The sequence below is a fragment of the Lithobates pipiens genome, unplaced genomic scaffold (assembly GCF_037356315.1).
Source record: "Lithobates pipiens isolate NorthernLeopardFrog02 unplaced genomic scaffold, aLitPip1_a1.2 Scaffold_1, whole genome shotgun sequence".
Lineage (NCBI taxonomy): Eukaryota > Metazoa > Chordata > Amphibia > Anura > Ranidae > Lithobates > Lithobates pipiens.
In genome coordinates, this window is record NW_027507685.1 from 212,549,716 (window position 1) to 212,693,894 (window position 144,179).

Consider the following 144,179-nt stretch of genomic DNA (forward strand, 5'->3'; position numbering starts at 1 on the left):
TCCAAAGTCCAGGAAAGCTAAAGTGACAAGGCTAAAGAGCAATAATGATAAATATGTGATCAGTGAATGAAAGATTACTTAGCTGCAATAAGGAGTACTAAAGAAGGTTAAACGCTGTATCAGTGGCGGCCTGTCCATTAGGGGCGCCCAGACGCCACCCCCCCAAACCATGAGTCCGGCCCCCTTATCTACATACAGGGCGCCATGGGGTTGGTGTGCTATGACTGATCAGGGTGTTAGTACCCCTCATTTATTTCTCGCTTTCGTGAAAAACAAAATCCAAATGCCCATTTTACTTATTTGAAGCCAAGGTCATATGATGGTCCTTCTCTTTTCTTCTGTTTACTTCTAGGGCCCTTCTTCAGGTATCCACATCAGTGCCTGCATGATGTGAAAATCTCCTTTTGGTAGAGGTGACACTTCCATCAGCCAGTCCCCCCCTCCAAGGCTCCAGAGGCAGGAGAATTCAGGGGGGCAGCGAGGGGACCAGTGCCCAAGAAGAAATCAAGCAGGAAAAATGTTTGGTCCCCAGGGCACATAGAGGAAACTGTGACTTTGTTCCCTTATGCTGCAGAATGACTTAGGAGGAGGTGTTTGCAATAAATACTAAGAAATAAGGTACTTGAACCATTAGATATATCAATTTCATTTTTAAATAACTAGGCTTTAAAGTGGTTCTAAAGGCTCAAAGTTTTTCTACCTTCATGCTTTCTATGCATGAAGGTAAAAAACCTTGTGTGCAGCAGCCCCCCCAGCCCCTTACAATACTTACCTGAGCCTCATCGTGATCCGCTGATGTGCACAAGCAATTCAGCTCTCTGGGGACTCTCCCTCCTCATTGGCTGAGATTGCCAATCACAGCCAGTGAACCAATGAGAAGGGGGGGGCAGGGCCAAGCGGCATTTCTGTGTTTGAATGGACACAAGAAGAGGAGGATCGGGGGGCTGCTCTGTGCATAACCATTGCACAGAGCAGGTAAGTATAACATGTTTGCCTTTAATATCACTTTCATTTTCAGTGTGCTATTTTCGAGGGGGTTGCAGGGGCCATTTCAGATTTCCTTTTGCCCAGCCATAGTCATGGCCAATTTCTGGACAATTACAAGAGGTTTCTAGACACAATGGGTAGATGTTTGCTTACAGCGTACTCTGCTTTGGGTAGATGGGCATACCTGAAAGCACTCCAGCATAAAGTTCTACAAATGTTCCGCAATAACAGCCTGGCTATAACCATTAGCTGTATAACATTTATTACAAAATAATAAATAAAGTAATTTGTCAAAAGAGAGGCCTGGTGTGTGGGAATGAAAAGCACTAGCAAAGGGCCAGCATGACGAGGTGATAAGGGAACAGAAAGGGGTTAACAAAATAGAGAAAAGGTGGGGGATTAATGACTGGAGGAGAGGTGGGAAGAGGTGGGGTTTAGTTTACTTAAGGAGTAGGTGGGGTGACCCAGGCAACACTGCAGGGGATAGTGTCAGAGGAGCAGTTTCCCACCCACCCTCACTGTGTTTTGTGTTTTAATTTCTCTTTATTTCAGGTGAAAAGGACATGTCATGGCAGCAAGGAGATGCTGGTGGTGGTCTTTGATGGTGGCAAGTAACCTATGAGATGGAAGTGTGGGGGACCCATCAGTGGTATGGGCCCATGGTGTATTCAGTTAACATGGGTTAACTGGAAGATGGTAATGGTGGCACTGCGGGAATGGGTTTGTCTCCGAACTGGTGTGACATGGCTGGAGGCCTAATACAGAAAAGCCCGCAGTTTGGAAGTGGAACGGAGTTATGTTGGAAAGTGCCATCAAAGACCACCGGGGGGGAGCAACTGATATTCTGTGATGTTTGTTATGGTTAAAATATTAGTATATTTCGGAATATTTGTGAATAAAATGGCTGCTATGACCAGTTATACTCCAGCTCAAGTGTGGTCTCGTTAATCTAGGTGATGATAAGTGGGGCAGGTTTTGGAGTATGATAATGGTGGCAGTCATATGAAGCGTGGACATCTTATTTACACTGGTCATGTATTTATACAGCACTTGTCAAATCCCATTTATGTCTGTAGTCTGAAAATGAAGCCTCTTTTTTAGGAGCAATCATCTCTCCCCTCTTTGGCAAAAACATTCTTTCAAGCCCATGAAAATAAAACCCAGATATATCTCCTACATATAAGTTCTAGAAATGTCTAGACACATTCGAATGAGACGGACTATTCGGGTTCCACAATAGTGCTCACAAATTTTAACACTCATAGGGAAAATGATGAAGTTTACATACTATATTTCACACTTTGAGCGACCTATCATGTAGACAACATTATTCGTGCTGCAATACATATACTGTTTAATGGGGAAAAAACGTACCTTCTATCACCTGATGGCCTCCTGTGTTCTCATGTGACCCCCACTAATAGTGAATCAGTAGATCATGGGTGTAAGGCACAGGCTTCTGTGCTTCTGCAGTGCATTTCTCCAGCCACTGATATGTACCGCGGTATTGACCTTCAGTTACACGGCTGGAGGTAGAGTCCATGGAGCTCCATTAAGTATTGAGTCCTTCTGCACAATGGCAGATGGGACTCATAGGCTTTCTATTCAAGGCCATTAAGCAGTTATGACTAAGGCTGGGTATGGTTGTACAGTAATATAAAACTATTTAGACCTAATGTGAACATAGGAATTAGTGGTGGGTTGTCCTGTATATTTTATTGAATCTAGATGTAAAAATTGTGTATGCTTTAATGTTTGAGTGACCTTTTATTTGAGCAGATATAAAGGCTGTTGACTGTTCTCTTTCTGAACTATTGTCTTGCTGGCTGCTGATAATCATTTTATTTTTTCAGTCGCTGACTGAACTATGATAAAGTAGAACAGATCTTGGCATACAACCAGTGCACTCTGAGATAAAAACACTAGAACTTCGAGAACTGAGCTACTGCTGAAGGCGGCTCCGACATGGAAATAACAGCATTGGCAACCCTGCTCCTCATTTTTGTTCTCTCTTTTATGTTTATTTATTCAACATGGGATAAAATGTATAGAAAGCGCAATTTGCCCCCTGGACCAACCCCCCTGCCAGTGATTGGGAACTTGTTGCATATAAAGAGAGGAGAGATGGTAAAGTCCTTGAACCAGGTGGGTTTTCCTTATATTGTAGAAATGTAGGATTATTACTTTATGTGAAGGAAATTAAATAAACATTTGCAAACTTATGTTGGGTAGAGAAAATTAAAATTCCAGACACACTCATGCATCATTACTCTTACCTGAACTTTATTGTAGAACCAATGAAACTCATACATATTCTATGCTGGTGCTCTAATTGATTGCTTTATTGATAATTTAGACCAAAGATATGCAATTAGCGGACCTCCAGCTGTGGCAAAACTACAAGTACCATCATGCCTCTGCCTCTGGGTGTCATGCTTGTGGCTGTCAAAATCTTGCTATTCCTCATAGGAGTTGTAGTTCTGCAACAGCTGGAGGTCTGCTAATTGCATATCACTGATTTAGACTAAAGGGGAGATTTATTTTCCTTGCACATGTTGGGGCATTCTTTGCCAAATGAAATTTCACCTCATTCTCTAATCGTTGGGGAACATGCCTGTGCAATGTGTGACTTCCATGGCAAAGTAAATAGCAAATTAAACTCAAAGTGTAACTACATAAAATGCATTTATGTTTCATCTGTTCTATAGTAAGATTTGAGAAGCATTAATGACAATTGAGATTGAAATCCTTATTTGCTGATACTCTGATACTAAACACTTAGTAGGATTTCTTGGAGAGGCTCTTCTTTTCTGCAAGAGATATTTTTAGGGGGGGGGGGGTCCAGATTTACATCTCCGTGCAATAATAACTTTCTGTAATAGTATTACAGAAATGTATTTCTTCTAATTCATTGCCTGAAACTAGTGTATATCTGTGTTAAAGTGATACTAAAGGCTCTTGTTTTTTTTTTGTCTTAATACTAAATGCACTCACTCCCAAGCCACCTTTGTGTGTTCATAAGACACACAAAGCAGGGCTTGGCCCCGCTCCCTCCTCACTGGCTGCGGTTGACAGTAGCAGGAGCCAATAGCTCCTTCTGATTTGTCTCAGCCAATGAGAAGGCAGAGACCTGGGAGAGCCGCTGCTCTTGTGCACATCATTGAATCGAGTTGTGGCTTAGGTAAGTATTATGGGGGCTGAGGGAAACTGATGCACATAGAACATTTTTACCTTCATACATTTCTCAAGAGGATGCCATGCCTCTTTTTCAAGCCTTGAGGAAGAGCCAAGAGTGCTGGGAGGGGAACCCAAAAGAGGAGGTTCAAGGCCACTTTGTACAATACCATTGTTCAGATCAGTTAAGTATAACATGTTCGTCATTTAAAAAAAATCTTAGCCTTGACAACCTCCATAATAGTAAGAACAGACTTCATTAGCGTCAAATACATACTCAGGACTGTATTGCAATCTTCTGCTGATGAGATGACAAGTTTAACAGGCTGACATTTTATGATAATCACTTTTTAACCATTAACATGTGAGTTGCCATTTTTACAATAAAGTTATTACTTAATTTCGTTTGCACCCTCTGCCCCTGGAGGAATTGCTCCTGGGCCCTGTCAGCCTGCGGGCGCCTTGTCGTTGGGGTCCAGCACCACATTCAGAGGAGAAATAGACTGCACCTGCCTACATGTATTTAAGGGGACAGCTATCTAAGAGGGGATTTCCCTCACCTTGGAGAGATTTCCTGTTCCTTCGTGTTGAATCTATAGGTCAAGAAGTGAAGGAAAATCTCATCATAGATAGATGGTAAATAAAGAAATACCTACATAAAAAGTAACCCTTCTCTACTCTTTCCAAAATTAAGAAAAAAGTATGGGCTATGTAAAGACATTAAGCTGACCATAAATATTAAATACTGTATACACCAGGGATTTGCAATTAGCGGACCTCCAGCTGTTGTAGAACTACAAGGCCCATGAGGCATAGCAAGACTCAGAGCCACGAGCATGCCACCCAGAGTCAGAGGCATGATGGGAGTTGTAGTTTTGCAACAGCTGGAGGTCTGCTAATTGCATATGCCTGGTATACATTATACACATTTCAAAGCTGATTCTATTTTCTGCTTTGGATCAAGCATGTAGATCATGTAGTGCATGTTCCTGCCTAGTTGTATGTGCTTTGAGTGGATTGTTTAAGTACAGTAAGCCTCCATATTGAAAAGTTTAGGTAAGTCCAAAGGATCTACAAAGATTGTGCAATCAGTTTGCAATGTGCATTAACAGATTCAGTAAAGCTAGTATCTTTTAGTACTCCTTGGCAATCTGTGGTAATCTGATGCACCTAGTTGTACCTTATAAAATGTCAGACTGTTGGTTACCGCCACCAGTCACTTGCTGCAGAAAACTGCATTAAAGTGGTTGTAATCCTATGCATTAAGGTAAAAAAACCTTCTGTTTGTAGCCCCCCCGCCAGCCCATCATTTTACTTACCTGAGCCCAAACTCGATCCAGCGCAGTGCCCAAGAGCAGTGGCTCTCTCTGCTCTCTCCTTCCTCACAGGGCCTGCTGATAGCAGCGGGAGCCTTTGGTTCCCACTGCTGTCAATCAAATGTTGTGATGAGGGAGTGGAGGGCAAGGACAACCACATTGTCTCTGTCAATAGACGCAGACAACACAGCTTGGGATCAAGTCTGCAGGTTTTCCTCAATAGGAAGTGGATTCCTATAGTTGCACAGCATGAAGATGATGATGACGAGGACTCAAGAAGGTGAGGATTGGGGCTGCTCTGTGCAAAACCATTACACAGAGCCGGTAAGTATAACACTTTTTTTTTTTAAATACTTTACAATGACTTTAAGTGTAAAACATATTTTTATCTGTCTGTATAATTTCAGCTAAAAGATAAATACGGCTCAATATATACTCTGTATTTTGGATCACGCCCAGTAGTAATCCTCTGCAGCTACCAAATGGTTAAAGAGGTTCTTATTGACCATGGAGACGAATTCAGCAACCGTGGCCATATGCCGACAGTGGACAGATTCTTCAATGCACATGGTAACTCCTGGTTTAGCTTTTTTAACCACTTCCAATATTGACTGATTTTATTTACCTTATAGAGCAAAAATGTTGATTCAAATGTTGGTTCAAATTGATGAAGCACCATAACAAATGTATTAGGATGCCCCTTAGATCCCCAACCTTCGTCTTCCAGCTTATGATTTTCATTCCATACATTTTATTATAAATCCATAATATTTATTGAGGGTTTACTATGACCCTTCCCTTGCCCATACAGGGCAAAATAAAAAAGTTAATTTAAAGTAGATCTATAGGTAAAACTTTTCTTTTTTCATTTTGGACAGATCAAGGGACAGTTTTACCTCTGGCAAATATTTTTTCACCATGTGTCCCATTGTGGAGATTTCCCTTAAAGGGGTTGTAAAGGTAAAAATTTTTCCACCTTAATGCATTCTGTGTATTAAGGTGAAAAAATATCTGACAATACCGCCCCCCCCCCCCCCCCCCATTTTACTTACCTGACCCTTTTAAAGTCCCACACTCGCCTCCAACATCCTCTTCCCCGTTCAGCTTGGCCGTTGATTAGTTACAGTGGATGGATTGAGAGCAGACCTGTAGGTCCAAGAAATATCTCCTAAACCTACACGGTTTAGGAGATATTTACTAAAAGACAGTGACAGCTGTCTACGGCGCATGCAGGCACACTATCTCCGTTAGCAGCTTGCCACTGCTAACGGCGATATGCCATTAGCGGCAGCTCCCGTGCACATGCGCGGGAGTGACGTCATCGCTGCTCGGTGCTGTGAGTGGCCAGAGCAGCGATACCCGGAAGAAGATGGAGGCTCCGGACTACAGGGGACAGCGGTGACATTGCTGGCTCCTGTGTCAGGTAAGTGACACATAAGGGGCTACCATGCAATGCATAGTAGCCCATTATGCGTTACCTTTGCAGGGAGACAAAGAGGAAGTAAACCCATCAGGGTTTACTTCCTCTTTAAAGTGGCTGTAAAGGCAAGCCTGCAGGTAAATTCTTTCTAAATACTCCGGCGGTATAGCTCAAGGTACCATAGAGGGAGCAAAGGCGTTCCAATAGTGAAGTATGTAAAAATTGTTTACCAAATTTATTAACATCAGGGTACTCACATAAAACAATAGAAAGGCATGTAAAACAAAACGAGCGCCACGCTCGTACTCTAGACATCACTTCCAGTGTCCAAATGTTGCTCTGTATTCCTACGCATATCGTCACTAATCACGTGACTTCATCAGGGATTCCTTGATGAAGTCACGTGATTAGTGACAAGGTCCAGAGAAGCCCAGCCTGGACAGGACTAACGAGAGCCACTTGAAACTGACGTGATCAAAAGCTTCCAGGGTGATGATGGCAAAGTTCTTCCCTGGGTTCACTTTGGCATTTTCTAGGACCATTAAGACCTTAGGAATGTAGAGAGAGGCGGGTCTACCCTTTACAAAGCCAGATTGTGCTGGGTGGATTAGTGAAGGAAGTATGTCTGCATGCCTGGTTCCAATCATCTTGGACTGGATTTTGACGTCTAAGATTAGCCTGTAGGAACCTGGCTTTAGTGGGTCTTTCCCCTTTTTTGCTAAAAGTTTGATAATGGCTTGATTGCTGGTAGGAAGATAGGGGCCTCCAGTGCATATCCCATTGTAAACTTCTAAAAGAGGGGGGTGTAACAATATCCTGAAGTGTTTTGAAGAATTCACTCGTGAAGCCATCAGGGCCTGGGGCCTTGTTGGGGGCTAAGTGTTTGATGGTGTCGGATAGTTCTGAACTAGTTCTGGGTAAGTTCAGGTGGTTAAGTTGGGAAGAGGAGATTGTGGGGAGGTGGAATTTGCCCAGAAAGCTCTGTGCAAGGTGCTTATTCATAGGTTCATGAGCGTATAGTGAAGTGTAATATTGGAGCATGACTCTTAACTTCTTGAGGAATGGACTTAGTAATGCAAATGGAGTCCCGCAGAGAGTTGATGAAGGTGGGGTGAGGGGTGCCTCTACATAGTCTGGCCAATAATTTACCCAATTTGTTCCCAAATTTATGAAGGGTGGCATTCATATGAGTGTGTTTAATCAATTCTAGCTTGTCTGCCCAGGAGTCATTTGGATCTATTTACAAGGATATTACTAGAGGCTAGAGAGCGCTGTGATAGATTAAGGTGGGAGCTCACTTTACTGTAATTTGACATGGCCTGTTTCTTATAAGAGGCAGCATAAGAAATAATCTTGCCTCTAAGGAAGGCTTTGCCAGCCTCCTAGAAGAGATTAGGGCTGTCCTTGTGAGGAGAATTGGCAGCTGTGTATTCATTCCAGGCTGACCCCATGTAGTTTTTAAATCGACATTGTGGGAAAGAAAAATAGGTAAACGTCATATGCGGGGTTGTTTTGGGAGATAGGGTCTTCAATCTAAACAGATATTGGGGCATGATCTGAGATGGCAATATCAAGGATCTCCGCTTCTCTTATTTGTGAGAGGAGACTGTTAGTGCTGAAGATATAGTCTATTCTGGTAAGGGTTTTGTGTGGGGAGGAGAAAAAACTGTATTCTCTGTCAGCTGGATAGAACAGGCGCCAAATGTCGGTAAGATCCAGGGAGTCCATGGTGGAGAAAAGAGGTGTCTGCTCTGGGTCTACAGATTTCCTAGAAGAGTTTCTAGTGGTGGACCTGTCATCGCTGAGGTGCATGACCATGTTGAAATCACCTCCTTTAAGTTGTGAAGCTTGAGGGAGCTTTAGAAGATGTGTGGATAATTCACAGAAGAAGGGTTGGCCTGGGTTCTTGGGAGTGTAAGTGTTGGAGATCTGAAGCTCTTTACAGCCATTTTGTAGTCAAACAGTTATAACGCATCCTTGACTGTCAGTGTCTACAGCGATTATTTCACATGAAAGGTTCTTGTGTAGTAATATGAGTACCCCGGCCTTTCTCCCAACTGCCTCAGACCCAAGGACCGTGCCCAACCATAACTTTTTCATACGTAGGAAATTGGTAGATTTGAGATGTGTTTCCTGCAATAGGGCGATATCGGTTTTCAACCGTTTGAGATGACAAAGGATTTTCAGTCTTTTTTTGAGGGATTGGTGCCCTTTCACATTCCAAGATGTGATTCTCATGTTTTTTTTTTAGGGTGGTGGTGTGAGGAAGTGGGTGTAGTTGCTTCTCCACTGAGGATGTTATATTGGGGGCCAGGAGCGCATCAATTGCCTGCTCTTTTTTTCTCTGTCTGCTGATCTGCTGGCGGAGGGGGAGTAGAAGGGGGGCCGTCACTGACCTCCATGCCTGGGGCCTCTGCCATATTAGTGAGTGGGGCCGCAATTGTGGGGTCTGCCAGGTTTACCGAAGCCTGGGAGATGCTTTTGTCCAGGTATAGCTCCATTGCTGCAAGCGGGGTCGCCTCGTGGGGTGTCAGCGGTCCAATTTGATGTTGCGGGTGGGTGTTTTAAGCTGATTTAGCGGCGGTACAATGGGAGACAAGGAGGATGGCTACCCCATGCAGCGCCAGAACCGTAAGTCATGTTTATTATTTTAATGAAAGAAAAAAAAACAGCTTTACAGTCACTTCCTTGGGCACCCCAAGGTCACCAGAACTAGTATCCCCATTGGAAGATTTCCCTTCTTTTACTCTTCTGGGGACAACCCAATATTTGGGATTTTCTTTACTTTCAATAAAAGTAAATAGGAGAAATAGAGAGGGCTAATCTCCTTAACAAGGGCACAGACAGCAATAAAAACTGCAGGGGTTCTAATCCCTCTTCACTCTATCCAAAACTAAAAAAAAAAAAAGTGTTGCCTTTAGTTGTACTTTAACTCCCGCTTTCTTCTCAGCAACATATAGTTACCTTCCCTTTGCTACACAAAACTCCTCTTTCTTTCTCATACTCCTCTTTTTTCTCATACTTCTCATACATTCTTTCATCATGGGACACAGAGCAGCCATATATATTACTATCTGTGTTATGCGTCACCTATAGGTGAATGAACACTGGTAGAATAACCAAAAACAGGAAGTGATCCCCTATATAGCCCCTCACATACAGTTTTGCCAGTATCTAAAATGATGGATGGTCACTTTTGAGCGCTCTGTGAGCTTCCATGCTGTAATCCCGTACAGGTTCTTAAGAATCAAGGGACAGCGTTTCCAGATTGGATCCATTTCAAAAAGCTACTATGCTAAGATAAATGGTACCCGACCCTCGTAAAGAAGATTAAAGGATACCCAATGAGATTTATCCTGTAATGTAACCCTCGGGATGCTGGACCCTGCATAGTGGAATCCTAGACAACACAGCGCTAAGGTATTCCTGAAGGGCCCTGTACAGGTCCAAAGGAGTGGGCCCTCATACTAAAAGGGTACCCAGACCTTGAAGCTCCGTGGTGACAGTACCCGCCACGATGGGTGAAGGCTGGACCTCTGGCTTAGGCTATTGTCCTGCGGTGGGAGTGGGAAGTGGCCCTGTGAAAAACCAGGGTCCAATTATTAAATATTCCTCTGCAACAGTTTTATCTAGGCTGACATGTTTTGAAAAAAATAAAACTTTTCCTTGCTATGTTTGCTTGGTCTCTAGAGGGCATGGGTTCACTCCTCTGTGTTTCTCTTCCCAGAGCTGCACAAGCCGTGGGAAGCTTTTTTAAAAAAAAGCCTACAGTCAGAGGTCTTGTTGGACAGACTGGAGGGACACAGAGAAGGCTATCCTGGTGTGACACATGAGTCCTATGAGTGATGGTAGGTGCAGCCTAGTTATGTTGCATTTACTGGGAGAACAGGTCATTTGTATAGGATTCTTCCAAGGGGGAATTGTGGTAGGGAGGAACTTGTGTATTGTGTCACAAAGCCACTTACCATTGCTTCATCAAGCTATGGCTTAAAGCGGGAGTCCGGCAGCCACAAATACTGCAGCTGCTGACTTTTAAAATAATGACACTTACCCGCCCAGCGCGCCCGCGATGTCGGCACCCGAAGCCGATCTCTCGATCGACTCTCAGGTGCTGCCACCGCCATCTTGGGTATGGGAATCAGGAAGTGGAGCCTTTCGGCTTCATTTCCCGGTTCCCTACTGCGCATGCGCGAGTCGCGCTGCGCAATAAGGATGGTCCCCGCTGTCTCTGGGATCCGTGTGTTTCCCAGCAGGCAGCGGGGGACCTTCCAAAAGGGGCGTAGATTCTGCGGAAAGGGGCGTACCTTCTGCAGAATCTACGCCGGAAGTGGGTGCAGATACCTGTACTGTACAGGTACCTGCACCCCCCTCCCCCCTGAAAGGTGCCAATTGTGGTGCCGGAGGGGGGGAGGGTTCCAATGAGCGGAAGGTCCACTTTAGGGTGGACCTCCGCTTTAATGTACACGGGGCGCTTTTACAACTTCTCCTGAACGATTTAACTTGACAGATAGTAATCCACGCTTAAACCGTCTGTTTTGCCACGTTTACATGCAGCGTTTACATGCTGAGGTTTAGCCACATTTATCTGCGTTTCAGCATCCAACTGCCTTTGAACGTCCGTTTACCAGCAGAAGTGTACATGAGGCCTATGTCTTCCAAGAAGCATTCTGATGGAGTGCTGCAGCAAGGGGCACATGTGTTCCATCAGTGGCCCCTGTAGAGGCTAAACAGAACTCGGCTGCAATAGCCTCACCTGAAAAACTGAAAATGACACCGGGCAATCTAAGCTGCTGCGTCTATCCAGCGTTGTGCCTGCTACCAATGCTTCTACCTCAGAGTATATTACTAAGGAGGATCTATCATCAGCTTTGGCTGGTCTAGAAAGCAAGATTGCTGGAATGACAGCTTCGGTTATGCAGAGTGACAGATCTCCTCCCCATATTCCTCCTATATTGGAACAAGACTGGGTTGATGAGGTAGAAGAGGTAATGGCCGATCAGGCAGTTGATATCCAAACAGAGGAATCTCCCTCAAGTGATTCAGAGCCTGAAGAGGCTCAAATTATATCAGCTTTTCATCCATTCTCTTATGAAGATGGTTTGTACAGCTTTTATTTTACCTCCAGTGGAGGTCCCTGAAACACCTTGTTCCTCCTGGGTTCTTTGAAACCACAGCAGGGTACGCAGGTGTTTCCTTTCTACCCACTCTTAAAGCAGGTGGTATATTCAGACTGGGAGCAACCAGACAGAATGTTTGTGCCTTCAAAGAGATTTTTTTTATTATATCCTGTGGAGGAAAGCTTTAATAAGAAGTGGGGCATACAGCTTGTAGATGCAGCGGTTTCCTCTCTGAGCAAGACCTTAACAGACCTTAACTTATCCAGTGGATAATGCACAGGTCTTTAAGGATCTTGCGGCTAAGAAGCTGGAAGCCTTGTTAAAGGCATTCTTTGGCAATTGGGGTCTGTCAAGCCTTGAAGGATCAGGTTAGACGGCCCAATAGAGCAGAGGATTCTGCTCAGGATGGAGCAGATCTACCTCAGGCTCTTTGCTTTGCTATAGATGCTCTCAAGGACTTTATTTTTCAATTTGTGGTTTGTCAGACCTTAAAGGACCAGGTCAAATGGCCTAATAGGCCTAGTCTGGAGGATGACTCTGCTGAAAAAATGGCAGATTTCCCTCAAGATTTTTGCTTTGCTGTAGATGCCCTAAAGGACTCAGCAAGTCTCCCGCATGGCTCTTTTTATCTGTGTGCATGCACAGAATTTTGTGGCTAAAGAGCTGGTCAGCAGAGCTCCTTTGTAAAAGGATGCTAGCTGGTTTTCCTTTCCATGGAGAACGTTTGTTTGGGGATGAGCTTGATAAGTACTTCCAGGAGATATCTGGAGAAAGGAGTTCTCTTATTCTTGTGAAAAACTTAGCTACACGACCTTCCTTTAAGGTGCCATGAGCTACTTCCTCAGGTTTTTCCAGCCCTAGGCAGTTCCGACGGCACCAGGGATTTGCTGTCAAATGTAAACAACAAGGCCAGGGCCAAAAGAGGCAGGGAGTCCAAAAGTTTGCTAAAACTGGCACCAAACTGTTCTTGTATACCATATCTGAAATAGTGGGACATCCCTGCTGTATCATGCAAGTTATTACTTATAATAATCCCCACTCTGCACTGGTGGGACTGACAAGCGGCACTGGTCAGACTGACAAGCGGCACTGGTGGGACTGACATGAGGCACTGGTGGGACTGACATGAGGCACTGGTGGGGCTGACAAGTGGCACTGCTGGGACTGACATGAGGCACTGGTGGGACTCATAAGCGGCACTAGTGGGGCTGACAACCTGCACTGGTGGGACTGACAAGCCGCCCCGGTAGGAACTGACATGAGGCATTGGTGGGACTGACCTGAGGCACTAGTGGGACTGACAATCAGCACTGGTGGGACTGAGATGAAGCACTGGAGGGACTGACAAGCTGCATTGGTTGGACTGACAAGCTGCACCGGTGGGACTGACAAGCGGCACTGGCGGGACTGACATGAGGCACTGGTGGGACTGACATTTGGCAGTGGTGGACACTGACATGTTGCACTGGTTTGTATTTATATTAAAAGGCTTTGTATTTATACGGCTGTAACCTATCATACCGTGTGTTATGTATGGCTTGCTGGCTGCAGAATAAGGGGTGTGATTTATGTTGAAGTGGGCAAGTTCACATATACATGGACACACCCAGCGTACCTCCCCACAGTCACTCCCATCCCAAGGGTTCATGGGAAATGTAGGCTGATTACAGCTAGAGAGAGAGAGAAGAGAATATGATCCAATCACTCTTTTAAGAGATCCTCCCTGCCAGAAAAGATGATGCATTTTTTGAATCACAGATATGGTTGCCACCTTTTCTTCAAGCCAAACCCAAACACTTTAGCGGCCTGAGACACCTTTGGATGCCCCAATAGTAATGCGGTGCGCATTGCGTGCCGAAGGGAATGGTGGGTGTGGCCAAACTGCTCTTGCTGACATCATCGCCCTGCCACCCAGTGATGCTGAACCGCCCCCCAGACATCTGCCTGCAGCTTCCAGATGACAACAAATTTGTGTGTGACTATCTTGGTTACTTGGGGAGCCTCAGCCTGGTCTGAATAATGTGTTTGGGTTTCAGCCCGCCTGAAATCCAGACACATCATTAAAAGCCTGAGCTGTCTGGGTGAATCTCGGACAGGTGGCAACCCTAATCACTCATATCTCTTAAACAGTAAGAAATTTCACAAAAGTAATAACTGTTGAGTGTTTTGTGTGTGTGTGTGTGTAGGGAGGGGTACTAATGGGGGATTTTTTGAAAATCCTGGACTTCTACTTTAAGCTTAAAGTTGTTATAATGCTCAATAAAGCATTTACTTATTTTTTTTATGGTAGGGTGAACAGGTGTGTATATTTATCAAAACTATACTTATCGAAGGATGAAGGCATGAACTTTCCCAACATCATGGCTTATAATTTGTCTACTATTTTACACCATGTGATATGTGATAGTCTGGATGACAAATTCATCTTGGTGTTCCAACTGACCAAAGTATCAGCAAGACCACCCCCTAGGAGTTGTTAGCTATGACCCCTTCTCCATAGGGTCTCACACATTTTGATATGTTGTCTGCATACTGTAGGCTAAATAAGACATTTACAAGAAGGACTGAGGACTGAGAGGACTCTCATAATATTTTGTGCAGATAAGGGACCAAAGTAAGTTACCAGATGACTAAATCACTCAATATCTACTCAAAACTATCAATGGGTGGCATTGTATCTGTAGAAAAACATTATATTATATTCTTATAAATGTGTCAATGCTTTCTTTTGGTCCAAAGGGCCTATCCTGAGCAATGGAGAACGTTGGAAACAGCTACGTCGATTTACATTGATGACACTGAGGAATTTTGGGATGGGAAAAAGAAGCATTGAAGAGAGAATACAAGAAGAGGCTCATTTTTTAATAGAGGAGCTCAGGAAACAGAAACGTATGACATTTTTATTCTTTTTACTAAAGATCATGTTAATATCTTTTATTATTTCAAACAAAACTCAGAATTCTGATGCATGCCACTTAAAAAGGCTCCAATAATAAGCTTTTTGTAAGCTAAAGGTACCATAGAGTGGAGCCCAGGTCTGGTGTTCTCGATCTTTGTTTTCTGAATGTATGATACATGGGAGGTTGGGATGAGCCAATGAAAAAACATAAAAAACATATACTTTTTCATTATTCCAGATGACTGGATCCATCTGCTTCTTCTACCTGATCCATATTGTATGTATTTGGAGAACATTGAATTGTCTGTAGATAAAAATATGATCTAGGATTTCCAAATGAAGTGGATCTGTCATGACGGAAATTCCCACACTGCCTTCACTGTCTAACACCCTGACAATCCTGATTCTTTATACTACAGTTAATACAGTGTACAGTACCTGGGTAGTCCCTGATTTGGAACAATTGTGTATGTTAGGAGTTCCAACTCAACACTTATTTTAAGTCATTGACTCTTCTGAAAGTTGGCTGAAAGTTGACCATGGTAGCCTAGAAAACTAGCAAATTGTGAAGAAAGCAACGGCAATACCTAAATTTATGGAAATTTAAAACAAAAATTACATTTAGCTACTTATTGAAAATCCACACACAATCCCTAGCCAGTTACACTATAAGAATAATATCTTAGCACAAACATTTTCTGCTCTAATACATATACTATAATACATAAGGGATTGGCCTCTGTAAACATACCTTGAGCGTTCTTGAGACCATAGAAAATGCTCAGTAAATATTTGACTTATAGGACAGAATAAGAAGGCGTTTCTTTGATCCAATACAAACTACAGGTGAAATTTAAAGTCTGAGAACAAATACAGTGCTTTGAAAAAGTATTCATACCCTTTGAAATGTTCAACATTTCGTCATGTTACAACCAAAAACATAAATGTATTTTATTGGGATTTTACATTATGTGATAGACCAACACAAAGTGGCACATAATTGAGAAGTGGAAGGAAAATTATAAATGGTTTTCAATTTTTTGAAATATGTGAAAAGCGTGGCGTGCATTTGTATTCAGCCCCTTTTACTCTGATGCCCTAACTAAAATATAGCTGTTCTGTGAAGCCCTCAGAGGTCTGTTAGAGAACCTTAGTGAACAAACAGCATCACAAAGGCCAAGGAACACACCGGACAAGTCAAAGATAAAGTTGTGGAGATGCTTAAAGCAGGGTTAGGTTATACAAAAATATCTCAAGCTTTGAACAGGAGCACTGTTCAATCCATTATCTGAAAATGGAAAGAGTATGGCACAAATGCAAACCTACCAAGACATGGCCGTCCATCGAAACTGACAAGCCTGGCAAGGAGAGCAATAATCAGAGAAGAAGCCAAGAAGCTAATGGTAACTCTGGAGGAGCTGTAGAGATCCACAGTTCAGATGGGAGAATCTGTCCACAGGACAACTATTAGTCATGCACTCCACAAATCTGGCCTTTATGGAAGAGTGGCAAGAAGAAGAAAGTCATTGTTGAAGGAAAGCCATAAGAAGTCCCATTTGCAGTTTGTGAGAAACTATGTGGGGGACACAGCAAACATGTGGAAGAAGGTGCTCTGGTCAGATGAGACCAAAAATTTAACTTTTTGGCCTAAAAGCAAAATGCTATGTGTGGCAGAAAACTAAAACTGCACATAACCCTGAACACACCATTCCCTTCATAAAACGGCGGTGGCAGCATTATGTTGTAGGAATGCTTTTCTTCAGCAGGGACAGGGAAGCTGGTCAGAGTTGATGGAAAGATGGATGAAGCTAAATGCAGGGCAATTTTAGAAGAAAACCTGTTAGGCCGCGTACACACGGGCGGACTGTTCGCTCAACTTTGTCCGCTGAACAGTGTTTCAGCGGACAGTCCGCTCGTGTGTGGGACTTCAGCGGACAGTTTCAGCGGACAGTTTGACGAACAAAGTTTTTCGGAAATTCCGAAAAACTGTCCGCTGAAACTTGGTTTGAGCGGACAGTCCGCCCGTGTGTAGGCCACTTTCGAAATGAGCAAACTGTTCCCGCTCGGAGGAAAGTCTGCTCATTTCGAGCGCGTCTCCAGGTAGGCGGGGCCCGCGACGGAGACATCGCGGGCTCCGCCGCCTGGAATGTACTTAAAGGGGAACCCCAACGCCGAAAAAAATCGGCGTGGGGGTCCCCCCAAAGTCCACAACAGACCCTTGTCCGAGCACGCTACCCGGCCGGCCAGGAAAGGGGGGCGAGCGAGCGCGCCCCCCCTCCCGAGCCGTACCAGGCCGCGTGCCCTCAACATGGGGGGTGCCTTGGGGAAGGGGGGGCCGTGCGCCCCCCCCACCCCAAAGCACCTTGTCCCCATGTTGATGAGGACAAGGGCCTCTTCCCGACAACCCTGGCCGTTGGTTGTCGGGGTCTGCGGGCGGGGGGCTTATCGGAATCCGGGAGCCCCCTTTAATAAGGGGGCCCCCGGATACCGGCCCCCCACCCTATGTGAATGAGTATGGGGTACAATGTACCCCTACCCATTCACCTGTAAAATAAAAGTACCCAAAAAAAAACACAACACACGAGATAAAATATTTTATTGCACAGCTCCAGGGGTCTTCCGTCTTCGGGGGTCTTCTCGCCGGACTCCTCCGCTATCTTCTTGTAGCTCTTTTGCTAGCGGAGGAGTCCGGCTTTCTTCCTCCCCGCCGCCAGCCTCTTCTCCCGACTTCGGGGGTCTTGTCCCCCTCTTCGGTTCTTCTGCCGGGCCACCGCGCCTTCTTATAGCTCTTTTGCAGGCGGTGGCCCGGTCTTCTGTCGCCGCCGCCTTCCGTTCTTCTGCCGGGCCACCACGCCTTCTTATAGCTCTTTTAGAGGCGGTGGCCCGGTCTTCTGTCGCCGCTGTCGCCTTCCGGTCGCCCTTCGTTCTTCTTCTTGTTCTTCTTCTTCTTCTCCAGGAGATGTTGACACGTCGCTCTCTCCGGCCGGAATGCCAGAGCCGCGCTGCGCGGCCACTTATATAGTGACAATGGGGCGGTGTCACATGGTATATGTCACATGGGTTGGTCAGAAATGAGACTGTTGCCTCGTGTGTGGGCGAGTCCGTTCATTTCAAAAGTTGCGCGGACTTAGTACGACGAACAAAGTTTGCCGTATTTGTCCGCTCAAAAAGTGCCGTGTGTGGGCGTGTTCGTTCATTCAAAAGTTTGAGCGGACTGTTTGACGAACTTAGTTTCGGCAGACAGTCCCCGCGTGTGTACGCGGCCTTAGAGTCCGCAATAGACTTAAGACTGGGGCGGAGGTTCACCTTCCAGCAGGACGATAACCCTAACATATAGTCAGAGCTACAAAAAAATGGTTTAGATCAAAGCATATTCATGCGTTAGAATAGCACAGTCAAAGTCCAGACCTAAATCCAATTGAGAATTTGTGGCAAGACTTGAAAATTATTATTCAGACACTCTCCTTCCAGTCTGACAGAACTTGAGCTATTTTGCAAAGAAGAATGGGCAAAAATATAGATGTGCAAAGCTGGTAGAGACATCCCCAAAAAAACTTGCAGCGAAAGGGGGTTCTACAAAGTTTTGACTCAGGGGGCTGAATAGAAATGCACGCCACACTTTTCACATATTTATTTGTAAACATTTTTCATTGCAATAAGTTTTTATTAAAATTTTTATAAGTTAACAGAGATATACCTACATACATAGCATTGCAATATTCCGGTTTACAGTATAGAGTAGAAGCATATGATGACTAACGTGGGATATATATAACGTAAAGAAAGATACAAAAAGAACAGAACCGCATCACACCTGGTTTACCAGTACAGTAGTCAGGGGGTAACATGTATTACCTGTGTATCCAGTAGGTTCCCCATTATGAAGAGGAGACCCTCCCTCTGGCACCCCTAGTGGGTACTCGCTGTGCCTAGAGAGGGAAAACCTCCACCTTCCCCTGGTTCGGCAATCAAATCTGGTGAAGCCTGTTGCGCTGCATCAGTATATGAATACTACGTCTTGTAGGCAATTGAGAAAGAATGATGGATGTTTAACATAAGAGATTTTTAGAGAGTAAAGGATAAAACAAAGATAGAATTAATAAAGGATAAATAGAGCAAAGGAAATAATAAAGTGATAGAATAAAAATAAAGAAAAGAAAAGCTAGAGGTTCGGAGTTTCAACACAGTTTGCTATATGTCCTTTCACAGGTCTAGTTTATTATAGAGCAATATTCATATCAGTTTAGTATTAGTAAACCAGTCAGTCCACCTTTTCCAACTTTCTCTGGCCGCGATAAGCTTGCCCTGGGTTGACGCAAACAGGGTTTCATACATGGCATGCGTGTCAGTAATCATGATGATTTCTCCTAACGTTGGTGCGTTATGATCTTTCCAGTGGCGCGTTAGAGCCAGTTTGGTACTCAACATAATATGGGAAACAACCATTCTGGCGGGTTTGGGTATTTGATCTATGTTTAGAAATAAGATGGCCAGTGCCGGGTCAGCGGGGATGTGAATCTGCGCTATTTGTGAGCATAAGTGAAATACTTTGTTCCAAAGTGTTTGTATTTTAGGACATTCCCAGAGGATATGATACAGGGTGCCGGGGTGGTTACATTGCCTCCAACAAAGTGGAGAGGCATTGGGAGCAAATTTGGAAATCCTATATGGAGTAATGTACCAGCGTCGCAGTATTTTTTGCGTCAATTCCCAAAGGTTGATACATTTAGTGGATGCGTAAGCTGTTCGCAGCGCTGTTTGCCATTGGGCTTCCATGAATGTCTCCCCTAAATCCTTCTCCCAAGCACTAATATTAGATGTCTTACGGAATGTCAGTTTGTCATTGAGGGCATTATAGAATAGAGATATCCCCTTTAAGTTAGTAGAGGGTTTGGTGAGATATAAAACAATCTTCCAGGGGAGTTGTATGTCGGAGAGATTGTGTGATTGGAGAAGATGCTTAATTTGGATGTATCTATAGTTATCAGAATCTGTCAGTCCATATTCAATTTGTAATGTGCGAAATGTTTTCATTGCTGGTCCTATCATAAGATCCTCAATAAATGTGATACCCCTTTCTTGCCAATGAGATATTTGCAGATTGGGGATGAGTCCACTGAGACTGCTAAGAGGAATTTTTAAAGTAGAAGTAGGGGTGGTAAAAGTTTGTGTAAGGAGTATCCTCCAAGCTCGTAGAGATGCTACGATAGAGGGAGCCAAAGCTGTGACGCGGGAAGCATTGGCTACGTGTGTCAGTAAATAATTGTATAAGCTAGTGCTGGGGATTTGGCTTTCTTCAAGTTCCTGCCATCTCGTTTGGGGCGAATCTGGGAACCACGTCCTCAGCTGCGCTAGTATGGAGGCTATGTAATAGTCATAGATCAGTACATTTCCCACTCCCCCGGCTGTTCTCGCTGTCAGCGAGCTTTTAAAGGCCCACCTAGCCTTTTTCCCTTTCCATAAAAAGTTGTTTATCACAGCTTGTACCTCAGTAAAGTATTTAATGGGGATGGGGATAGGAAGGGACCTGAATAAGTAGAGTAGTTGGGGTAAAATTATCATCTTTATCGCTGCTAATCTACCGGACCAGATAAGTTCTGTTTTATCAAGGGCTTGCAGCTTGGATGGTAGGGATTTAAGAAAGGGAATGTAGTTGTTGGTGTATAAGTCGCCAGTGGTGGGGGTCAAGGTGATTCCCAGGTAGTCTATGCCCTTCCCACTCCATTTATAGGGAAACCGTGCAGTAATTCTCGACTGCATGTCCCCGTCCACACCCAATCCCAAGATATAAGATTTGTTCTCATTAATTTTATAATAAGACAGCGTATTAAATAGTCTCAGAGTGTCATGAACCGAAGCCAAGGAATTTTCAGGGTCTGTAAGCATCAGAATAATGTCATCTGCGAACAGGCTGATCGTGTGTTCCGATGTCCGAGTCTTAAACCCAGTAATATTGGGGTGGGATCGTATATATTCTGCCAGGGGTTCTAAAATTAGATTAAAAATTAGTGGGGAGAGTGGACACCCCTGGCGCGTCCCATTCGATATTGGGAAGGGAGTAGAGAGTACACCCGAAGTGTAGACCTTAGCTGAAGGGTTCGAGTATAAAGCCATTATAGCCGATAGGATCATACCGGAGAATCCAAATTTGGTTAGGACTGCATTCATATACCCCCAGTGGACCCTGTCGAAGGCCTTCTCCGCGTCCAATGCAAGGAGCAGAGAAGGCCCCCGTCCAGCGCCGGCCAGATGGATGATATTTGTCAATCTCCTCGTGGCATCTGAGGTCTGACGCCCCTTTGTAAACCCAGTTTGGTCGGGGTGTATTAAACAGGGTAGAATAGATATCAGCCGGTTTGCTATAAGCTTAGCATAGACTTTCACGTCCGTGTTTAGTAAGGATATGGGACGGAAATTGGCCGGTGTGTCTGGAGTTTTTCCTGGCTTCGGCAAAGTCACTACGATAGCGCTCAACATTTCATGTGGGAAGGAGGAGGAAGCGGCGGCAGCATTAAACACTTCTGTCAGACAAGGTAGTAGAAATGATTTAAACACCTTATAGTAGTCTCCGGAGAATCCGTCAGGACCAGGGGATTTTGAGCTGGGGAGTGAGTCAATTGTTTTGAGAATTTCTTCTAACGTAAAAGATGTATTGAGTCGGTCCAGATGTTGTGAGGAGAGAGTAGGCAAGGATAGCTGTTGTAGAAAGTCATTGATCAGGGAGGGCGTGGGCTGGACAGTGGCAGTATTGTCTTTTAAGTTATAGAGGGAACCATAATAGTTGCTAAATGCGTTGGCAATGTCTTGTGGGTGCAACATCTTTTGTTTGTTATCGGGATGAAGGATGTAAGGGATTTTTGATTTTAATCTATGGCCTTTAAGTTGGTGTGCAAGTAATTTCCCTGCCCTATTGCCCTGTGTGTAGTACGTCATCTTTAGCCTTTTTGTCTGTTTTTCAAAAGAGTCCAGTAGAAGGAGTCTCAGGTCATGTCTCAGTCTGTTGAGCTGTTCAGTCAGAGATTGGGATGTGTCTCGTTTATTTTGAGATTCTAAGTCGCGGATCTTGTCAGTAACTTCACGTATCCTCTGCTACCGCCGCCTCCTCTCCCCAGCTCCCAATTTTATAAAAATTCCCGAATATATGCCTTATGGGCATTCCAGAGCACAAATTTGTTAGGCATCAAGGGCCCGTTGAGGGAGAAAAATTCCCCCAAATGGTCCTCGATTTGCGACCTATACTCAGGCAATTGCATAAGGTAAGAGTTCGTCCTCCAAAGAGGAATGGATTCAAATGTAGAAGAGTTTTTCAAAGATAGCGTGATAGACGCGTGGTCTGACCACGTGATGGTGTTGATAGATGCCGATATTGCTTTGGACAATGTGTGTTGGTCGACCAAGAATAAGTCTATTCGCGAATACGTATGATGAGGGGCAGAAAAAAAAGTAAAGTCTCGTTCAGTTACATGTAGGCATCTCCATACATCATAAACATCTTCACTTTGCAATGTACTACCCAGAGATGTGGGTAGGCGTTTAGAGTTGGATGTTGTGTCAATGGACGTATCGGGTACGACATTAAAGGCACCACATAGCACCATCGAGCCTCTGCTGCATTTTCGGGCCTTCCTCATAATTTTGTGAAAGAAACAAACTTGCCGGGTATTAGGAGCGTAGACATTTACAATGGTGTAAGTCGTTTGATTAATATTGCATACCAAAATCAAATAGCGACCTTGAGGGTCTGCAATTACCGTATGTAGATTGAAAGTAACAGAGTCCCTGATTGCTATCATGACTCCTTTCGTTTTAGAGGTGGCATTCACAAAAAAGGTGTGTGGGAAGTTTTTATGTTTGCAGACTGGTGCCGCATGTTGACAAAAGTGGGTTTCTTGGGCGCAGAGAATATCTGACCCATTGGATAATGCTTCCTTCCACATGGACTTCCTTTTCATGGGGTGGTTGAGTCCCTTGGTATTGATAGATAAAAAGTTAATGGCCATAGGGATGGACGGAGGTTGAGATTAGTGTAGGCTCTGTATACATAAAGAGAAGGTAGAAATTTCCCCCTCGAAGTGTCAGCAGGGGTGAGGTGGCCATTCCGTGGAATGGGTACTCACAGTTAAGCTGAGGTTGAGTTCGTTCTGTGGGCTGTGTTTGAAGCTGTTCGTGGAAGCTGCTATCCGTGCGATGAACAAGCACTCTTAAGGTGAACTGCCGGTCCTGCAAGTGCTGGCAAAACTCCGGAAGAAGAAAAAATAAAGGCAGATTAAGTGAAAGAAAAAAAACTAAGAAAATCCAACTTTTACAAACATAACTGAGAAAACGAAAACCATTATACATGGTAAGTTCCAACATAGGCCTAAGACACCCCTCAAGAGGGAAGGGGTGGATCGTATGCAACCAAATGTTGCTCAGGTGGATCGGGGTAAAAGTTCAGGCCTAACGGTCGTCCTGCCTCCCCGTCGGGAGAAGAGATGACCCCGTTAACATATAGTCAAGCATGTGAGCTGGTATTTTGTGGTGTCACTGTCTTCCAGTCTGGGCTGGGCAGCCGGCGAGTGGAGGCATCCGCATTATTATCCTTAGCGTCAGGAAGGATCTTCCAGTCCCTTAGCAAGGCAAGACCTTTATCCAAGGAATCTATGACAAACGAACGTTCCTGGTAAGTGATCGTGATTTTGGTGGGATAACCCCAACGATAGGGGATTTGGTGGTTCCGTAATACTTTTGTGATCGTGTTCAGGTTTCTCCGCTTTTGCAATGTATGCTGGGACAGGTCAGCATAGAACTGCAGGTGTTGGTATTGGGGTGGAAGCTGCTCCTGTTTGCGAACGTATTGCATCAGTTGTTCTTTTGAGTTATAAAAATGCATACGAAGGATCACATCCCTGGGGATTTTGTCTGGGAGGTAGGCCGGTTTTGGTAACCGGTGTATCCTGTCAATAGACAGTTCAATGGCGGAAAGATTGGGTAGAAGAGAGGCAAACAGGTCAGCGGCATAGGAGCGTAATTCTGAGGTTTGGATGGATTCAGGAATACCTCTAATCTTGAGGTTGTTCCTCCTAGACCTGTCTTCGATGTCGGCCAGCTTGTCTCTTACCCATGTTGATTCCCCTTCCTGCATTTCGTGGGCATCCACCAAGTCATTTATGGTGGAAGCAAATTCCCCCATCTTGCCTTCCAGGTGATCTACCCTGTCTTCCACTTTCCTCACAGCTCCACTAAGCCTGTTCATGCAGCCCATCATGTCAGCCTGGAGCGTGCTCCTCAGTGAGACTAGCATGTCCTTCAGTACTGTATCCAGCACTGGCTGGTTGGTAGTAGGATAGTTGGAAATAGAATCATGGAGCTCCCTGGTGTCATCCTCAGAGTCTGCCGCCGGGCTCAGCGCGGGGCTGCATCCAGAGCCATCCAGCTTTAACTTTGCTTTAGCTGGGCTCCCCGAGGGAGAGGATGCTGATGGGGAGGCCTGGTCGCTATAAGAGTCCAGATTTTTAGGGGATGAGGTATTAGCGGGCAGTTTCAGCTTGTGTTTGGCAGTCAGTGAGGATGGATGGTCAGCGCCATCTTGCCTACCGTTATGGCACGGTTGTAGGAAGAAATCTGTTAGCCGTTGTGGCTTCGACGAGCCTTTTCGCTTGCCCATCATGCTCTCCGGGTGTGCCCCTCTCAAAACGCCAGGTATATGGGGGATAAACGGGGTCCTGTTAGCCGCTTGTCGCCGTTGTATCTACGGGGAAGCAGGAGCTCTGGAATCAGACGTCCATTCGGTTCCGCTGCAGGCCACACCCCCCCATTTGTAAACATTTTTAAAAGCCATTTATTATTTTCCTTCCACTTCATAATTATGTGCCACTTTGTGTTGGTCTATCACATAAAATCGCAATAAAATACATTTACGTTTTTGGTTGTAACATGACATAATGTGGAAAATTTCAAGGGGTGTGAATACTTTTTCAAGACACTGTAATTCACACATTATCCAATCACTGTACTTACACAAAGAACAGAAGATTCCTTTTTATTGGCCAATTATTAAATTATATATCATTTAAAGTATACCTAAGCCCTAAATCGACACTATATTATCAAAAGTATTGGGACATCTGCCTTTACATGCACCTGAAATTTAATCTCAGTCTTAGTCTGTAGGGCGTAGGGTCCAGTATTGAGTTGGCTCACCCTTTGCAGCTATAACAGCTTCAACTCTTCTGGGAAGGCTGTCCACTAGGGATGAGCTTGATGTTTGGGTCGAACATGAGTTAGACTCAAACATTGGGTGTTCACCAGTTTGCCGAAGAACGAACTTTATGGGTCATTTGTGGGAAATTCGAGCACCCGCGGAACGCCCCATAATGCACTGCAAGATTGCAGTGCATTGCTGTAAGATGATTGGCCAAAGCATGCACCTGACCTGCATGCTTTGGCCAATCCCAGCGCCCTCTGCTAAGAGAGCCATAATTGACCAAAGGCAGGGTGCTTTTGGCCAATCATGGCTCAGGAGGACTAAGTCCACACCCCACACTATATAAAACTGCCTTCATGGCGGCCCTGTGCAGTGTTGTTGGCGTGGACGGAGACATAGTTTGATTTAGATTAAGCAGGCAGGTTATTCAGTTACTGACAGTATATTTGATATATATATATATATATATATATATATATATATATATACATATATATTGTAAGGGATCTTCCCGGGGTAGGGTGTGTTTGGAGACCGTTCACAGCAGACTTGGAATTTATAAAGCAGATCTTGGCGTTTATTCGTGGTACAAACAGTCCAGCAAACAAAATATACAGCAACACCGTGCTTTCTAAGTACAACAAAAATAAAAGTCCTAGCCCGGCTGGGCGCTTACTAACAGGTTCTGCTCACCTATCTGACACTTACAAACACAGCGTCTTTCACCTGGATATCGCAGGGTGAGTTTTAGCTCCAGCAGTGGCAGTGCTTGCAGCTTCCTTCAACACACAGATTGTTCATTCCCTGGCTGAGAACAACCACCTGCAGACTCTGCAGTAGTGATGGCCGAACGGTTCGCCCGGCGGTCGTTTCGCGGCGAATTTCCGACTTTCGCCGTCCGCGGGTTCGAACGCCTTTTTCCGTCGTTCGCCCCGGCGGACTTACGTGTTTAATGTATACAAGAACTTTAACCTTTCGTGACACGTTTATCATGTGTTACAGGACAACCAATTGAGACATGACAGCTCATGGACACTTGGACATTCCCCCTAACCTATAAATACACCCGATCCGGTGGCCATTTTACATTCTTTCTTCTGTCACTGTAGGGAAAGGATCCTGTGTGGAGTAGGGACAGAGAAAACGCTAGCTATTTGGTACACAAAAGTTCTTTTCAGGACTGGTATAGGTGTTAGGTCAGCAGCCTGAGTTTCTTTTGTCAGTTTAGATAAAGGGACAGAGCGCTGTATGCTGCTATTTTAGGGACAGCTCAGCCAGATTAGTCTTTCTTCATCATCATCATCATCATCATCATTAGCTGTTACTATCAGGTCCACAAAAGAGCTGTTCCAGCTAATCGTTCCAGCCTACTCTTTTTTGCCAATTTGTATAGGGACAGGCAGGAAGCAGTGTGTCAGGCAGTGAGGATAATTTTAAAGACTTGCTGTTACTATTAGTTCCACAAAGGTTCTTTTCAGGACTGGTATCAGTGGTACGGTAATAGGCTTGTACACGTATAATATTCTTTCTTCCAAATATAGAAAGAATATTATACTTGACTGCTGCCCTTCTGCTGCAGTCTGCTAATCATTCACAACTCACTTGTTCCACAAAAGTTCTTATAAGGACTGGTAACTTGGTCTGTCTAGGGTGCTACGGTACATAGGCTTGGGTGCGGTACAGTCTGCTGTTCTGTAAGGACCGCTATCGGTCCACAATAGATAGGGTTGCCGTGCACTACTGCTGACCGCTGCCCTATACTGCAGCAGTCCTTCAGCGGTATAGGGACTGACGCACAGTCTGCTAAACACTAATACACAACCTGCTTGGTCCACAAAAGTTCTTATAAGGACTGGTAACTTGGTATAGGGTGCTACGGTACATAGGCCTGAGTGCGTTACAGTCTGCTGTTCTGTAAGGACCGCTATCGGTCCACAATACATAGGGTTGACGTGCACTACTGCTGACCGCTGCCCTATACTGCAGCAGTCCTTCAGCGGTATAGGGACTGACGCACAGTCTGCTAAACACTAACACACAACCTGCTTGGTCCACAAAAGTTCTTATAAGGACTGGTAACTTGGTATAGGGTGCTACGGTACATAGGCCTGAGTGCAGTACAGTCTGCTGTTCTGTAAGGACTGCTATCGGTCCACAATACATAGGGTTGCCGTGCACTACTGCTGACCGCTGCCCTATACTGCAGCAGTCCTTCAGCGGTATAGGGACTGACGCACAGTCTGCTAAACACTAATACACAACCTGCTTGGTCCACAAAAGTTCTTATAAGGACTGGTAACTTGGTATAGGGTGCTACGGTACATAGGCCTGAGTGCGTTACAGTCTGCTGTTCTGTAAGGACCGCTATCGGTCCACAATACATAGGGTTGCCGTGCACTACTGCTGACCGCTGCCCTATACTGCAGCAGTCCTTCATTGGTATAGGGACTGACGTACAGTCTGCTAATCACTAACACACAACCTGCTTGGTCCACAAAAGTTCTTATAAGGACTGGTAACTTGGTATAGGGTGCTACGGTACATAGGCCTGAGTGCGTTACAGTCTGCTGTTCTGTAAGGACCGCTATCGGTCCACAATACATAGGGTTGCCGTGCACTACTGCTGACCGCTGCCCTATACTGCAGCAGTCCTTCATTGGTATAGGGACTGACGTACAGTCTGCTAATCACTAACACACAACCTGCTTGGTCCACAAAAGTTCTTATAAGGACTGGTAACTTGGTATAGGGTGCTACGGTACATAGGCCTGAGTGCGTTACAGTCTGCTGTTCTGTAAGGACCGCTATCGGTCCACAATACATAGGGTTGCCGTGCACTACTGCTGACCGCTGCCCTATACTGCAGCAGTCCTTCATTGGTATAGGGACTGACGTACAGTCTGCTAATCACTAACACACAACCTGCTTGGTCCACAAAAGTTCTTATAAGGACTGGTAACTTGGTATAGGGTGCTACGGTACATAGGCCTGAGTGCGTTACAGTCTGCTGTTCTGTAAGGACCGCTATCGGTCCACAATACATAGGGTTGCCGTGCACTACTGCTGACCGCTGCCCTATACTGCAGCAGTCCTTCATTGGTATAGGGACTGACGTACAGTCTGCTAATCACTAACACACAACCTGCTTGGTCCACAAAAGTTCTTATAAGGACTGGTAACTTGGTATAGGGTGCTACGGTACATAGGCCTGAGTGCGTTACAGTCTGCTGTTCTGTAAGGACCGCTATCGGTCCACAATACATAGGGTTGCCGTGCACTACTGCTGACCGCTGCCCTATACTGCAGCAGTCCTTCATTGGTATAGGGACTGACGTACAGTCTGCTAATCACTAACACACAACCTGCTTGGTCCACAAAAGTTCTTATAAGGACTGGTAACTTGGTATAGGGTGCTACGGTACATAGGCCTGAGTGCGTTACAGTCTGCTGTTCTGTAAGGACCGCTATCGGTCCACAATACATAGGGTTGCCGTGCACTACTGCTGACCGCTGCCCTATACTGCAGCAGTCCTTCATTGGTATAGGGACTGACGTACAGTCTGCTAATCACTAACACACAACCTGCTTGGTCCACAAAAGTTCTTATAAGGACTGGTAACTTGGTATAGGGTGCTACGGTACATAGGCCTGAGTGCAGTACAGTCTGCTGTTCTGTAAGGACCGCTATCGGTCCACAATACATAGGGTTGCCGTGCACTACTGCTGACCGCTGCCCTATACTGCAGCAGTCCTTCATTGGTATAGGGACTGACGTACAGTCTGCTAATCACTAACACACAACCTGCTTGGTCCACAAAAGTTCTTATAAGGACTGGTAACTTGGTATAGGGTGCTACGGTACATAGGCCTGAGTGCGTTACAGTCTGCTGTTCTGTAAGGACCGCTATCGGTCCACAATACATAGGGTTGCCGTGCACTACTGCTGACCGCTGCCCTATACTGCAGCAGTCCTTCAGCGGTATAGGGACTGACGCACAGTCTGCTAAACACTAACACACAACCTGCTTGGTCCACAAAAGTTCTTATAAGGACTGGTAACTTGGTATAGGGTGCTACGGTACATAGGCCTGAGTGCAGTACAGTCTGCTGTTCTGTAAGGACCGCTATCGGTCCACAATACATAGGGTTGCCGTGCACTACTGCTGACCGCTGCCCTATACTGCAGCAGTCCTTCATTGGTATAGGGACTGACGTACAGTCTGCTAATCACTAACACACAACCTGCTTGGTCCACAAAAGTTCTTATAAGGACTGGTAACTTGGTATAGGGTGCTACGGTACATAGGCCTGAGTGCGTTACAGTCTGCTGTTCTGTAAGGACCGCTATCGGTCCACAATACATAGGGTTGCCGTGCACTACTGCTGACCGCTGCCCTATACTGCAGCAGTCCTTCAGCGGTATAGGGACTGACGTACAGTCTGCTAATCACTAACACACAACCTGCTTGGTCCACAAAAGTTCTTATAAGGACTGGTAACTTGGTATAGGGTGCTACGGTACATAGGCCTGAGTGCGTTACAGTCTGCTGTTCTGTAAGGACCGCTATCGGTCCACAATACATAGGGTTGCCGTGCACTACTGCTGACCGCTGCCCTATACTGCAGCAGTCCTTCATTGGTATAGGGACTGACGTACAGTCTGCTAATCACTAACACACAACCTGCTTGGTCCACAAAAGTTCTTATAAGGACTGGTAACTTGGTATAGGGTGCTACGGTACATAGGCCTGAGTGCAGTACAGTCTGCTGTTCTGTAAGGACCGCTATCGGTCCACAATACATAGGGTTGACGTGCACTACTGCTGACCGCTGCCCTATACTGCAGCAGTCCTTCAGCGGTATAGGGACTAAGAGTTTTGTCACAGGGTGATTTAAAAAATGACAGGCAGAGGAAGAGGCAGGCCCTTCCGCAGGGGTGGTAGGGGTAGGGCAGGAGCAACAGCCTTGAGCCAAAGTGGGAAGTTGCAGAAGGTGCGTTCAATTACTTTAAAGGACGCACCAGACTTGGTTGAGTGGCTCACTCAGCCTTATTCTTCTGCACCCTCCTCATCCTCTCGATCTGCACCCTCTTCTTCACTCTCTGCTATGTGCACCCCCAAAGACACTACCACCAACAACACCACCACCACCACATACCTTCCGCTTGAGTGCAAATGGGGGCCTTCATGCTCCAGTGTTTTAATAGGGACCCCCGTATAAAAAGCATGAGGGTCAAGGACCAGTACTGGGTGGCAACGTACTTAGATCCCCGGTACAAACACAAAATGGCGGAAATGTTACCGCCGTCGCAGAGGGCTGTCAGAATGCAGCACTTCCAGGCCTTGCTTCGAGAAATGCTGCATTCTGCTTTTGCGTGCGCTGGCAGAGGAGCAATTCCCACTCCCAGAGAAGGATTTGCGGGTACCAATCCAACAGCGCCTGCAAGAAGAGGCCGGTTTGAAGATGTGTTGGTGACTTCGGATATGAGGTCATTCTTTCAGCCGACCCATCGACAGGTGTCATCCGGATCCAGCATCAGGGAACGCCTAGACCGTCAGGTGTCCGACTACATTGGGTTAACGGCCGATGTGGACGCTCTGAGGAGTGATGAACCCCTAGACTACTGGGTGGGCAGGCTTGACCTCTGGCCAGAGCTTGCCCAATTTGCAATCGAACTGTTGGCTTGCCCCTCATCCAGTGTCCTGTCCGAAAGGACGTTCAGCGCAGCAGGGGGGATTGTGACCGATAAGCGTACTCGCCTAGCTCACGACAGTGTTAACTACCTCACATTTCTAAAAATGAATGAGGCATGGATCTCGGAGGAATTCAACACATGTGATCAGTAGACCATGTATATGTCTATAAACAATTTTTGGAATCAAGCACACAGACCTTCTTAATTCATTTGGCTCACTTCCCTGACCCAAAAAAGCACACCGTACTATATGCCCCTACCCTCCTCTTTGAAGAGGTTGAGCGGTGTCATATTTCTACTGGGGCTGCTTATTATGAGGGGTTCCCACCATCCCTGTGCTGTGCTGACTTCCTCCTGGGTGTTCTTATTATGAGGGGCTCCCACCATCCCTGTGCTGTGCTGACTTCCTCCTGGGGGTTCTTATTATGAGGGGCTCCCACCATCCCTGTGCTGTGCTGACTTCCTCCTGGGGGTTCTTATTATGAGGGGATCACACCATCCCTGTGCTGTGCTGACTTCCTCCTGGGGCTGCTTACGGTGCTGCTGTCAGCGCTGTATGTCACGGAGCTGCTGTCAGCGCTGTATGTCACGGAGCTGCTGTCAGCGCTGTATGTCACGGAGCTGCTGTCAGCGCTGTATGTCACGGTGCTGCTGTCAGCGCTGTATGTCACGGAGCTGCTGTCAGCGCTGTATGTCACGGAGCTGCTGTCAGTGCTGTATGTCACGGAGCTGCTGTCAGCGCTGTATGTCACGGAGCTGCTGTCAGCGCTGTATGTCACGGAGCTGCTGTCAGCGCTGTATGTCACGGTGCTGCTGTCAGCGCTGTATGTCACGGAGCTGCTGTCAGCGCTGTATGTCACGGAGCTGCTGTCAGTGCTGTATGTCACGGAGCTGCTGTCAGCGCTGTATGTCACGGAGCTGCTGTCAGCGCTGTATGTCACGGAGCTGCTGTCAGCGCTGTATGTCACGGTGCTGCTGTCAGCGCTGTATGTCACGGAGCTGCTGTCAGCGCTGTATGTCACGGAGCTGCTGTCAGCGCTGTATGTCACGGAGCTGCTGTCAGCGCTGTATGTCACGGAGCTGCTGTCAGCGCTGTATGTCACGGAGCTGCTGTCAGCGCTGTATGTCACGGTGCTGATGTCAGTGCTCTGTATTACGGTGCTGCTGTCAGTGCTCTGTATCTCCTGCACCCTCTTGTTTGCCTACCCTGGTCCCTGACCTTCCCTCTCCTCCATTGCCTTCATTAGCTCCATAGTCCTGAATTGTCAGAACAATTTCCCAAATAAAAAAAAAATGCTTGTAGTTATCGATCCCAAATTCACCTCATACATGTATTATGCTATTGTCCAGGTGGTGGGACTACGTGCTACCCCCTAATAATTACCCCGTGGCCGCAAATTCGACCTAAAGGTTTGCGAAATTCGCCTCCCATTGAAGTCAATGGAGCCCGCGGCGAACGGTCGTTTTCGCGAACGTTTGTGCCCGTTCGCGTTTCGCGTTCGCGAAACGTCCCGTCGGAAGTTCGTCCATCACTACTCTGCAGTGCCTTTAGCTTCCCAGGCTAATTAGGATCAAAGCTCACCTGATCCCAAACCCAGAACTGGATCGGGGGATGTGGAATGACAGGTCCCTCTACCAAACCTACCTGCCATTCCATATAAACCCAGGCCCGGCAAAATTAAATAACAACTCAGCAGCATATCGCTGCTGAGAAACTGATCCATCCTGGATTTACCATCTCACACTGTGTAGCAACCTAGGTGAGATGTACACCCCCTCGATCACTTCTCCAGTGACATGTCTACATATCCCCCCCCTCTTTTTCAGACCGGAGGGCTGAGCCTTTTGTCCCCACAGACAACTTACCCTTGACAATGCGTCAGCATTTGCCTGTAATTTCCCTGGCCTGTGTTCCACCGTGAAATTAAAGTTTTGTAGGGAGAGAAACCATCTAGTCACTCTTGCATTTCTCTCCTTGTTTAACTTCATCCATGTTAGGGGGGCATGGTCTGTCACCAACTTGAATTTCCTGCCTAGCAAGTAATACTTTAACGATTCTAGGGCCCACTTTACTGCCAAACATTCTCGCTCCACAATGGCATAATTTTTCTCGGCCGGGGTTAATTTTCTACTCAAGTACGTCACCGGATGCTCCTCACCATTCACTACTTGTGAGAGTACTGCACCTAAGCCTGTGCTAGAGGCATCTGTCTGGACCAGAAATTCTCGCCTGAAATCGGGGGTGACTAACACAGGTGGTTGGCACAAGGCAGACTTAAGGCTTTGGAAAGCCTTCTCGGCCTCTGGGGTCCACGTGACCATTGCTGTCTTTCCGCCCTTTGTCAAGTCAGTTAGTGGAGCAGCAACTGAGGCAAAGTTCGGCACAAATCTACGGTAATACCCCGTAATACCCAGGAAAGCTCTAACCTGTTTCCTTGTCAGGGGTCTAGGCCAACTCTGTATTGCCTCAATTTTATTTAGCTGTGGCTTGATCAACCCTCTCCCAATAATGTAGCCCAGATATTTGGCCTCTTCTAGGGCTAGAGCACACTTCTCGGCATTTATGGTCAACCCCGCATCACTTATGGCATCCAACACGGCCTGTACCTTACAGAGGTGACTTTCCCAATCAGGGCTAAAAATGACCACATCATCGAGGTAGGCAGCTGAGTAATCACGATGTGGTCGCAGAATCAAGTCCATCAACCTCTGGAAAGTTGCAGGCGCTCCATGTAACCCGAATGGCATCACTACATACTGGAATAGCCCATCAGGGGTGGAGAATGCAGTTTTCTCTTTAGCCTCACCAGAAAGTGGAATCTGCCAGTAGCCCTTTGTGAGATCGAGAGTGGTTATGTACCTGGCGTTACCCAACTTCTCAATCAACTCATCTACCCTGGGCATAGGATACGCATCGAACTTGGAGATCTCATTCAACTTTCTGAAATCGTTACAGAACCTCCAAGTTCCATTGGGCTTTGGGATTAGCACAATTGGGCTGGACCATTCACTCTGTGACACCTCAATTACCCCCAGAGCAAGCATACGTTTTACCTCGGCAGATACGGCTTCCCTACGTGCCTCCGGTATCCTATAGGGCTTAAGGTTTACTCTGCTTCTAGGCTCAGTTTCAATGTGATGATGGATGAGGTGTGTACGCCCTGGGAGGTCAGAGAACTTGTTTTTGTTTTTCTGTAAAAATTCCTGAGCCTCCTGTTTCTGTGACACTGATAGAGTATCACCTACCTTGACTGGAGGGATTGGTTGTGACAAATCATTAACAGTATTTGTCGCCACCAAGGATTCCCTGTCTTTCCAGGGCTTGATCAAGTTTATGTGATAAACTTGGAAAGGCTTCCTTCTACCTGGTTGGTGCACCTTGTAGTTCACCTCACTGATCTTTTCAACAATTTCATAAGGACCTTGCCACTTCGCCAAGAATTTACTCTCAACAGTGGGGACTAGTATAAGGACCCTATCGCCTGGGTTGAATGTCCTGATTCTTGCGGAACGGTTGTAAATTCTACTTTGGGCCTCTTGAGCCCTCTGGAGGTGTTCCCTTACCAGGGGCATTACAGTGGCTATACGGTCCTGCATTTGTGCTACATGCTCAATAACACTCTTGTATGGGGTGGACTCATTCTCCCATGTCTCTTTTGCAATGTCCAGTAGACCCCTAGGGTGATGACCATAGACCAACTCGAATGGTGAGAACCCTGTGGACGCTTGGGGCACCTCCCTAATAGCAAACATGAGGTAGGGTAATAAATGATCCCAGTCACGACCATCTTTTGCCACCACTTTCTTCAACATATGTTTCAAAGTTTTATTAAATCTCTCCACCAATCCGTCCGTCTGGGGGTGGTACACAGAGGTACGGATGTGTGAGATTTTAAATAGTCTGCATAATTCCTTCATTACTTTCGACATAAATGGCGTACCTTGGTCAGTTAGGATTTCTTTGGGGATCCCAGTCCTAGAGAACATATAAAACAACTCACGTGCAATTGTTTTAGATGCAGTGTTTCTTAAGGGTACAGCCTCAGGATAGCGGGTCGCATAATCCAGGACTACCAAAATATACTGGTGTCCTCTAGCTGACTTTACAATGGGACCCACTAAATCCATGGCAATACGCTCAAAAGGCACCTCTATAATAGGGAGCGAAACCAAAGGACTGTGAAAATGTGACACTGGGGCACTAACCTGACATGTGGGGCACGACTCACAGTATTTTTTAATGTCATCATATATGGCCGGCCAAAAAAACCTCTGGAGAACCCTCTCTCGCGTTTTGTCAGTCCCCAAGTGTCCCCCAAGAACATGGTTATGTGCCATGTCAAGCACCTGACGCCGGTACGGCTTAGGTACCAGAAGCTGTTCCACAATCTCATCCTTAACCTTATTAACTCTATAGAAAAGATCATTAGTCACCGAAAAATGTGGAAATCTTTTTTCAGCATCTGGTTCCTGAGGTACCCCGTTCATAACAGCAACCTGCTCTCTCGCATTTTTGAGAGTGGGGTCCTGTAATTGTGCAGTCCCAAAATTATCGCTAGACACCTCTAAGTCTAGTATATTTTGCTCAGTGGGAGGAGCCTCCTCCTCCCCAGCCAGGACCTGCAAAGGAAAACAATCATTTTCATCCTGCACACTTTTATCATTCACAGTGGACAAGGCAACCACCTTAGAGGTATCCTCACTCCTTTTGGGGATTTTTCTTTTTTCCCAGAGAGCCCAGAATAAAGGAAAATCGCGCCCCAATATTACATTATGCATGAGGTTTTTAACCACACCCACTTCATATTGTACTGTGCCTTGTTCAGTCCCGACTTTAGCCAGCACTATAGGGTACACTTTTGTATCACCATGTATACACACAACGCTCATATGCTTTTTAGACTCTAAGTCCCCAGTCACCAGGCTAGCATGCACCAAGGTTACAAGGCTTCCTGAGTCCATTAACGCTTTAACAGGAAAGTCATTGATTGTAATATCGCAGATTTGCGGTTCAGTCTCTAGTCCAGGAACTGCAGCACAAGATGGTTCCGCAAATAGCGACTGACGCCGGCTAGCGTCACATTCCATGGGTTCAGAGGTAAGAGGGCAATGGGCCGACACGTGTCCCGCCTCATGGCATCTCCAACACTGGATAGGGCCTGGTCTCTTTGGCAAGGAGTCTTTTCGAGAGCCCCTTAGCCACCCGGGACCATCACCAGTCTTTTGTCCCTGAGACACCACTTGAGCCCTTTTCCCCCCATCAGCACCCCTCCACACTCCCCCAATAGATGGAAGTCTCTTACCAGCCGACGGCACAGATCTGGCGCTCCGGGGAGGTGAAGATGCTGCAGGAACATCACGGAGGTAGTCCTCAGTCGCCTGGAACCTCTCCACAAGGTTGACAAGTTCGTTTGCATTCTTAGGATCACCTTGTCCCACCCAGCGTTGCAAGTCAGTAGGAAGGGCTCGGAGGTAGCGATCCATCACGACCTTCTCTAGGATTTGTGCAGGAGTAGAAGTGTCTGGCTCCAACCACTTTCTTGCCAAATGGATTAGGTCATACATCTGGGACCTCGCTGATTTGTCCAGACTGTAGCTCCAGTTGCGTACCCTCCGGGCACGGACTGCAGTAGTAACTCCTAGTCGGGCAAGTATCTCCTCTTTTAGCCGAGTATAGTCCTTAACCTCTTGCTCACTGAGGTCATAGTAGGCCTTTTGGGGTTCACCTGTTAAATAGGGCGCAATTACCTCTGCCCACTCAGCGGCTGGTAACTTCTCTCGCTCAGCCACGCGCTCAAATACTGTTAGATAGGCCTCAACATCGTCCTCAGCAGTCATCTTTTGCAGCGCTTTCTGCACAGTCCTTCTCCCAGAAAAAATCTCTGGAGCGGCTCCCATCACCACAGGCGCCTCTCGATTTGCTATCAGGTGCTCGATAAGTTGTTGTTGTGCAGCCATGGACTGTTCATGTCGTCTATTGGCCTCTATCTGAGCCTGCTGTTGTGCAGCCATGGACTGTTCATGTCGTTGCTGTTGTTGCAAACTCACTTGCATAAACTGCTTCAGCATCTCCTCCATGTTGCTGGACTGTTCCTGGAGTGTCATTGCAGCTTTCACCCAAGACATAAGCAGCTGTAGCCAAGTCTGTCCACACCGTTGCCCCTAGCAACCGACTTTGCCCGCATTCGAACACCAATTGTAAGGGATCTTCCCGGGGTAGGGTGTGTTTGGAGACCGTTCACAGCAGACTTGGAATTTATAAAGCAGATCTTGGCGTTTATTCGTGGTACAAACAGTCCAGCAAACAAAATATACAGCAACACCATGCTTTCTAAGTACAACAAAAATAAAAGTCCTAGCCCGGCTGGGCGCTTACTAACAGGTTCTGCTCACCTATCTGACACTTACAAACACAGCGTCTTTCACCTGGATATCGCAGGGTGAGTTTTAGCTCCAGCAGTGGCAGTGCTTGCAGCTTCCTTCAACACACAGATTGTTCATTCCCTGGCTGAGAACAACCACCTGCAGACTCTGCAGTGCCTTTAGCTTCCCAGGCTAATTAGGATCAAAGCTCACCTGATCCCAAACCCAGAACTGGATCGGGGGATGTGGAATGACAGGTCCCTCTACCAAACCTACCTGCCATTCCATATAAACCCAGGCCCGGCAAAATTAAATAACAACTCAGCAGCATATCGCTGCTGAGAAACTGATCCATCCTGGATTTACCATCTCACACTGTGTAGCAACCTAGGTGAGATGTACACCCCCTCGATCACTTCTCCAGTGACATGTCTACAATATATATATATATATATATATATACATATATATATATATATATATATATATATATACATATACATATATATATATATATATATATATATATATATATATATATATACATATTGTGAGGGGTTAGCTCGGTAGCGGGTGTGTGTGACCCCCTGGATGGGTTCACAACACAAAGTCAGGCACAGCAGACAGCGGTGTAGGTTCAAAAAACAAAAGATCCGGTTTATTTCTGCTACATGCAGTGATACATAAACAGCCAAACAAAATAAAACAAGAAAATAAATCCTGGTCAGCTTGACCTCTAACTACACACGTAGACTCCCTGTCTAACAACTGGGTGCAGCCTTGTGCTGCCCCAGTCCCTGTCTCTATTGTAGGGGTTTGCCACACAGGCGTTAACTCACCGCACAGAACAGATCTCAGACTCCCCAGTCTATACACACAAAACTGGTTCCAGGATGGAGCATCTCCCTATGCATGCTGGGGTTTTTTGTAGAGGTCTTAATGAGCCCACTTACTACAGCTGGGCTCATTAACTCTTCCCCTCTAATTGTAAAAGTCTGCATACAGCCTGAATCTAGGACACACATATTTCCCATCCTGAATACAACCAGGTGATTTTACCTGCGTGCTGCCACATACCCCCCCCCCCCCCCTCTTGTTTCAACCTTGGGGTTGTAACACAAGTAGCCAGACACGCATGTATCCGAGACAAAGCATCCACATTCCCCATTTTAACACCAGGGCGATGCTTAACTGTAAAGTTAAATTCCTGTAGGGCCAGGATCCACCTATTTACCCTTCTATTGGTCTCCTTGTTTTGAGCCATCCACTTTAAAGGAGCGTGATCAGTCACCAGGTCAAAGTGCCTACCTAGCAGATAGTACCGAAGGGAATCTAGAGCCCACTTCACTGCTAAACATTCCTTCTCAATCGTGGAGTAATTTACCTCATGGGACTTCAACTTCCTGCTGAGGTAAATGACTGGGTGTTCTTCCCCGTTCCAGACCTGGGATAACACTGCTCCTAACCCAACGTCTGATGCATCAGTTTGTACCACGAAGTCCTTAGAGAAGTCTGGTGAGTACAACACTGGCTGGCTACATAAGGCTGTTTTTAAGGACTGAAATGCTTCCTCAGCCTCTGGGGACCATTTAACCATAACCGACTCTTTCCCTTTTGTCAGATTGGTGAGGGGCACAGCCTGAGAAGCAAAATGGGGAATGAATCGTCGATAATAGCCAGCGATTCCCAGAAAGGCTCGTACCTGTTTCTTGCTGTTGGGACGTGGCCAACTCTGTATGGCCTCGACTTTATTGACTTGGGGTTTTATCACCCCCCTCCCAATAGTGTACCCAAGATATTTGGCCTCCTCCTGTCCAATGGTACACTTCTTTGGATTGGCCGTAAACCCAGCTTCCCGGATAGAGTCTAGGACTGCTTGTACTTTTGGCAAATGTGAGACCCAGTCTGTGCTATGGATAATCACATCATCCAGGTAAGCTGCAGCATATTTCTGATGGGGCCTCAGAATCTTATCCATTTTCCGCTGGAATGTTGCTGGTGCATTCTGTAACCCAAACGGCATTCTCTTATATTGGAATGCCCCATCTGGGGTTACAAACGCAGTTTTCTCCTTGGCCGACCCGGCCAGGGGAATTTGCCAATACCCTTTGGTGAGATCAAGAGTTGTCATATATCGGGCTGTTCCCAGCCGGTCAATCAACTCATCTATACGTGGCATGGGGTAGGTGTCAAATTTTGTAACTTTATTTAATTGTCTAAAATCGTTACAAAACCGCCAGCTCCCATCAGGTTTGGGCACTAGTACAATAGGACTGGACCAGTCACTCTGGGACTCCTCTATCACACCCAATTCCAGCATCCTTTGAACCTCCCCACGTATTGCCTCCCGTCGGGCCTCTGGTATTCTATAAGGTTTTAGTTTTACCCTTTCTCCTGGCGGGGTGATAATGTCATGCTCTACGCCAGATGTTTGTCCCGGAAGCTCAGAGAAAATCTCTTTGTTACGAAGTACAAACTCTTTAACCTCCTGTTGTTGGGGTTTCGATAAGGTGTCTGCTATTCCAACCTCAGGAACTAAGCAATCAGGCTGTACTTGTGACAAAGTCTCTGCGACTAGGGATTCCCTATCCCTCCAGGCTTTCAGCAGATTGACGTGATAGATCTGCTCCGGCTTTCGCCTTCCTGGCTGTCTAACCCTGTAGTTCACCTCACAAATTTTTTCAATTACTTCATATGGACCTTGCCATTTGGCCAGAAATTTGCTTTCAACCGTAGGGACTAGCACCAAGACCCTATCCCCCGGGGAAAAAGTACGGGTCTTGGCCCCACGGTTGTACACTCTCTGCTGTGCTAACTGCGCTTGGGTCAAATGTTCCTTTACAATTGGCATTACCTGTGCAATTCTATCTTGCATCAGGGCGACGTGCTCAATCACACTCCTGTGAGGAGAACTCTCATTTTCCCAAGTTTCCTTGGCGATATCCAGCAGCCCTCTTGGGTGTCTCCCATAGAGCAACTCGAAGGGTGAGAAACCCGTAGAGGATTGGGGTACCTCCCTAATGGCAAACATCAGATAGGGTATTAGACAATCCCAATTCTTTCCATCTCTATCCACCACCTTCTTTAACATTTGTTTTAGGGTTTTGTTGAATCTTTCAACCAACCCATCTGTTTGGGGGTGATACACAGATGTACGCAATTGCTTCACTTTGTACAACTTGCATAATTCTTTCATAACCCGGGACATAAAGGGTGTACCTTGGTCCGTAAGCAGTTCCTTACAAATACCCACGCGGCTAAAAACAAGGGATAGCTCTTTGGCTATGGTTTTGGCCGAAGTATTTCGGAGAGGAATTGCTTCCGGATAACGGATGGCATAGTCCAATATAACCAAAATGTACTGATGCCCCCTAGCAGACTTCATTATCGGACCTACCAAATCCATTGCGATCCTCTCAAAGGGGACCTCAATGATAGGAAGAGGTACCAGTGGGTTACGGAAATGTGGCATAGGTGCCGACTTCTGACACACAGGGCAGGAGGAACAATACTTTTCTATTTCCTTCATGACCCCAGGCCAATAGAATCTCTGCAATACCCTCTCTCTGGTTTTCTCTGTCCCCAGATGACCTCCCAGAATGTGTCCATGAGCCAATTCTAACACCAACTCCCTGTAAGGTTTGGGCACCACAAGTTGTTCAATGGTTTCTTCTGCCCTTTGAGCCACTCGATACAGCAGGTCCCTTTCCACAGTGAAGTACGGGTAAGTGCAAGTCTTATCTGGGTTCACTAACTCGCCATCTATTTTCACCACATTTTCCCGTGCCTTTATTAGGGTGGGGTCTTTTAACTGTTCTGTGGCAAAATTTTCCCTGTGAACCTCAAGATCCGAAAACTCCACAGACGGCATGTTTTCAACTGAGGATGTTGGCTCCTCCCCAGTTTCTCGAGTTTCCCCCGCCAATACCGACAAGGGAAATTCAGGAGAGTCCTCACCACTCCCAGAGGAATTCTGGTCATCTTCCTGGTCTATAGGGGCACCAGTGGGGGGCTCAGGACAATCCCAGAGTTCCCAGAATTTTGGAAAATCCCTTCCCACAATAGCATCATGTGGTAAGGGAGACACTAACCCCACCTGATGAGAGAGGTTACCTTTGGGGGTCTCAAAAAACACTGAAGTTACAGGATACTCTCGGGTGTCCCCATGCACACAAATAACAGCCACCCTGTTCTTCCAAGAGACCTCTGTAGTAACTAATTCAGCTTTTATCAATGTTACCAGGCTACCTGAATCTAGCAACACATCAACATGTCTACCATTAATACACATTTTACATAAATGTCTCTCAGGTCCCCGAATGGCAGTGCATGCAACTGTCGCAAACAGCGACTGACGTCTCTCCCTTATAAAGTCACATTGCATAGGCTCATCCACAACTGGGCAATTGGCTGCAATATGTCCCTCTTGCCGGCAGCGGTAGCAAATAATTTTTTTCGCTGCCTCTTGCAGCATGGGCTTCCTGGGCTGCTCCCGCCAGACCTTAGGTAGAACTCCCACCCTCTCACTCTCTCCACCCTCACCCCTTGGAGTCATCTTACCCGCCACTGGGGATGATCTGGTCTTAGGGGGGAAAGTCCGTGAGTCCCTGGAAGAGGTGGTCAAGTTCTCTGTAGCCAAGTACCTCTCAACCAGATCCACAAGTTTATCTGCATTTTCTGGGTCTCCATGGCTTACCCATTTTTGGATGGCAGTAGGAAGAGCTCTCAGGAAACGATCCATAACCACACGTTCCACAATGTTTGGTGCGGTCAAAATCTCTGGCTGCAGCCACTTCCTGCTCAGGTGAATGAGATCATACATTTGAGACCTGGGAGGTTTTCCAACCTGAAAAGTCCAGTTATGCACACGCTGAGCCCGGACTGCCAGGGTGACACCCAGCCGTGCCAATATTTCTGCTTTTAGCACCACATAGTCTTTTGCTTGGTCAGGCTCTAGGTCATAATAAGCTTTCTGCGATTCCCCAGTTAACAGAGGGGCCACCAGTCCAGCCCATTGCTCCTTAGGCCACTTTTCCCTTTCCGCAGACCTTTCAAATGTGGTCAAAAACACCTCCGGATCATCCTCTCCAGTCATTTTTGTCAGTAAACGGCACACACCAAAGGATGCGGTATTATTGTTCCCACTTGCTTCATTGGTCTGCGGACGTTGCTGTATCAATGTCTCTATTTGCTGTTGAAAATTCTGCTCTTGCTTCTGCAACAGGTCTATGAAGCGGGCTTCAGATCGCTGCTGGGCTTGTTGCTGAGCTTCCAAACTCTGCTGCAAAGTTGCATTTGTCTGCTGCTGGGCTTGTTGTTGAGCTGCAAGGCTCTTTTGTAAAGCTGCATTTGTTTGCTGCTGGTTTGCATTTGCTAGAGCCAGCTGTCTCAGTATCTCCTCCATGCTGGCCTTTAAAAAAAATTGAAAAAAAAAAAAACTTGCCAAAATTCTCCACCAACTGTGAGGGGTTAGCTCGGTAGCGGGTGTGTGTGACCCCCTGGATGGGTTCACAACACAAAGTCAGGCACAGCAGACAGCGGTGTAGGTTCAAAAAACAAAAGATCCGGTTTATTTCTGCTACATGCAGTGATACATAAACAGCCAAAAAAAAAAAAAAAAAGAAAATAAATCCTGGTCAGCTTGACCTCTAACTACACACGTAGACTCCCTGTCTAACAACTGGGTGCAGCCTTGTGCTGCCCCAGTCCCTGTCTCTATTGTAGGGGTTTGCGACACAGGCGTTAACTCACCGCACAGAACAGATCTCAGACTCCCCAGTCTATACACACAAAACTGGTTCCAGGATGGAGCATCTCCCTATGCATGCTGGGGTTTTTTGTAGAGGTCTTAATGAGCCCACTTACTACAGCTGGGCTCATTAACTCTTCCCCTCTAATTGTAAAAGTCTGCATACAGCCTGAATCTAGGACACACATATTTCCCATCCTGAATACAACCAGGTGATTTTACCTGCGTGCTGCCACAATATATATATTTGTAATCGGAGTCTTCAAGTGGGAAATGCAATATTACTTAAGAAACAAGGCCTGAGGTGTGCCATGGCCTGGATGGTCAGTATGCCTGAAAAGAGGGCATACCCTGAATGTAAGAATAAGAAAAATACTATGAGTATGAGTGAATAACCTGGGGGAAACGGGTGGGTGGGCACCTAGAAAACCCCAACCCTGGCCCTGACAGAGGAGGAGGGTTATATAGTCTCCGACTCCTCCCACAAATACAGGCTGGCCTACGGCCAGCCTTCCAACTTGTAATCGGAGTCTTCAAGTGGGAAATGCAATATTACTTAAGAAACAAGGCCTGAGGTGTGCCATGGCCTGGATGGTCAGTATGCCTGAAAAGAGGGCAAAAAGACACAAGTTTAGGTGGGAGAGGGAAGGTAGAGATCCCATCCCTAAAATGACGTATGCCCAAACGCCAACCGTAAGTAACCGGTAAGTATCCGCTGTGAGAGTAGAACCCACCGACTCCAGACCTGGAGATGAGAAGGAACCTCCTTAGAGCCTGCAAGCTACGCAAACCCAATTGAACGTCCCGTGAAGGATAGGATGAGCCTGATGCCCAAGGTGACCCGGACATGAGAATGAACTGCTATGAATGAGAGGATACGTGGGGAAAAGAGAGCAAGGGCTGACCCGAAGAACCCCTGCAACAGACACCAGAAGAAGCACCGTGAAAACACCCCTTCCCATACCTGGTAAGAGGATGTGAGAGGGTGAGTGGCAAAAATACCAGTGATAGGAGAGGAAACCTGGCTGCCTGATGGATGTGATGGAGTAGATGCCATGGCAAGCATCATCAACATGGCGACACCAAGACAAACTGGTCCCACCGGATGCGAGCAGGTCATGCTACTGCCCGAGACCTCCCAACCGAGACCGAATCCTGAACCGAGGAAGGAGAAACAGACTCCAACCCACGGGAATAAGTCCCATAGCATGAACCAGCCATGCCCAAAGTGACTAAAGCACCCCCCTCCCCACCTGGAACAAACCGGGGAGGAGCAAAGATGACTGGACCGACGTCCCTGAGCAGTACTCCAGGCAACCTCCTAGACAAGAGATCTGAGCTGAGACAGGAATCCAGAATGGTGACGACGTCGCCCAACCTACCACCTAAGGACCGTGGCTTGGACACACCCTGAGAGTATGAATCCCAGGGCGGTAACCAGGGCCTCTATGTCCACTAAAGAAAATTGACGTCTGCTTCCAACCTGAGGGTGCGCCCAGTGGCGAAAAGACATCTGTACGTGAGTGCAGGCATGGTTGATATTGGTATGGATGCCAAGACGGCCCACCTGAAAACGCAACTAGAAAGAAAGACAGACAACCAGACATGAGAACAACAACGCCCCTCTGCCTACCTAAGAATGAGAACATGGCAGAAAAGTCAAGACCACAGCGCATGAATGACCCTAATGATGAACCCCCCCCCCCCCCCCCGTGTGTGAGTTGAGAAATAGTGAGTTAACCCGAGTAACCTGCAGCGCAGAGACAGGTAATTAACAGAAACTCAGGCCTAGAGTACCCACAGACCGTGGTGGGTAGACGTACAGGTGTGGTGAATGAACATGCATCGTATGACGTATGGTATACAGGCGAGAAGATTGTGGTCAACAATCATTAATAACGTAACCTCAGCCCGTATGGACCTGTAGACGTGACAGATCCCGATGTGCGAGCCCTAGCTAACTGACCCCGGTACAAACATGAACACAGATACGATGAGACATGACAATCAATGCAGACAAACCTACCAGAGTATGTCATAAGTGAACAACGCCCTTCTGAGAACTCTAAAGCCAACACAGAGGTTGAAACACCATGACAGAACCGCTGAGCAGAAACGCTATGACAGAAATACTGACAGAAAAAATGTCACGACAATGCCATGACAGAAATACTAAAAGTTAACCTGGGTAGAACGATGACTGAAATCCCGGGGCAGAACGCTATGACAGACATGCTGGCAGAACGCTATGACAGAACTCCAGGGGCAAACCACTATGACCGCCATGCTGGACAGAGCGCTATGATGGAAATACTGGACAGAGCGCTATGACGGAAATACTGGACCGAATGCTATGACGGAAAAGCTAGACTAAATGCTGTGACCGAACCTGGACAAAATGCTATGACAGGAAAGCTGGAAAGAATGCTGTAACCTAGAATGCTGGACCAATCGCTATGACAGAATTGCTGGGCCGAACATTTATGACAGAAAATGCTGGGCCGAACGTTTATGACAGAAAATGCTGGGCCGAACGTTACGACAGAAAATGCTGGGCCGAACGTTATGACAGAAAAATGCTGGGCCGAACGTTATGACAGAAAAACTGGACTAAATGCTATGACTGAAACCTGGACAGAACGCTATGACAGGAAAGCTAGATCGAATGCTATGACAGAAATGCAGGGCCGAACGTTGTGGCAGAAAATGCTGGACCGAACGATGTGACAGAAATGCTGGACCGAACGCTATGACAGAAAATGCTGGGCAGAACGCTATGACAGAAAATGCTGGGCAGAACGCTATGACAGAAAATGCTGAACAGAATGCTGTGACAGAAACTGGACTGAATGCTATGACCGAAACCTGGACAGAACGCTGTGACAGAAATGCTGGATAGAACGCTATGACAGAAATGCTGGGCCGAACGTTGTGACAGAAAATGCTGGGCCGAATGTTGTGACAGAAAATGCTGGGCAGAAAATGCTGGGCAGAACGCTGTGACAGAAACAACTGGGCAGAACGCTGTGACAGAAACAGCTGGGCAGAACGCTGTGACAGAAACAGCTGGGCAGAACGCTGTGACAGAAACAGCTGGGCAGAACGCTGTGACAGAAACAGCTGGGCAGAACGCTGTGACAGAAACAGCTGGGCAGAACGCTGTGACAGAAACAGCTGGGCAGAACGCTGTGACAGAAACAGCTGGGCAGAACGCTGTGACAGAAACAGCTGGGCAGAACGCTGTGACAGAAATAGCTGGGCAGAACGCTGTGACAGAAAAGCTGGGCAGAACGCTGTGACAGAAATGCTGGGCAGAACGCTGTGACAGAAATGCTGGGCAGAACGCTGAGACAGAAATGCTGGGCAGAACGCTGTCACAGAAATGCTGGGCCGGACGTTGTGACAGAAATGCTGGGCCGACTGTTGTGACAGAAATGCTGGGCTGACTGTTGTGACAGAAATGCTGGGCCGACTGTTGTGACAGAAATGCTGGGCCGAACGTTGTGACAGAAAATCGCAGGCAGAACGCTTGTGACAGAAAATCGCAGGCAGAACGCTTGTGACAGAAAATCGCAGGCAGAACGCTGTGACAGAAAATCGCAGGCAGACCGCTGTGACAGAAAATCACAGGCAGAACGCTGTGACAGAAAATCGCAGGCAGAATGCTGTGACAGAAATGCGCAGGCAGAACGCTGTGACAGAAATACGCTGGCAGAACGCTATGACAGAAATACGCTGGCAGAACACTATGACAGAAAAACGCTGGCAGAACGCTATGACAGAAAAAACGCTGGCAGAACGCTATGACAGAAAACGCTGGCAGAACGCTATGACAGAAAACGCTGGCAGAACGTTATGACAGAAAACGCTGGCAGAACGCAGTGACGGAAACGCTGGCAGAACGCTATGACAGAAACCGCTGGCAGGACGCTATGACAGAAAAGCAATGACTAAAGCAGCATCAATGAAAACATGATGCAGCTTGTGATGGAGTGAGGGGCAGAACCAAGCTAAGCTGTCTGTCTATGTGCACGCAGGCAGAGTAGCTTGGAATGGGGTCTGCACGAGTGACCCCATAGGAATTAGCTTCCTATTGAACCAATCGCTGAAGCGAAAATGACCAGCGGGGGAACCCAGAAGGGGAGAATTGGACTGGTATTTACCACATGCTTGTTGATAAAATGCTGAGCAGAACGGTGCGACTGAAATGCTGGACCAAACGCTGTGACCAAAACGCTGACAGAACGCTACCAAAGAATATGAGAACAAGTAAACTGAGAAGGAAAAAAGGAACGACAGGTGAGCAACCACCCATCCCCCCTCAGTGAGCACCGGGACCCACCAGGCGTGCGGATGGTGAAGATCGATGCACATATGGAACATCGACCAATCCCCCCCATATAAAACAAGGGGAGAGGATCTGGCGTGCGACCGAACAACTAGGCAGGCGCCCCCCCCCCCCCCTTTCAGATGTGTGGGGAGCAGAGCCGGCGGCCGGTCACCCCCCCCCCCCACACACACACACACACACATGCACCAGAGACTTGCCGGGGTCACCTGCGTGGAGTGCCAGGAGCCTGGGGACAGAGGAGGCGGGTGGCCAGCCCCCTCGTGGAGCTGGACGCATGGGGAGTGGGCGGGCAGGGAGAGTGCAGCCATGCACCAGGAAGGAAGGACGCATCCCGCTGCCTCCGGCATGAGCGCGCCCAGGTGGAGCTGGGAACTGACTGGGGACATGGCAAGGTGGAAGGATGGCCGAACGCCCCCCCCCCACTCCCCCGGCCTGAGCGCCAGGAAGAGCGGGCGGGCCGCATGCCAGCCCCACGGAGCTATGGGGATATGATAGCAGGCGGATGGATGGCCGGATGAAACCCCCCCCGTTCCCCCGGCATGAGCGCCGGGAACAACGGGCGGGCTGCGCGCCAGCCCCACGGAGCTGTGGGGAGATTTGGAAAGGAGGACGGATGGCCAGATGAACGCCCATGCCCCCCGGCATGAGAGCCGCGAAAAGCGTGCTGGGCGCACGCTGGCCACACGGCACTGAGGGGAGACTGAGAAAAGCAAGCGGGCCCCCCCTTCCCTCCCTAGCATGAGTGCCACGGGAACCGGTTGGGCTGCACGCTAGCCTGATGTAGCAGAGGGGAAAAAGGGAGGAGTACAAAGCAGGCCCTAACGTACCCCCCACCACCCAGAAATGGCAACCTAGAAAACCCCAACCCTGGCCCTGACAGAGGAGGAGGGTTATATAGTCTCCGACTCCTCCCACAAATACAGGCTGGCCTACGGCCAGCCTTCCAACATATATACATATATATATATATATATATATACATATATATATATATATATATATACATATATATATATATATATATATATATATATATATATATATATATATATATATATATATATATACAGTCAGTCTAATATATATATATATATATACTCTGCATCCAGTCAGTATAGCCTAGATCTACATTCTACACAATACAGTGCAGTGTGGTGTTGCCAAACAAAATGTACATCATGTCCAGAAGGCCACCAAGAAGAGGCAGGCGCTCACAGGCCACTAAAAGGGAGCAAGCAGGCTCTGTGTCTACAGTCAACAGTGCTGGTCATGCACATGGTGCATCCTCTGCAGATGGCCATGGGGCACGCTTGTCCTTTTTTTCTGCTGATGGCCATGTTACTGAGCCAGAACATGCAGAAGAGTTGGTAGAGTGGATAACAAAGCTGTCCTCATCCTCCTCATCCTCTGTCACCCAGGCTCAGAGTAGTTTGCCTTCCAATGCAGCTGCCAAAGTGGCCTATTACACGGGCTCCTTGTCCACAGTCACTCCTTCCATAGCCCCACCATCATGCACGCAGGATTCCCCAGAACTATTCGACCACAGTGTCAGGTACATGCTGATGGAGGATGTGCAGTGATTAGAAGGCTCCAATGTTGGTTCCCAGGTTGAGGAAGGTAGTAACGTGAGCCTAGAGAGAGGGGGTGCCCAAGAAGGCTAAGAAACTGGCAGTCAGGTTCCCCCAGGCGCAGCATACTGCCAATTTTTCTCCAGTGACGGGGAGGGAGGGGATGGTGAGGTCACTGACTCTACTTGGGTGTCTGATAGAAGAGAGGAGGAGGAGGCACAACTCCAACAAGACAGGATTTCCTCTAGGGGGCAGCATCACACAGCAGAGCTCCGCAGGTGCAGAGCGCTGCTGACTCCCCGCTGATTTTGAGTTCCTTGGCGTGGCCTTTTTTGACACATGTGCAGCAGATCACACCGTTGCTGTTTGCAACCTATGTCTGAAGCGGATAAATAGATAAAATCGTGCTACGGACTACCCACCCCGTGAGTGACTGAAATAGGTGAAAGTTGAGAACAAATAAAGAATTGAAAATGTAAATATAACTGTGGATTATTAAACGTGAAATTTACAGGGGTTAGAGCTGCCTTTGCCTAGATCCTCCACCCCCTAAAAATGGGTGGGGGAGGGGGGTTAAATATGAAAGATATAAATAGTAGGCTATGGCGCTAAACCCAATGTGTGTCTAGCCTATAATGGTTTATCTATAAGGATATATACAAAGTTAATAATATGATACAAATCTATAGAACATAGATTTGTATCATATTATTAACTTTGTATATATCCTTATAGATAAACCATTATAGGCTAGATACACATTGGGTTTAGCGCCATAGCCTACTATTTATGTCTGAAGCGGATCTAGCATGGCCAGAACAGCAGCCGCTTGGGCACCACATGCTTGACCAGACATACGAGGACCTGCCATGCAGTCTGTTAGTAACAGCACTTAAAAGACCCACATCAAAGAAAAAGGCGGACTTCTCCTTGCTCCTCATCTGGGATCTCCAACCCCACTATACCTCCAGTCCTCTCAAAAGCCGGCACTGAGAGGAATGAAGGTATAGCAATAGGTGTCCCAAATACTTGCAGCCAATCAGTACACCTCCATCTGATTTTAGCAGGCAAATTCCCCTAGCCCAGTTGCTAAACCATAAAAAGTAATTCGGTCCCTAGCCATCCACATGCTCAGTGTCTGAATGCTAGCTTGGCCAAATTGCTAGCACTGCAACTGCTGCCTTTTCAGCTGGTAGACACTGCCTCCTTTCGTGAATTTATGGAATGTGCTGTACCTAAGTGGCAGGTTCCAAAACGCCATTTCTTTTAACAAAAGGCCATTCCGGCTCTCTACCAGCATGTGAAAGGCAATGTTTTGGCCTCGTTGGACAGGGCGGTCAGCAGTAAGGTGCATATTACCACTGACTCATGGTCTAGCAGGCATGGGCAGGGATGATACCTTTCCCTCACGGCACAATGGGTCTGGCAGCTGGGAAGGAGGCAGGACAGGGTTCAGTATTGTTGGAGCTTGTTCTGCCACCACGCGTCCAAAATGCTAGCAGTCATTCTGCCACAGCTCTCTACTCCACCCCCTCCTCTTCTTCTTCCTCTATAGCCTCTTCTTCAGATTTCTCCTCTGAACCAGCGGTGCTCCGTAAGCAGTCAAGGGCCTATGCAAGCACTCAGAAAAGAGTGCCATGCGGTGCTTGAGTTGGTCTGCTTAGGGGACAGGAGCCACACTGGGGCAGAGATTCTGTTAGCTCTGCATGGGCAGGCTCAGAGGTGGTTGACGCCACACCAGCTACAGCCAGGAATGGTTGTATGCGACAATGGTACCAACCTTCTTTCTGCCCCCAGACAGGGACACTTGACCCATGTCCCATGTTTGGCACACATCCTCAATTTGGTGGTGCAGTGGTACTTGAGGAGGTACCCAGGCTTACAGGATCTCCTGAGGCATGCCAGAAAAGTCTGTGATCATTTCCGCCGGTCATACAATTCCAGTGCTCGGCTGGCTGCCATTCAAAGGGAATGCAACAGGCCCACCAACCGCCTCATTTGTGACATGCCCACCAGGTGGAACTCAAAGTTGGCAATGCTGTAGCAGCTGCACATGCAGCAGAGGGCCATCAGCGAATACCTGTGTAAGTATGGCACCAGAACAGTGTCAGGGGAGCTTCGCTTTTTTTCGTCACGCCGGTGGCTACTGATCAAGGATGCATGCACTGTCCTGTCACCATTTGGGGAGGCCACGAGGCTGGTGAGCAGAGACAATGCATGCATCAGTGATACTGTCTCTCTTGCCTGTTGGAGCACATGCTGGAATAATGGACAGAGCACTTGAGGCAGAACAGCGGGGGAAAGTGGAGGACTTCCTTACCTCTCAAGGCACCCTTTATCCAGAGAGCATTCCTGTGGGCCCGCCAAACACACAGGAAGAAGAATGTGTCAGCATGGATGTAGAGGATAACACTCAGTAGCAGTCTTCAAGGGATGGTTTTCATTCCCCAGAAACCCAAGGAGTTGTACGTGGTTGGGAGGAGGTAGTTCCTGACAACGTCATCCTCAGTGACCCAGAGGACTTACAATCAAATGCGTCTGCAAACTTATGCTGCATGGCCTCCCTGATTCTGCAAAGCTTGCGAAAGGACCCAATGATTTGTGGTATCAAGGAGAGGGATCATTACTGGCTGGTAACCCTTCTTGATCCACGTTGCAAGGGAAAGGTTGCAGAACTCATTCTGCCTTTGCAGAGGGAGCAGAGGATGAAACATCTTCCGGAAGGCCATGAAGAAAGGTTTGTGCAATACATTTCCAGACCCTGGGAGATTACAATTTCCTGGTGCTGGACAACGTGTTGCTGAGGCTTTGTTCAGTCAGAGGAAGAGCGGTGGAATAAGTGCCCGGGTGACCGATGCCTTTAGACAATTTTTTAGTCCTCAATGCCAAGGTCTGATCGGTTCAAGTAACCTTCACCAGTGTCTGCATTACACAGTGCAGGAATATCTTGGGGCAAGAGCTGACTCGGAGACCTTTCCAAGAGACCAGCCATTGGGTTACTAGGTCTTAAGGATGGACCACTGGCCAGAACTTCCTCAATATGCAATTGAGTTACTGGCCTGTCCTGCATCCAGCGTTCTTTTTGAATGCACATTCAGTTCTGCTGGAGGGGTTGTAATGGATGATAGAGTGCGCCTGTCCACAGACTCCGTTGATGGTCTCACATTCATAAAAATGAATCAGTCTTGGATCAGTAGCAGCTGTCAAGCACCTGATGCTGATGTAACTGATTGATTTTTCTATGGATGTGGGATCCCTTGTAGACTGCCTATGCTGTGTTACTATCCTATTCCTACTCAATCTTGATGATGCTTGCCTCCAACAATATTTTTGGTTTAGGGAACCACTATCACTGCCTAAGTCACAATTTTTCTGCCTTTGTTTAACATGGGCATGTAATTACAATTTTTGATCAAATATTTCACAGCAGGGCCCATTCCTGAGCCCAACAATAGTATCTGTGAGGGGTTACAGTATTGTGGCACCACCACCACCCACTGCCTAAGGTCCCTGTTTAACAGGGGCATATAATTACAATTCTTGATATAAGATTTCATAGCAGGACCCATTCCTGCATCCAACAAGCGTAACTGTAAGGGGTTACAGTGTTGTGGCACCACCACTGCCTAATGCCCAATTTTTAAAGTGGAAAAAAAAAGTGAAATATTCCTTTAAATATCGTGTCTGGCGGGTGTCTATAGTATGCCTGTGAAGTGGCACATGTTTCCCATGTTTAGAACAGCCCCTGCACAAAATGACATTTAACGGAAAAAAAGTCATTTAAAACTGCTTGCGGTTTTAATGTAATATCTGGTTTCGGCAATATGGATGAAAATCATTGAGAAAAATGTCATGGGTAGCCCCCCTGCCAATTACCAGCCCCTTTGAGTCTTGTACCGATATTCAAGGGGAACCCCGTACCCAAATTAAAAAAAAGAAAGGCGTGTGGCCCCAGGGCCCTATATACTCAGAACAGCCGTATACAGGCGGTGCAAACAAGACAGGGACTGTGTAGGTTTGTTGTGTTAAGTAGAATCTGTTTGTAATTTTGAACTGGTACATTTTGAAAGTGTAGCTCCAGTCAAAAAATCAATTTTTAAGCTTTTAGGAAAACATGGGAAGGGTTATCACCCCTGTATAATTTTTTTTTGCCGTCTGTCTTTTTTCATCTCACTTCCTGTTGTCTCCTTCCATTTGCCAGTAGGAGACGTCTGTGAGTTGGATGTTTGAAAGTAGGGGCCTGCCCTATATGCTCTGCAGAAATGGATGCCTAAGGTGTTGGTGTTGCCACAACACTGTAAGCCCTCAAAGTGACTCATGGTGGGCGCTGGAGCGCCCTGCTGTGAACGATTATATCAAGAATTGTAATTACATGTCATTGTTGAACAGTGGTAGAAAAAGTGGGCCTTTGGTGGTTGTGGTGGTGGTGCCACAACACTATAAGTCCTCATAGTTACTCTCGTGGGTGCAGGAACGGGCCCTGCTGTGAAATATTATATCAAGAATTGTAATTACACGCCCCTGTTAAACAGGGGCTGAAAAATTGGGCCTTAGACACTGGTTGCTGGTGCCACGACACTACAACCTCTCCCAGATACTCTAGTTGGAGTGCAGGAATGAGCCCTGCTGCAAAGCATTGCATCAAAAATTGTATTACATGTCCCTGTTAAACAGAGGCTAAAAAATAGGGCCTTAGGCACTGGTGCTTGTGCCACAACACTGCAACCTCTCCCATATACTCTAGTTGGAGTGCAGGAATGATCCCTGCTGCAAAGCATTGCATCAAAAAATGTAATTACATGCCCCTGTTAAAGTGGTTGAAAACCCTTACAACACACTTTGACCTACAGGTAAGCCTAGATTAAGGCTTACCTGTAGGTCCAAGAAATATCTCCTAAACCTACACGGTTTAGGAGATATTTGCCAGAAGTTTTGTTGACACCTCTTGGTGTCAACAAAACTTCTCAAAAGGCAGCAGATGCAAATGACAGTTAGTGCTCTGAATAGTGACAAGTACACACTATGGTACTAAGAAGGCTATGCTTTGTTCATATTTCATGTCTAAGGTTTGAGGTTTACAACCACTTTAAACCCCTGCACTAACTTGTTGTGCCAATGCATCTAAACTTCTTACTGCCAATACATCTTTTCTTTTAGAATCACCGACAAATCCCACCAATCGCCTGGTCCAGTCTGTGTCCAATGTCATCTGTTCTGTAGTATTTGGAAGCAGGTTTGAGTATGAAGATATGAGGTTTCTGAGACTTCTCAATATGTTCAATGAAACATTCCAGCTCATGGGCTCCGCCTGGGGACAGGTAACTAAAGATTTTGTTTGGCATGGGATTAGGACTCTATAAAAGAAATGCTGTCCTTGACTTCATAATGTCTTTACCTTATGGAAGAAATAGAGGTAAAACTTTAATTCTTTTCAACGAGTGTCAATTCATTGAAGTTGTATACCCATCAAGCACCATTTTTAGCTGTCTTTAAGGGTGGCATTCTCAGCACCATTTTAAGGGGAACATTCTTCCTATTGGCCACCAGTATAAGGGGCATTGTTCTATTGACCCCTAATGAATTGGTTTTAGTAAGGGTTCCTCTAGACCTGAAAAATTATTGGGGTTCCTGATAAACATTGCCTCGCTCAGCTGAACTAACTGGTTGCTAGGGCTGCCACGCCTCGTGTCTAGCAACCAGTGAAGTCGGCTGAGCAAGGCTTACCCAGTGCTGCCATGCACTGAGCAGCGCGCCTCAGAGTGCAACACGTTTTTAGCGATCCTCTGTCCACCTCAGCTCTGCCCCCTAGTTCCAGCTCCCTCGGCCCCTCTCTGCATGCAGAGCAAAGCAGCGGTTGCCCTGACCCTCTCGCCCCTGTCATTGCAAAGCTCTTGCAGGAGCCCAGCAGAAGGAGCAGCCAGTAAACAGGGAGCAAGTGCAATGCACAGCTTACAGAACGGGACAGCAGGAGAGAGGTATGTACAGTCCATCACTGAGCACCACTGTCCCGTGTCCCCTTGTCCACCCCACTGTGCCCCTGTCCATCCCACTGTCCTCCTGTCCATCCCACTGTCCTCCTGTCCATCCCACTGTCCCCCTGTCTATTCTACTGTCCCCCTGTCCATCCCACTGTCCCCCTGTCCATCCCACTGTCCCTCTGTCTATCCCACTGTCCTTCTGTCCATCCCACTGTCCCTCTGTCCATCCCACTGTCCCTCTGTCCATCCCACTGCCACCCTGTCCATCCCACTATCCCTCTGTCCATCCCACTGTCCCCCTGTCCATCCAACTGTCCCCCGTCCATCCCATGGTCCCCCTGTCCATTCCACTGTCCCCCTGTCCATTCCACTGTCCCCCTGTCCATCCCACTGTCCCTCTGTTCATCCCAATATCCCTCTGTCCATCCCACTGTCCCTCTGTTCATCCCAATATCCCTCTGTCCAACCCACTGTCCCCCTGTCCATCCCACTGTCCCCCTGTCCATCCCACGGTCCCCCTGTCCATCCCACTGTCCCTCTGTCCATCCCACTGTCCCTCTGTCCATCCCACTGTCCCTCTGTGCATCCCACTGTCCCCCTGTCTATCCCATGGTCCCCCTGTCCATCCCACTGTCCCCCTGACTACTCTGCAGCCCCCCTGACCACTCTGCAGCCCTCCTCCACCCCACTGCCTCCCCCTGTGCATCCCACTGGTGTGGGATTCTTTGGGGTGCTGTGGTTAGGTTGGTCCACTTTGGGGTGCCTTAGATATGATGGACTGATTTGGAATGTTGAGATAGAATGGGCCACTTTGGTGTGGTGTTGATAGTGTGGGTTGCTATAGGTAGGATGGGCTAATTTGAACTGTCCCCCTGTCCATCCCACTGTCCCCCTGTCCATCCCACTGTCCCTTTGTCCATCCCACTGTCCCTCTGTCCATCCCACTGTCCCTTTGTTCATCCCACTGTCCCCCTGTCCATCCCACGGTCCCTCTGTCCATCCCACGGTCCCCCTGTGCATCCCACGGTCCCCCTGTCCATCCCACTGTCCTCCTGTCTATCCCACTGTCCTCCTGTCTATCCCACTGTCCCCCTGTCTATCCCACTGCCCCCCTGTCCACCCCACGGTCCCCAACTGGCACATTTAAGTTTACTTTTTTTTTTCCAAAATATTTTTTATTGATTTTCAAAAATAAAGAATATTAACATACAAATATTGGAGTTCTACAGGCTCATTAACAATGTAGTTAAACGTATTATTATTATTATTATTATTATTATTCCAACTGTAATTTCTTCTTAATAAACATTTGCTAGTACATAAAGCTCACAGTATCATCCATACATTTATATACCATCCTACTGCAGTTGAAATGAGACATATTTTCTTTCACTTATATTTCAACTTCCGTCTCGCACCTCTTATGAATTGTAGCTAATTGGTTGTTTCTATTTAATTTCAACTAATCGACAAATTAAGAAATACTAATTACTTGCAAGTTCTATAGGGTGTGTATGTGTATCGAGTAAAGAGTTACCGTTCGATTATCCTTAGGAGTAGGATCTCTCTTTCTATTTTATTTTGTGTTTTCCATAGAATTCTTCCCACAATGACCAACGTTTTGCAAATCGATATTTGCTACCATCTTTAAGAGCAATGGATTTCTCATATGCATAGTATTCATCCATTAGGCTCAGTACTTCCCTTAGTGACGGGGAAATCGCGGACTTCCACTTACATGCAATTACCAGCCGTGCTGCGTCTAAAATGTGCATTACTAACGTGCGGCAGGGAGGTGGATATATATCCATATCAATGCTTAATAGGGTTTGCTCAGCTTTACGTTTATTGAGGATTCCTATTACTTTTGCAATCAATCTTGCTATAGCTGCCCAAAAGCTATGTAGAGAAGTGCCCAACCAGAGCATGTGAGCCAAATTGCCCACCTGCCCGCATTCCCTCCAGCAGAGGTTGGAGGTATTCTTCATACATTTTGCTAGTTGAATGAGAGTGCTGTTATTGGGATGGGCACATTTTTATGTTTAACTTGGGTGTTTCTATTATATACAAAAAATTCCCATGCACGTAGGGTAGCCGCTATAGTTGGGTGCTGCTTGTAATGTTTCTGATTGGCTAGAGTTGTGGAGAGTAATAGATTTTTAATGTCGTCTTGTTCTACTTGGGCTTGTTCTGCTTCACACCACTGTTTCTGTTCGGGGGAATTGAACCAGAATTTAAAAATGTTTTAAAAAATTGCCGCTATGTGGTAATCCTTAATGTCTGGGACACCCATACCCCATATTTTCCTGTGTTTGGTAAGACTGTTGTGTGTGCATCTTGCTTTTTTCCTTCCCAAATAAACTTGGATAAGGATTGTTGCATATTGTTGTTGAATGAGGACGGAAGTTGGATTGGGAGTGCTCTGAAAAAATACAGCAGTTTGGGGAGCAGAAGCATTTTGCAGGCAGCTAGTCTACCCAACCAAAAGAGATAACATTTCTTGAGCCTGTTCATTTCCTTTTTGAAGCTGGTGAACAGAGGTTTAAAATAGTTTTTGTATTGTGAGAGAGGGTTAGTCAGTATGATACCTAAGTATTGAATAGAACCATCGGCCCATGCATATGGTAGTACATTTTGGATCTGAGTTGTCATATCGGTGTCGACTGCTATGTTTAATATGCTGGATTTGGAAGCATTTACCTTGTAATAGAAAACAGCATGGAACATTTCTTGCACCTCATGGACTGCTTTAAGAGAAAGAGCTGGATTGGAAAGTGACAGAATGACATTATCTGCAAATAGCGGGTTTCATGTGTAGTTTCTTTCCTAAGCAAATTCCCTTAATGCGAGGATGGGTTCTAATTTTTTCGGCTAGAGGCTCCATCATGAGGGCGAAAATCAGGGGTGACAATTGGCCCCCCTGTCTCGTCCCATTTGTGATGGAGAATTGTTTGGAGAATAAGCCTTCAGTGAACACATGTGCCAAGGGCCTAGAATGCAGAGATGTTAATGCTGAGAACATTTGGCCTGTAAACCCAAATTTTGAGAGAACCTTTGAGAGGTAGCCCCAATGGATCCTGTCAAAGGCTTTCTCAGCATCCAATGATAAGAGAATGGAAGGCTGGTTATTGTTGTTGAGTGAATTATGTTTAGTATTCTTCTTGTGGCATCTGTAGCCTGCATACCTGCCACAAATCCCACCTGGTCTGGTTTTATTAATGAGGGGAGTAGGCATGCTATCCTATTGGCCAGAAGTTTGGCATATATTTTTAGATCAACATTCAGAAGTGATATAGGTCTGAAATGCTGTGCTTTATCTGGCTCCCTCCCTGGTTTGGGCAATGTAATCACTGTCAGCTTGTAGAATTGGTCAATAATTGACCTGCTTTATTGAGTGTAGAAGTTGGCTTTGAGTTTGTAAATATTGCATGCATGTTGTGAGAGTAGTAAAGCATGAAGGTCATTTTGCACTTTTGCTAGTTTGTTGCTTGTATTCGTTGAGGGTGTTTTTTTATTTCGGGATTCTAAACTATAAATGCTGTTTAAAATGGTGTCCATATGCTGCCTCCTTCTCCTCTTTAATATGACAATCTTTTTAATTAGTAGGACAAACGGATTTACATCCTCAGTGTCGTTCTTACTAAAGTATTCAGATAATGAGTTTGTAATGTCTGTTGACGTTCCTGGGTCTGTGAAAAGTATGTAATGTAATGCTTCCTAAGTCTGATTCTGAGGTTTTCTGTAATAGAAACTTGTCCAGTAAAAACAATTCTATTCTTGAGTATGAAAGATGGACCTGGGAAAAGAACGCAAAGTCCCTCTCCATGGAGCGGTGGCATCTCCATACATTGTATAGATTTGCTGACTTTGAAAAGTTGGTTAGGGCCACTGTAAATCCCTTTTTATTTGTAATGTTAGATATGTCCATTTGATGGTTGGATATAGCGATTAAGTCGCCGCATAAGATAACATGTCCAGAGCTTTGTCATTTTGCCTTTTTCTATAGCTTATTCAGGAAGCTTATCTGTCTGGAGTTTAGTAAATATGCGTACATACGCGTTAATTATGGTATATGCTACGTTGTTAATCTCACAAGTTAGTATGACATATCTGCCTTCTTTGTCACATTGGCTTGAGATATGCTTAAATGCCACTGTGTGTCTGATTAGGATAGCCACTCCTAATTTTAGAGCATTAGCAATGTAGGTATGGGGGTATTGGCTATGAGATAAGTTTGAGTGGTTCTGTTCTTTAAAGTGAGTCTCTTGGATGCAAAGTACATTGGAATTTTGGGTGCATGCTTCTCTCCATAGCATGTGTCTTTTTTGTGGGCTATTTAGTCCATTGACATTCAGGGATGTTATTTTGAATGACATTGTGAACTAAGTGCTTGCCCCCTTTGTGTGGGATTATTGTATTTAATGACCCTTATGCCGCGTACACACGGTCAAACTGTTTGACGTACTTAGTCCGTTGAAACACATTTCAGCGGACAATCCGCTCGTGTGTGGGCTTCAGCGGACTTTTTCAGCGTGCAGTCCGGAGTACTAAGAATTTCGGTTTTTCCAAAAATCTGTCCGTCGTACTTTGGTTTCAGCGGACAATACGGTCGTCAGTATGCTAGTTCGACGGACTAAGAATGGCGCATGCCCAGAAAGGATTTACACGACGGAAGGGTGCTTTGCTGTGTCTTGGACTTCCTATTTCTAGTCCCGTCGTACGCGCTGTACACGTCATCGCGCAAGCTTTCGACGGACTGTTTGTGTATCCGTGTGTGGTCAAGTCCGTTCAGTGGAAACTACGACGGATTGTCCGTCGGATTGTATGACGGACTAAGAACGCCATACAATCCGCTCGTGTGTACGCGGCATTAGTTAAACAGCGTTTGTCTTACCCTGCTGATGACAGGGCCGTCTTTAATATTGATTGGACCCAGGGCAAAAATTTCCTTGGGGCCCCCCTCCCCCATGCAATTTTGCTCTTCCCCTTCTCTGAGACATACAATAAATAGCAGTTAGACTTAAAATCAGTTTACTGTATCAGATCAGGCAGCGATTGTTTGCCAGAGGTTACAGCATATCAGTACTGCTTACTGACTGGTTGCTAGAGGTTACAGCACACATTAAGGCTCACTGATTAGTTGCTAGAGGTTACAGCACATGATTTCTGCTTGTTGATTGGTTGCTAGAGATTACTGTACAGTAATACTGCTCATTGGTTGCTATAGGTTACAGCACATCTTCTCCCCATTGCAGGGGGGCATGATATACATGTGAATGCCACCTTTATTTACATATCAATGCCGCTGGCCTCAGCTATTTACATATGAATTGTGCTGCTATTTACATATGAATGACGGTTATTTACATGTAAACACAGGGTCTGCAGGTGAGTCATCTGTACACAACAATAGGGCAGAGCTGGGCAGCATTAGTAGCAGCACTTCACACTGAGATATCAGGACATAGCATGGGACTAAAACTTCAAGGGACAAGGGAATTTAAACTGGGATAGTTGGCAAGTATGAGGCAGCTGCTTTGGGTCCCACAACAATGACAGGGCCCAGGGCAGCTTCCCCTTTTGCCCTGCCTTAAAGACGGCCCTGGCTGATGATCTTGCTGACGTTGAGATTCTTTAGCTGTTGGTATGTGGATCCTCGCGTCTCTTAGGTAGTATATAGGAGATTTGTGGCTTGAAAGAGAGGTTCGTCGTTTTTTGCATGTAGAGCTTGCAAAACTTGTTGAAACTGGAAAAGAAAATAACAGTCTGAAGAACAAATACGCAAATAATATAAAATATGCGTGGAACTAAGGACACTTTAAACATTCGCAATTACTTTTGAAATCTGAGCAGGGAGTTAACCTGCTAATTCCGGGGTTTGTAAGTAACAAATTTGAGCAATGATAATAGGGCATTATGTGCTTATTCTGACTTGTAATCATGTCGTAAATGTCAGAGGGTATTCCTGTGAAGTTTGGTGCTCCTCTGCTTCTCGGGTTAGGATTTTCCACTTTTCCAGTAACCGTAACCTCTCCTGTAATGTAGTTACCTGGAATTCTTATTCCCCTTTGGTAATTATTAGGTTGACAGGATAATTCCAATGGTATGGTTTCTGAGTGGTTTGGCTATGGTCATGAGGTTGCGTCTCCTTTGCATGGTGTCCGCGGAAAGGTCAGTGAAGAATGATAACCCTTGCATGCAATCTGGGAGGTGTTCAGCTCATCTTGTGATGTACATCAATTTTTCCTTAACCCTATAATAGTGAATCCTGGCAATGGTATTGTATGCGGTCTATGACCAGCTCTTCCAAAGGCAAATCAGGGAGGGCCTCTTTCATTATATTGCTTAATACAGCCATTAATTCTGTCGTTTTAACCATTCCAGGTGTACCTCTTATTTTAATGTTGTTCCATCTGGAAGTTGGCGACTTTTGTTTTGAGCCACACTGTCTTCCTCATGTTCATTATGCGCATTAACCATGTTGTTAAAAAGTTTAAGTTTCAGTGAATTCCCCCATTTTACTTTCTATGTGGGTCACTATATCACTGACTTTAGAAACCTCTGACTTGCAGTGTTTCATAAGCTGCAGCATGTCTGTGTGAATAGCACTTCTGAGGGACACTAGCATTTCTTTTAGTGTAGAGTCCATGACAGGCTGATTATTTGTGGGGAAAGAAGCTATGGCACCATGGAACTCTAGTGTGTCATCCAGTACATTGCATGTGTCCTCATTATTTACATAGGTTGGACTTGATGTACTTGTGTCTTTTTTCAACCTCACCTACTATGTATTATCTACAGAGGTGTGCTGTATCATTCTCTGCTTGGCTTTAACAGGGTTGTTAGAGTTAGAGGAAGATTGTGATCCTGCCTGCACTTGGTTGGACCGTTTCTGGGGATTGTTGTCCATTTCCCATCTCATTTTAGCTTTCTGGCTGTGTGTAGAGGGAAAGCCCTGCACGCCACCAGCTCCATCTTGGCGGTTCCAGCGGCCGGCCTGTGTAAAGAAGTCCGTCATCTTAACAGGAGCTTTACCCTCTTTTCTCCTTCTCTGCGTACTCTATGGATATCCCCGGACCGCAGGCTAGCGAAAACTCCGTTGTTTTGTGCCCTTTGTTGCTGTGAGAAGGTCCGAAAGATCTGTGTGGCAAGGAGCTGTCTTCTCACGCGGCGATACTCCTCGCTCGCCGGCTCCGCCCCCCTAAGTTTACATTTTTGAAGAATAGGTTTCAGATTCAAGGGGATATAGTCTCTAGGGTCCCCAGTCACTTCAATACCCAAGTATCTAAAGGAACATACTATCTCCACCTGCGCTGCAGAGTCTGGTAAAGGGGATTCTAGGGGGTCTAATAAGAGGAGGGAAGATTTATGCCAGTTGATGGTAAATCCAGAGTACCACCCAAGCCTCTCTATAAGTCGCATAACTGTATCCCCCAGGTATATCAAAGTGTCATTGGCGTAGATGGAGATTTTGTCCTCCCTCTCCCCCTGACGAAACCCCATTAACCAAAGCTGCCAATGTTTCCAGCGCCAGGGCTAAAAGCAGGGCACCCCTGTCTAGTGCCCTTATGCAAAGGAAACACTTCAGATAATATCCCATATCTTATCTTATCCCATTATATTATTTAGATAATATCTCATTGACTCGTATTCTGAACCGAGGAGCCGCCTACAGCAGCTGTACTCAGGCAGAAAAAGATTCCCCAACTTGAAATTTTTTCAGCACCGCCCACAGGTATTTCCACTCGATGCTGTCAATAGCTTTGGCAGCGCTGAGGGAGAACACCGACCTATTTCCAGGATTATCCACTGGCAGCTGGATATTCAGCAATAAGCGACATATGTTGAGTGCAGTAGATCTGGCCGGTATGAAACCAGATTGAGCCAAATGCAACAAACCTGAGACTACCTCTGCCAATCTCATGGCTGGAACCCTAGGAAGAAGTTTCATGTCCGAGTTTATAAGTGAAATGGACCTATACAAGGCAGGTTGCAATGGATTCTTGCCACTATGACCACTATGACAGCCTCATTCATGGATTGTGGGAGGTTTTCAGATCACACAGCAGCATTTAAGGTATCTAACAGGGGAGGAAGGAGTGATTCACTATACCACTTGTTGATCTCAGCTGGGAGACCATCCATACATGGGGATTTACTATTGGCTATAGAAGCTTCAGTGAGTTCTTCCAGTGTGATAGGAGCGTTTAACTTCTTAGGACCACCCACAGATAGAGCTGGGAGAGGACACTGATCTAAGAAGGCTGCTAGGTCCATATATGTGGAAGAGACCTTGAAGTCATACATATCCTCAAAATATGTCCTAAACACCAATGCCACCTGATCCGAGCCATGAACGATTGCCTCGGCCAGGGTTTGAAGGGCATCAATCTGTGACTTTGCCCGTTGTACCCGAGAGATCACTGCCAATAGAGTCTGGTATTTTTTTCTCCTCTAAATATCGCTGTTTCTTTTCTGCAGCCATAGTAACGACTTGTTGGTATAGGGACTGGGCCGTCAGCCAACTACATTCAGATTCTGGTGAGGGCTAAGCTAAGTTGTGTTCCTCGGCCTTTCTAGCCTCAGCAGACACCAGAGTCTCCCAATCCCTAGTGTGAGATTTGTTTGATAATAAGGCCCCAAAGATGCACCTTAAGGGCATCCCAGACGATGCCTGGACCCGCTGAACCCCTAAGAAAGGTAGTGATTGCCCTAGGCAGGGGATTCTCAGCAGGGAACAATTGTAACCAAAAAGGGTTTACTTTCCATAATCTTTCCCCAGGAATGCCCGACACAGAAACCAACTCGTAGGAGAGGGTGGTCAAAAATGCTTCGAGGGACATATTCGATCAGGGTAAACTTGAGCATAGCTAAGGATTTGCACAAACAAAGGTCAATGCGAGATAGCGCTTTGTGCATGGCAGAGTAGCATGAGTAACATCTCCCATCTTGATACCTGTCCCTCCACACATCTACCAAGCTAAGCTCACAGAATAGTCGAGAAAAGATGAAGTGATTCTCCCTGAGCCTGTGGGGTGTCCATCTGTGGGTGAAAAATTTGTGTAATTTTTCATTAAGAAGATTATTACTTAAAGCGGGAGTCCGCTGGGAGTCCGCGTTTTTTTTTTTTTTTAAAAAGCCAGCAGCTACAAATACTGCAGCTGCTGACTTTTAAAATAGTGACACTTACCTGTCCAGCGCGCCCGCGATGTCGGCACCCGAAGCCGATCTCTCGATCGTCTCTCGGGTGCTGCCGCCGCCATCTTCGGTATGGGAATCAGGAAGTAGAGCCTTTCAGCTTCATTTCCCGGTTCCCTACTGCGCATGCGCAGGTCGCGCTGCGCAATAAGGATGGACCTGCTGCCTCTGGGATCTGTGTGTTTCCCAGCAGGCAGCGGGGGACTTTCGGAAAGGGGCGTAATCCACGCCCCTTTCCGCAGAGAGCTATCCCGGAAGTGGGTGCAGATACCTGTACTGTACAGGTACCTGCACCCCCCTCCCCCCTGAAAGGTACCAATTGTGGCGCCGGAGGGGGGGAGGATTCCAATGAGTGGAAGGTCCACTTTAGGACCTCCGCTTTAAAGGAAATAGACAGACCAATCTCTATTAATGAAATAAACAAAGCAATATCGACGCTGTGAATAGGTGAAAGTCCAGAGCCGGATGGCTTTACGAACTCCTATTACAAGAAATTTATTTCCAGATTAGGGGTCCCATTATGTAGTTATTTTAATTCGATTAACGCATCTCATCCACTACCCCCAGAAGCCCTATTGGCGTATATGACGGTACTCCCTAAGTCAGGGAAGGACCCCCAACATTGTGCCAACTACAGACCTATCTCCCCGTTAAACTCTAATACTAAGCTTTTAGCTAAAATCTTGGCCCTTAGATTACAGGACCATATAGTGAAGCTAGTTCACTCTGATCAGATGGGCTTTATGAAGGGCCGTGAGGCCATCGATAACACCATTCGGGCTTTACACATTCCCCATTGGATGCAACACGTCCCTAATAAAGCCCTGAGAGTGACATTGTCAATGGATGCCAAAAAGGCGTTTGACAGGGTGAACTGGGTACTTATGACTGAGGTATTGAGGGGGATGGGTCTGGGTGAGCATATGATGGGCTGGGTATCGACATTATATGCATCCCCGAGAGCGAAGGTGAATGGCACACTGTCGGATTATTTTCAAATACGCAACAGCATGAGACCAGGGTGTCCATTGTTACCGCTATTGTTCTCCATGACATTGGAGCCCTTTCTTTGTAAAGTAAGTAAAAGTACTGAAATCCTGGGGACATGGCCTGGTATCGGACCTGTCAAACCCTGGGGACATGACCTGGTATCGGACCTGTCAAACAGAAAGTCTCAGCATATGCCGATGACTTTTTATTTTACCTTTCTTCCCCTCAGACATCATTATCGGCCTTGATAACATAGGTATCTAAATTTGAAATTTTATCTGATTTCAAAAATACATTTTGAGAAGTCGGTACTTTTACCTAGCCATGTCCCTTCAGCAATGACAATGATCTTGCAAAAATGTTATCCCTTTATTTGGAATAAAAATTCTGTGGTTTATTTGGGAACACGTTACGTCAGATCCAAAACGTTTGTATGATCTGAACTATGGCTCCCTAATGACGGAGATAATAGGGGATCTGTAGAAATGGAAGGGCCGGTTCTTAACATGGTATGGAAGGGTTAGTGCCATAAAGATGAGTATATTGCCTAAAATTTATATTCTACACACAATGCCAATTATACTTCCACAGAGCTTTTTTAAAACTCTATAGAATGCTTTTATATTGTTTGTATGGAATGACAAACGTCCCAGACTGGCCCATGATATTTTACGTAGAGGTAAATCTGAAGGAGGAATGGGACTACCAGATGTAGCCTTATATTATAGGGCAATGTCTTTGGTGTGGATTTTAAATTGGTGCCAAGACTCATTGAATAAAATATGGGTCCCTCTAGAACAGATAATGGCAGGTAGGAAGCTGGCGGGAGTTCATTGGATACCGAGTGCAGACAGGGGCCAATCAAAATGGACGTCACCCTTAACTCAGAACACCTTGTTGATGTGGGACAAATTAAACCAACTAGGGGACTATGCCCCTCAGATACCCCTTCTGACCTTACTGGAGGGGTACCCATGGTTCCCCCTGGGAGAGGAGATGTGATCTCTGGGAGCATGGGGGAGAGACGTTGACACAACATGTGTTAAATTTTCCCCACATGGAATGTTAGCCTCCCTTCCAGATCTGACATTGAGGCTGTGAAGTGGAGATACCATCAATTAGTGTGTTTTTTCAACAAGCTGAAACCCTTAATGAGTTCATCAAACTCTCTAATGCTGCGTACACACGGTCGGACTTTCAACAGCAAAGGTCAGACGAACAAATCTGGCGGACAATTCGATCGTGTGTGGGCTTCATCTGACCGTTGCTGTCGAAAAAATCAGACGGACTTTAGATTTAGAACATGTTACAAATTTTTCTGATAGACTTGAGTCCGGTTGAAAAATCTGTTCGTCTGTATGCTAGTCCGACGGATGATAACCGACGCTAGGGCAGCTATTGGCTACTGGCTATGAACTTCCTTATTCTAGTCCGGTCGTACGTCATCATGGTCAAATCCATCAGACTTTGGTGTGATTGTGCGTGGCCAAGTCCGTTCATTCGGAAGTCCGCTGAAAGTCCGTCGGGAAGACTGTCTGACCTAGTCTGCCAGAAAATCCAGTCTTGTGTATGCGGCATTACTGTATTTGAATCGATGTGCATACATACATCAAGTGGCAGACATTTGTTGACACTAGGAATGGGCTTCGAGTTCGAGTCGTACCCATGTGCGACTCGAACATCGCCTGTTTGGTTGTTCGTCAAATTGCAAACGGTATATGCTGTTCGTGCCAAATTCGAGTGGCGTGTCACGGCCCATAATTCACTGCGCCATTGTAGTGCATTGCTGGCTGATGACTGGCCAAGCATGCACTATGACCCACATACTTGGCCATACTTTCAGCAGCTGGCCGGGTTGAGCCGCAACATGCCGAAGACTTGGTAGAGTGGATGACCAAGCCGTCCTCATCCTCTCTTATCAAGGCTCAGGGTACTTTGTCTGGCAGAGTAGCTGCCAACGCAGCATCTGCCCTCATTTCATTGGCATCAGTCACTCCTTCCCTAGCCCCACCATGTCCTCCTGAGGAGTCCCCCGAACTGTTTGACCACAGTGTTGGGTACATGCTCCAGGAGGATGCCCAGCGTTTTGAAGGCTCTGATGATGATACCCAGCTAGAGGAAGGCAGTAACGTGAGCCCAGAGAGAGGGGGTGCACAAGAAGGACAACAATCTGGCAGTCATGTTCCCCCAGCTGCAGCATACTGCCAGGTTTGCTCCAGTGATGAGGAGGGAGGGAATGATGAGGTCACTGACTTCTGATAGGAGAGAGGAGGAGGCACATCTCCAAGGAGACATGATGCCCTTTAGGGGCCAGCTTAAGGGCAGCACAGCGACTGCATCACACCGTAGAGCTCCGCTCTGTTATTCCAAAAGTTCTTTGGTGTGGGCCTTTTTTGAGACGAGTGCATCAGATCGCACCGCTGCTATTTGCAACATATGTCTCAAGCGTATCTTGGGTGGCCAAAACATCACCAGTTTGGGCACCACATGCTTGACCAGACATATGTCGACCTGCCGTGCAGTTCATTGGCAAGCATACCTAAAAGACCCACACCAAAGAACAAAGCAGACTTCACCTTGCTCCTCATCAGCTGGGATCTCCAACCCCACTATACCTTCAGTCCTCTCTGAAACCTGCACAGAGAGGAATGAAGGTCTAGAATTAGGTGTGTCACAGCCAAGTACTTGTGGGCAATCTGCTATCGGTACACCGATGTCAGATTGTACCAGACAAATTTCCCTGCACCTTCTGCTGCACCGCCGAAAGAAGTCATAGCCATCCACATGCCCAGGGGTTGAATGCTAGCTTGGCTAAATTGCTAGCACTTCAACTGATGCCTTTTCAGTTGGTAGACTCTGCCCTCTTCCGTGAGTTTGTGGAATGTGCGGTTCCTCAGTGGCAGGTTCCCAAACGCCACTTTTTCTCATGGAAGACAATTCTGGCTATCTACCGGCATGTGGAAAGCAATGTCTTTGCCTCACTGGACAGGACGGTCAGCGGTAAGGTGCATATTACCACTGACTCATGGTCCAGCAGGCATGGACAGGGACATTACCTATCTTTCACGGCACATTGGGTCACTCTGCTGGCAGCTGGGAAGGATGCAGGACAAGGTGCAGTTGTGTTGGAGGTTGTTCTGCCACCACACCTCCAAAATGCTACTACTGGTGATTCTGACACACCTTTCTTCTCCACCCCTTCCTCTTCTTCTTCCTCCATGGCCTCTTCCTGTGCTCTGTCCTTGGAACCAGCGGTGCTCCATAGGCATTCAAGGGGCTACGCAAGTACGCAGGCAAAAAGATGCCATGCAGTGCTTGAGCTGGTGTGCTTGGGGGACAGAAGCCACACTAGGGAAGAGATTCTGTCAGCTCTGCAGGGGCAGGATCAGAGGTGGTTGACGCCATGCCAGCTTAAGCCAGGAATGGTGGTTTGGACAATGGCACCAAACTCCTCTCTGCCCTCCGACAGGGACACCTCACCCATGTTCCCTGTTTGGCTCACGTCATTAACTTGGTGATGCAGCAGTTCTTAGGCAGGTACCTGGGTTTACAGGATGTCCTGAGGCAGGCCAGGAAAGTCTGTGTGCATATCTGCCGGTCATATAATGCCAGTGCTCAGCTGGCTGACCTCCAAAAGGAATTTAACCTGATCAAGAACCGCCTAATCTGTGATCTGCCCACCAGGTAGAACTCAACGTTGGCCATGCTGCAGTGGCTGCACATGCAGCAGAGGGTCATCAATGAGTACAGGAAAAAAAGAGGGAAAAAAACTGCGCTACGGAATAGAAACACTGATCGGAAGCTGCAATTCTGATGTATACCAAAAATACACAAATAAACAGAAGGAAAAAAAGAAGAACTGCGCTAACCACAGAATCCCAAAATGAATGATATATATATATATACTAAACAAAAGAATAAAGAACTTCAAAAATTGTACCTCTAGAGTCATCTCAGAAATAGTGCATTCAAATATATATGCATAAATGTGCAAAATTTGTTTAAAGTGAAACACAATTAAGTGTCGGACCAATAAACACCTTAAGGACTTGAGGTCTTTTTCCAATTTCGCACTGCACTGCTTTAACTGGTAATTGCGCGGTCATGCAATATTGCACCCAAACGAAATTTGCGTCCTTTTCTTCCCACAAATAGAGCTTTCTTTTGATGGTATTTGATTGCCTCTGCGATTTTTTTTTTGCGATATAAATGGAAAAAGAGTGAAAATTTTGAAAAAAAATGATATTTTCTTCTTTTTGTTATAAGAAAAATCGAATAAACTAAATTTTAGTCATACATTGAGGGCAAAATTTATTCAGCCACATGTCTTTAGTAAAAAAAATGTCAATAAGCGTATATTTTTTGGTTTGCGCAAAAGTTATAGCGTCTACAAACTAGAGTACATTTTCTGGAATTTACACAGCTTTTAATTTATGACTGCCTATCTCATTTCTTGAGGTGCTAAAATGGCAGGGCAGTACAAACCCCCCCCCCCAAATGACCCCATTTTGGAAAGTAGACACCCCAAGGAAATTGCTGATGGGTATGTTGAGCCCATTGAATATTTATTTTTTTGTCCTAAGGGATTGAATAATGACAAAAAAAAAAAATGTTTACAAAAAGTTGTCACTAAATGATATATTGCTCACACATGCCATGGTTATATGTGGAATTGCACCCCAAAATATATTCCGCTACTTCTCCCGAGTATGGGGATACCACTTGTGTGGGGCTTTTTGGGAGTCTAGTTGCGCACGGCACCCCGAAAACCAATCACCACCTTCATAATTTCTAAGGGTGCAAATTTTTGATTTAACTCCTCACTACCTATGACAGTTTCGAAGGCCATAAAATGCCAAAATAGCACAAAACCCCCCAAAATGACCCCATTTTGGAAAGAAGACACCCCAAGCTATTTACTGAGAGGCATGTTGAGTCCATGGAATATTTTATATTTTGCCACAAGTTGAGGGAATATTACAAACTTTTTTTTTTTTGCACAAAGTTGTCACTAAATGATATATTGCTCACACATGCTATGGGCATATGTGAAATGACACCCCAAAATACATTCTGCTGCTTCTCCTGAGTACGGGGATACCACATGTGTGGGACTTTTTGGGAGCCTAGCCGCGTACGGAACCCCGAAATCCAAGCACCGCCTTCAGGATTTCTAAGGGCATACATTTTTTATTTTACTCCTCACTACCTATCACTACCTATCACAGTTTTGAAGGCCATAAAATGCCAAGATGACACAAAACCCCCCCAAATGACTCCATTTTGGAAAGTAGACACCCCAAGCTATTTGCTGAGGGCCATGTTGAGACCATTGAATATTTTTTTTTTGTCCCAAGGGATTGAATAATGACAAAAAAAAAAAAAATTTTTTTTACAAAAAGTTGTCACTAAATGATATATTGCTCACACATGCCATGGTTATATGTGGAATTGCACCCCAAAATATATTCCGCTACTTCTCCCGAGTATGGGGATACCACATGTGTGGGACTTTTTGGGAGTCTAATCGCGCACGGCACCCCGAAAACCAATCACCACCTTCAGGATTTATAAGGGTGCAAATTTTTGATTTAACTCCTCACTACCTATGACAGTTTCGAAGGCCATAAAATGCCAAAATAGCACAAAACCCCCCAAAATGACCCCATTTTGGAAAGTAGACACCCCAAGCTATTTACTGAGAGGCATGTTGAGTCCATGGAATATTTTATATTTTGCCAAAAGTTGCGGGAATATTACAAACTTTTTTTTTTTGCACAAAGTTGTCACTAAATGATATATTACTCACACATGCTATGGGCATAAGTCAAATTACACCCCAAAATAAATTCTGCTGCTTCTCCCGAGTACGGAGATACCACATGTGGGGGACTTTTTGGGAGCTTAGCCACGTACGGGACCCCGAAAACCAAGCACTACCTTCCGGATTTAAATATAAAATGCTACCAAAAAAACTGTTAGCGATCGCAGGGATCAGGCCTGACTCTACGATCGCTGCAGTTATGTGTTTAGTGTTTTGTAAGTGACAGTGATCGATCGATACTGCACTTGGGTGGGCTGGGCAGAGGGGCAAAACGCAGGTGCTAGCAGGTATCTGGGCTGATCCCGCTAACAATGCGTTTTTTTGGAACCCTGAACTGCTGGGGACGCTAGTATAGATCTGATCAGATAAGATATTGATCTGTTCAGATTCTATACCACTACGGGAGGTGTATGCTTTGCACGTGGGTGTTAGCGGTACTGGCACTAACCTAGCGCTGCCTGGGGCGACGCAGACCCTGACCCTAAAACCTAATTGATATCACCCGCCGGGTGATCAGGGGGTTAAACCTTTATTGGGTAATAAATGGTGGGTGCCCTGATGCTATAAAAAGCAAACTAACCAGAGTCACCCGTAACACTTATCTGATCAGTGGTGAAAGGGTTAACTAGGGGCAATCAGGGGGTTCAAATTTTTATTAGGTAGTATATGGGGGTCCCTGGCGCTATATAAAAACCTGACGGGGAACCTAAATAACTAACTGGTTAACCAGCGTCACCAGTGACACTTATACTGTGATCGCTGGTGAAAGGGTTAACTAGGGGCAATCAGGGGGTTAAAACCATTATTGGGTAGTATATCGGGGTACCTAGCGCTATAAAAACCTGGCGGTGAACCTATAAAAATAACTAGCTACCTAGCGTCAGTAACGACACTCATAGTCATAGATTCATAGTTAGTTAGGTTGAATAAAGACACCAGTCCATCCAGTTCAACCTGAGTGAGTGTCTACAATTGTCCCTATTCCTGTACATTGCACACTCAAATTGGTCCCTACCCTCAAGCAGCCCACAATCCAAGGTCCCCATCCATATACTAGGGCCAATTTTGGACAGAAGCCAATTAGCCTACCTGCATGTTTTTGGAGTGTGGGAGGAAACCGGAGTACCCGGAGGAAACCCACGCAGGCACAGGGAGAACATGCAAACTCCAGGCAGGTAGTGTCGTGGTTGGGATTTGAACCAGCAACCTTCTTACTGCTAGGTGAGAGTGCTAACCACTACACCACTGTGCTGCCTGCAGTAAAGAAATGATCAATGCAATCAGTGACTGGGGGGGGGTGGGGGGGTGGGGGGGATCGGGGGGCGATCGGGGGGGGGGATCGGGGGGGGGGGGTTTGTGTGCCTGTGTGTGCCTACATGTCAGTGTAGTGTTGGTGCACACTTACTTTTAGTTTTCTCCTCGTAGTCCGGTCAAAAGGACCGCCCCGAGGAGAATGACATCACTTCCTCCTTCCTGTGTAAACAATACACAGTGGGAGGAAGTTCGTCATTGGCCAGGAGCGATCGAGAGGGGGTGGCCAGAAACCAACGGCCATCCCCTCATCACGGATCGCTCCCGGAGGGAAACGGACCGCCGTATCCAGCGGGAGGGTGTCCGATCGGACCCCCCATCCGCTGGAAGGCAGGCACGTACATGTACGTGCTTGTGCCTGCCTGTGCCATTGTGATGACGTACATTGGCAATACGGCGGTCCTTAAGTGGTTAATGTGGTAAATAAAAAACATATAAAAAATGAAAAATAGCCCAAAACAAAATATACACCTGAAATTAAACACACCCCAAAAATTGATAAATGCATGAAATGAGAAACAAAATAAAAATGATAATGAAAATGATCAACTCTATATAATGTCCATATAATTGTATGACAAATTATTAATGCAAAGTGTCCATGTGATTAATCAAACACCAGTGAGAAAATCTTCATGTGAATAATTGGATTTGAAGCACACAGATTAAATTTCCTCTCCAGAAGTGTGATGTGCTCTTTCCCATCACCAGACATATAAATTGGCTCCTTACCAGCTCCAAGCGACCCCCCGTTACAGAGGGTCACCACAAGCAGAATATAATTAAATGGATATCCAGGTAGCTGTTCCCCTTAAGCGATCCCAGATTTTCCACACAGTGGGACTATAGCTGTTACTCCATATATCACTCCCAGCAGTCACCATTCAGAGAATGGACCTCACATGTATGTTTGCTCCCTGTATCCTCTCCTCCTTGCTGTTCCTCTGCAGTGATCACCAACCCCCTGATTACACACAGCTGAGCCCAGGCTCCAATCACCAGACAGCTCTGTAGGTGCACCTCCCCCACAGCTGACATGCATGGCAATACTCCATAGCACTGTCTGCAAAGGTCTCCCCATAAAGCAGAGGTGTGGAGAGAAGGGGGGGGGTCATCAATGAGTACCTGTGCGACTATGGCACCAGAACAGGGTCAGGGGAACTTGTTTTTTTTCCCCACGCCAGTGGGCTATGATCAGGGATGCATGCACTGTCCTGTCACCATTTTAGGAGGCCACGAGGATGGTGAGCAGTGACAGTGCATGCATCAGTGACACTGTCCCTGTTGTCCACCCGTTGGAGCACACACTGCGTGGAATAATGGACAGGGCACTTGAGGCAGAACAGAGGGAGGAAGAGGAGGACTTCCTTACCTCTCAAGGCCCCCTTTATCCACACAGTGTTCCTGCTGGCCCGCCGATCACACAGGAAGAGGACGAGTAGGAGGAGGATTGTGTCAGCATGGAGGTGGAACCTAGCACTCAGCATCAGCAGCAGTCTGCAAGGGATCATTTACAGTCCCAAGAAACCTATGGACTTGTACATGGCTGGGAGGAGGTGGCTCCGGGTCATGTTATCCTTAGTGACCCAGAGGACTCTGGACCGAATGCCTCAGCTAACCTACACTGCATGGCCTCCCTGATCCTGCAAAGCCTGCAGAAGGATCCTTGTATTAGTGGTATCAAGGAAAGGGATCATTACTGGCTGGCAACCCTCCTTGATCCATCTTACAAAGGTAAGGTTGCAGATCTTATCTTGCCATTGCAGAGGGAGCAGAGGATGAAACACCTTTGTGAGGCCTTGCAGAAAGGTTTGTGCAACGTGTTTCCAGAGCCTGGGAGGTTACAAATTCCTGGTCCTGGACAACATGTTTCTGAGGCTTTGGTCAGTCAGAGAAGGAGCGGGGGAGAAGGTGGCCATTTGACCGATACGTTCAGACAATTTTTTAGTCTGCAGCCCTAAGGTATGATCGGTTCCAGCAACCATTGCCAGAGTCTGATTTACATGGTGCAGGAATACCTAGGAGCAAGATCAGACTTGCACACCTTTCCCACCAAAAATCCTCTGGGTTACTGGGTCTTGAGGATTGATCACTGGCCAGAGCTTGCACAGTATGAAATTGAGCTACTGGCTTGTCCTGCATCCAGCGTTCTTTCGGAACGCACCTTCAGTGCTTCTGGAGGCTTTGTAACCGACCACAGGGTGCGCCTGTCCACCGACTCGGTCAATCGACTAACCTTCATAAAAATGAATTGAATTCAAATGAATGGATTACCTCCAGCTACCAAGCACCTGATGTTGATGTAACTGAATTTTTTTTTTTAAATGTCCGATCCCTTCAAGACTGCTTATGCTGATGCTGAGTGACTATCCTGTTATGCTGAGTGACTATCCTCTTCCTCCTCAATGATCATGGTGATAGCTTGTAAGAACATTTTTGGTTCTGGGCGCCGCCAGAGTGGCTAAGGCCCAATTTTGCAGCTCCTGTTTGACAGGGGAGTGTAATTACAATTTTTGATGCAATATTTTGCAGGAGGGTTCGTTACCCAATTTTTCTGCCCCTGTTCAACAGGGACATGTAATTACAATTCGTGATCTAATATTTCACAGAAGGGCCCATTCCTGCGACCACCAAGAGTAACTGTGAGGGCTTACAGTGTTGTGGCAACACCACCACCACCACCAAAGGCCCAGTTTTTTCTACCACTGTTCAACAATGGCATGGAATTGCAATTCTTGATATAATAGTTCACAGCAGGGTGTTCCAGCGCCCACCAAGAGTAACTGTGAGGGCTTACAGTGTTGTGGCAACACCAACACCTAAGTCCCAAATTTCTGCAGAGTATATAGGGCAGGCCCCTACTTTCCAACATCCAACTTACAAATGACTCCTACTTGCAAAAGGAAGGAGACAACAGGAAGTGAGATGAAATCTACCCTTATAAAGGGAAATTCTCTCATGTAAGAGTTAATATGGGAAAACGTGTCTCCTCTCCACTGATACTTTATCACCAAACCTTGTTTCACTAAAAACCCCAAATTTTTTAAACCATTTGTCATTGGGACAGAAAGTGATGTGAAATCTTCTGAAGAGGTGCACAGACAGCAAAACAAACATTACAGGGGCGATAACCCTTCCCTATGCTTTCCAAAATCTTACAAATAGATTTTTTGGCTGGAGCTACACTTTAAAAATGTACCATTTCAAAATTACAAACAGATTCTACTTAACAATAACCCTACAGTCCCTGTCTTGTTTGCACCGCCTGTATACTGCTGTTCAGAGTATATAGGGCCTGGGGGCCCCACGCCTTTCCTTTTTTTAATTTGGGTGCGGTGTTCTTCTTAATATCCATACAAGAGCCAATGGGGCTGGGTACCTATGCCATTTTTCTCAATGATTTTCATCCATATTGCCGGGACCTGACATTACATTAAAACCGCAAGCAGTTTTAAATGACTTTTTTTTCCTTTGAAAATGTAATTTTGTGCAGGGACAGTTCTAAACACAGGAAACATGTGCCACTTCACAGGCATACTATAAACACTCCCCAGGTATTATATTTAAAGGAATATTTCACTTTTTTTTTTCACTTTAAGCATCATTAAAATCACTGCTCCTGAAAAAACAGCAGTTTTTAAAACTTTTTTTTTCCATTGATACATGTCCCCTGGGGCAGGACCCGGGTCCCCAAACCCTTTTTAGGACAATAACTTGCATATTAGCCTTTAAAATGAGCACTTTTGATTTCGAATGTTAGAGTCCCATAGACTTTAACGGGGTTCTAAAGTTCGTGCGAACTTTCGGTCCATTCGCAGGTTCTGGTGCGAACCGAACCAGGGAGGGTGTTCGGCTCATCCCTAGTTGTCACAAATGTATAGATTGGTTCTCGGGACACAAAACAAAACATTTCCTTATTTCATTAGAGAATGGGAAGGAGAATTAAAACAAGGTTTTACCACGGTGCAAATTAAGAATCTTATTGAATCAACAGACTCTATGTCTATATGTGAACAGGTCCAGGAGATGTTATATACATTTTTGACCAGGTGGTACCGGACTCCAGTTTGGCTGGCGCAGATGTATCCAACTGTTGATGCTGGAGGGGGTGCGGGCAGAAAGGTACACTTCTCCACTTATGGTTGTCATAACCCAGAATTAAAGTATTTTGGGAAGCAATTGCCCCATGGGTGGAGAGGTTATCCCCTGGACCCATAGAACTAACGCCTTTAAACTTTCTATTTCATGGGACACCAATGTTTATCATATAAGAAAAGTATTATTCTGCATTTACTGAAATGCAGCCAAATTACTAATACCTAGTCTATGGAAACAGACTAAATGTCCAACCTTGTTGGACTGGAAGAGAGAGAGAGGTCAATTTAATAATGGATGCTGTAAGATGGGTGAATTCAATCAAAGACAAAAACATAAAGGGGAATATGGGCAGGATGGGAACACTGTTTTATAGAGATTGGGTAGAGTAATAATATATAGAGCCGCATGGTCTCCAGGGTCAGCTGCAGATGCCCCTGAGGGGGGAATTTTATTTTTGGGGGGGGGTTTTTTTCTTTATTTCTTTCTCCCTTCTCTGTCTCCCTTGTTTTTCTTCCAGGTGGTATATGTAGAGGAATGGAGTGATACACTTGATTAGGCGTGGGGGAAGAGAGAGGTTAAAGAGCACATAGGAGGGAATGGTAAGGGAATGTGGACACGGAGGAGGGGTGGTAGCTGGAGTATATATGGTAAAGGGAAGATGAGGTATATATTCACTTTAGGTAGGTAAGAGGGTAGTATGGCACAAAGAAGCCTCATACATTAATCTTTTTATTTATATAAAGAGGTATAGGTAATAGCAGCATTGTGCTCAACTCAAAAAAATAAAATCACAAACAGGAAAAAGGGGCCAATTATCAGTGGCTCAGGTATTCACAGGTTTCTGCAGGGTATGTTCCTCCCGATCAAGCCAGTCAGACGCTGCAATAGGATTTTCAAAGAAATGGGTGCGATCATGTGCAGTTATCCTCAGTTTTGCAGGGTAAAGCATTGCATAGGAGACATCAAAGGGTTGCAATCGCCTTTTAACCTCTGTCAAACTTTGCCCACTTGCATTGCAATTCATCAGAGAAGCCTGGGTAGAAAGAAATCTGGACATTATCCACTTTCATCGTCTTACCTTTGGTTCTGGCTTGGTAAACGATAGAATCCCGATCTTTAAAATGTAGGAGCTTAAACAAGAATGTCCACGGAGGTTCCCCAGGGCATGGGGGTTTTCCAAGGACACGATGCGCTTGTTCAACTGCAAACATTGGAGAAAATACCTCCCGGCCAAAAGCTTCAATAAGCCAGCGTTCTATGAACATGGCTAGCAGTTGAGGCCTGCACCTATCTCACTTCATGCAGTAATGGGGCAACATCATCCTCAATAGTACTGACACGGCCTTCTAATGCAGCTGTGCGATCCCTCAGTTTTTGCATATTCTGTCTGATCAATTCCACCTCAGGTTTCACTCCTTTAAACTCAGTAGTAAGGTTAGACAGCTTTCAAATGTGCCGCAATCAGTTTAGCTGGGGTGTCTATTCCCATGGTCTTTTAGAACAACTTTTGTTCAGCCTCTTTAGCAATGGCAAAAACGTGTCTGCTAAAGGATATAATCAGGGTAAATGGCAGGAGATTTGGCGGAGAGAAGCCTCAGCACGTCCTACTCCATGCACCGCAAGCCATGCCCCCACACAGTGGGCGTTTAACTGTGGGCACAGGCACTCCATCCAGCCTGTCAATCTCTATGAGAGGCTGACAGGGCTGACGTGATTTTGAGTGGGTGTGATAATATAATTGGCAGTGCCTTCTCCCAGGAAAGGGCCTTTGTGAACAGGGAAATTAACACCTGATCTAAAAAAAGTAAATGGAAGCAGATGAACTACTGCAACAAGCATGTAACATTACCATAACTATATAGATGCACACTAGTAGATAAAAAATACAGGCTTTATATAAGAAAAGATTAATAACAGTACATACATTCAATGTACAAACAGGTATTATGAGTAAAGGGCCCAATAGGAGTCCTGGTGGAACTGTCTTTGTGTCGGAGACCTGAAGACAAGATCAGTGATCATTGGGGGAATCCTAAAACCATTGTCCAACCAGCCTGGAATGGAGCTTATCTACTCTGCACTTTAGTCCCTCTCTAGTAGTTTCTGATCAGACACGCAATTGGACCTCTATAACCAGACATGGCCCCTGGATGCCTAATCTGGCTCTAGCCTATGCTTATTATTGAAGCCTAAGCTACAACTAGCTTACAGATTACCAGACCAGAAGAAACATACTTAACTAAACTAACAGGAACTATGTATAAACTATATTGCAATAACGAAAAAAAAGATTTGATAGATGAAGTTGATCAAAAAATATAAAATGGTACCACATCCCAGAGTATACATTTTTAAAGATAAGGAAAAGGGAGAAAGGGGCTGGAGGGTAACCAACCCCCGGGACTTTTAAGATGGTACCAAATATAGAGGCAAGATAGTCACATGCCAAAAATAAAATCAATACAATTTTATTAAGAATACAAATACATAAAACATTTCCTAAAGGAAGGAGTATGGATGTATGTAACAACTACTAAAGTACAAAAAATGGTACAGAATCACAGATCACCATACATGTTACCAAACTTGTACATAAGTATGCTGCATTTTTCTCTACATGTTTCGCTCTCTTAAACTTCTTCAGGATGTTGCAGCGTATACAGTTACAAACAAAAAACTGAAAAATAAAGTAATGAATAGAATTACCAAATACATCTGAAAGGTTTGAAACAAAAATTTCCTATGTTGAGCTGGATATCTGCTTCAATCAACGTTGTCGATCCCAGCAGATACACAGCTTTGAGTCAAATTGTCAATACAAGGACATATATTATATCATAATCAGGGAATAATAGCAAATGTGTATTGATATGTCAAGAAATGTGTATGGAAATACATCATTCCAGGCATTCAGTAAGGAAACAAAACAAAGCAATTCAATTTTGATTAAATAAATTCAACATATGGCCGTCTTACCCAGTGGGTCATGAATCCATGCTTAATAAAAAGTTGATCACAATGACTTTTATGTGTGGAAAGGACCGCACACAAACAAATGCGCCAACGAGGAGCCCCGTTATTCCCCGGCAGTCTGCAGAGGCACGAGATACATGATAAATAAACAAAAAGTGTAAGTTTGGGCAGAGAAAGGGCAGATATTGATCACATAGGGACATACCTGAAAGGTGTCAAAAGTATGTGTTTTTGAGCCAATTTTGGACTGTAGAGGGCAGTATACCTCGAAATGTATTGCAATAAGCAGGTTCACCTATCAATATACTGGAGAGTGACTACTGCACACATACAGTAGTACAGACCTAGCTATCTGGCACTATGCATGTGAGATAATAACAACTGGGCAGAGACTCATCTGTCACTAGGATTCAGAAATACACTCATGAAGTTATAGACAGCTGTAGTTAAAATATGGAAACATAGGAATACTTACATAATAGTCTCTGCTTCTGACCTGGCTGAAAATACTCTAACTCTCTCTTCGATATCTCCTTCTGGGGTTTTCAAAGCACCTCCCCAAGACAAGAAGTGCTAATACATATGACACTGTAATAATAGCAGCTAACAGTAGGGGGAAACAGATTCTTACAACTGTTTTTTTATGTAAAACATAAAGAAGCATTAATATTGTGTCATCACCCTAATGAGATATACAAATTGGACTTGTTTGTCAATCTCCCAGCTGCATGACATGATTCCTGAGATAATGGACTATGTTCCTGGACCCCACCAAAGAATTAACAAAAAGCTGCAAAATCTATTAGACTTTGTGTCTGAGAGGGTGAAGATCAATCAGGAATCCTTGGACCCCTCAGACCCCCGGGATTACATAGACTGCTTTCTTATCAAGATGAAACAGGTAAACTTTTACATTTATATTTTTATATATAATATCTCACAAAAGTGAGTACACCCCTGACATTTTTGTAAATATTTTATTACATAGTAGTTTCATGTAAGAACACTAAAGAAATTACACTTTACTACAATGTAAAGTAGTGAGTGTACAGCTTGTATAACAGTGTACATTTGCTGTCCCCTCAAAATAACTTAACACACAGCCATTAATGTCTAATTAAAGTGAGTACACACCTAAGTGAAAATGTCCAAATTGGCCTCAATTAGCCATTTTCCTTCCCAGTGTCATGTAACTCGTTAGTGTTACAGGGTCTCGGGTATGAATGGGGAAGGGGTGTGTTAAATTTGGTGTTATCGGTCTCACTTTCTCATACTGGTCACTGGAAGATCAACATGGCACCTCATGGCAAATAACTCTCTGAGGATCTGAAAAAAAGAATTGTTGCTCTACATAAAGATGGCCTAGGCTATAAGAAGATTTCCAAGTCCCTGAAATTGAGCTGCAGCATGGTGGCCTAGACCATACACAGCGGTTTACCAGGACAGGTGCCACTCAGAACAGGCCTCACCATGGTTAACCAAAGAAGTTGAGTGCACCTGCTCAGCATCATATCCAGAGGTTGTTTTTGAAAAATAGATGTATACGTGCATCCAGAATTGCTGCAGAGGCTGAAGGGGATAAGCCTGTCAGTGCTTTGACCATATGCTGCACACTGTATCAAATTGGTCTGCATGGCTGTCGTCCCAGAAGGAAGCCTCTTCTAAAGATTATGTACAAGAAAGCCTGCAGTTTGCTGAAGGCAAGTAGACTAAGAACATGGATTACTGGAACCCTGTCCTGTGGTCCGATGAGACCAAGATAAACCTATTTGGTTCAGATGGTGTCAAGGGTGTGGGGTGGAAACCAGGTGAGGCATACAAAGACAAGTGTGTCTTGCCTACAGTCAAGCATGGTGGTGGGAGTGTCTGGGTCTGGGGCTGCATGAGTGCATGCTAGCACTGGGGAGCTACAGTTCATTGACCACGACCCCAAAACATCTCCAAGATGACTACTGCCTTGCTAAAGAAGCTGAGGGTAAAGGTGATGGATTGGCCAAGCATGTCTCCAGATCTAAACCTTATTGAGCATCTGTGGGGCATCCTCAAATGGAAGATGAAGGAGAGCAAGGTCTCTAATATCCACCAACTCCCTGATGTCATCATGGAGGAGTGGAAGAGGACTCCAGCGGGAACCTGTGAAGTTCTGGTGAACTCCATGCTCAAGAGGGTTCAGGCAGTGCTGGAAAATAATGGTGGCCATCAGGGGCAGTGCTAGGGGGTGGCTATTGGGACTACAGCCCTGAATCTGGGGCCCATAGCCCAGAGTCTCTTGCCGCAGGATCCCTGCCTAACCAGCAGGCATGCTGGCTGCATGAGAGAGGCGGAAGAGAGGAAAGAAGCGAGCAGAGATTACATCTCTCTCCGCCCGCTCCACATGAGTGCTCTTCACAGCCGGGCCTCTTCAATTTGGGAATGAGGCGTGGCGAGCAGAAGAGAGATGACATAATCTCTCACTGTCTGACACAAATCAGCGCTTTTCTGCCCTCACAGCATGGTGGAGTGGGGGTTATGTGCTTCCTGTCATCGTGGAGCTCCACTTTGCAGCCAGACCCCTTGCTTCAATGTCGGAGGTGCAGCGGGAAGCAATGAGGTGACATCATCTTTCACTGCCCGCCCCGCATCACCGCTCTAATGCTCTCATTAAATGGACCAGTGCTGTCAGCCTGCCACCAATGCAGCATCAATGCACATTTGGTGGCAGTGGTTGCCTTCACTAGTGACAATCCACATCAGTTGGCATGTGACAACCCACATCTGGTGGCCAGTGACATGGCAAGTGACAATCTGCAAATGGTGGCAAGAGATGTGGCAAGTGACAATCTGCAAATGGTGGCAGGAGACGTGGCAAGTGACAATCCACATCTGCTGCCAGGTGAAAGTGGCAAGTGACAAGCCACATCTAGCGGCAGATGATGGTATGATGCAAGTAACACACTGCATCTGGTGACAAGGTAAGTCGCAAGTGACATGCTGCATCTGGTGGCAGGAGATGTGGCAAGTGACACGCCCAGGGATCCCACTGATTCTGCAGTATGGTGAGTTGAACCACTTCATTATATATTAGAATGTAACAATAGAAATAATGCACTTCAATCACCCTGACACCATATCAACCATTATGCCATGATGATTGAAGCGCCAACACCAGCCATCCTCTGTGAAAAATTGCTTACCACTGGTCCCCACCGCAGGTATGCAAAAAGGTTGGTGACCGCTGATATGGGCTCTAGCCCCAGATTTTGCAGATCTAGCAACGCCCCTGATGGCCACACAAAATATTGATACTTTGAGTCTAATTTAGACATTTGCACATAGGGGTGTACTCACTTTTGATGCCAGCGGTTTAGATATTAACGGCTGTGTGTTGAGTTATTTTGAGGAGACAGCAAAATTATACTGTTATACAAGCTGTACACTCACTACTTTACATTGTAGCAAAGTGTAATTTCTTAAGTGTTGTCACATGAAAAGATATAATAAAATATTTTAAAAATGTGAGGAATGTACTCACTTGAGTACAAATGACGGGTTTCTGTGTTGGAATTAAACCAACTAAATTCCTATCTGCATTTTTGCAAATCAGATTAGATAGTTGGACTACAGTGAATCGGTTACTGAGATGTCCTTTTTAAACAGATAAAACCATGTAGACCTCTTTCTAGGCGGGGCTTTAGTAAAGGTACCCGCCCAGGAGGAACCACACAGACAGGGTCTCCTGCACAAGAGAAACTTCATAGTGAATACTCAAAGTTATAATGATCACAATAGAATAACAGCATGGTACACTGGTGAAAAAAACTGTCTTAATATGGCTTGCTGGTAGTGTTATGCCGCGTACACACAAGCGAATTGTCCGATGTACTTAGTCCGGCAAACAATCCGGCGGATAGTCCGGCGGACTTTCTACCGAACGGACTTGGCCACACACGGACACACAGAAAGTCCGGCGTTTGCTAGTGCGATGACGTACAGCACGTACGACGGGACTAGAAAAAGGAAGTTCAATAGCCAGTAGCCAATAGCTTCCTTTTTCGTACTTGCTTCTGAGCATGCGTCATTCTTAGTCCGCCAGACTAGCATACTGACGAACGTATTGTCCGCTGAAACCCAAGTCCGGCGGAAAGATTGGAGTGCAAAAATACTTTCTAAGTCCGCCGGACTTTATGCTGGAAAAGTCCGCTGAAGCCCACACACGATCGAATTGTCCGGTGAAATGCGTTTCGGCGGACTAAGTACGCCGGACAATTTGATCGTGTGTACGCGGCATAACTCACAGTAATGTTACCAGAGGATAGTTCTGATGAAGAGGTGGTGGTATCTGGTATACCTACAGCAAAACTTTCTTACTGAGGGAGATCCTGATAATGACCTGCCAACACCAGAGGGTGCCCCCTGAGCTAGTTCTACTCTTTGAGAAACTTTCCCGGCACTAAGCACTGTCCCTAGCCAGCAGGTTCTTTTCCCCAACCTGCCACTCACTCAAAGCATGGCCAGTGAAAAGAGATCCACTACTGTATTTAAAGGTTTCTTTATTAGCCCACGTACACACGGTAGGAGATTTCCACAACCAAATTTGTCGGATTTTGTCCGTCAACTTTAGTCTGACGGATTGTGTCCGAAACTGTTGCATACACACGGTCGGACTAAGTTGTCGAAAAATCTGATCTTTCAGAACGTGATGACGTAATTTTGTTACGATGGGACTAGATTCAGGCTAGTAGCCAATAGCTTTGATGTAGGAATTTGATCTGAGCATGCGTGGCACTTGGTCCGATCAAAATTCTCTACACATGATCGGATTACGTCCGACCGGCCCAGTTGGTCGGGAAATATTTCCAACATGTTGGAAAATTGGGTCCGACTGAGATTTGGACGGAATCAGTCCGATGCATACCACACACAGTCGGATTATCTGACGACGCGGTCCGATAAGACGCATTCCGACGGATTCTCCGACCGTGTGTACGCGGCATTAGGATGTCAACCTGAATTCTCGCAAGAACTTGCCATCAAATCAGACACCTACCTTCCCAGAGAAGACTTATGAAATCCATAACAGGACAATGCCTGCAAATGTCTACACATTTAGCACTTCTTGAAATGTTTGTCAAGCCAAAAACTTTTTTTTATATTTTTGGACAGCACGGCAAAGAGTTCAAAACCTGGAATATAAAAGGATCTGTGGCTCCGTTAGAAAGATTCCCTTCACTTTCTGTGCTGCTGACAACAGTTTACCAGACTGGCAGTAAGAAAAAATCTGCAACAAGACAGAAAAAATAATCTGATAGGGGTTCAAGCCTTCTCTAAGCTTCTAAAATGGCTTTTTCAAATAACCTAAAGGCCCGTACACACAATCGGACTTTTTGACAACAAACATGCAAATTAGCTGTTTTAAGGCAACATCCGACCATGTGTACGCTCCATCGCACAAACTTTTTCAGTTTTCATCGGATAAAAGTTCGTTCTGCAAACAAAACTTTTTAGCAACAAAAATCAGATGGAGCAAAAATCCGATTGTGTGTACAGAAAACCATCGGACTTAAGTATAAAGTACAAACACGCATGCTCAAAACCAATGCAAAAGATCAGACAACAATACAGAAGTTGACCAAAGGGTAGTGGTAAAGAGCAGAAAAACCACGTGATTTGGTGAAAGTTGGCTGAAAAAGTCCTGCCATGTGTATGCAATACAAGTTCACGGCCAACGCCCTTTGGACAGAAATCCACAGGAAAGTTAGTTTGAAGTCCGATCATGTGCACAAAGCTTTAGAGGAGTTTTAAAACTTCTCTGCTTTTTTTGACTTGACATACACTTTACATTGATAATATAACGCAACACAACATTCAGCATTACAGCAGAATGTGAAAGTAACCTAATAGTAATGTCTCCATCTCCATGTTTCTGTAGTCCAGCACCTTGCTACATATAATTGTTCTATAAAGTAATTTACAATGTGTGTAACTATGTGTCTTTTATATTAACTCTGTATTTTCCAGGAAGGGCAAAATCCATCTTCAGAATTTAACACAAAGAGCCTGTTGTTGACCGTCCTTCAGCTGTTTTTTGCAGGAACAGAAACGGTGTCTAGCACCCTCCGTCACGGACTTCTTATCCTTGTTCACTACCCTGAGATACAAGGTACAATGTGTTCATAGCAATACAGGTCTGAACCTGGCTTTATTTAAAGTGTACAGTCTAGCATAGTTACATTGGTCTAGCTTGGATCACGGTATACATACAGTGCCTTGAAAAGGTATTCATACCCCTTGAAATTTTCCACATTTTGTCATGTTACAACTAAAAATGTAAATGTATTTTATTGGGATTCTATGTGATAGATCAACACAAAGTGGTACATAATTGTGAAGTGGAAGGAAAATGATAACTGGTTTTCAAAATGTTTTACAAATAAATATCTGAAAAGTGTGGTGTGCATTTGTATTCTTTACTCTGATACCCCTAACTAAAATCTAGTGGAACCAATTGCCTTCAGAAGTCACCTAATTAGTAAATAGAGTCCACCTGTGTGTAATTTAATCTTAGTATAAATACAGCTGTTCTGTGAAGCCCTCAGAGGTTTGTTAGAGAACCTTATTGAATAAACAGCATCATGAAAACCAAGGAACACACCACACAGGTCAGGGATAAAGTTGTAGAGAAGTTTAAAGCAGGGTTGGGCTATAAAAAAAATACCCAGAGCTTTGAACATCTCACGAAGCACTGTTCAATCCATCATTGTAAAATGGAAAGAGTATGGCACAACTGCAAACCTACCAAGACATGGCCTTCCACCTAAACTGACAGGCTAGGCACTGAAAGCATTAATCAGAGAAGCAGCCAAGAGGCCCATGATAACTGTGGAGGAGTTGCAGAGATCCACAGCTCAGGTGGGAGAATCTGTCCACATGACAACTATTAGTCGTGCACTTCACAAATCTGGCATTTATGGAAGAGTGGCAAAAAGAAAGCCATTGTTGAAAGAAAGCCATAAGAAGTCCCATTTGCAGTTTGCGACAATCCATGTGGAGCACAAAGCAAACATGTGGAAGAAGGTGTTATGGTCAGATGAGACCAAAATTTAACTTTTTGGCCTAAAAATAAAAGGCTATGTGTGGCGAAAAATGAACACTGCAACATCACGCTGAACACACCATCCCCACCGTGAAACATGGTGGTGGCAGCATCATGTTATAGGGATGCTTTTCTTCAGCAAGGACAGGGAAGCTGATCAGAGTTGATGGGAAGATGGATGGAGCCAAATACAGGGCAATCTTAGAACAAAAACCTGTTATGCCGCATACACACGACCGGACTTTCCGGCAGAAAAGGTCAGACGGGATCATTCCGTCGGATATTCTGATCGTGTGTGGGCTTCCTCAGACTTTTTTCTTTAAAAATTGCAAAGAACCTAGAAATAGAGCATGTTTCAAATCTTTCCAAGGGAATCAATTCCTATCTGGAAAACCGTTCGTCTGTATGCTGACCAAATATGACACAAGGGCAGCTATTGGCTACTGGCTATTGAAATTGCTTTTCTAGTCCCGTCGTACGTCATCACGTTCAAAACGAACTGACTTTGGTCCGTTCGTGTGTGGGCAAGTCCGTTCGGTCGGAACTCCGCCGAAACTCCGTCGGACCTTTTCTGTCGGAAAGTCCGCTCGAGTGTACGTGGCATAAGTCTGCAAAAGACTTGAGACTGGGTCGGAGATTCACCTTCCAGCAGGAAAACAATGTGAAACATACATCCAGAACTACAATGGAATGGTTTATATCAAAGTATAATTACATAGTTAGTAAGGTTGAATAAAGACACCAGTCCAACCTGAGTGAGTGTCTACAATTTTCCCTATCCCCATACATTGTGTCTCATTAAGATGCTCATCTATTATATCATTATTTATTTAAGGTACCCATATAGTGCTGTCACTTTACACAGCACTCCACACACACATTGCTCCCTACCCTCAAGGAACCCACAATCCAAGGTCCCCAACTCACATTCATATGCTATGGCCAATTTTGGACAGAAGCCAATTAACCTATCAGCATGTCTTTGGAGTGTGGGAGGAAACCAGAGCACCTGGTGGAAACCCACACAGGCACAGGGAGAACATGCAAACTCCAGGCAGGTAGTGTCATGGTTGGGATTCAAACCAGCGACCCTTTTTTACTGCTAGGTGAGAGTGCCAACCACTACACCACTGTGCCACCCATATTTATGTGTTAGAATGATCCAGTCAAGTCCAGACCTAAATCCAATTGTGGCAAGACTAGAAAATTGCTGTTCACAGATGCTTTCCATCCAATCTGACAGAGCTTGAGCTATTTTGCAAAGAATGGAGAAAAATGTCACTCTTTATATGTACAAAGCTGGTAGAGACATCCCCAAAAAGACTTTCAGCTGTAATTGCAGTGAAAGGCGGTTCTACAAAGTATTGACTCAAGGGGGGCTGAATACAAATGCATTCCACACTTTTCACATATTAATTTGTAAAGAATTTGAACACCATTTATCATTTTCCTTCCACTTCACAATTATGTGCCACTTTGTGTTGGTCTATCACATAAAATCCCAATAAAATACATTTATGTTTTTGGTTGTAACATGACCAAGGGGTATGAATACTTTTTCAAGGCATGGTATCTCCTACCCCTGATACTACTGTAATAGCTACAATCTTCTAGGTTAGGGTGACCAGATGTCCCCGGACCGAGGACGCTGTCCCGAAACAAGTCTGTCCCTGGTTTTGTTCCTGACAAGGGCGGCGCCAGGTGGGGGCTTGGGAGTGCTTAAGCACCCCCAAAAAATATTTAAGCACCCTCATAGCACACCCACAATTCAGATGCCACTACTTGCATATGTCACAATTTTTTTTTTTTGTACCTGGACATCCTCTATTGATGCCAGAAGACTGGGGACTCTTTTTTCCTGTGAAGGGATACAGCTGTTCCGGCTGCATAAGCCAATACTCATTATTTAGACCTGGAAGCCTGATTTCAGAGGCGGATTGATATACATCCTCACTGCTGCTTCCTTAGCCAATGAGAAAGCATTGTACCCGCCCCTTTCCTCAGCCCACCTGATTTGACTTCTATGCTAAGCTGTATCAAGAGGAGGTGCCGGCAGATTGATAGGAGGGGGACAGGAGAGGAGTGTAGAGAACACAGCCTGCTATGAAGGATGGATTTCAAGAGGCAGATGGATAATTTCTCAACCTCTGCAGTGAGCCTGTGATTCTAAAGAAACAGCTTCTGCCAGCAATTAGAGAGCAAAGGCTGTTTTCATAGTATGTGATAGAAAGATGGAAGAGCAGCACCAGGGCGGGATGTCTGTGTGTTCTATCCCTTCCTCCCTTCCTCCCTCCCTCCATCCATCCATCCACCCTCTCCCTCCATCCATCCCTCCTGCCATCCCTCCCTCCTTCTATCCATCCATCCAGCCATCACTTCTTTCATCCATCCATCCATCCATTCCACCCTCTCTCCACCCCCCCCATCCTTCCCTCCCTTTATCCGTCCTTCTATCCATCCCTCCTTTCATCCATCCATCCCTCCGTCTATTCATCCCTCCAACCATCTCTTCCTCATCCATCCATCCAACCATCCCTCCCTCCATCCATCCAACCAACCATCTCTTGTTACATCTATCTAACCATCCATTCCTCCCTCCCTCCATCCATACTTCCATCCCTCCATCCATCCCTCCTTCCAACCATCCCTTGCTCCATCTATCCCTTCCTCATCCATCCATCCATCCCTCCATCCAGGTCATCAGGCCAGGGCTCTTGTACACAGGTGGCTGAGCCCATGTAGTACTGCTCTTGCAGCCCAGGTGCCGTGTACAGCCCGTCACTGACATGAATAGTAGTGTGTATTAATCTATACAGTGATCATTAACATAGGTACAGCAGCCTACAATTATTTATGTCAGCGATGGATTGTACATTGCACCTGAGTTGCAATTACACTGAATAGGCTCAGCCACCTGTGCAAGATGTGTGTTTTTGGGGTGCTGGGGTACTAGTGGTAAAACTGGCTTTTAAAAAATATATATATATATATATATATATATATATATATATATATATATAGATGTAGCACTGACCCCAAAAGGAGCGGCTGATTTGATTTGGGCTTACCCTTTACCTCCTTCGCCTTGTAGCTCGTTGTTCTTGTCTAGGGGTTCCCGAGGTTGATGGCCCAATAACTGCAGAGACCGACACTTGAATTCCTTTTGGAATTTTTATTTGCTTAAAACGTTGAACAGTAAACCAGTCTCTCAGTTGGGAATAGAGGGTATAGGTATGGAAGCTCAGGCACTTTGAAACTGCTGATAAGTAATAAATGTCTCTCTCTAGATAATCCAGCTGGATATTTCCACCGTCGGATAAGTTCTGGTTTTAGGGACTTAGCAGCCGACACATGAATCAAACTTAACAAAGTCTCTGCCACAGACGTGGTTGCAAACTTTTAGGTGAACACAGAAAAGTCTCTCACAGGAACTTAGTTGTAACAGAAGGATAGGAATAAGAACCTTCTTAAGGTACCAGTATCTTACAGCCGTTCCGGCGATACCGTAAGAAATATGGATTCAATTAGTGTCCATACAGCTCAACATACAGGCTCTTACCAAGTAACCAGCCTCGTGCGTGGCCCTCTTCCGAAGAATCCTCCCCTGGTTGCATGATGAGTTGCTGGGCCTCTCCAAAACCCGAGACGGCACCGGACCACTTTAGAATCCTCCTTCCAGTTACTGTTCCTCAGACTAGCCAGTTCCGAGACTCGGAAACGGATGGATCCGCACCCCAGGCCATGAGGGCCTCTGAGGGCTGGTCAGGGTGACCAGGACCATGGAGTAAGAACGTACTTCTGGACCGGAACTCAGAACCACGTGACTTCAGCACCTTAAGTACCCTCTCCCGGAATACACAGCGAGACAACGCACCCACTGATTGGCTCAGAGAGAGATATTGGTACCCAATGCGTCCAACCGGACTGCGTTCTAATGCCTGTCAAAGGTGTTAACTGCACCTATGACCAGGCAGAACATTAGTACAACCCAGCCAAACTGATGGCAAAACCACACTTTAGAACAATTAACCCCAAGACTCAACTATAGTCTTGGGAAAAAACTAAATTTGCAGACATAATGGGTACTCTTCAGGAGTACCGGTGTTACACCTAACTTATATATATATATATATATATATATATATATATATATAAATAACAATTAGGGGGTTTAGGTGGGGGGTGGTGTCGCTTAGGTGTAACACTAGTTGTATATAAAGGTCCCGTCTGAGATAATACATCCTAGTCTTTCTGACAACAATTAAATTTATCAGAATGTTTTTTTCAGGGACAGTGTAAAATAAATATAAAAAAAATAAAGAATGAAAAAAAAGTGAAGTGCCCTATCCCTCTGTGCTTACACTGTTGGGAAGGGGGCTGTGTAATATGCAGGGGGCCTGTGTGATGTTCAGGGGGGCTGTGTAATATGCAGGAGGGGCTGTATAATGTAAAGGGGTCCAGAGGTATGGGGGCTGTGTAATGTAAATGGGTCCTGAGGTAAGGGGATGTGTAATGTAAAGGGTTCTAAACATTAGCCTCCTAAACATTTGTCACCTTCTCAGTCACATTCTCGATGTCTCCTACCAGGGATTGGCTGGAGCATGTTAAATATTCATGCTGGTCATTTGACTCTCCCTGTCCTATATTTTGGAAGCTTCTTCCAGTAGCAGGTGAAAGAAATTGGACAACCCAGGTTGGAAACCCTGACCAGACAAAAGCAAGCAATTACTGCACCGCTAATTACAGTGAAGGCCAAAGACTAAATGTAACTCGTCAGACTTATTAAAGCGGATGCTACAAGAGTAAGACAAAAACATAAAGAAAAATCTAAGGAAATATCAAGGTCCTATGTCCCATTTGCCTTACAGACAAATTGCATAAAGAGATTGATGAAGTAATTGGAGTGAACCGAAGACCTAACATTGAGGACCGAAGCAAAATGCCCTACATGGATGCCGTAATTCATGAGATTCAGAGGTTCAGTGATGTTCTGCCACTCAATCTTCCACATGCTACACAACAAGATATTAAAATTCATGGCTACAACATACCAAAGGTAATTTCAAGTTGTTTTTGTTTTCTTTTTTTTAAATATAAGAATAAATGCATTTGCCTTTTATATAGCACTACCCCAGGAGGCCCCATAGGTGGTTTTGGTACTCCTGCCCTGACACAGTGATGACCTGCCCTGTACCTAGACCCGATCGACCAATCACACATTTAAAACTATATAAATGGCCTTTATTTAAGTAAAACTAAAAGGCAAAACTTTTTATTTATTCTGGAAAAAATAAGAGAGGTTAATAACCCCTGTCAGTTTTTATTTGCCATCAGTGTCCCATTGGGGAAGTGGTCCCATAGCCAGAACAGAAAGTGAGCAGAAATCCATCTAAAGTGAGGGAATCCCTGTGTGCCATCAGGGTCACCATAATTAGCATTCCTGTTTTCTCCTCTATTCCTGTTCTGGTGTCAACCCAAAATTTGTGATTTTCTTTTGCTCTCACTTTCGGTGATAATGGTAAACAGGACAATTGGAAAGGGTGGATTTGCCTAACGGTGCCACAGCATTAAAAACAAGCGTTCATCCCTCTGCACTCTATCCAAAACTAGAAAAAAGTTTTGCCTTTAGGTTTACTTTAAGGGTGGGTTAAAATATATTGTAATCACAAGATATACAACAGTTAATGCTGCAGAAAGCATCATAGTAAATAACGACACGTGGGTGAAGAGGCTATAGCAAGTGTGGCACACACTTTAAGGAACTGTTCCAGATATTCTTGTACTAACAAGTCAGTAACACTAGCCCACAGTATCTCTCAGTGCCGCCATGTCACACAGGTATGGCCTATATTACCAGGTACTGCATCTGCAAGTGGGGTGGCTCACTGGCGAAGTGGTGGCACAAAGCACTCTTGAAGAAAATTTGTGGAAACCAAAGTAGTAAATCTTCCAGCCCATGGGCCGCAAACCACACAGCAATGTCCCTATACTTTTTGCCTGCACACGCAGGAACTTTTTCCCTGAGTCACTGTCCCTGACAAGCATGGTTCCTCTACCTACAATAGCCACTTGCAGAATGCCTGCCAACCCCAAAAGGGCACTGCTGTTCATTACTAAAGATGGCCACCAGGGTCCCTCAGGGCAGCAGTGTCCAATCAGAATAGAGCTCCCCTGATGATATCTACAGGATCTGTGGAGGAGCAACGATCCTACCTAATCCACACCAATGGGGTTAAACTCTGTCTCAAAATCAGGAGACCTCTCACCACAGTTGGTTCTTGGTCTCAAGTGGCCCCTTGTAGACCAGGTGAGAGGAACAAGGGGCCCCCATAAATCTAGCACTAAACGATACTGCAGCCTACTCCCTGTAGCTTTGGCCTCCCTTTGCAGCAGTCTTTTACTCTTAGCCCTTGTACACAGGGTCGAACTTTCCGACAACCAAATCCGTCGGATTTTGTCTGACGGATTTTGTCCGAAACTGTTGCATACACACGGTCGGACAAAGTTGTCGGAAAATCCGATCGTTCAGAACGTGATGACGTTATTTCATTACAACGGGACTACCATCAGGCTTGTAGCCAATAGCTTAGATGTAGGAATTTGATCTGAGCATGCGTGGCACTTTGTCTGATCGGAATTCTCTACACATGATCGGAGTATGTCCGATCAGAGCATTTTGTCTGAAAATTTTACCAACAAGTTGGAAAACTTGGTCCATCAGATACTCCGACAGAAACAGTTCGATGGAGCACACACACAGTTGGAATATCCGACAAAATGGTCCGATCGGACACATTCTGTCGGAATCTCCGACCGTGTATACAAGGGCTTAGGCATAGAAAACATTAACCAATATTCTTTCCTTCAACCATGGGTTGAAGGAAGGAAAATTGCTTGATTGCCTCATCAACACTGTCAGTGTTGATAGGGGACTACCTCCTGTGGAGCTATTGTACAAGCCTTTCTAAAAGACTGTGTTGTAATTAAATCTTCCCTTTCCCTTGCCCTGGGAGATGTTCAGTAGCAGCCTGGTGGGCTGGTGAAGAAGCAGTCAGGTGGGCTAGTAGTTCCTGCAGTCAGTAGAACTGGGATCATTGTCTACAGTAGTTGAAGATACTACTGCATGCAATCTACAACACTTTGTGCTACTTTCTAAAGGAACTGAGAGTTCCTAGTCCATAAATGTTACTAAACCCAGGATCCTGCAATCACTATATCTGGTACAGTACACAGAACATGCAAATGCAATAGTTTTAGTAAATATAAATGGCTAAATACCTTTTCTTATCAGCAGTATATAGCAGTCTTGTGACTTCTATTAGTGTCTGGCCGAGAACTGGGTTTTTAGGAGGAGTTTTCATTCTCCTTTGACCGTCCTGTGAGGCTGCATGACCCCTGGCCCTCTGTCTGGACAGTGTTGATTAGCCATGTGCTGATCACGTGCGTTCTCCCAATAAGAAAAAAAAACCTCTCTAGCATTACACACCAAACTGAATATGTGCCCCCAAGGCCCTGTTCTATAAGTATCTGGATTGGGGACAGTGGAAGAAGGGGGGGGGGGGGATCAGAGAAGACAGGATCAAACAGCCTTTTTACATAATATAGAGGATTAACTCCTTCGGCTCCACAGTGACCATATAAACTATAACAAGCATAATTTACTGCATATACTGACTGATTTTACTGTTGTGGGTTTAGTAACACTTGAAGGCACTTTTGCATTATTTTTCTTCAGAGACTGTCAGTGTCCGAAAAGGAGGACAGTTCAAAATCTTGTACATAGGGAGGAAGTTTTTTTTTTTCTTTGACTCAAGTTGGGCATCCTATTGATCCCTATACCCCATCTAAGTTGTTACCCCTAATAAAACATAAAAACAAAGCTAAGGGACTGAATTCTTGTGTTTGGATGCAAGCAGAGAATGGTTGTTGCTGGGCTGTGCAGGAGTAGGAGAGCCAGTTACCAGCAGCCCCTGCAGAAGTAGTGCTACGCAGGAAATAAGTATGCTCCTCAGAACCATCTAGTGGCCATAATGCTGTATTTTCCACATTCACAAGTTGGAATTGCAGAAAATATAGCCAGGGGGCTTTCAATTTTTCTCCATTCACACAGAACAAATTTACATGCAGTTTCAAGGGATGAACAGCAAATATAAATACTTATTCTTATAAATACACCCCAAAGTGTCCTCGTTTTGCTGGAGATTTAAGTTTTGACTTTTTATATCAGCAAAATAGTCACTATAAAATGTGAACAGCTTTATGTATGTCACCATTTTCAACCACATTCCTGTCCTGAAGGCTGCTTTCACACTGGGACGGGAGCGGCGTCGGCGGTAAAGTGCCGCTATTTTTAGCGGCGCTTTACCGTCGTTTTAGCGGCGGTCTGTGGGCGCTAGCAGGGTGGTTTTAACCCCCGCTAGCGGCCGAAAAAAGGGTTAAACCCGCCCGCAAAGCGCCGCTGCAGCGGCGCTTTGCCGGCGGTATTGCCGCGGTGTCCCATTGATTTAAATGGGTAGGAGCGGTATAGGAGCAGTGAATACACCGCTCCTTCACCGCTCCAAAGATGCGGCTAGCAGGACTTTTTTCACCGTCCTGCCAGCGCATCGCTCCAGTGTGAAAGCCCTCCGGCTTTCACACTGGAGGGAAAGGGGCCGGTTTTTTTCAGGCGCTACACAGGCGCTACACAGGCGCTATTTTTAGCACTGTAACGCCTGAATACCACCCCAGTGTGAAAGCAGCCTAATACCCACTTCCCTACCACCTGCCCCCCTCTGGGACACTAACTTGTAGACAGGTGCAGTCTGTCATCCCCATTGTAGGTGGTTCTTGACTGAAGCGGCAATGCAGAAGGGGAAGGAAGTTGTGAGGAACATGGTTTCTCTATGACTTCTTGTGGTCACAAGAAGACAGCTGTCTAACTGGATGCTCGCCCCATGACTTTGGTGGCCATCTTGGGCCAGCCAGAGTCTATGTAGATCTCTGGCGTCCGGGTTTTGCATGCTTTATTTGGCAGGGACAGTGGTTAGAGATAGAGAAAGGTTTTGGAGGAGTAGGGACAGTGCAGGTACTACATCTATCTCGTTTCAAGAAGCCTCCCCTTTAGGTGAGATATACACCACCGCTCAAAGGCAGGTCCTGGGAACTCAGAGATAATTGCTCCATTGACCAGCTATGAGTAAGCACTAGCCTTAGTGTGAAACGCGTCAGTGTTAGCATCTTTCGTTGTGATGTCATTTGCTGTGTCCTGAATATTATTTGAATAAAGCATTGTTTTAGCATTGGAGTGCGGCCGTCCAGAGTTCTGTCATTATCCACACCTCCCCTTTAGGTGTGGACCAGCCAGGCTGCTCTGGGCTCCTCATTGCATATGCTGTCAGCAACTTTCAAGCCAACAGACCGCTGTTACGGGTTGTAAGTGGATCTGGAAGGTAGTGCACACCCACTGAAAGGAAATAGTAGGTATTCTGGATGACCAACCTTCTATAGGTACACCAACAGGGCCCTGAGATATCTGGAGATACCGAATGAAACGAGAAGCAGGTTGTGCATTCGTAAAATGTCTACCTTTATTAGGTTCAACATACCAATAGAAAGAGGGGATGGGGGAGTGGTTAGTAAATGATGTATTGGTATAAAATATATGGTAATTCAAGTCAATGACCCCTAAAATACATTAATCATGAGGTTACAAGAGTCAACAGGCCATCTGGTTATGAGTCATAAGTCATGCGTCCAGTCCCATGGCCTACAGAACAGAGAACAGGAAAAGACAAACTAAACCATAATGATATATATAGCGTACAGTGCTGTGCAAGCATTTTTCTGTGCATTCTTTCGTAATTGCAGATTTAAGCTAAAATGGAGTCACAATGGTTTGGGCATATTATTACACCCATCAGTTTAGTTGAGTCGTGTTGGACTTTTCTACACTATATTGCTATTGCTTAACTTGATCTCTGTGCATTTACTGCCCACCACAACACACCTTGCTCACACAGTGCTCAGCAAAAAAAAATAAGTTTTGTTAGTATTTACCTACATAAAGCTTTATTCTTTAAACAGGGTACTGATGTATATCCAATGCTCTTCTGTGCACTGAGAGATCCAAGCTATTTTAAGACTCCTCATATGTTCAACCCTGGGCATTTTCTGGATGAGAATGGCAGCTTCAAGAAACAGGATGCCTTCATTCCATTTTCCACAGGTATACAGTTTTCATATAGACCTGTATAGATAAATACGTAGTAAACAAATAAGTAAATAAATAAGTAGGACTATTGGCAAAATATATATGTATGTACTGTATATTATTTTGTGTGTAGCTAACACATCATTTTTTTAACTGTTCATGTTGCTGTTAGATCCTTCAAATTAAAACCTGATCTAGCTAACAATTTTTAAGCAGTTACCAGCAAATTTTTGGGGTCCCTACCGGGGTGATTTCTTATTAGACATGTGCAGTTCGTTTCGTTTCTGAATTAAAATTTGGATGAATTTTCGTCTTTCGAAAATTCAGATGTATCTGAATTTCCAAATTACAATATTACGAATTTAAACAAATCTAAAATAATGAAAAAAAAAACTGGACGAAATTCCAATTCAAATCATTTTCAAATAGTTTTTGATTTCTAATAGTTTTCAAATTCGAAAAGCTTTCCAATTTTGAATAGTTTTCCATTTTCCTAACAGAACAACATAGAATGGAAAATAAAAGAACAGAATAGCCTAGAATATAATAGAAACAAATAGAATGGAATAGAATAACATAGAAAGAATATAACTATCTTCTGAAATTCAAATTCCAAATAGAATAAATTTGAATTTTAATACATAAGAAAAGAATAGAATAGAAAAAAAAGAAGACTATAATAGAATAGAAAATAATAGAATTAAAAAAAACAATAGAATAGAAAGAATATAACCATTTTCCAAAATTCAAATTGAATCAATTAGAATTTGAATAGAATAGAAAAGAATAGATTAGAAAAGAATAGAAAATAACAGAATAGTATAGAAAAAATCAATATAATAGAATAGAAAGAACATAACCATCTTCCAAAATTCAAATTTCAAATAGAATACATTTTAATAGAAAATAATAGAATAAGATGGAATAGAAAAGAACAGAATAGAAAATAAAATAGAATATAATAAATCAATAAAAAAGAGTATAATAAAAAAAAAAAAAACAGTAGAGTAAAATAGAAAGAATATAGCCATTTCTCAAAATTCAAATAGAATCAATTTTAATTTGAGTAGAATAGAAAATAATAGATTCGAATGGGAAGATGGTTATAGTCATTTTATTCTATTCTATGATGTTGTTTTTTTTCTATACTATTGTGTTAATTTCTATTCTACTCTACTCTATTTTTTCTATTCTATTCAAATTGATTCAGTTTGAATTTTGGAAAATGGTTATATTATTTCTATTCTATTCTTATTTTTTTGTTCTATTCTTTTCTATTCTATTCGAATTTCAGAAGATGGTTATAATCTGTCTATTTTATTTGATTCTTTTATGCTATTCTATTCCTTTCTATTTTATTCCATTCTATTCTGTTCTTTTATTTTCTATCCTATTTTGTTCTGTTTTACTCTATTATATTATATTCTTTCATTTTCTGTTATATTATTTTCTACTCTATTCTATTTTTTATTCTATTCCTTTATTTTCTATTTTATTTTATTCTCTTTGGAAATTGGAAAACGATTTGGATTTGAAAACTATTTGAATTCGAAAAACTATTCGAAAACTTTTCAAATCGATCCAAATTAAAATTAAAACAATTTGAATAGTTTCAAAAGCGAATAAACAAAATGAATTCCAAAAACAAATTAAACGAATGAAACCAATTTAACTAAACAAATTTATGTAAATAACGAATCGAAACAAAACAAAATACATTTTTCCATTCTGCACATGTCTATTTCCTATCAGGATATTGAGGGAAAGTTTTTAATGTTCAGGGGGCACCACCCTTTTCACCACCCATTTCTTGTATGGGCAAAATGCAACATACTGTAGAAAAATCCCACATTGTGAAGATAAATGTGAAATAATTGCTTTTGGTGATCTTCCTGGTTAGTTCACCAAGCGTAGGCAACTATGGTCTTCCATCTTTTGTGGAACTACAAGTCCCATCATGCCTCTGCCTGTAGGAGTAACTGTCAATCTTGGCATCACGCCTCTGTCATACTTGTAACTGTCAGTTTTGCAAGTCTCAATTGCCCACCACCTAGGGCTTTCAGGTGTATTATGGAAGATATTTGGCCTCCCCCTAATTTGTCCAGCCAGTGCAGGACACCTGATAACATCAAAACCATCCTTCAAAGATGCATCAGGAAGACCAAAGCAACTTTTTAGAGTGGAAGTCTTAAGCTGGCCATACATTGAATTTCATCTGGTTCCTGATGAACTAACCAATATTAGTTAAGTGAGTGGTCCTCTCAGAAACTTTCCACCTAACATCTTTTGATGTTGGCCAAACAGTGTTTGCACTGAATGCCTATAGACTGAATAATAAAACATCTATGTCTGTAGTGATCAGGTTTCTTACATTCTTTTTTTGCACTGTTGCATTTTTTGTCTTTTTTTGCTGGGCTACTCAAGTTCATAGTTTACTTTTAGACATTGGGTTACTCGAAAGGGTTGACATTGCTAAAAAGAAATGTTTAACCAGTTCCCGACCAGCGCACACCGATGTACGTCGGCAGAATGGCACGGGCAGGCATATTGGCGTACAGGTACGTACAATCTTTAATGCCGCCCTGCCATCGCGAGCTTGCGTGCTGGTCGGGACCCCCGTGAGTCCGATCGCGGGTCCCGCAGACTCGATCGCCGCTGGCATACCAGTGATCATCTCACGGGGCGGCTGAATGGAGAGATGCCGTTGTAAACAGCATCTCCCCATTCTGCCTAGCAACAAGTGACGCTGATCTCTGCTCCGTGTGATTGGAGCCGAGATCAGTGTTTACTAAATGAAAGCTCAGCCCCCAACAGTTAGTAACACAGCCCTAGGAACACTTAACCCCTACACTGCTACCCACTGGTTAACCCCTTCACTGCCAGTGTCATTTACACAGGAATCACTGCATTTATATAGCAGTGATTGCTGTATAAATGACAATGGTCCCAAAAATGTGTCAACAATGTCCCATGTGTCCGCCATAATGTCGCAGTCACAATAAAAATCACTGATCGCCGCCATTACTAGTAAAAAAAAAAAAGTAGGTGAGAACATCCATGCGATCCGATTTCAATGTTAGGGGAAAAAAAAAACTGTACTTTTTTTCTGCAAATCTAATGCGAGTTCAGCCATACAACTGTATAGCTGAGCTTGCATCGCAGAGACATCACATGTGATCAGCACGTGTAGTGCGGATGCAAATCACATACAATGTCTGAGATCACACAAGTGTGAACTTAAGCTTAAACGGGCCTTAGACGTTTCGTTTCCTTCATTCAGTCTGTAGGCTGAACAAAAGAAAGCAAACAGATTCCTCCGCCCACACAAATGAGGTAGATGCAAGAATCCAGCTGGGGCATTGGGGTTGATTTACTAAAGACAAATGCACTGTGCACTTTGCATGAGCAGTTGGTCTAGAGCTTAGTAAATGAGCAGAAGCTCTGCTGACTTCCATCGTCCAATCATATGCAAGCAAAAATGCAGTTGATTTTTATTTTCCTTGCACGTGATTGTGTGCTCTTTGCAAAGTGAAGCTTTACCTCATTTAGTAAGCTCTGGGGAAACTGGTCTTGCAGGCGCAACTGCCCTTTCCAAAGTGCACAGTCTATTTGCCCTTGGTAAATCAGTCCCATTGTGTTCTGCCAGCAGGACCTATCTTTGTCATTATACACCAGGGATATGCAATAAGCGGACCTCCAGCTGTTTCAAAACTACAAGTCCCATCATGCCTCTGCCTCTGGGTGTCATGCTTGTGGCTGTCAGTGTCTTGCTATGCCTCATGGGAGTTGTAGTTGTGCAACAATTGGAGGTCCGCTAATTGTATATTCCTGTTATACACTGATCAGTGGCTGCAACCATTGATCCGCAAACGCTTTCCAACTTGCCCATTCAACAAAAGTTGATCTAACAATCAACATCTTTCAAAGAGGGAGGAATACACACTGATCTAATTTTTGATCCATCTATGGCCATCTTTATCTTGAAAATGCCCTAGTTCAGGAGTACAGACTTTTGAAACTTTACTAGCTGCATACTTGTTCCCAGGTAGTGAATCACAGATAAATATGATGTCCTTGGAACCAAAGTGATCAGCTCCCATTTTGTTGTCCCCACAGATTCCCTCTAAAGCAGAAACCAAAAAGTTGACCGTTGGGGGGTCTTTTTTTTGTAGATCAACAGTGTGAAGTGTTACCTTTTAACTTTTCATTTATCCAGGTAAACGAGTCTGTGCTGGTGAGGGGCTGGCTAAGATGGAGCTCTTCCTGTTTTTCACCACCATCTTGCAGAACTTCAAGTTGACCTCAAAGATGAAATTTACTGATGCTGACATCAGTCCAAAGATGACTGGATTCTCCAACATTCCAATCCCTTACGAGCTCTCGTTTGTCCCTCGTTAATTCAGCACATGGAGAGTTTTCATACGGACAGCCTCCTTATACAAGCTACTGAAGATTGTTATCCTTATATTTTGTGTTGTAAAAATATTATATGCAATTTAATACACAGTATGATCTATACTAGCCTTTTTCAACCAGGGTGCCCAGGCACACTGGGGTGCTTTTAGGTTTCTTCAGGGATACTTTGGCAAAATGAATAAAATTGGCCAAAAATTGTATACAAGTCAGTGCGTGGATTGTGCCTACCTTTTAATTACACAAAGCCATAGGTTTTCATTGCACACCATTACAACCTTCTAACTGCCGGCGTCCTAACAACCAGTGCTGACATTGGTTGATAAGGAGGATATTGGGAGTCTACACAGTATCCTTGTATGGCCCACCCCTTCCCCTCTCCAATAACCCTGGGGTCAAATTAGCTGGGTAAGGCAGAGAAACAGAGGTGTGTTTGCTTTGGAAGAATAAATCACCTCTAATGATAAGTGTCCTACATGTATGGATGTTGCTGCATTATATAAAACTATTCATTTAGTTTTTTACATTTAGGAATGGGATGCCTCAAGATTGTGCAGAATCTGAAAGGGTCCCTTGACTAAAAAAAAGGTTGAGAAACACTGACAAGTGGCATTTTGATTCAGAGTCTACCCTATTCTCTTTTAATTGAAAAAGTCTTGGACTAAATAGTGAATATTAGCCCTTGTACACACAGTCGGAGATTCCGACAACCAAATCCGTCGGATTTTGTCCGACGGATTTTGTCCGAAACTGTTGCATACACACGGTCGGACAAAGTTGTCGGGAAAATCCGATCGTTCAGAACGTGATGGCGTTATTTCGTTACAACGGGACTACGTTCATGCTAGTAGCCAATAGCTTTGGTGTAGGAATTTGATCTGAGCATGCGTGGCACTTTGTCCAATCGGAATTCTCTACACATGATTGAAGTATGTCCGATCGGAGCATTTTGTCGGAAAATTTTACCAACAAGTTGGAAAACTTGGTCCGTCGGATAATCAGACGGAAACAGTCCAATGGAGACCACACACAGTCGGAATATCCGACAAAACGGTCCGATCGGACACTTTCCGTCGGAATCTCCGACCGTGTGTACAAGGGCTTAGAGGGAATTGGCTGATTGGATGGATGAAATACTGCTTACAACTTGATAGACTGCCATGAGTGCTTTCAATGTAGCTTGGTGAAGGAGAAAAAAATACTTGGGCAGTGGCCACACCAGGGTATGTAATTACACCTGGATGCCATGAAGACACATACAGGACACAATTGAGGAGTCTTTGAATCTTTAACTGAAAATGCCAACACATTGCTTAGACATAGGGCCCTCCATTCTCAGGGTTGTCCAATCAGAGAGCTACAAAGTTGTCATCTGTTCACAAAGTTCACAGTGGTCTACTCTAGCAAAGTAATAATATACAATGTAATACATAGGCACCAAAATGGATAAAAAAGTGCCTCTTGTTTAGTGCTAGTTGCTCACACATAGTGACTCAGTACCTCTTCTGCACTGAAATTCCAAGTAGTGTTTTCAGCCCTGCCTGGATTCTGCCTGCTGCACTACAGAAGAACCCCCTTATGTTATAAAGATCATATGGGGAGATGTTCTTTAGTCCACATTTTGATGCAATGCACCAGTGTGAATGGGCCCTTAAGCCCTCAACGATGCCTCCTGGCAGCCCTTTAATTGGGCTTTAACACCTGGGAAGTGGCACTGCTTCTGTATCAAGTGATCACAGTGATTGACTCTCACAAGGGCCACATTATCATGAGCTTGTGTTGCTGGCTCCTGATTAGAAGCCTTGTCTAAGACCCCATACACACTATTATATTTTCTGCAGATTGTTGACTACAGATTTATCAAAACCATATAATATGAGGTCGAACCTTAATTCAAGTTGTATGCAATCAGTCAGGCCCTTGCAGTACATGATTTTGGTAAATCTGAAGACAAAAATCTGCAGAAAATCTAATAGTGTGTATGGGGTCTAAGAGATGTCAGTGACAGGTCAGCCAGTGTACTGGGAGAGTGCATTGAATGTGCTCTCAGCACACAATCTCATGCCATATGCATATGTTTGGCTGCTGGTCGCTAAAGCCCATCTTTCTTGCTACAGCATATGTGCGTTATACAATCAACAAGAGGTTAATGTTAGCACAAAAAAAAACATGTATATTCTATTTCTATATTTAGCTGCTCATCTGTAGCCTTCATTTTTTTTGGTTTACAAACTTTTTTATTTGGTACAAAAGATGGTACAAAAAATGTAGTACAGTAGTATAAATCAGATCACAGAAAGTCCAATATACACTTGAGCATATAACATACATATGTGGTATAAATAACTTTCATTGACAATAATAATAATAATAATAAAAAAAAAAAGGGCGAGTGCTTTTATTTTTTTTTGTTCTTTTGGGGGTAACACTTTCGTTATAAAGGTAAATATATAAAGGTTGTATATGGGAGCATTATTCAGGGTTGAAAAACGCATTGCTATATTCAAACCAGGGATCCCATTTTTTATTTTATATATGCGTAGTGTTTTGAACAGAATGAAATATTTTCTCCATTAACCTCCCCGGTGGTATGATTCAGTCTGGAATTAGGTGCTGAAAGCGGTACAATTATTTTGCATGGAAATCTGGCTTTTATTTTGTAGTCCTGTAATCCTTAGGAATAACGCTCTTAAATCTGTTCAAACCAGAGTCTAGCAGACATCCCGGGTATGATAAAGTTTATAATATAATAAAGAATAATAAAAATTATTCAATAATGTAATCAAATCCTAAAACACTGAGAAAGGGACACGTTTTGGTTGCTATGGACAATCTCCAAATTCCAGGCAGAAAAAACAGTATTTATAATATAAAAGTGCATGCGGGGCACTGCACAGACCACTAGGGACAAAGGGGGTGTGTATTTTTTAATACAGTACTGTAATCTGTAAGATTACAGTGCTGTGTGTGTTTTGTGTGTTTTTACTTTTTTGAATTTGCCGCCGTTCTCCGCTCCTGTGCGCCGTAACGCCGCAGGGAACGGAGCTCAGCGGCATTCGGCACTGTGAATCGAGCGGAGGACAGCTCGATCACACAGCGCGGGGGACATAGCTGGATCCAGGGGACAAGGTAAGTAAGTCTTACTGTGTCCTCCCCTGCATCCGGCGAAGCGATCCCGAGTCTGGCTCGGGGTTACCGCTCCTACTAGTAAATTCCCAGCCCGAGCCAGACTCGGGATTACCGCTAGGGAGGTTAAGTTAATGTTTGGAATCCTCGTCTTTATTAGGGGAACTGTGGATGATTTCCAGTGATATGCAATTAACCAGTGGACTGCTACACATATAGTATGGATTAATCTCATATTATGGGTGGGGGGATCTGTAATGGGAGAGAAGAGGAGGCAATTGTGTAAGGATAAAACTATGTTTTTATTTGAGATTTTGGAAGCAAACTTTTCTAATTGCTTCCATATATGGGTGATCTTGTCACAAGCCCAAAAGATATGTGAAAAAAATCCTATGGAGTGGCATTCTCTAAAGCATGTAGGGGAGGAGGTAGGGAAGATGGTGTGAAGTTTAATTGGGGTGTAGTACCATCTAGGAAATAATTTTAAGGCCGTTTCTTTAATGGCAATAGATTTAGTGCATTTATGTAAATTGTTTATACAGACACCCCAATTAACTGTAGTGTACGAGAAATTTGTCTCTTGTTCTCACTTAATCATGTATGGGAGCTTGTTTATATCTGTAGTATTGGATAGGTTAAAGTATACTTCAGAGATAAAGCCATGTTTTCTAGGTGATTTAAGGCAAAGGTTTTCATAGAAGGATGGAGCTTGAATATTTTCGTGGTTTGATAATGTTTATTAAAAAATTGTTTAATCTGGAGATATTTGTTGTATTCTGGGACTTGGTGTTTTGCCCTGAGGGAAGAGACAGAAATGAATTTTGAGCCTTCTATGAAACAGAAAAGAGACGTAAGGTTATTATTAATCCACCATGTAAGATCTGCAGGGTCATGAATGTAGTGGTGGAGTTTTGGGCAGGGCCGGTGCTACCATTAGGCAAACTAGGCACCCGCCTAGGGCGCACTGCTGCCTAGGGGCGCCCACCCACTGATTCATGGGCAGGGCAAAGGGGGTGGAGTCAGGGGTGGAGCCAATAGTGGCAGCAAAATAAGATTTCGCCTAGGGTGTCAAAAATCTTTGCACCAGCCCTGGTTTTTGGTCTCCTATAAAGGAAGCGTGTGGAGGGGTTTTGGAGGTAAGAATAAATTTCTGGTTATATAATTTCCACAATTGGTACGATTGAGAAACAATTTGATTCAAAGAGTCAATATCTAGGTTGGGAATTTTGTTTCCCCAAAGTAAACTTGAAATGGCGAATGGTAAAATGGAATTATTTTCGAATACAACCCATGGAACTTTTGGATTCGGAATGTGCCATTGTGCAATTTGGGTTAATCTGGCTGACAGGTAATATAACCAGAAATCAGGGAGGCCCAGTCCTCCTTGTCTTTGGGATCTATATAGAATTCATTTTGATAGGCGCGGGTGAGAGTCTGACCAAATGAATTTATTAATATCGGATTGGAATTTCGTAATCAGTGCTTTGTTGAGTCTGATAGGGAGAGCCCTAAAAAAATATAGAATTTTGGGGAGTAGCGTCATTTTAATTGCTGTTATCCTGCCCAAGAATGAAATTTTATATGATTTCCCCATTTTTAATGTTGCTCTCAGCTTATGTATCAATGGAATGTAATTTTTAGTCCCTAAATCAAGAAAAATAGGAGTAAGGTGAATACCTAGGTAGGGGAGAGAGTTGAGAGCCTGGAATTCTTATTCTAGTGGAGGGGTTATGGTAAAGTGCATGAAAGGCATGCACAAATGCTCCATCTAAGCCATATCTCAGAAGGATTAGATCTAAAAATTTCCAGGAGACACTGTCAAATGCCTTATTAATATCCAGACTCAGCATTAAAAGGGGTCTAGAGCGTAGGTTTGCATCCTGTATAATGTTTGTGACTAGTCTGATATTATCAGTAATTTGTCTTCCCGGGATAAAGCCAGATTGAAAAGGGGAAATAAGTGTGGGATTGATTGAGGAAAGTCTATTGGCAAGGAGTCTACTGAAAATCTTCAGATCGTTATTTATAACCGAGATTGGTCTGTAGTTTTGTGGTAGTGTGTGATCTTTATTTGGTTTTGGAATGAGTGACATATTGGCTAGTAACATTTGCTCTGGGAATTGTTCACCTTTTAGGATCTTATTGAATACTTTCATAAGGTGGGGAATTAGAAGTTGTTGATATTGTTTGTAATATAGCGACGTAAAACCGTCAGGGCCTGGAGCTGAGTTTTTTTAAAGGGATTTAATATTTTGAACTAGCTCATCTTCCGAGCAGGGTGAATTTAGAGTTTCCTTTTGGTTTTGATTTAATTGTGGGAAAGGGATATTATTCAACCAGGAAAGTGAGGAGGGAGGGAGTGGGAGATTAGGCGATGAAAATTTTTTTAAATATTGAGAGTATCTCCTGAGGGTGTGTGACCAACTGATTTGTGTTATTTTTAAGTTTGTATATACAGTGGTGTGAAAAAGTGTTTGCCCCTTCCTCATTTCCTGTTCCTTTGCATGTTTGTCACACTTAAGTGTTTCGGAACATCAAACCAATTTAAACAATAGTCAAGGACAACACAAGTAAACACAAAATGCAATTTGTAAATGAAGGTGTTTATTATTAAAGGTGAAAAAAAATCCAAACCATCATGGCCCTGTGTGAAAAAGTGATTGCCCCCTAAACCTAATAACTGGTTGGGCCACCCTTAGCAGCAACAACTGCAACCAAGCGTTTGCGATAACGTGCAATGAGGCTTTTACAGCGTCCTGGAGGAATTTTGGCCCACTCATCTTTGCAGAATTGTCCTAATTCAGTTACATTAGAGGGTTTTCGAGCATGAACGGCCTTTTTAAGGTCATACCACAACATCTCAATAGGATTCAGGTCAGGACTTTGGCTAGGCCACTCCAAAGTCTTCATTTTGTTTTTCTTCAGCCATTCGGTGGTGGACTTGCTGGTGTGTTTAGGATCATTGTCCTGCTGCAGAACCCAAGTTCGTTTCAGCTTGAGTACACGAACAGATGGTCGGACATTCTCCTTCAGGATCTCTTGGTAGACAGCAGAATTCATAGTTCCTTTTATCACGGCAAGTCTTCCAGGTCCTGAAGCAGCAAAACAGCCCCAGACCATCACACTACCACCACCATATTTTACTGTTGGTATAATGTTCTTTTTATGAAATGCAGTGTTCCTTCTACGCCAGATATACTTGGACACACACCTTCCAAAGAGTTCCACTTTTGTCTCATCGGTCCACAGAATGTTGTCCCAAAAGTCTTGGGGATCATCAAGATGTGTGTGGAGAAATTGAGACGAGCTTTGATGTTCTTTTTGCTCAGCAGTGGTTTTCTCCTTGGAACTCTGCCATGCAGGCCATTTTTGCCCAGTCTTTTCCTGATGGTGGAGGCATGAACGCTGACCTTAACTGAGGCAAGTGAGGCCTGCAGTTCCTTGGACGTTGTTGTAGGGTCTTTTGTGACCTCTTGGATGAGTCCTCGCTGCGCTCTTGGGGTAATTTTGGGCGGCCGGCCACTCCTGGGAAGGTTCACCACTGTTCCATGTCTTCGCCATTTGTGGATAATGGCTCTCACTGTGGTTCGCTGGATTCCCAAAGCTTTGGAAATGGCTTTATAACCCTTTCCAGACTGATAGATCTCAATTACTTTCTTTCTCAATTGTTCCTGAATTTCTTTGGGTCTCGGCATGATGTGTAGCTTTTAAGGATCTTCTGGTGGACCTTACTGTGTCAAGCAGCTCCTATTTAAGTGATGCCTTGATTGTGAACAGGTGTGGCAATAATCAGGCCTGGGTGTGGCTAGAGAAATTGAACTCAGGTGTGGACAACCACAGTTATAGTATGTTTTAACAAAGGGGGCAATCACTTTTTCACACAGGGCCATGATGGTTTGGATTTTTTTTCACCTTTAATAATAAACACCTTCATTTACAAATTGCATTTTGTGTTTACTTGTGTTGTCCTTGACTATTGTTTAAATTGGTTTGATGTTCCGAAACACTTAAGTGTGACAAACATGCAAAGGAACAGGAAATGAGGAAGGGGGCAAACACTTTTTCACACCACTGTATGGGTAGGTTTTATAGATTGATTAAGCTTACGGGCAAACATTGTAGAGTAGGAGTTACTGCAAAGTAGGAATTTGGCTTTCGACCAACAGAGAGCTTTCTCTGCTTAAATGTTAGTAGAGCGTTTAATTTGTTACGTTTAGTTTTGATTCGTTTAAAGATATCAGGGTCATGTGTGTGTTTATAGTCTTTATATAGATTATGAAGGTCCTTGGTAAGGGAATGAATTTTTTCTAACCTCACCCTATTACATTGTGCCGCTCTTTTAATAAAATGACCTCTTATCACGGCTTTTTGTGCTAACCATATTGTGGAGGGGGAGATATCAGTAGTGACATTGGCTGAGAAGTACTCTTTAATCTCAGATGCTAATTCTAGTTGATGAGCAGGGTCTGATAACAAAGAATCATTCAGTCTCCATGAATACGGAGTAGGGGCAAGGCCTATAAATTTGGTGTTTAGGGTGGCAATATGGTGGTCTGACCAAGAGCAGGGGTGTATCTCAGCATTCAGTGCATTGGCTAGTATTATTGGAGTGCAAAAAATGTAATCTAAACGGGAATATGAGTCATGTGGGTGTGAATAAAGCCCCATACAAACTATCAGATTATCTGCTGAGTTTTTCCTTCAGATTTACCAAAACCATGTAGTAGAAGGCCCTGCCTGATTGCATACACATTGAAACTCCTAAGGTTTGTCCTCATATTATATGGTTTTGGTAAATCTGAAGGAAAAACTCAGCAGATAATCTGATAGTGTGTATGGGGCTTAAAATGTATAATCCCTTGCACCTATGTTCAACACTCTCCAAGAGTCAATCAGTTGTAAGTCATTAATATGGGAGGTGGTAGTTTTAGAGAATGTTCTGGAGTATTTATTTTGTTTGCTTCTATCAAGGTGTGGTTGAGGATGAATTAAAGTCTCCTCCTAAAATGATATGAGGGGAGTGATATTGTTGTAAAAAAAGAATTGTGTGAAAAAAGTGGTCTGTGTGTCATTCCGAGCGTATACATTTGCGATTGTGATATTTCTACCAGCCAACGAACCTTTGATAATAATAAACCTACTCGCTTAATCTTTATAGACCTGATGGACTTCTATAGGGAAAGAATGATGAAAGAATAAGTGACACATGAAAGCATTTAGGTATGGAAAGAAAAAGATTACATATGCTATAAGCCAGTTTAAAGAGTGTGAGAGATAAGAACCCTTCTGTGATGCCCATTTTGTTTCTGTTGTATCTAAATTGTCAATTAACAGAAAAATTGTACCATAATTAAATGATCTTATTCTGAAAATCTTATGTGAAATAAAACATATTTGAAAATTAAAAGAACCTTTGAGGTTGGAGATACATTTTTTTTCCAACCGACAGTGAAAATATAAAGGACCAGCCAGCCCATAACTCAGTTTTGATGACTTACTAGTGCAATACAGAATCATCTGCAATAGTGATATAATTAAATATTTTAAAAAGTATGAAAGTTTGCATTCCAGTTGTAAACCAGTTCTCCCTCTATGAAGAGGGATCACTCTAACTGAGTGGGGGAAAATCATGGCGTCATAGGGTGAAGAGCCACACAAAACTTTTTTTTTTTTTTCAAAGAAAACTTAAACTGTGCAAGGCAGAATAGTTGGTAATAATGCATCAACAAACAAGGAGAGCATCATTTCTCAGCACATAGAATAAAGTAGAATATAAATAAAAACAGGAGAAATAAGCATATTACCATATTATATCTAGAGGGTCAATGGATAGTTTAACATGTGTATATTCCTCATAGAGGTTTGAAAATTCTCCATAAAAAACAGGGTTTCCATGGTACGAATTAAATTAGCAAATTCTCAAATTTTCAATAAGGGGGACCAACAACTAAAGTTTAGTGAGAACATGTTAGAGGGGGGAAGAGAGAAAATAAAAAATAAAAAGGAGAGAAAAAAATAAAAATAAAAAAAAGGTGAGAAAAAGGAGAATCACCTGAATAGAATTCTCATCATATGAGAATGAACCAGATGGTAATCTGTAGTCAATGGTTAAACTTCTATGATTAGTTGCTTGAGCATGACTATTTAGAAATAAAAACAACATCATTTAGGATTATTATACTGGCAATACCATCTATAAGCGACTAATAATAAGTGTGATGTAGTCAGAATATATATAAGTAAATTAAAAAAATTTAAAAAAGGAAAAGTCAAAAAGGGTGTAATGCCGGTTCCTGTCTGTAGATGTCATTGTTTCATCATAAATGTGCGAACATAAATGGTAACTGCAAACTTAGTATAGAGGAAACTTCAGAACAGGAAGATTCGTAAGTGTTATTATGAGCATAAAATATGAAAAAAGGAAAAAAAAAAGGAGAAGAAAAGAGTCAGAATATTATTGAATTAAGAGAACATCCAGACAGTCTAGATTTAATTGAAATTCAGGATTCCAGCTTCATGTCTAAATCTGCATCTGTCTGAACGTGATGCTGGGGTGTTCCAGATAGGAGCTGGGCGAGATGAGGATGGGGTGAGTGGGAGACTGCGTCCATCAGACCGAGCTTAATCAGGATATCCTGACCTTCGGGAATTGTGGTAGCAATGTAGGTGGTTCCAGGGCCGCTGTTAGAAATCATGGGGCCCCGTACAGCCTACCTGACAGGGCCCCCTTCAACCACGCCCTTGCCCCCACCCCTGACCCCGACTTGAAGTGAAATGCAGGTTTGTTGCCGTTTACGTGTGAAGCCAAAACATGTTTGCAATTAGTAAGCATGAAGGAGCAGGGGGCAGTTTACATTTCTTTTCAATTGTATTTTATTAATTACAAATAAAAAAAATCTTACATTGTATCTTTACATTTTTTTTATTGTCATTTTTGCTTTCACAGGGGATGGACAACATTCCTTGTGATAGCAAGGGCCATAACAGGTCCTCTTTATAGGGAGATATAAGGTCTTTTAGACCCCATATCTGTCCTCTGGCCTCCAAAGCATCTGCTCAAGCTAAGATCAGTTTGATCATATGCTTGTTCAAGAGCATATCGTGATGATTGAGCATATCATTGATGATATCGAGATATCATCAACCTTCCAATCCAGCAACGATGGGAAGCAATTAAAGGGGATTGGTTTGGGGGCAGTAAAATGCAGCTCCCCTGCACGTTTACTGCTCCTCCAAATTCGTTTTTAAAGTAGCATGTTTCTTATTATCATCAGGTTACAATTATCACACAGGCATCACATTAAACAGGGTCTCTATTATGAAGTTATCATGAATGTATCATGACTTTGTCACATGGCTGTTGAGTGCTGGCTTAGTTAACTTATGGCTGTATTGCATATAACAGACTGTAACAGTACAATCATAACAAAGTCAGCACCCAAAAGCAATGTAACACAGAGCCATGACAGAGACCCTGCTGTGCTGCCTGTGTGATGATGTACCCTGCTGTGAGATATATAATAGGACACAGTGAGTATTCTTTCCCCTATTTCCCACTCACTGTGTCCAGTGCAGCCACGATCTCCTCCTGCTCTTCCCTGTCAGCCATTCAGCTTCTTCACATCTGGTAAGGATTGCAGCCGGGAGCCGAACGGAGAATCACAATATCACTCCGCCAGCCGGGACTAATAAAATATTGGGGCGGCATGATATATATGCGCCCCGAAAATAAAGAAATAGTCCCTCTGTTGTGCTCCCCTCCTGAGCCCCTGCATTGACCAGATGAGGCGGAAGCAGGGAAGAGTTTAGAAATTTTTTTTTTTTTAAATGCAGTAACAAATTGTTTATGATGCCCGGGCCCCACTGTGTAGCTGATCTGGGCGGGCCCAGTACATCAGGGCTGATTGTACTGCCCTATCAGCGGCCCTGGGTGGTTCCATTGTGAGGAACGATCAGTTTAAAGGGGAAACCCATCTATATCTGATCCATGCTGTGGATAACATTGTGGTGATTTCTTTCATTTTCCTGCGTCTATCCAGAGTTGCTTGTGAGATATCAGGGTAAATCTGTAGTTGCACACCATCCAGGACTATGTTTCTCAGACCCCTGGCCGCCCTCATGATTTCTTCTTTGATCAGAAAATCTTTCATGCATAGCACAATGTCTCTAGGGGGCTTGTCTGGGGGAGGTTTAGCTCTTAAGGCACGGTGAATGCGATCACATAAAAATGCTTGGACATTTTGATCAGGCAGCAGGGATTGAAAAAGCTTGTTAGCATATACTGTTAAATCTGTAATGGATTCTGGGACACCTCTGATCCTGAGATTAGATCTTCTATTTCTGTTGTCTAAATCTTCTACATGCTCTTGTAGCTGTGTGAAGGCAGATGTAAGTGACTCATGCTCTGAAGCCTTCATTTTTTTGGCAGATAAAAGTGGATTTTGTCCTCACTTTGTTCTGCTGTCATAACCTGTACCTACCGATATGTTGATATCATAAAACAATTTGTTCAACACAGAACACGGTACAAAAATAACTTAAATTACACAATTAAACAGTTTTGATATCTGATTAAAGAGTCATTTTTAACTGTATCCTCAAGGCATTGGGGGTTATTTACTAAAGGAAATTCCACTTTAAAAGTGCACTTGGAAGTAAAGTCACTGTAGATCTGAGGGGGACATGTGAGCAAAATAAAAAACAGCATTTTAGCTTGCACATGATTGGATGATAAAATCAGCAGAGCTTCCACTCATTTCAGATCTACCCCTTAGATTAGAGCGACTGCACTTCCAAGTGCACTTGCAGTGCAAAGTGGATTTGCCTTTCGTAAATAACCCCCATTGCATCCATTGTTCTTCTATCATAAGATAAACATCTGAAGAAAAAAAAATGCCATACAGATTGTATGTCTGAATTTGCATCGCATTTGCACCAAAATGGTGCCGAGCCCTTTTATTGGTTCGCACTGGAATCCGATCGCATAAGTGTTCACACCTATAAGATCCAATTCCTGCACCATTTGGCAGTTCACACTGTGATCCGCAAACTGATCTTGGGTGTCGTTAAGTTTGAATTGATACCCACAGTGGTCCGAATAGGGCAGTGTGAACTGCCTGCCAGAGACATGCGATGAGGGACCTGCACTGGAATCGTGCTGGTTCTCGCATCGCAATAGTGTGATCCAAGCATAAAGGGTACTGACATTACTAAATACAGTGAAACCTTGGATTACGAGCATAATCCGTTCCAGGAGCATGCTTGTAATCCAAAGCACTCGCATATGAAAATGAGTTTCCCCATATAAGTCAATGGAAACACAGATAATTCGTTCTGCATTGACTTCTATTGCATGCAATATCGCATGTGGCCAGAGGTGAGGGTGCACCGGAGAGCCTTGGAAATACTCGGGAACAGCTCGGCTGAACTCGGAGAGGCTCAGAAACACTCGGAACTGAGTACTTTTGAGTGTTTCCAAGTATTTCCGAGTGATTCTGAGTATTTATGAATGGCTCCGAACCATTCCGAGTGTCCCCGGCTTTCCCCACGGCACACCCCATTAGCTTGAATTCTGCTGTTTTTTTGCGATGTCCCCCACGCTGTGTGATAGAGCTGTCCTCCGCTTGATTCACAGTGCCGAATGCCGCCGAGCTCCATTCCCTGCGACGTTACGGCGCACGGGAGCGGAGAACGGGTCAAATTCAAAAAAGTAAAAAGACACAAAACACACACAGCACTGTAATCTTACAGATTACAGTACTGTATTAAAAATTACACACCCCCTTTGTCCCTAGTGGTCTGTGCAGTGCCCTGCATGCACTTTTATATTATAAATACTGTTTTTTCTGCCTGGAATTTGGAGATTGCCCATAGCAACCAAAACGTGTCCCTTTTTCAGTGTTTTAGGATTTAATTACATTATTGAATAATTTTTATTATTCTTTATTATATTATAAACTTTATCATACCCGGGATGTCTGCTAGACTCTGGTTTGAACAGATTTAAGAGAGTTATTCCTAAGAATTACAGGACTACAAAATAAAACACCAAATTTCCATGCAAAATAATTGTACCGCTTTCAGCACCTAAAACCAGACTGAATCATACTGCCAGGGAGGTTAAGGAGAAGCAGCAGAGTGTATTTTGGGGTGTAATTCCACATATGCTCATGGCATGTTTGAGCAATATATCATTTAGTGAAATCTTTTTTATTTTTAATCTTCCCGAAACTTGTGGCAAAGTATAAAATATTCCATGGACTCAACATGCCTATCAGCAAATAGACACTTTCCAAAAAGGGGTCATATGAGGGGGGGAGGGGGTTTTAACTGTCTTGGCATTTTATGTACAACATTGGAAGCTTTTGACATCACCCACTCTTCTAACCACTTGAAGACAAAGGCCTTTCTGACAATTTTTGTTTACATGAATTTTTTTTTTTAATTTGCTAGAAAATTACTTTGAACCCCTAAACATTATATATTTTTTCAAAGCAAAGGCCCTACAAATTAAAATGGTGGGTGTTGCAACTTTTTTTTTTTCATACAGTTTTGTTGAGCAGCGATTTTTCAAACGCAATTTTTTTTGGAAAAAAACACTATTTTAATGCACTAAAACATACTATATTGCCCAAATGTATGATGAAATAAAAAAGATAATCTTATGCCGAGTACATACACACAGCGGCGACAAACTACATACATTTTTAAAAGCCTTTAAAATCCTTTACAGGTTACCACTTTAGATTTACAGAGGAGGTCTACTGCTAAAATTACTGCCCGCTTTTGTGTATGAGCACAGGGGGACAGGGGTGCTTTTTTCTATTTTCATTTATTTTGCTTTTTTATTTTATTTTTAAACTGTTCCTTTAATTTTATTTATCATTTTTATTGTTATCTCAGGGAATATAAATATCCCCTATGATAGCAATAGATAGTAACAGGTAGTCTTTTTTTGAAAAAAAACAGGGTCTATTACACCCTAGATCTCTCCTCTGCCCTCAAAGCATCTGACCACACCAAGATCGGTGTGATAAAATGCTTTTCAATTTCCCAATGGCGCTGTTTATATCCGACAAAAAAAAAAGTCATGAAATGCTCATAGATTCCAGTTTCTTAGGCCATAGAAGTGATTGGAGCCATTCTGGTCTCCGACCAGCCCTATTGTAAGCTGGCGGAACCACCGGCTGCATTTTTGGGTTCCCTGTTGAGACAGGAGAGCCTGAGAAAACCATGGAAGACGGGGGGGGTGTTCTTTCCCACTGCTTGTAAAAGCAGTCTAGTGGCTAATTAGTCACTAGGATTGCTTTTACATGAAAAGCTGGCTGAAAAGAATGATACCAAGATGATACCTAAACCTGCAGGCATCATTCTGGTATAACCACTCAAAATCCAGCAACATACCAGTACATTGCTGGTCATTGGGCATATATTGTAATCTTTTTTTCCATGCAGCCTGTGGGCTGAACGAAAAAGAGATTGATCGCTGGGTATGCCCACCATTAGAATACTGCCCTTCATCCACCCACTTCTAATGATGGGCATACATGCACCATTTTTTTTTAACTGTGGTGGGGAAATCACCTCCTACAGCACCGGAGTCACTGATTTTCATATCGTTTGAGCAAACGCTGTTGCTGTCAAGATAAATAAATCAGTGCTGCAGCTGAATTGCGTACCTACCTGAAAAGCAAACAATGGTAACAATAAAACATTAACTCAATAAAACAACAACAATCTGTGCCAAAAAAAGAGTAAGAATGGGGGCAATCCACCCCTAATGTTAGGGGCAAATCGCCCCTCCACCCCTGCCCCCATGCTTCAGCATATATGCTCTTTTTTTTAACTGTAGTGGTGAAATCACTCCTACAGCTCTGGAGTCTCTGATTTATGTATCATGAGAGCAAACAGTGTTGCTGTCAAATTAGAAAAATTGGTGCTGCAGCTGAATGGTGTACCTGAAAATAAAATAATGGTTAACAATAAAATGTAGTAACCAAAAAAGTATAAAGGTATTACATACCTGAAAAGCAAACATGATAAAACATAGTAACAATAAAACATTGCAGTGTTGGTGCAACTCACGGTAAGATGTTCTCTCTCCTCTCTCTGGAACAAAAGGGATTCCACAAGGAGAGATGACATCACTTCCCCTGTCTGTGTTTATACTTACACAGGCAGGGGAAGGATTTCATTCGCCAGAACTGATCAGCAGGTCCAGGCCAGAGATCATTGGCCTGGGCTTGAAGATTGATCAGTCCTGGGTCAAATCCGATGGTCATGAGCGTGGCAGGGCGCATGGACGCTCCCCGTACAGGTACGGGATTTTGCGCAGCCATGCCCTTGTGCCACAGTATATGTACGCGACGTGGTCGCCAAGTGGTTAAGCAATCCTGTGACCTTGTAACTGCTTGTAATCCCTCTGCAGGGCTTTAATTCCTAAAGTGTAACTAAACCCATGACCCGGCATTCACTATATCTGGTCTCCCACAGAGCATGGGAATTCAATTATTTTATAAATATAAACTGCTAAATAACTTTTCTCACCAGCAGTGTATAGCAGTCTTGTGACTTTGATCAGTGTCTGGTTAAAGCTTGTAGGTGGAGTTTTCACACTGCACTGGCTATCCTATAAGGATGCAGGACCCCTGACCTTCTGTCTGGACAGTGCTGATTGGCAATGTGCTGACCACATGCACTTTCTCAGAAAAAAAAAAACTCTCTAGCAATACACAGCAAACTGAGCTTGTGCAGCCTGACTCCAGTAACTCTGTCCTATCTGGACACGTTTTAGAGTCAGTGGGAGAAGGAAGGATCAGAGAAGACAGCATCAAACAGCCTTGTTACACAATGCACAGAATTAACCCCTTAGGGTCCACAATGAGTACATGCATGCTTTACTGCATATATAGACTGATTTTACTGTTGTGGGTTTAGTACAGCCTGGTTGCTGTATAAAATTTTAATTTAATCAAATGATTCAACAAAATTAGCAGTGCTTTATTACAGAAAATTAGGACTGCAGGTCTCAGGGCTTTATGTCATTTCCTCTCTTTCTGCCCTACTAGTCTTAATACTGGCTATTAATGCCACCCTTCACACTTTGAAGCCAATAGGGGGATGAGAATGGCAGGAAAAGTCAAACTATAATTCAGCCACAATATCTGTGGTCCGTATTTCCAGTGTAAAGTACAACTGATTAGGTGTATACCAGGGTTCTACTTGACTAAATTAATATTGTGTGCAGTTAAAAGTAAATCACAAAGCAGTGTTAAACCCAAAAGCAAACATGTATTATGACAAATTTTTGGGTATAGCCTCATATATTAATGATTAATAAAAGGTATGAAAGTACCATCATCCAAGTCAATATATGAAAGTTAGGAAAGGTGGAAATGTGGGGGCAGTTGCTGATGCTGACCAATAAAAATGGCCACGTAGAGTGGTGAATGGCCTATCTCGGTACTGATACAATGACAAATTAGTTGTAATAAAAAAAATCAAACTTTAATACATATAAAAAACATAAACAAATATTAAACAATTAACTAACTACTAACGGGTGCCCAAAACATGTATTATATTGTAGCTTATTCATTCTCAGATATGATGACTACATTCATTTTCTTTTTTAGGCTTTCTTTCTTGTAATTTTATTGGTGATTTAGCAAGCAAGTCTGTTGTTTTTCAAAAACTCAAGCTCTCCTGCAGAAAGTATCAGTTTACATGGATGTGACAAATCATTTAACACTGGCAGGCGTGCTTACAATGACCAGCTTTTATTTATTCATATAAAAGTTTATCCCAAAAGTAAAATACACTTTGCTGTAACTGATTCTAAAGTGTTAGCTGGCTTCAAATAATTAGTGTATTTACATCTGGAAATACATTTAACATTCCCTTCCCCACCAATGACAATAATGCAGTCTACTGTGCATCCTGTGCTCATTCATTCAGAGACTTGTCCCACTAATTCAGCAGGTGTGTTACTGGCCAGATTGCAAGGTGAAAACAGAGGGGAAAAAAATCTAAAAAGAAAACAAATCTACCACATCTAATGATTGGTAAGCTGCAATACAGTATATTAGATGTTTGGTTTTGGGTTTAATACCACTTTATAGTTCCCTATTTGCATCACTGTAAGGTCTCAGGTTCATCTTGTGCCCGAGTTCACAGCGAAAACAGACATTGCATGTGATTCACACCCTCACTGCGGTGCCGATCACATGCAATGTCTGTGCAATGCGAGTTCAGCCATGCAGTTGTATGGCTGAACTCACATGGGATTCACACGAAAAAAGTTCAGGGACTTGTTTTTCCCCGCACTGGGATCAGAGAGCATGGGTGCTCTCACCAATACGATCCGATTCCTGTCCGAATCCACAGTTTTCACTTCAATCTGTGAACCGATCTGGGGATGTCATTAACAATGTATTGACACCTGCAGCTGTTCACAGAGGGCAATATGAATTGCCTGTGGGAATCGCGCTGGTTCCTGCATCGCTATAGTGCAAACCTTTTTTTTTTAACTCTAATACCTTTATAGCTAGCTATGATTTTCAATGGCTGTTAAAAAAATAAAATAAAATTCCCTTCCTGAATGGATGTCCCACTTGGTTAAGTTGTGTTTTAATAAATGTCTGCAACCGAGCAGGCACCCCCCTTTAAATTCCAGTGATCTGTGCTTTGACATGGTCCTAGGTGGCTCCTTTCCATATTGTGCATCTGCACCATGGCCTCAAGCCTGACTAGGGTAGGTAAGACCTCACCTGAGACTGCCCTACCTATGTAAGCCCCACTTACCCCCCTTCCCCTCTACTTATCAGGAATGACAACGCAAAACATAAGTGGAGTCAGAATGGCCGAACACTGCCTTTTATTAAACATACACTTCTATATTAAAAAAAAACATAACATAACCATACATGACTTATACAGCTATCAAGATTAGAGGTCCCTGACGGTGCCACCTTGCCAAATTTATTTTGTGTCTGAGGCACCAGATAGCTGAGCTCTGACCCCAGCCGCAAACACCGGCTCAGAGCCTAAACCAGCTGACTTCAGACACCCACTGGTCTTAACACTAATGCTGCGTACACATGATCGGACTATCCGGTGGACTTTTGACGTGTGTGGGCTCCGGCGGACTTTTTCTTCCCAAAAAGTCAAAATCCGCCCGTCTGTGTGCTAGTCCACCGGACTTTTGAAATGAATGAACTTGCGCACACACGGAGTAAAGTTCGTTCATTTTAAACGTGGCTCCAGGTAGACGGAACTAGTGAAGGAAGTCAATGTTGCCGCCTCCATCGGCGAGATTGACACCTAGCTAGCCCCATCAGTCCATTTCAGACCCTTATCTGAGCGCGCAGCCCGGCTGGTCAGGAAAGGGGGTGAGGACGAGCGAGCGTCCCCACCTCCTGAGCCATACCAGGCCTCGTGCCCTCAACATGGGGGTCCATGTTGATGAGGACAAGGGCCTCTTCCCGACAACCCTGGCCGTTGGTTGTCGGGGTCTGCGGGTGGGGGGCTTATCAGAATCCGGGAGCCCCCTTGAATAAGGGGGCCCCAGATTCTAGCCCTCTACCCTATGTGAATGAGTATGGGGTACGATGTACCCCTACCCATTCACCTTGGGAAAAAGTGTACATAAAAAAACACAACACAGGTTTTTAAAGTACTTTATTAGACAGCTCCAGGGGTCTTCTTCCGTCTACATGGGGTCTTCTCGCCGGGCTCCTCCGCTATCTTCTGCTCTTTTGCTAGCTCTTTTTACTAGCGGAGGAGCCCGGCTTTCTCCTTCGTCGTCGCCGACGTCCGGAGGTCTTCTTCCGACTTCGGGGGTCTTGTCCCGCTCTTCGGTTCTTCTTGCCGGGCCTCTGCTTTCTTCTTCCAGCTCTTTAACTAGCGTTGGTCCGGTCTTGTCGTTGTCGCCACCGCCTTCTTCTTCTTCTTCTCCTCTTCTTCCTCTTCACTTTTTTCCCCAGGTGAATAAGTAGGGGTACATCGTACCCCATACTCATTCACATAGGGTTGGGGGCTGGAATCTGGGGGCCCCCTTATTAAAGGGGGCTCCCAGATTCTGATAAGCCCCCCGCTCACAGACCCCGACAACCAACGACCAGGGTTGTCGGAAAGAGGCTCTTGCCCTCACCAACATGGGGGAAAGGTGCTTTGGGCTGGGGGACCCCCGTTCCCCAAAGCACCCCCCCATGTTGAGGGTACATGGCCTGGTATGGCTCAGGAGGGGGGCACTCGCTCGTCCCCACTCCCTTTCCTGACTGGCCGGGCTGCGTGCTCGGATAAGGGTCTGCTATGGACTTTGGGGGAACCCCATGCCGTTTTTTCAATCTTGGTGTCAATCTTGCCGGTGGAGTCCCAACCCTGATCTGCTCCCTTGCTTCTGGATAGGCCCTCAGGCAGCCTAGCACCCTGCCTAAACTCCAGGGTGCTACATATTGATTTGCCATCCTTTCATTTAAACTTTAGCTGAGGTGTTTCCCGATGCACAGGTTTGGCCTATTGCAAAATGCAGCAACAGATTGTTAGATAGTGGGGGTCAGGAATGAAGAGTCATGGTACTAATAACTAGGGTAAGGTTCAGGTTCATTGCTACCATAGGTTTGCGGTGAATCTTGCAAATTGTGAGGTTTTCAAAGTTCAAGGTTCATGGGTTCCCTACAAGAAATAAAGTTCAACCTATTGTGTAGTGCATAGATGATTTCCATTTGAATAACAAGAGCCATTTGTGGAAATTGATAAGCCAATTCCCTTTCTATAGAAGGGTGGGCTCATAGCAATCATATTGTTAGTGTGTCTTGCAACTAATAGGTAGTTGACAATTCTGTACAGGGAGAGACACTATTATTTTTTTATTTTAGCATTGATACATGATCTTATGGCATTGTTCAATTTCCCATGCCATTTGTTTGAAATATCTTGTTTAGTAGCCCTACAGATGGCCATAATTTAATAAAATTATTAGCCCTCCATAGACTTTAGGCTGCGTTCACACTTATGCAAATAGGATGTCGATTTCCCCGTATCCAATTCACATAACAGGAGATTGTGACTGGCTCTCAATGGAGCTGGTTCACACAGCTCCGGGGCAGCTGCAGAGCGGATTGCCCAAGGGTCCTGTGCATCTTTGGCTCCATTTCAGGTCAGAATTCAGGCAAAAATTCATGCCTGATTCATTCTTGAAATGGAGAACAGGGATGCACCAAACCCCTGCTGTGAGCCGTATCCATATTAAGTGTAAACCCAGCCTTAATAGGCTCAGTTGCAATGTTTGCAAAATCCAAACTTCAAATAGAATTCATAAAACTATTCGAGAATGGGAAACAGGCAGATTCAATCATCTGTACCAATGACAAAGTTTTGGGAAGATGAAATGTTTCCCAAATTTTTAGAAAATTGAGAGATAAACTCAAATCAACACATTAAAACCTTTTATGGAGTTATATTAGTGACTTGAAGTTTACCATAAGATGGAAGGGTTTGGGCCCTTGGAGAACCAGGCTGACTTCTAAGTTAGTTACAGGTTTTATGTATTTTAAAGGGAAATAATATGTTTTTTGGGTCAGTCCCAATGGTGAGCACCAATAACATGATTTTTTTAGAGTGGCGGTGTAGAGAGAAGGTGAATTGGGTGTGTAGAAGATACTGAAAGCTTTAACAGCAAGTGGGGTATATTTAAAGGGAATAGACCTAATATTAACTATTATCGTTATGTTTATTATTATTGAGTTCCACCTTAACTCCCAGATATCATTTACAAATTTGAAAAAGAAAACTCTTTATCACGGTGTACAGTACATGGTGTATCTTTGAACACATACTTGCAGCACAACACAGTAAACGATAACAAATATATAGGGCTATACTTTAACAGCAAATATAAATAAGTCTCACGCAATCACATATATCCCAGTCTTGGATATCCAACTAATCACAACAATCAACACACAGACTTTGGCTCAGGTTCCAGTGCATGGCATGGGCATGTTTAATACGGATTAGGATTAAGGGTTTAAAGAGATCTCAATAAATGGTTGGTGATACTTGATATGAGCGCTGTGTCTTGTTAAAATCCTCTCTTTCAATTTACAACAAGGGCCTGCTATGAAATTACTTCTTCTATAAGCAAAATTGTTATATAATAGAATTAAGAAGCCTGTGAATGTTACCTAAAGTCTTTGATGAACCCCCAGATTTTCTGTATATATAGAGAGATTCCATAGTATACTTGTTGACCAACTGGCAACAAGATGGATCTGACTGCGCTTGGAACCCTGATCTTGGCTATTTTAATCTCATGTCTCGTGGTTTACTCTACATGGGACAAATTATACAGAGGAAGGAATTTACCCCCAGGACCAACTCCTCTACCTTTGGTTGGAAACCTGCTACAGATCAAAAGAGGGGAGATGGTAAAATCTCTTATAGAGGTTAGCAATCTATTTTTATTTTTTTAGTCTATTGTAAACTTGTACTGTTTTTCTATTGCTGTGGCACATCCACACGGTAGGTCATTCATATTAGCGGTGTTCAGATGGCCTTATAGGAGAATATGTGACTGGTGACATAAAGCACTATCATCAGTACTCATCAGAATCAGCAGTGAAAATTCTAAAATTGGCCTTCTCTCTCAAGATAACATGGGGATATGAGTCAATCTGCCCTTTACCCACTCACCACAACATAAAGTAAAATAGAAAAAAAATTATTAAAATGACACACCTTTAAATTAACATATAACTAGAACGTAGACCCTTTTTTAGTTCTTTTGGCCATCTACCTGTAGTAATATAAAAAACCATCAACAACAAAACTTGTCTACAGAAAATTTTTAAATCTTCCTTCTCCCCATAACCGTGTTGTAGATGTTGAAGAGTCCATAAAAGGGTCCCAAAAACATAAAGTATACACTTAGGGGGTCTATCTATAGGTGTTTTCATCCAAAATACACACAACTTTAACCCAAGAGTTACAAATGTTTTCATTAAAGCCAATTAGAGAATTTGTGAATATTGGTTGAAAGTTGTGTGAATTTGGGTTAAAAACATTTATTAAATCTTATACATTTATCAAATCTAAGATATATTGCAGCAATGCATGTTGGGGCATGGAAATTAGGAACTGATTCATATTACCATTAGCTAAAAATATGCTGAGGTTTCAAAGTTATAGAGCATAAACTTTGTTAATAACCTTTTCATGTGCATATTTCTCTTTTCCTGCATAGGTGGGAGCTCGCTATGGTCCAGTGTACACCCTTTATTTTGGCCATCGGCCAATAGTAATCCTAAATGGTTATGCAGCAGTAAAAGAAGCTCTTGTTGACCAAGGAGAGGAGTTCAGCGGCAGAGGGAGGATGCATTCAGTGGACAAAATCTTTGATGGGTTTGGTAAGTATTTGATCATTTCTTTTAGCAAACTGGCAATGATTATGGTGACAAGGTGGATCCAGCATGAATAGCTGGCAGTGAACAGTCTATATGGGTATATCCCAAGGGGGGACCTTGAAGGGGAGGGTCAGAGTTTGAGTAAAGATGATGATTGGAGGGGTCTGATTGAATGAAAAATTGATCATTGCACTGGTGTCAGAGAGCAAAATGAAACCATCAATTTGAGGGGACAAGTAGTTGGGAGGGGAGGGGGGACAGCAGGGCCATAACCAGAAAACAGCACAGCTGTTTTGAGGGGTCCCGGGGAACACAAATACCTCAAAATATCTTCCACAAATCTACTTTTAGTAGAGTTTATAGATAAGTATGCATCTGCATTAATGACAGCATGCAAACCGCAATGGCCATTTGTAGAGTGCAAGCAGCCAATCAGTTTTTAGTCCACTGTTGGAATATACAATATATATGCAACTCTGCTTCCTCCTCCGAATATGTTGCTGTGCTTGGCCTGTGTTATATATCAAAGAAAAGATTCTTCTTCTTCCAGAACTAAGATGGCTCAGACAGTGGGGTATAGAAAATGAATCAGTACAGAAGGGTCATCTGCTCTTCTCAACTCCAGCCAGCAATTATCATGATCTTTATCTAAACTAAGTGGGCATTTTCTTTTTTTTAGCCATACAATGGGCATACTCTGCTCCAGGTACCAAAGGAGCCACCTTAGCTGACATGCAATCCAATGGCCTACAAAACAACCACAAATGTCATAGATAGAAAAGTAAAAGGCCGTGAATCAATAAATGAATATAAAGTAAAAAAATAATGAATGTAAATGTCAAAGGCTATATACTGTACCTATATATTTATGACCTTTATATTTGTACTTATTTTGTAGCACTGATGAAGTGGGAGCATGTTTGGCCCATGAAACATGTTGGAATTTTTCTGCTATGAATCAGTTTTATTATTAAAAACCTTTTGTTTGTTTGCGTATTCTGAACTCTGGGTCCTTTCCTCAGGGGAGTTTCCGTAAAGTGGAGTGTTGCTGAATAGGGCCTGTGTTCCCAGAAAAATCACATACAAGCTCCCTGTTTGTTCTTGCATTTGGACATGGGCTGGTATGGTTGTAATTTTTCCTTTACGAAGAGCCCTGTTAAAATTCACAGTTAGTTTCATAAATCCCCTCACAGTGCCTTAGCATAGCCATACACAGACAGATATCTCTCCAAGAACACAAGCTGGTAAGATATTTGCACATCCCTACAAGAGTAACCTGAGTTCTTGAACCTTCTTGAGTTTCGGTTTATGCACAGTACTTTAAGTCCTAACCATGGGTGAGTAAAGGATTGGACCTACTTACAGGGTACAGGACAGTACAACAAGTACAAAAAATCAACATAAGCGAGCTCTAACTTTCCCAGTTGTTTCTTTGTCCCCACTTGAACATCACAAATGGGCAAATAATCAGAAGCAGAAATCTAGCTGTAAAATGTAACTCCTAATAACTCCAGTTTTTACCAAACCCTCAAACCGGGGGGGGTAGTGGGCAGTCATTTGTCTTATACTGAAAGGTGCTCATGTAAGGACATGTGAAAGTCGTTCAGCGCAGTAATTTTCAGAGCCCAGGCCAACTTGATGATGTACCCTTGGAAAGTCCATAGCCTCAGAGGAAGTTTATTGACTGTCATTGGCTGTCATTCAACGTGAGGCATTAACAAACTGAAGAGTATTGCAGCATTTTCTCCTGGTACATATATTTTTATTATTGGATCATTAGCTAGTCTGTCTGAATTTGTGTTGCAGGTGTTGTGTTCAGTAACGGGGAACGCTGGAAACAGCTCCGTCGTTTTTCCCTTACCACCCTGAGGAATTTTGGGATGGGGAAAAGGAGTATCGAGGAGAGAATCCAGGAGGAAGCCCAGTGCTTGATTAAAGAGCTTCACAACTTCAAACGTATGTGTTTACACAGGATCCATTTATATATAAAAAAACTAAAATCTATCAGTTCCTTGGGAAGTCAATGGTCATTTCTGACATTTTAATCTTTTTTGTGAAAGTAGTGAGGTTTTTCACCATTTTTACCATGCTTTGCCAACGACTTATTGTTTGCAAATTAAAATAATTTTTCACCATTTCATGAAAAACTGATGAAACTATTTACCAGAAGATGAAATGTGGACAAGAGACAAATTTTACTTAAAATTAAACCCATACTTTGTCCTCAGAATAACTTGGCCTTTCAACTCTTAAGCAGAAGACATTTATTTTTTAAGTTTTATAATCTCTCTAAGGGGCAAAATGGTGGCAGAGCTATCGAATTGTGCAGCAGGCTGGCTTGCAGCTTTACAAATAAAAATAATTATTCTCTTAATTCCTCTATTGATAGTCACTGACCTGTTTGTACACTTGAGTTCTACTGTACAATTTATATTACATTTTGTATTTGATTTCATTCACAGAAAAGCCCGTTGATCCCAGGAATATCTTTGCTCAAGCCATCTCCAATGTCATTTGCTCAGTTGTCTTTGGAAACCGCTTTGAATATGAAGATCTGAAGTTTCTGAAACTAATAAACTTATTCAATGAAACATTCCTGATATTAAGCTCTACCTGTGGGCAGGTACCTGCATTCACTACAGACATCCTGATTTATGTGCATTTCAATTTTAAACAGTTTTCAAAAAAAAGTTTTACTCTGCATTATAGGGCAGCTCAGTGGCTAGCACTTCTGCCTTGGTTCGAATCTGGGTCAAGATACTTTGTTGGCCCTAACTCATAACATGTATTGCATTATTAAAGCCCACTCTAGGATCAATGTAAATGTAAAGACAAATTGTGTTCACTTCAATCATGTGCAAACAATAATTTTTTTTTTAATTCAATCTTAGTTTTATTGATATAAAGAAAGTAAGACAGAGAAAGTGCAAAGTAAACAAATAGGTTCGATGAGCAATGATACTTAATCAGTAGAAATCAGCTTTGTTACACTGGTGTCACACAATCATGGGGTTAAAATACGATGTTGAGCTTCAGATTGTCTAGTATAATGTAAGAGCTTGTATATCTACAATGTCAATAATTTTTTTTTTTATTAATTACGCTTGCAAGATTGTGTATTCAAATTGAACAACGCTTCACCTGAATTTTCAGATTGCTAAATGAACAGTCTCTACTTCTTTTGTAAATCAAACCCTATTATAACAGCTTTTCAGGGGTAATTTGACAGGTGGTGAGGAGGCCATATATGGTCTCCCAACTGGTTGCAGGGTGGTTTTGGGATGGCCGCATACATTTGATTGGTTTGCTTTTAATAGCCTGTACCACTCACTAACACGACAAGAGGAATACATTTTGCTTTGCATTATGTCCGGCTGACCCTGAAGCTTGGGGGGGTTGCGAAAAAGTAGTTAGACTGCCTGTTTTTACCAACCCCACCCCAACCATAACTGTAAACTAGGCCTAGGTCCATGCTTCAGCTGAATTAAGTGATGACAGGAGCTGCAATTGAATCCAGATAGGTCACTTTTGGGGTTTAGGTTCTACTTACGTGAAAGATTTTATAAAGAACAAAAATTCTGTTTTTTCACAAAGTTCTGCTGAAAGTATGTGTAAGACCAATCACTAAAACCTTATTTAAGATTTTACATATCAAAGTAATATCAAAAGTCATTTTTATTATGTTTATATATGCCGCTTTCATAAAATAATGCCTGGTAATCCTGTCATAAGGTGCTTGTTTAGGCACTTCCTGTTAAAGAGTGAGATCATTGTTTTTCTCTTCACTGTGCACCGTGGTTGTCACCATTACAGTTCCAATCACACCATCGGGAAACCTGCCCTGAGAAATGCCATGTGATTCATACAACTTTCACCCATTCCCCCATATGATTCAATTAGAAAATGGGTAAATATTGGGTGAAGATTGTGAGAGTCTTGGATGAAACATTGATAAATAAATCCCTAAGCAGTTTATTGTTTGATATTTTAAACTTTAGGTTGTAAGAGTATTGACTGCCTTAGGCAATGCAAACAGTTATTCTGAAAGAAACTTTGTTAAAGCAAGGCTTTTTGTTTTTTTAGCTGCAGGAAATAATCCCAAGGATAATGGATTACGTTCCTGGACCGCATCAGAGAATCAATCCCATTTTAGAGAGGCTGCTGGTATTTGTGTCCGAGAGGGTCAAGATGAACCAAGCATCACTGGACCCAAGTTCACCAAGAGATTACATTGATTGTTTTATCACTAAAATGCAACAGGTATACAGAGTCATTCCTAAAGCAGAGCTTCCATAAAAATGGACGATCCACTTTACTGACAGTTCCCACTTCCAAAATACCAAAAGCTTAAAAATGAAGATGATAATAAAGGATTAAAAAATCCAGGAAACACAGGTGATATTATTATACCTCACCAAAATCCCACAAGAATGCACCCCATTAATGTGCCGAATGCATATCTTTTGGGATTTTAAGCTTTAAACTTTACCAGGAAGCAGCGGTGAGGAACTGTGACATCATTGCATTTCCCAGAAGCATCAGAAGTGGGCTCCAAGGTATTTAAGAAATTTTATTGTAAAAACCTTAAATTTGATTGCCATTTTAAGCTGTTGATATGGGGGGTGGGGGGGGGGGGGGGGTGGGACTGTCAGTAAAGTAGGCATTACCTTTTCCTGCCAGGTCTGCTTTATTAACATAGCTTTTAGGCCTTTTCTGTTCTAGGATGTAAGAGCTTCTGAACTATTCTAGGCCCTGTTAACATCTGAAGTTTGAAAGTGATGGGAACCATTCCCATTTAACCCCCTGGCCTGCGGTCCTTTGGCCATTATTGTGCTGCAAAGAGTAGTCTATGTTTTCCATACCTATGGGCTTACTCAAGCTAGTAAAGGAAATATATTTTTTATTCCACCTTCCACACTATCCTGCTTTTTTTCTACACAGTCCATCAATTTTATTTCTGTTTATGGTTTGGTGGACCCTCTGCAAAAAGATATCATGTGTTACAAGAAACTTTGACGAAATTTGTATGGAGCACAAATGTGAAAGGATAGTGTTCTCTATCAGTAATACTGTATATCTCCAGTTTTAATTGTCTCCTATAGTCTCAAGCAAATCCTCTAACATGAATCACATTTACTGAATATTATGTGTGACTCTTTGGATATGTCAAGGACTTGAGGCCTATAACAAATGAGTTGACCACCACTAGTCTAAACCATGTTTAATTGGCCTAATGTACTAGAATGGGAAGTGCAGTGAACATGGGCCAATGGATTAACATATGTTTCACTTATTTCAGGATAATGAAGACCCTGCATCTGAATTCAATATGAAGAACTTACTTCTGACTGTCCTCAACTTATTTTTTGCTGGGACAGAGACAGTTAGTACTACTCTAAGACATGGATTTCTCATTCTCCTTAAATATCCTGAGATACAAGGTAAGATCAATTGAATCCTTTTTTCCTGGGGTCCCCCTAAAAATTCAGCCCAATCCCATATCCAGGCACGTAGACTGGGTGTCCAGGAAAAAGTGGGCAGTGAGTGTGCTCCCCCCTAGATCACATTAGCTGCAGAAGAAGATGTAGCCTGACTGACCAGGAAAGGGAGGTGCTCCTGGACTACATGCCCTCAACGTGGGAGGATGCTTAGCCTGGTTGATGTGGGGATCTGTAGGGGGGCTTATAGAAATCTTAAAGCCTCCTTTAAAACAAGGAGGCCCCCGGATATCAGCCCTTTCCACATGAATGATTATTGAATACTTAGTTTCTCTTGCTAGTAATTCACATAAAACAAAGTATTTAAACCCAAGACACCATACAAAAAAAAAAACATGCCCCACAATGTAGACTCTAAAACAATCAAATTTTCCAGTGATGTGAAGTCATCATCAGTTATGAGTGACTCCTCAATGATCCACCATCACAGGCACAACCCTACATGTTTTGTGCATGTGCAAAGTGTAGGGCAGAGTGTAGAAGTGACATCATTACGCCCACTCGGTGAACCGAGATGAACTTATATTAAAGTGGTCATAAAGGTAGCAGTTTTTTTTACCTTAATGAATTGAATAACAACTTCAGTCCTGGAAGATTTGGTTGCTCAATGAGCTTTCTTTTGATGGTATTTGATTGCCTCTGTGATTTTTATTTTTTGCAATATAAACAGAAAAAGACAGACAATTTTGAAAAAAAGTGATATTTTCTACTTTTTGTTATAAACAAATCCAATAAACTTAATTTTAGTCATATATTTAGTCCAAAATTTATTCAGCCACATGTCTTTGGTAAAAAAAAAATGTGAATAAGCGTACATTTATTGGTTTGCGCAAAAGTTATAGTGTCTACAACTAGGGTACACTTTCTGGAATCTATACAGATTTTACTTAATGACTGCCTATCTCATTTCTTGAGGTGCTAATGTGGCAGGGCAGTACAACCCCTTCCCCCCCCCAAATGACACCATTTTAGAAAGTAGACACCCAGTGGCGGACTAAGTTGGGGGCGGGGAGGCCACACATTGGGGGGGTGTCAGGCCAGCGCCCTCCCCCTCCGCAACTGAAGAGGAGACAGCGCCGTGGGTTCGCAGCCCACACGGAGAAAGCCAGAGGCACTGGCAGTGGGCGGCATTGCAGGGGGGAGGTGCGAGCAGCACCCGAGTGGAGTGACACCTGTCGGCTTAGTGATCTGGGACCCGGCGCAACAATCCCCTTCTCTCTGTGGTCAAGTTGCGCCGTTCTGATCAGTCTCGGCAGCGGCTGTCACTCACAGTGAAGCCGCCTCCCCCTCCTCCTGCATGCACAGCACTGTGTAGACGTAAAGGAGGAGGGGGAGGTGGCTTCACTCTGCTCGGCTGTGAGTGACAGCCGCTGCTGAGACTGATCAGAATTGCGCGACGCGAGTCACGTGACCACAGAGAGAAGGGGACCACATTGCGCCAGGTCCCCGGATCACTGAGCCGTCATGTGTCACTTCACTCGGGAGCTGTTCGCACCTCCCCCCTGCAATGTCACTGCCTTGGGCTCTTCATGTGTGTTCAGGTACATTATGGGCCTGTGGGGGGGCTGTATTGTTAGGGGGGTCTGAGCACTGTAGGGGGTCTGTGCACTGTGGGGGGGTCTGCACTGTGGGGGGGGGGGGTCTGCACTGTGGGGGGGTCTGCACTGTGGGGGGGTCTGCACTGTGGGGGGGGTCTGCACTGTAGGGGGGGTCCTGCACAGTAGGAGGGGTCCTGCACTGTAGGGGGGGTCCTGTACTGTAGGGGGGTCTGTACTATAGGGGGGTCTGCACTATAGGGAGGGGTCTGTACAGTAGGGGAAGATTTGGCACTGTAGGGGGGTTCTTTACTGTGGGGGGTCTGCATTGTGGGGGGGGGGTTCTGCACTGTAGGGGGGGGTCCTGCACTGTAGGAGGGGTCCTGCACTGTAGGGAGGTCTTCACTGTGGGGGGGGGCCTGCACTGTAGGGGGGTCTGTACTATAGGGGGTCTGCACTATAGGGGGAGGGGTCTGTACAGAAGGGGAAGATTTGGCACTGTAGGGGGGTCTGCAGTGTAGGGGGGTATGCACTGTAGGGGGTGGGGTCTGTACTGTAGGGGGGGGTCTGTACTGTAGGGGAGGATTCTGCTCTGTAGGGGGGTCTGTACTGCAGGGGAGGGGCCTGCACTGTAAGGGGGTCTGTACTGTAGGGGAGCTCTTACTGTAGGGGAGGATTCTGTACTGTAGGGGGGATTTGCACTGTAGGGGGGAGAGGTCTGTACTGTATGGAAGTCTGTACTGTAGGGGGGTCTGCGCTGTAGGGTTGAGGGGTCTGTACTGTAGAAGGGTCTGCACTATAGGTGAGGATTCTGTACTGTAGGGGGGTCTGTACTGTAGGGGGTTCTACACTGTAGATGGGGGGCCTGTACGGTAGGGAGGTCTGCACTGTAGGGGGTCTGTGTAACATGCAGGGGGTCCAGAGCTGTGAGGGGCTGTGTAATGTAAAGGGGTGCAGAGGTGCAGGGTGCTTTGTAATGTAAAGGGGTCCAGAGGTACAAGGGCTGTGTGATGTAAAGGGGTCTAGAGGTTCAGGGTGCTGTCTATTGTAAAGGGGTCCAGAGGTGCAGGGTGCTGTGTAATGTAAAGGGGTCCAGAGGTACAAGGGCTGTGTGATGTAAAGGGGTCCAGAGGTTCAGGGTGCTGTCTAATGTAAAGGGGTCCAGAGGTGCAGGGAGCTGTGTAATGTAAAGGAGTCCAGAGGTACAAGGGCTGTGTAATGTAAAGGGGTCAGGAGGTTCAGGGTACTGTGTTATGTAAAGGGGTCCAGAGGTACAAGGGCTGTGTAATGTAAAGGGGTCCAGAGGTGCAGGATGCTGTGTAATGTAAAGAGGTCCTTAGGTGCAAGGTCCTGTGTAATGTAAAGGGGTCCAGAGTGCTGTGTAATGTAAAGGGGTCCAGGGGTGCAGGGTGCTGTGTAATGTAAAGGGGTCCAGAGGTGCAGGGTGCTGTGTAATGTAAAGGGGTCCAGAGGTGCAGGGTGCTGTGTAATGTAAAGAGGTGCAGGGTGCTGTGTAATGTAAAGGGGTCCAGAGGTGCAGGGTGATGTGTAATTTAAAGAGGTCCAGAGGTGCAGTTGTGGAGAGGGCTACACAGTAGTGACAAAAAGATATTGAAGGATGCAGAGGTATGCAGGGGGCACAGTGGGGTGTTTTTACATTTTAAGATGGGGGTGCCAGATATAGGGTCCGCCCCGGGTGCCAAATGCTCTAGGTACGCCCCTGTAGACACCCCAAGGAAATTGCTGAGATTGTTGAGCCCATTGAATATTTTTTTTTGTTTACTTTTTTGTTTAATATATTAATTGATAGCAAATTACTTTGACCCCCCCCAAGCAATATATATTTCCTTTAAAGCAAAGGCTCTACAGATTAAAATGGTGGGTGTTGCATTTTTTTCACACAGTATGTGCACAGCTATTTTTCAAATGCAATTATTTTGGAAAAAAAAAACTTTTTTTAATTTTAATGCACTAAACCACACTACATTGCCCAAATGTTTGATGATATAAAAAATATGATCTTATGCTGAGTACATGGATACCAAACACGACATGCTTTAAAATTCCGCACAAACATGTAGCAGCAACAAACTACATACATTTATAAAAGCCTTTAAAATACTTTACAGGTTACCACTTCAGATTTACAGAGGAGATCTACTGCTAAAATTACTGCCCTCTATCTGACCTTCATGGCGATACCTCACATGCATGGTACAATTGCTGTTTAGATATGACACCAGGCCGATGCTTGCATTCGCCTTTGCTCGTGAGAACGGGGGGAAAGGGTGCTTTTTTTATTATTATTTATTTTGCTTTTTTATTTTATTTCTAAACTTTTAATAATTTTTATTGTTATCTCAGGAAATGTAAATATCCCCTATGATAGCAATAGGTGACAGGTACTCTTTTTGAAAAAAATGGGGTCTATTAGACCCTAGAGCTCTCCTCTGCCCTCAAATCATCTGACCACACCAAGACCGGTGTGATAAAATGCTTTCCAAATTTCCCAATGGCGCTGTTTATAATATATATGTATATCCGGCAAAACCTAAGTCATGAAATGCTTGTAGCTTTCGGTTTCTTAGGCCATAGAGATGATTGGAGTCATTCTGGTCTCCGATCAGCTCTATGGTCAGCCTGCGGAACCACCAGCTGAGGTCTCGGGTTCCCTGTTGGAACAGGAGACCTTGAGAAAACCATGGAAGACGGTGGGAGGAGGGGATGTTCCCTGCCACTGCTTGTAAAAGCAGTCTATGGGCTACTTAGCCGCTATGATTGCTTTTACATGAAAGCTGACCGCTGGCTGAAAAGAATGATACCAAGATGATACCTAAACCTGCAGGCATCATTCTAGTATAACCACTCAAAATCCAGCAACATACCAGTACCACATACAAGTATCACTGATAAGTATCGACTGACAAGTATCACTGATCCAAGCACTCAAAAGAAGATGTTTAAAATTAAGATTTGAACTCAAAGCTGCTGCTATCATATCAAAAACAAAATATCAAAACCACATATAGTATCACATATTCTAGAAAACCATATCACAGTGTTACTATATTGACAGCGCTAGAAAAGTAATTATGAACATGAAACAAACAGAATAATAGAAATTTAGGAAGTTCATAGACATTGAGTGATGTGCTGAATCTTAGGTTGTGAATAGGGTGCTCCGCTAAATTCTCAAACAGAGTAAAAAAGAGTCCAATTCAACACCATCCACCAAGAAACTTTTATTCAGTGTGAAGCTTCGTGCTCAGTGTCACACCCAATGGTAATGCACTTACCCCAAATAGGGTTGTATAAAGGCACTTCTAATTGTATATCACTCCAGGTGTTTCTAAGGCAAAACCTCCAAGGACTCTCCCCTCACAGCACCACTCAGTTGTTTTTCACATATGGAAGAAATCAAAAAGTACAATCCATAGTGCAAACCATTTTAATCAATAATCTCATATACACTCTTTAAAAACATATGTACAATGTACATAACATCATGTAGCATTAAGTATCGTCAGCGGGGCGCAGTTTAATCTCACCAAACTCTGGAACACAGTGATAGAAAGCGGTCTCTGCGTTTAAGGCAAGTCCCGGGAAGACTGGCTCTCCTCCTACAATAGTGATCAGCTGCATGGTCACGCCCATACGCGTTTCGTCATCACGTCTTGTTGGGCATATTGTCAGAATCAGATCAGACCAGAACTGTGTGGACTGCAACAGAGGAAACCCAAACGCGTATAAGGGAAATATAATGATTTATTAAAGGAAGTGAATAATATAAATACAACCACACAGTGCAATAAATCAACCAACAGAGACCCCCAAATAACAACAGACAGATATGTACAATAAATAGGAAATACCAGGATCATAAACGATAGCCAGGGGATCAGTAGATAAACAAAGGGCAGTCCAGAATCAGAGACACAAGCCAGGCCAAGGTCATACAAGAGGATATCGGCAGATGGGGTAAGGAACAAAGGACAGGGAGAGGATGGATGGATCAGACTGCAGAGCAGGGATGATGGTAACTGGTGGGACAGGGTAGGGACCATGACAGGGAAACAGGATAAGAAACATGGGTCACAGGAACAGGTTAAGGATCAGGATCACAAGCAGCAGGTAAGGGCTCAAGGACAATACCAAGGCAAACATATGAGTGATTGCCAGCTATTTATAGGCCTGTGATTGGCCTCAAGTGACATCTGATTGCAGGAGGTGCTGTCTGCTCCACACTACCAGGATCCATCCGCTGGTAGACGCCGGTACTGCAGCCCAAAGATGACATAACATCAGCAGGGAAAAGCTCTCCTAACAGTTCCAAACTGCCAGGGAACACCTGCTGGTGGACCTCAGTACTGCACGCTAAAAGACAGATATTATCAGCGGATGGAACATTTCCTGACACATATATTGCAATGTTCTTTTTTTCATTGAGCCTGTGGGCTGAACGAAAAAAGAGATTGATCAGTGGGTATGCCCACCATTATAATACCTACCTTCATCCACCCACTTCTAATGATGGGCATACATGTAACATTTTTTTTTAACTGTGGTGATGAAATCACCTCCTACAGTGCTGGAGTCAGTGATTTTTGCAAACACTGTTGCTGTCAAGATAAATAAATCGGTGCTGCAGCTGAATAGCATACCTGAAAAGCAAACAATAGTAGCAACAAAACATTAACTCAATAAAACAACTTGATTTTTTAACGCAATCTGTGCCTAAAAAATATATGCCAAAGCATGGGGGCAATCCGCCCCTAATGTTAGGTGAAAATCACTCCTCCACCCCTGCCCCCATGCTTTGGCATATATGCTCTTCTTTTTAACTGTGGTGGTGAAATCACCTCCTACAGCACTGGAGTCACGGCTTTACATATTGTGGGAGCAAACGCTGTTGCTGTCAGAATAAATAAACCCATGCTGCAGCTGAATGGTGTACCTGCTAAGCAAATGATCGTTAACAAAACAAAGTAATATTACAGTATAACAGTAAGACATGCCATACCTGCAAAGCAAATACAATAAAACATAGTAAAAATAAAACATTACAGTTCTAAAATACAGTAACAATAGAGAGAGAACAATAGATATAGAACAATAGAGAGCGAACGATAAAGAGCAAACATAACAGAGAGAACAATAGAGAGAGAAGAAAAATAAAAACACAACTATTTTTGGCTTTTTTACAAATTTTTTGTTTTTTTGTGTGTTTTTTTTTTGCACTTTTATATCAACTGTAAACTGTAAACGTTGCAGATTAGGGTCTCTCAAAGGTTGATGGCCATCTCATCTTTCGAGACCCTGTTTAAGTGTGTTCTAGGACTGTGCAATGCTGTACGTGACGCTAATACTCCACTAGTGTGTGGTATCGTTCAAAACATTCACCAATGCAGAGACCAGGTTGGTCAGGAAAGGAGGGACAAGAAAAGCGTGTCACGCCTATATCCGCATTTTCTGCAGACACATCTTCTTTGGGGATTTCTTTGGGTATGGGTACCAGGGAGGACGTACAGAAAATGCAGCCTCATGCAGCCGGCTCACTGTATTTGGATTGGGAATTTGGGCCACAGCACTGTCTGGAAACAGAAGGGCTGTGATGATTTATTCCTGGAATTTAAGGAAGGTTCCAGTTAGTCCTGAAGCTTTGTATATCACATAAGCATTCAGTAGAGCCAATTGGAATAAATATACAGACACTTTTTTATACCAACAACTGGCCTTACGGGCAAATAGGTACGGCGCCAACAACTTGTCGTTGAGGTCCAACCCTCCCATGTTAAGGTTGCATTTGTGGACATAGAGGGGTTTCTCCACAACACCAGTGGCCCTTTGAATTTGGACCGTCTTATCTACGTGAAGGGAGGACAGAACAAAAACATTCTTGTGTAACAATTGTCCACATATAAGTGGTACCCCTTTCCGAATAAGGGTGACACCAAGTCCCACACAATCTTACCAGCACTGCCTATGTAGTCTGGACAGTTCTTCGGCTCTACGTAATCTCTTGTAAACCATAAAACTATATGTATAGCCTGTTGCCTTGTCACAGAGCTTATACATCTTGACCCCATATCTGGCACGCTTGCTGGGAAGATACTGTTTGAATGACAAGCAGCCAGAAAACTTAATCAGGGACTCATCAACACAGACACCTTGATCAGGAGTAAACAAGGCTGCAAACTGCAGGTTGAAGTGGTTTATGAGGGGCCGAGTTTTGTGGAGCTGATCGTATTCAGGGACACCCTGAGGGCGACAGAGTTCATTGTCATTGAAATGCATGAACCGCAAGATCTGCTCATATCATGTCCTGGTCATGGAGGCAGAGAACACGGGCATATGGTGAATTGGGTCAGGTGACCAATATGACCACAACTCACTTTTTTTAGTGTAGCGCCGGGCTCCTGAAGAGCATGCGCTATGTTTTCTAAATTTTGTTTTTTCCTAAGACTATAGTTGGGTCTTAGGGTTAATTTCAGTAAATTGTGGTCCTGGCATCAGTTTGGCTGGGCTGTACTATGTTCTGCCTGGTCATAGGTGTAGGTATCCCCTTTGACAGGCATTGGAAAGCAGTCTGGTTGGATGCATTGAGTACCAATCTCTCTCTCTCTCAGTCAATCAGCGGGTGTGTTGTCTCGCTGTGTATTCCGGGAGGGGCCGAGGTCACGCGGTTCTGGGTTCCGGTCCAGAAGTATGTTCTGACTTCATGGTCCTGGTCCTCCTGACCAGCCTCCAGAGGCCCTTATGGCCTGGGGTGCGCATTCATCCGTTTCCGAGTCACGGGACTGGCTAGTCCGAGGCACAGTAACTGGAAAGAGGATTTCAAGGTGGTCCGGTGCTGTCTCGGGTTTAGAGAGGCCCAGCAACTCAAAACAACCAGGGGAGGACTCTTCAGAAGAGGGCCATGCACAAGGCTGGCTGCTTAGTAAGAGCCTTGAAGCTAAACTGAAAGGACACCAAGTAAATCCACATTCTTACGGTATCACCGAGCCGGCTGCAAGATACTGGAAGAAAGTTCCTAATTTCATCCTTCAGTTACACCTAAGTTTCTGTGCTAATTTAAAGTTATACAATCAAGTCTGTGGCAGAGACTGTTCTCATTTAAGGTTTTACAACCGATTCTGTGGCAGAGACTTTGCTAAGCTTAAATCACCTGTCAGCTGCTAAATCCACAAACAGGGATTTGTTCGGTAGTTGAAATATCCAGTTGCGAATGGCTATTCCCTGGATCAGCTAGAGAGAGACATTTCAAGTGTCAGCAGTTCCAAGAGTAATTGAGCTTTACTACCCATACCCATTATTCCCAACTGAGAGACTGTGTTCTGTTCAACGTTTTATGCAAATAAAAATTCCTAAAAGGGATTCAAGTGTCGGTCTCTGCAGTTTATTGGGCCATCAACCTCAGGAACCCCTAGACAAGAACGAGGTGGAGAAGGTAAACGGTAAGCCCAACAAAACCAGCCGCTCTTTCGGGGGTAAGTGCTACATTAATTATGCCCATGAGGAGGCATAGGCCCAGGAAGGTCTTAAATTTGGAGACTGTAATAGGTCGCCAATCTCTGGCAAGGGATTAGCGGCGATGAATTGACCATCATACAACTTGCTTTGGTCCACAATAGATCTATAGAGCTCTTCCGTGAAAAACAGCGAATAAAAATCAAGTGATATAAAATCAACTGTTTCCACCTGAATTCTGGGTTGGCCAGTGAATGGGGGAAGTACGGTGCTGCAGAAGTGGTGGCCTCCCAATTCAGAATGGCAAATGCAGAAGGAAGGGCACTATGGACTCAACGGGCCTGTCTTTGTCTTCTTGGTTGCTACGGGACATTAGTTGTGCTAGCCACCTCACCAGCTTGAACCGCACTTATGGGACTTTCCACGTCACCAAGTGATACTGCAGTGCTGGATGTATGACCAGGATGTACTAGGCTGCTGGTGCTTGCCAGCTCCCCAGAAGGATGAGCGACACTAGTACTACCTCTCTGCTCCATACGAGAGTCCTACGGTTCTTGCACATCAACAACAGCAGAAGAACGGGTCGGGTACGCCTCACCTTGGCAGGAAACACTACTCCATCGTCAGAGCTATCTGTCAGGGTGCCGCTGCTATCTACAAGTTTGTATTCTGATCCTGAAACTGACAGATGGGTGAGTTCCTCTTCACTCTCATCTGTCATGCTCAGAAATGTGTAGTCCTCTTCACTAGTGTACCTTGGATTGGACATTTTGGCCTCTAAATTTACTGGTAGAACTAGTGAGACTCACAGGAAAAAAGAGCACCTGACTGTCAGTGACTGCTTCAAACGCTACCAAAAAAACTGTTAATGCCCCGTACACACGAGAGGGATTAAGTCTGACAGACCTCCAAAGGAGTTCCGCCGGAGTTCCGCTGGAGTTCCGACGGAGTTCTGGCGGACTTTTCGACCGAACGGACTTGGCCACACACCATCACACCAAACTCCGACGGAGTCGAACGTGATGACGTACGACTGGATTCGACGTAGGAAGTTCATAGACAGTAGCCAATAGCTGGCCTAGCGTCGGTTTTAGTCCGTCGGAATAGCACACACACGAGCGGATTTTTCGAAGGGGACCGGGTCCGGCGGAGTTCCGTCGGGAAAATTTAAAGCATGCTTCATTTCTAAAGTCCGTCAGACTTTAGCGGAGCTAAAGTCCGTTGCAGCCCACACACGATCGGATAGTCTGACGGACTCAGCCCGTCGGACTTTGGATGTCGAAAAGTCCGCTCGTGTGTACGGGGCATTAGCGTTCGCAGGGATCAGACCTGACTCTGCAAATGCTGCAGTTATGTGTATAGTGTTTTAGTAAGTGACAGTGATCGATTTATATTGCACTTGGGTGGACTGGGCTAAACGCAGATACTAGCAGGTATCTGGGCTGATCCTGCTAACGCTGCATTTTTGGGAACCCTAAACTTTTGGGGATGCTAATATAGTTCTGATCAGATTAAAGATATCGATCCGTTCAGACACTATACTACTAAGGTAGGTCTATAGTGTGTGCGTGGGTGTTAGCGCTACTGGCACTGATTTGACACTGCCTGGGGCAACGCAAACCCTAACTGATGCTAAAACCTAACTGATATCACCCTCCAGGGATCAGGGAGTTAAACCTTTTATTAGGTAATGTATGGTGGGTGCCCTGACGCTATAAAAAAAACGAACTAACCAGCGTCACCCGTGACACTAATATGGTGATCACTGATGACAGGGGTGATCAAGGGGTCAAATCTTTATTAGGGGGGTTGGGTGGTCCCTAGACCTATATGGGCCTATTAGTAATTACCCTAACACTGATTAATATCACAAATTACACCAGTACAGTGATTAAAGAAAAATATGAACATTGCACTGGGTGACACAGTGACAGGGAGTGAAGAGGTTAACTGGGGGGGGGTGATCGGGGGGTGAAATGTGTGCCTACATGTACTTTGTCAGTGTAGTGTTGGTGCAACTCACGTTTGGATATCCTCTCTCCTCTCTCTGGAATGGAAAAGAATTTCAGAAAGGGAGATGACATCACTTCCCCTGCCTGTGTTTACACTTACAGGCAGGGGAAGCATTTCATTCGTCAGCAGGTCCAGGCCAGAAATCATTGGCTTGGGCCTGGAGACTGATCGTTTCTGAAACAAATCCGATTGTCACAGCCGCCGTAAGGTAATGTTGTTTCGCCCGCCCATGCCATTCTGCTGCAGTAAAACTGCGGTGGCTGGTTGGGAACCGGTTAGGGTAAAAATCCTTCTCTGATTAGGATCCCCACCAGCCCTCCTAAATACTTACCTGAGCCTGATCTTGATCCAGCGCTGTGCCCAAGAACAGTGTCTCTCTCCACTCTCTCTCTTCTCACTGGCAGCAGTGGGAGCCTTTGGCTTCCCTTGTTATGAATCACAGCCTGTAAAGGGGGAGCTGGACCAAGCTGTGCTGTGTGTGTCCATTGAAAGCTCAGCTCGGGGTTGGGCCCACCAAAGTCTCCCAATAGGAAGGAACTTGCTAAGGGAGCACTTGAAAGTGGGGAGGGGCCAGGGGTGCTGGCAGAGGACCTCAGAAGAGGAGGATCAGGGCTGCTCTGTACAAAACCATTGCACAGAGCAGGTAAGTATAACACGTTTATTTATTTATTTTTACATAACATTTACAATCACTTTAAGTTCAGTTAGCCTATATCTTTTTAATAATAGATCATATTTCTACTTTAGAAGAGATTACTGACTTAAAGCGTTACCCAGAGAAGCTTCCCATTCCTCTGCAGCCAGGACCAACTTTACAAGCACATATGACCTGTGATGTAATTTTCAATAGAAATATGGATTTCTGCAGCCAGTCCAAGCTTAAAACTGACATAACCCACTGCATCTTCTGTGGTTGTATTTACACACTTAGATGCCCTCAGTTGCAATGGGCAGATTTTATTCCTATGGGTCTCTAAAATACTCAGGAAATAAAGATATGATTTGCACACATTGAAGGGCAGGCATTGTGTAGTTCAACCTGTAATTTACTATGGAATAGGGTAGTGTTGCAGACATTACTATAAAACTGTATACTGTGTTATAAGCTTTAATATGGTTGAGATTTTGGCCATGTGTTTTTCTCGTGATAGATAAGTTACAAAAGGAAATTGACTCAGTGATTGGTCAAAACCGCAGTCCGAGTATTGAGGACCGGACCAAAATGCCTTATATGGATGCCGTTATCCATGAGATACAGAGGTTCAGCGATGTCATCCCATTGAATGTTCCCCATACTGTCATTAGAGATACAACATTCCGAGGATTCACCATCCCCAAGGCAAGAAGCACAACTTCTATTCCAGAATATGAATGTTATTAAAGCACAACATATGCAAAAGTCACAGAAACAATGGAGCCGGTGTATTGACTTGAAGTTTAACATTATTCTATTGTTGTTTAGCAGGAGAGCTAATAGAGCCAAAAGAGCACTAAATGAGTATCACCACTATGGTGATATCCTATAGCCATTCACAGAATAGGCAGGAGAAGGGACAGTTGCATGTAGGCTTTAAAACTGCAAGTGATTTAAATGTTTTGCTTCTGGCGTGCCTCCATGTAGCATCGAAGCATAGAAGGTCCCTTACATAGGAATTATATATGCTTTATAAAAGTTGGTCAACCATTATATTTTGTCATTATGTATTTTTTGTGAACACAGTTGGGTAAAGTCCATGTTATTTTTTTAATCAACATACTATTTCTTAATACTTTTATCTGCTTGCTGTTGGGAAATTAGTGAAAAGGTCAGTCTACCGAGAAAGAGAGAGAGAGAGAGAGAGAGAGAGAGAGAGAGAGAGAGAGAGAGAAAACACGAGAGAAAAGAGAATAGGTAGCTTATTTTAAAATATAAAGTAATAAAGTTATATTAGCTGATTTCATATGGAAGAAATTGAAAGAATTTAAAAAATCTAGCTATTAAGTTATGTATTTAATTAATCATCTATGTATTTCAACATAACAACCAACATAACAATAGTATGCTATCTACCCACAATCCTCAGCACAAATATTATGGGAGGTTATGCGGCTGGGAGGCAATCATGACTCTACTACATTGTAAACCGCTAGATAGGACTTGTTAACTACTTCAGCCCCGGAAGATTTTCCCTCCATCCTTACCAGAGCACCTTTTACGATTCGGCACTGCGCCGCTTTAACTGACAATTGCGCTGTTGTGCGACATTGCACCCAAACTAAATTGATGTTCTTTTTTTCACCACAAATAGGGCTTTCTTTTGGTGGTATTTGATCACCTCTGCGGTTTTTATTTTTTGCGCTATAAACAAAAGAAGAGTGACAATTTTGAAAAAAAAAACACAATATTTTTTACTTTTTGCTATAATAAATATCCAATTTAAAAAAAAAAAAAACACAAATTTTTTCCTCAGTTTAGGCCGACGCGTATTCTTATACATATTTTTGGTATAAAAAAATCTTAATAAGCGTATATTGATTGGTTTGCGCAAAAGTTATAGCGTCTACAAAATAGGAGATTTATGGCATTTTTTTTTTTTACTAGTAATGGCGGCGATCTTTTTTTTCCGTGACTGCGACATTGTGACGGACATATTGGACACTTTTGACACATTTTTGGGACCATTCATATTTACACAGCGATCGGTGCTATAAAATTGCACTGATTACTGTGTAAATGTGACTGGCATGGAAGGGGTTAACACTAGGGGGTGCTGCAGGGGTTAATTATGTTCCCTGGGAGTGATTCTAACTGTGGGGGGAGGGGACTCACAAGGGGAGGAGACCGATTGGTGATCCTCTGTACTGGGAACACACCATCGGTCTCCTCTCCTCTGACAGCACGTGAATGTGTGTGTTTACACACACAGATCCATGGTCCTGCTGTGTTCCCGGGCAATCGCGGGTGCCCGGCGGACATCACGGCTGTCGGGCACACGCAGCAGGTCCCTAGCGACGCAGAGGGTGCCCGCGCACGCCCCCTAGATGGCCGGGAATGGGAGGACGTCATATGACGCCCGCCCAGGTTGGGAGATCCCATCTGCGGGCGTCATATTACTATGGGCGGGTAGGGAAGGGGTTAAATAAAGGTAGTAGTGCTACAAAGATGATGCTTTTCATTTAGTCCAATAAATCTACAATAGGAAAGATCAGCGTCACTATCATGGCTGTGTAGTGTGGCAGGGATATGCATATTATAAAAAAGGTTTAACATTATTACAAATATATTGATAATTAAAACAATTTATATTCATTTAAACTGTGTACATTTATTAAAGTGGTTCTAAAGCCTGAAGTTTTTTAATAAAATGCATGAAGGTAAAAAATCTTCTGTGTGCAGTGCCCCTCCCAGCCCCCTAATCTTTACCTGAGCTCCCTCCGATTCAGCGATGTTCACAATAACCTCAGCTGTCCCAGGACTCTCTCTCCTCATTGGCTGAGATGGCAGCAGGAGCCTATTGGCTCCCACTGCTGTCAATTACAGCCAGTGAGCCAAGGAGGAGAGAGTGAGGGGGTGGGGCCAAGCCACAACTCTATGCATCTTATGGATGCATAGAACAGCGGCTTGGGAGTGAGCATGCAACGGTGCCCCTAAGGCAAGCAGCTTTCTCTGGGGCACTCCTAGAGGGGGAGGAGCCAGAAGCGCTGGCGGTCGATGGACCCGAAAAGAAGAGGATCGGAGCTGCTCTGTGCTAAACCCCTGCAGACGGCTGGTAACTATAACTTGTTTTTTTATTTAGATTTTTATTAAACCAAGGTTTAATACCATTTTAAGAACATAATTTGTTTTATATTTATATAATAATCAAAAATATATATTTAAAAAAAAAATCTATATCTATATATCCATCTATATCTATCTATCTATCTATACATATATATATAAATATATATATATATATATATATATATATATATATCTCTATCTATATCTCTATCTATCTATCTATCTATCTATATATATATATATATATATATATATATATATATATATATATATATATATATAGATAGATAGATAGATAGATAGATAGATAGATATTGTTAGATAGATAAAATATATATTTATTTTATTTTAAGTATAACAATATTTAAATAATTATCCTGTAATAATTATAACTTTTCTTAATAAACCAAATTTTTTCGACCCAGGGTACAGATGTCTTCCCTCTGCTGTGTACTGTCTTGAGAGATCCCAGTCAGTTCTCCACACCTGACAAATTCAACCCT

The 144,179-nt window shown here is 44.2% G+C and overlaps 2 protein-coding genes across 2 annotated transcripts in view; both read left to right on the forward strand.

The window, feature by feature from the left end:
- Positions 1 to 2,849: 2,849 nt before the first annotated feature.
- Positions 2,850 to 105,500, forward strand: LOC143982808 (cytochrome P450 2G1-like). Its single transcript, XM_077481827.1, has 9 exons — positions 2,850 to 3,132; positions 5,885 to 6,047; positions 14,754 to 14,903; positions 53,983 to 54,143; positions 79,922 to 80,098; positions 85,195 to 85,336; positions 91,138 to 91,325; positions 96,332 to 96,473; positions 100,675 to 105,500. The coding sequence occupies exons 1-9, from the start codon at positions 2,953 to 2,955 to the stop codon at positions 100,854 to 100,856; spliced, it is 1,485 nt and encodes a 494-aa protein (XP_077337953.1). The 5' UTR covers positions 2,850 to 2,952; the 3' UTR covers positions 100,857 to 105,500.
- A 16,690-nt stretch (positions 105,501 to 122,190) lies between these two features.
- Positions 122,191 to 144,179, forward strand: part of LOC143982800 (cytochrome P450 2G1-like) — a 25,875-nt gene continuing 3,886 nt past the window's right edge. The window contains exons 1-8 of the mRNA XM_077481817.1: positions 122,191 to 122,443; positions 123,241 to 123,403; positions 125,207 to 125,356; positions 125,863 to 126,023; positions 127,484 to 127,660; positions 128,700 to 128,841; positions 141,065 to 141,252; positions 144,102 to 144,179. The exon at positions 144,102 to 144,179 is cut by the window's right edge and continues 64 nt beyond it. Of these exons, the coding sequence (XP_077337943.1) occupies positions 122,264 to 122,443; positions 123,241 to 123,403; positions 125,207 to 125,356; positions 125,863 to 126,023; positions 127,484 to 127,660; positions 128,700 to 128,841; positions 141,065 to 141,252; positions 144,102 to 144,179 (1,239 nt within the window). The 5' untranslated portion in view covers positions 122,191 to 122,263. The remainder of the gene's footprint in view (positions 122,444 to 123,240; positions 123,404 to 125,206; positions 125,357 to 125,862; positions 126,024 to 127,483; positions 127,661 to 128,699; positions 128,842 to 141,064; positions 141,253 to 144,101) is intronic.

Excerpts from the sequence above, each read along its gene's own strand:
- LOC143982808 (XM_077481827.1), top strand. The coding sequence starts at position 2,953 with ATGGAAATAACAGCATTGGCAACCCTGCTCCTCATTTTTGTTCTCTCT. Across the intron at positions 14,904-53,982 it reads GGAGCTCAGGAAACAGAAAC|AATCACCGACAAATCCCACC; the intron begins GTATGACATTTT and ends CTTTTCTTTTAG. Across the intron at positions 80,099-85,194 it reads TTCTTATCAAGATGAAACAG|GAAGGGCAAAATCCATCTTC; the intron begins GTAAACTTTTAC and ends TGTATTTTCCAG.